The 144,179-nt window shown below is 37.3% G+C and overlaps 1 protein-coding gene across 2 annotated transcripts; it reads left to right on the top strand.

Annotated features, from left to right (window-relative positions):
* Positions 1-27,452: 27,452 nt before the first annotated feature.
* On the top strand, positions 27,453-113,241 carry NPFFR2 (neuropeptide FF receptor 2; the record flags this gene model as incomplete). 2 transcript variants are annotated; one of them, XM_082727621.1, is made up of 4 exons in its annotated part: positions 27,453-27,558; positions 98,808-99,142; positions 106,900-106,999; positions 112,392-113,241. In XM_082727621.1, the coding sequence occupies exons 2-4, from the start codon at positions 98,815-98,817 to the stop codon at positions 113,239-113,241; spliced, it is 1,278 nt and encodes a 425-aa protein (XP_082583747.1). In that variant the 5' UTR covers positions 27,453-27,558; positions 98,808-98,814. The 2 variants fall into 2 exon arrangements, with proteins under 2 accessions (XP_082583747.1, XP_082583746.1); XM_082727620.1 differs by lacking the exon at positions 27,453-27,558 and adding an exon at positions 65,995-66,016.
* Positions 113,242-144,179: the final 30,938 nt, after the last annotated feature.

The following is a 144,179-nucleotide window of genomic DNA, read 5'->3' as shown; positions in this document are numbered from 1 at the left end:
TTTAAAGGATCCCGGCCAGTTCTGTTGTAAAATGTGCTGAATTCCGAATTGGTTTGATAACCCTCATGACAGTATTAAGTCCTGACATTTTAAGCTAGACTATACTACATTAGTGGCATGTATATCTTACAAATCACATCAAGAGGTGTAAAATGTCACATTGTTGTGCACTAGTCATGCTAAGATTGATTGTGCTTAAGTGGAAGAAAGTATAATTTATAAATTTTCAATTATCTTGTATTATTTAATCATAGCAAATAGCATTTTTCAAAGAGTGCTAATATAGAATATATTGTTGAGTTTCTCTACTTCATTAAGAAGCATATAAATTTAAAACTCATTCAAATTTTGAATCTGAATATTAGCTGTTATAGCTTTTCTGCATCAAATCAATTATTTCTTTTTTGTGCATAAGTTATTTTCCTGAGGAGCATAGAAAGATGACTTTCAGTGAAAACTATACATAAAATAGATTAGTTGCAAAATTTTATTTTTTATTTTTTAAATTAAAAAAAATTATTTGATAGAACAATCAGGAAGAGCAGAGGAGGGAGAAGGAGAAGACTCCCCGCTGAGCAGGAAACCCTACAATGTGGGGCCCATCCCCAGGTGATGGGATCATGACCTGAGCTGAGGGTAGACACTTAACTGACTGAGCTATCCAGGCACCCCCCAAAACCTTATTTTTAATGATAAAATGACAAATTAATCTCATAAGCATGAATAAGAGAGTGTGCTTATCACTTATAGTTAGTGCCATAAAACTTATTTTTTAAAATTTAATGTATCATAATTTTAAATGAGCATGAATCATTTAAGCAGGAGAAGAAACAGGAGGAAATGGTTATGTTAAAATATTTTAATGAATAATCACCGCTAGATTCGAAAGCAGCCTAAGATTCTGCATGTTTTGATAAATTATCATGGAAACTTTCTGTCAGTAATAGATTAACAATGAAATACTGTTATCTACTTCTGTTGCAAACCTACCCTTCCTTACTCTTACTGCATGTGCCTGAAGTACAAGTATTTATTAGTAACTAAAGCACTCTATTGAAATGTAATTCTATGATCAGAAAAGATAGACTGGCAGGGATATGTTGGCATTAGGATTAGCTGAAGGGTAGAGAGAGCTGATTTTATTATTATGAACTCTCTGAGTCATGGTTTGGTGATAATATTTTTATCAGTTTTTCCTTCTGGAGATGGTACTGTAAAAAGAATTCATTGCCTGTCTGCTTCTTTCTATTTATTGATTCTGTAACTACGGACTCAATAGCTACCAGGTGCTGCGTTGTGGTTGAACAGGCATGAAGAAGACATTCCCTGTGAAGCTTACGTTTTCATGAAGAGAGACAAACGATATACTGATTTATGTAAAAAAATGGCAGATAGGGACAATTACATTAAAGGCTAAGGATAAAGAATGATTAAAAATAAAAGGGCCTTTTGTACAGAGTGATCAGGGAAAACACCTCTGTTGACATTTTGGCAGAGACTGTTGGAGTGAGAGGGAACCATGAGTTGATTTGGGGGAAGAGAATTTAAGGCACATGGAAGAACAAGCATAAAGGCCTTGAAAAAGGAGAGATTGGTGCATTCATAGAAAACTGAGGAGGCCAAGGGTGCTAGAGCAGAATGAATAAGGACAAAATGAAGGGATATGTGATAAAGGAAGGTTAATAAAAGAACTGCGATTTTTATCAGGGTGTAAAGGAAAAAGCCCTTAGCAGTAGCACCCCCCCCCCCACCCCAAGAAGGTAGAGTTGGCAATGTCTGTAAAAGTTGTGGGCGGTCACAACTGAGGGTTTGGTAATGACATTAGTGAGTAGAGGTAAGAAATGATGTCAAACATCCTACAATGCTCAGGATAGCTGTCAAGAACAAAGAATCTTCCTTTCCAGAATGGCAATCGTGCTGAAGTAGAGAAACACTGAGGATCACAGGACAAAGGGATCTTTCGGGTTACTCTGTAGAAATGGAGGTAGAACTACAGGAATAAAAGTAGGGTGGCCAGATAGGAGATTATTGCACAATAGTGACTTGGACTATAGGCAGTAATAGGAAAAAGTAACAAAGGAGCAATGCCATCAGATAGTGATTTAAATATATGATCAACGGGGCTGGCTGGGTGGCTCAGTCGGTTGAGCAATGACTCTTGGTTTTGGCTCAGGTTGTGATCTCATGGTCCTGAGATCAAGCCCTGGATTGGGCTCCACACTCAGCAGGGATTTTGTGGGGGGCTCTCCTTCCCGCTTGCTTCTCCCCTGCTTCTGTGCGTGCACACATATGTATACACACACACACCCTCTATTTCTCTCTCTCTCCTTCCCCCTTTCTTCCCCCCCCTCTTTGAAATAAATAAATCTTTAAAAAAATAAAATATATGATCAAACAACTACAAATCAAAGGAATGGAAATTTTAATAATGAGATGTTATTTTTCATTGACAATGTTGGGGCTGATTCCACGTTAAAAACCTGTTAAACCCTTAGGGCTTGCCTGGGCCTACTTAGCCATAGTGACTTCATGTTGCCTAGGTAGTCATTTTGTTGTTTAATAAATGCCTCAGCAGTTACTAGTATCAGTTCCGGGTAACCTTTACTAAAACACACAGGTAGGGGACATCCAATCAGCCAAAGCCACATATGTAGATGTCTGCAATTGTGCCCTATAAAACTAGCCTGTAAGACCAAGCGGTGGTCGCTCTCTTCGGAGGTGACCCTGGCCGGTCAGTCTAACTTCTAATGCTTGGCATAGAATAAAACTATACATAACTTTCACTTTGTCTCGGTCTCATTCCTTTGAAAATGGACCCAACAACAATACTGAAGGTAAGTGTTAAATTGTCCCAGGCTGTTCTGTGCACCCTAGCTATCCAGAAAAAGTCAATCTCCACCCACTCGTACAAAGCCCCATGGAAAAATGTCCTGATCAGTCCAAGGAAATGGACCCTAGTCCAACATGCCAGGGCAAAGACTGGTATTTACACAGCCACAGAGGCAAATCCTGTCAGAATCTTGATCTGGTAGCTACATGTCATGCAAAGCTTTGACCCCAAACGTATGGATACATTAGAAAGAGGCAGGGTGGTACTGGTGTTAAGCTGCTGGCATATATTGCTACTACAACCTAGTCCCTGATCCCACCAGAGGAGGGGTTAATACTTCTATTTTACTATTTAAAATGTACTTTATAATATAATTAATCCCTTATTCTTTCTTTTGAATTTTTGCTTACAAAATTATAGTAGATAGTCAATAGAGATTAAAGGCTTCAAGATATAAAGCAAACATTATATTGATTAGGCTGGACTAAGGATTAATCTGAAGATTTTTGACAATGATATAATTCCTTATCATTCCCTAAATCTGATGGGGTAGCAACCTTAACTTCATTTTACTAATCAGTTAATAAAGGCTATATATTGATGCCAGGGTTTTATTTTATTTTACTATTATTACTTTTTTTTTAAGATTTTATTTCTTTGGGGCACCTGAGTGGCTCAGTGGGTTAAGCCTCTGCCTTCGGCTCAGGGCATGATCTCAGGGTCCTGGGAATGAGCCCCACATTGGGTTCTCTGCTCAGCAGGGAGCCTGCTTTTTCCTATCTCTGTCTCTTCCTACCAACTTGTGATTTCTCTCTCTGTGTCAAATAAAGAAAGAAAATCTTTAAAAAAAAAAGATTTTATTAAAATCTTAAAAAAAAAAAGATTTTATTTCTTTATTTGGCAGAGAGAGAGACACAGCAAGAGGGGAAACAGAAGCAGGGGGAATGGGAGAGGGAGAAGCAGACCTTCTGCCTAGCAGGAAGCCCAATACGGAGCTCGATCCTGGGATCATGTCCTAAGCCGAAGGCAGTCACCCAACCACCTGAACCACCCAGGTGCCCTGATGCAAGGGTTTTAAATAAAGAGAAAGAAATTGACAGCACACTGCAATCAGGATAAATTCTTGAATCCATGGATGCACCCTTGCCCGGTGAAGATGATTTAGAACACAGAAGACTAGTAATCAAGCAACACACGACAGTGAAGATCAGGAAACTTTGAACAGGGCTGATATTCCTTAGCCTCACCTGATAAAGTCCATACTAACTAGTTAGAAGGGCTAGGAAGTTACCACGTGGCAATTTTGGTTTGTATGCTATTTTACTCTATTGCCTCCCTCTGTGTTCATGGTTATGTAACCTATTGTAGAAGTCAAGGAATGTTTTAACCAGGGATCTCTACATTATAGAGCCTTCAGCTCGGATGAAAGCACTATGTTTTCTTTTGGACTTCGCAAGCCCAAGCCAGCAAAGTGGGAGAGGTGAAAGTGAGGCAAAGAAAAATGATAAGTGTTAGGAAGTTATACTTGAACTTGCTGGCTGCCACCCCACCATGAGCCACTAAGCGACACAGCGTATTTTTGGGAGGTACTTATGCTTAACTTGGGAGATTTTTCTCAGTGCCTGGAAAAACCATGGAAGAGAGGGGAGGGAATTAATTTGTCTAGCTCCCTCCATTCTCCCACTTCCCATTGGTCAACTACCTTCAACGTCTGGGTTTCATTTCATTATTTGGTTCCCTTTGTGGTTATCTGGAATACCATATTTCAACCCCTGTCATATGGTATTTCACTGAAACTCAGAAGTGGTGACAAGAGTCAGAAACTCTAGGCATGTGGCTGGTCGGCCTAATTGTTTCAAAGGGAAAAGCTCCCTAGTACCCCTCCCCCAGCGCTCCTAGGGTAGGTGATTGGTTGGTCACAGGCCGCAGAGGTCCCAGGAATGAGATGGTTGGGTATGGAAGAAACAGAGGAAGAGACAAGCGGCTCAGGGTTTAGGGAATCTGAGGAGGTACATGAGTCTTCAGCAAAGTCCTAATAAAAATAAATAAATAAGTAAAACACTGCAGTTTGGCTAACTTGGGGAGAGTTCATTGCTAAAGTTGTTTATTTGAAAAGCTTATTCCACAGAGGGGTGGGTGAGTTGTACAGGAGCTGTAGGCAATAGTATAACAGCACATAGTTGTGTAGAACAGTAGCAGGGAACCTGCCACTACCCCAAGGCCCAAAGGGGAACAGGGGAGGGAGCTACTACTAGGAGCTGGAAGAAGAGAACCTTAGAGCAAGAACACCTTGAGAAGAGAAAGGCCCTGATCAAAGGACACAGGCAGCCCTTGGCAACCCCACAGAGAGGGAACCAAATAAACCGACCTCATAACCTTTTTTCTTTTCATTGTCCTGCTGGAGCTCCCCATGGGCTGAATACAAGAAAGAGCCAGGAGCCTTTCGATGCCTTTCGATGCTAATCAAAAGAGCTTTTCCTCTCCAGGGCCCAGACCAGGGCAGAAGAGTGGAGGGGATCGGAGGGGACAAAGAACAGCTCTGGCACACCATTTAATAAATGGAATTTGTTATTTTGTAACAGGAAACTATTTAATTTTCCAAGTAACAGAATCTCTTCACGTTTTTCTATAGTGTACGCTGCCTCCTGCTTTTAAACAAGTCTTACCTACTAATCCAGTGGTTTTTAAATTTTAGTAAACATCAGAATCACCTGGAGGGTTTCTTACAGCACAGACTGTAGGCCATTGACCAGAAGCCCAGTTCCCGACTGAGTAGCTCTGAGACTGGCTCAAGACTTTACAAGTCTAACAAGACCCAGGGGATCCCCACCGCTGCTGGTCTGGGACCACACTTTGAGAACCACTGCATTTGACGATCACAAAAGCAAGACTCAAATGCAAGCATTGTCTGAAGCAAGTGCTCAGGCGTCCCTTCGTCTTTCACCATTTCTTGCCCGGCAATCTGTTGCTCGCCAAACCTGCTGCTCTTTCTCTCTCACCCCTGCCCATCCACAAAGTTTTGATCCTTAGTTATTTTTGTTTGAGATAGTTATAAATTCATGACTTTAATGAATGCACTGACTTTAATCATCTTTGCCTTCTGCCCTTTCTAAACTAGCCTCTTTAACCATTCCCCTGCCTCTGGATTCTCACTCTCCTGCACTGTTTCTGGTTTAGCTCCACTGGCAAGGCTTTCCATCTCCTATTCTTTTTTTTTTTTTTTTTTTAAAGATTTTATTGGAGAGAGAGAGAGCACATGCACAAGCAGGGGGAGAGGCCAAGGAAGAGGAAGAAACAGACCCATGCCAAGCAGGGAGCCCTAGTCTGGGCTTGATCCCAGGACTGCAGAATCATGACCTGAGCACAAGACAGACAGTTCACCAACGGAGCCACCCAGGCACCCTGTCCATCTCCTATTCTTGCTGTTATAGCTCTCCTTGCCTCTGATCTCTGGAAGGATTCCAGCTCCCAGACTTTCAAAACCCCATTTTTGTTCATTCTAGAGTTTCCAGACATTCCACAGTGTCGCCCCCACCGCTGGGACAGGTAGCTGTGAAACAATCAACCCCTGGGACTCTGACCCCAATCAACAAATACGATCACAATTCTAGTACCCAGAATGAGAAGACAAAAATGTAATATATTCTACAACATAATAGAGAGGGAAATGATATTTTTCTCTAAGTCTCGGGGTCTTCCACAGTATTGAAACAGTTTTGTTTGCTTACTTTTTGGGGTAGATTAAGCTGGAAGCAGTATGCAGGATGGATGGGAAAGTGAAGAGCCAAAAGAGCTCTTTAGAGATTTAGAAAGAGAAATGTATTCTGGCAAGCACATTTAACATATGTTTAGTTTGTGTGATGACATACTCTTTGGAATCAGGAGGACAAACGTAGAAAAAGCCATTACTTGGTATACTAAGATTAAGTTTTCCAGTAGAAGAGATTTTAGGCTATATAACAGTCTTGTTGATGGCTAATATTTGGACTCCCCTCTCCGTAAGTAGTTTTAAGGCTCCCATTCTGCTTTCCTTCCCAGAGCTCTGACTGAGATCATACACAACCTCTGTAACTGTGCATATCCTTCCCCCCCTGCTCTTATCTATATGCGGTTGGTCCTTGCATCCTGGACATGATAGTGGAGTTCATTTATTTTTTCTTAGTTTGGGTGAAACCACAGCCATTCTGATTAAATCATGTTGTTAAGCTTCCCGTGGCATATTACAAAGTAATGATGACATTCCTAGTGATGCTGGAATGAGTTCTGAGAGTAAAATTAGCATCTTGTCCTCATTGCCAAAATTATAGCCTCCTGAGAAAGAAAACATACCTGGAATTTTGTGTTTAAGTTCTTGGACACCTAACACAAAAATCTCTGAATTAAATATATAATAGTGCCATTTGACTCCCTGTTGGTTAAAAGGCTGTATTCCTCGTTTTGTGTACTTAAATCTCTAATTTGGCATTGGTGTTGATTTATTTTTAACTGTGGTTCCCTAGGATTAACTTTATCTTTCATTTTGGGGGATATAAGGAATTCCTTCTGTTGAATAAAACTCCAAGATTTTCCAACAAGAATTCTGGGAAGATAATGACATCAAACACAGCATGAAAGAAGTTCTTTCTCCAAGTACCTTGTCCTAATTTGTACATGGCGGTCACAACCTAACCCACTCAGTTTCTCAACTGAAAGCCTGAGCTAGAAATTCATGGAGGGTATAATATTTCTTCAATCTTAAACTTAATACTTTGGCAAAACTAGAACATCTCCTAACTTTAGCTTACACATATCAAATAAATTGTTTATATCCTACTTTTCCTGAGGTGCTCTACCCTTCAAAACCACTCACACACTTTCTCCCTTTCAAAATGCTGCCTAATCCCAGACATTAAAATTTGTTTGGCCATACTGAAAATTCATAATGTTCAACTGGTTCCCTGATCATTGAGTTCCCGTGCTTTCCCCTATTTCAAAGAAATAGCAGAAGAGCAAAGTTTTTTTCAAAACATTTGTTTCAAGATGTTTATATTAAGCTAGCAAATTTTTTGATATTTGCTTCCCACAATGAGGTGACTGAGCTCTTTTGAGGAAACATAATTCAAGCAAGTTTCATGGTTGATTAAAGAACATAAAGTAAATGAAGTAAAGCTGCTTACGAAGAGAAATGTTTTTCCTGAATAAAGGATGTTGGAAATCACATTAGAAAATGAGAGTAAGAAGTGAGTAAAAGTTCTCTATCCAAAATTACTCTATTTGCCAGATTTCATTCCCCCATTGGCTTCTAGGTGGGTTGGCTAATGGGAGGCACTGGCCAAGGACTATAAAGTAACAAGGGAGAAGTAGCCAACTGACTGTACCAACTGACTGTTTTCCCACCAGATTTTCCTTCCTTCTGTGGTCCCAGCTCCCTCTGGACAGGCCCTCTATTTCTTCCAGCTTCTTCTGGGGGCTCTCATACTGTCTCCCACTCCTTTTTTTTTTTTTTAAAGATTTTATTTATTTATTTGACAGAAATCACAAGTAGGCAGAGAGGCAGGCAGAGAGAGAGAAGGAAGCAGGCTCCCTGCTGAGCAGAGAGCCCGATGTGGGGCTCGATCCCAGGACTCTGGGATCATGAGCTGAGCCGAAGGCAGAGGCTTTAACCCACTGAGCCACCCAGGCGCCCCCTGTCTCCCACTCCTTGACCCTCTGGCCCTCAGAGTGATGGCAGCTTCCACCTCTTTTCTCTCTGGTTTCTTAGCTCTTCCATCTCTTGTGTGCAATTCTTGACATTAAATTCTTTTTGATTGCAATATCTCAAGTCATTTCAGTTATCATGATGTATATAGTGAGTGATTTCTCTCTACCAGCTTTTTAAATAAATTTTGTATTTTAGAACAACTATGGATTTAGAGAAAATTTATGAATATAGAGAGTCCTTGTATATACCCTGCACCTAATTTCTCCCATTATTAACATCTTACATTAGTATGGTACATTTGTAATGATTAATGAATCACTGTTAATGTACAATTATTTATTAAAGTCTATATTAATATTTCCTTTTTTTTTTACCAGATATCCTTTTTCTAGTCTAGGATCTTATCTAGGATACCACATTACATTCAATTGTTTTCTAGAATCCTCTTGGCTATGATATCTTCTTAAACTTTGCTTGTTTTAAACAATCCTTACAGTTTTGAGAAGTACTGGTCAGGTAGAATTTTGTAGAATGCACTGTATTTGGATTGATCCAATGTTTTTCTCATGGTAAAACTGTGTTCTGAGGAGGAAGATTAGAAAAGTAAAATGCCATTTTTATTTTCTCATATCAAGGATACTACTATCAACATGATTGATCACTATCAAAGTTGTCCCTACTCATTTGGCTATGGCAATGTTTGCCAATTTTCTCCGTTGTACAGTTGTTCTCTCCCCTCCTGTTTTCACACTGTACGCTTTGGAAGAAGATTCCTAGGTGCAGCTGAGGAGTATGGGTGCTGCATCAGTTTCAAAGCCTTTATCTTGTAATTCTCCAGGGTTAGTAATGTCACTTAATTGTACAGGAGGTTGGCTGGCCTCAATCTGCTCTAGAGAGTTATCTATGTCCATCTTCACTGTGAGCTATTTCTCTCATTTAATATGTTAACAGCAGTATGTCTGTGGGTTATACTGCAATACCTTTATACTAAAAGGAGGTGCTGCCTTCTCTACTTCAAGTTAAAAAATCTTAAATCAACCAAAGCTCTCTTATTCAATTATTAAAAATTAAAATATTTGGATTACACAGCTTAAAGTAGGATACCAGAGCTAGACAAAGTTTAAAGTCTCAAAGATTCCTCCTGGAAGGACACTAGAAGGACAATTAGGTTTTTGTATGATAGAGTTGTCTTATTATCTTCACAAGCATAGATAATAGAAAACATCCCAATGGCACATGTGTAAGAGACTCAGATGACTGTAAGTCACTGATCAGGCAAATAGCAATAAGGACTGAGTGGGCTAATACTTAGCTTCTTTGCTTTTAATAGCAAGCATGGCACAATTCTGCCACAGTGAACGGTTCATAAGTTTTGGAAATAAGTAGCTTGAATCAGAGGAATTAGTCATAATATTTTGAATGCAATATTCCTTTTGAGGGTATTTAAAAATTGTTCCTCTTAAAGGATTTTAACAACCTTACTTGCCAGACGCATTAGGTAGTGGTATAGTATTGATGTAAAAAATCCCTCCTGTTAAATTTTGCACATTACAACACTGGACACTGGGTGAAAGTTCTTGTTCAGCAAAAACCTACTGACCATGTACAATGTGCTAAGCATATCTAAGTTCTGCGGAATCCAGGGCAGTGCTACTGAAGGTGCTCGTCCTCAGTGAGACAAGTAAGGGGCTATGCCAGAATGGAAACGAAGACACAGTTATCCTCATCAAGTGTCTTGTTATAATTTTTCTGAATCTCTTATGATCCTTTGAAATTTCGTGATGTCAGTTGTTGATTGTCCTCCTTCCTCCCGAGGTTTAGTTCTTCCTTTTTTTTACAATCTAGTCTAGCTAAAAGTTTGTCAGTTTTATTTATCTTGTCAAAGAACCAGTTCCTGGTTTCATTGATCTGTTCTGTTTCTTAGTTTCTATTTCATTTATTTTTATTCTAATCTTTAATTCCTTTTTTCTACCACTTTGGGGTTTTGTTCTCCTTTTTCTACCTCCTTGATGTGTAAGGGTAGGTACAGATTTCGCTTGCTTCTTGAGGTAGGCCTGTATTGCTATAATTTTCCCCTCTTAGAATAGCTTTTTCTGCATCCCAAATATTTTAGACCATTGTGTTTTCATTTTCATTTTTCTCTGTGTTTTTGTATTTCCTTTTTGATTTTTTGGTTGACTCATTCATCGTTTAGTGGCATACTGTTTACCGTCATGTATTTGCATTCTTTCCAGATTTTTTCTTATGATTGATTTCTAGTTTCATACCGTTGTGGTCAGAAAAGATGCAAGATATACTTTCAGAGTTGTTTTGTAGCCAAAATTGGACCACCTAGAAGAAAAGGGTAAATTTCTGGAAATATATAACCTTCAAAACCTGAATTAGGAAGAAATAGAAAATTTGATCAGACTGACTACAAATGCAAATTGGTATAGCCGCTGTAGAAAACATGGAGGTTCCTCAAAAAATTAAAAATTGAATTACCATATGATCCAGTAATTCCACTAATGGGTATTCAACCAAAGAAAACAAAAACACTAGTTTGGAAAGATATATGCATCCTATGTTTACTGCAGCAGTATTTACAATAGCCAAGGTATGGAAACAACCCAACTGTCTATCCATAGATCAATGAATGAAGAAGATGTGTATTAAAAAACATGGTGTGTGTGTGTGTGTGTGTGTGTGTGTGTGTATATATATATATATATATGCATACATATATATATATACACATTTTTTATATACATACATATATATGTATGTATATATACATTTTGGGCATACTTTTAAAAAATGGATTGCAATTATTTTTTTTAATTGTGGTAAAATACACATAACATAAAATTTATCTTAACCATTTTAGGTGTACAGTTCAATATTATTAAGTACATTTACATTATTGTGTATCCAATCTCAAAAACCCTTTTCATCTATCAAAACTGAAACTCTAGGGGCGCCTGGGTGGCTCAGTGGGTTAAGCCGCTGCCTTCGGCTCAGGTCATGATCTCAGGGTCCTGGGATCGAGTCCCGCATCGGGCTCTCTGCTCAGCAGGGAGCCTACTTCCTCCTCTCTCTCTCTCTGGCTGCCTCTCTGCCTACTTGTGATCTCTATCTGTCAAATAAATAAATAAAATCTTTAAAAAAAAAAACTGAAACTCTATACCCATTAAGAATATCTTCCCATTCCTTCCCCCCAACCCTGGCGACCACTCTTCTACTTTCTGTCTCTAACTTTGACTACTCTAGGGACCTCATGAGTGGAATCATATAGTGCTTGTCTTTTTGCAAAAGGCTTAATTCACTCAGCATGTCTTCAAGTTTCATCCAGGTTGTGCCCTGTTCAGAGCTTCCTTCTTTTTTCAGTCTGAAATCAGGAAGGGTAGATCTCAGAGATGAGAATAAGACAGAATCATTCAGGAAGCATGCAAAGGATTAGATTCGGAAGTCAGGACCATCACATCTCCCTACTCATAGAGTCCAGAATAATGGAAGGATTTCGTTGAGAATGCAGAGTATTTTTTATAAGACATAAAAGTCACATTAATACCTCTGTTTCCCTCATTAAGTTCAGTCCCCTAAAATTCCTGTTAATTTCTCCTTTCCCACTGCCTCTGCTACATGCAAGACTCTTATTTCTCCCATACAATCATTCATAACACCTTATTTTTTTTAGCTTTTTTTTTTATTCACTTATTTGACAGAGAGAGAGAGAGAGAGATCACAAGTAAGCAGAGAGGCAGGCAGAGAGAGAAGAGGAAGCAGGCTCCCTGCTGAACAAAGAGCCTGATGAAGGCTCGATCCCAGGACCCCAAGATCACGACCAGAGCCAAAGGCAGAGGCTTTAACCCACCGAGCCACCCAGGTGCCCCCCATCTTATATTTTTTGCTCATGTTTTGTACACTATTTTGTAAACATTTCTAACACATATGTTTTATATTAGGTTTCCAATAATTCAGAAATATCACAAGTACTTTCAGGATGTTTGAAAGTTGTTTCTTCCAAGACTCATTGATGACTTCAATAATTTTAGACTGTGAACTTTCATTTAGCCAGTCTTAATCTAAGGGACTGCAAGGCCTAGTTCTATAGAGATGTAGGTTTTCACTTCCATGAACTCAAGAGTTCTATTAATCTATCAGTTAACTCATTATCGTATGTACCAACCAGAGAGTCAAAGAACCAACCAGAGAGCAAAAGTTCAAACTCCAAACCCATCCAAAGGTAGAATTATGGTTTTAATTTATTAAGAGAACCACTTTTCTCTACAGAACGCAGACTGAGATAAGTACATTTCCCTGTCTCCCACCACTTTTTCTTGGACTATTTCCTCACCCTTTATACTAAAAAGTAATTTTTCAAGGATCCTGGTTTTGGTGGTGACTCAGTTCCAACTTACATGCATGATTGCACATCTTTGTCTTTTGTTTTCTTTGCAATCATTAAAATACAAGGACTGGTATTGGCAAAGGCTCTCAAAGGAGCGCTATAGCTTTAGCTATGTTTTTCCAACATCTTCATTTTTGATCCTAGGAATTTCCCTATTATCTTGTACTTCCAAATAGGTATTTAAAAACACTGTTATTATATTGTTCTCATCATGAATAATTTTTTAAGTGGAAATGTGTTTTAGAATATCCAACTCACAAGCTCACCAAAATGGAAATTCACAGGACTTCTCTTCTGATTTCCCTTTTATTTTTTAAATATCATGAAGAAAAGATATATGTTGCTGCTTTAAATCATATTATTTTCTAATTTTACAGGGTATTGACTTACTAATTTTCTAATGCTTACTTAATAATGAACAGATACTTAAACAAAGTATGTTAAGACTTTATTTATTTTTTTTAAAGATTTTATTTATTTATTTGACAGACAGAGATCACAAGTAGGCAGAGAGGCAGGCAGAAAGAGAGAGAGGAGGAAGCAGGCTCTTCGCGGAGCGGACAGCCCGATGCGGGGCTCGATCTCAGGACCCTGGGATCATGACCTGAGCCGAAGGCAGAGGCTTTAACCCACTGAGCCACCCAGGCGCCCCATATGTTAAGACTTAAAAGCATTAGTCAGTGTTTGAAGTCCCTAGTGTATCCTTTAAGAAACTGGGTCATATAGGTTCTTGCTAATCTTTTCTCTAGCTCTCAAATTTTACTTTTCTCTGTCATTATTATGTATAAATGTATATATTTTTAGAAACAGCCTTCAGGGTCGAGGTTTTGTTCTTTATGCCAATTCTATTTTTTCCTTAAGTGATAACTTCACTTTGTGTCCATTTGACACCTTGACTGTTGAATAGTAATTAAATGTACATTAAAAAATCCCCATTTTTTCCCCATTAAAAAACTTAAGCCATTAAGTTATTTCATGAATATTCTTTCTTGGGGGAGGGAGGAAAACACATATATCTGAGCAAAGTCTCTTTTGAAATAGTTCTCCAAAAGGGGAGCCCTCTTACACTCCTGGTGAGAATGCAAGCTGGTGCAGCCACTCTGGACAACAGTATGGAGTTTCCTCAGAAAGCTAAAAATAGAGCTACCCTATGGCCCAGAAATTGCACTACTAGGTATTTATCCAAAGGATACAAACATAGTGATTCAAAGGAACACCTGCACCCCAGTGTTTATAGTAGCAATGTCCACAATAGCCAAATTATGGTAAGAACAGAGATGTCCTTTGACAGATGAATGGGTAAAGAAGATGTGGTATATATATATATACGTACAATGGAATACTACTCAGTCATCAAAAAAAAAAAAATCTTAACCATTGGGGTGCCTGGGTGGCTCAGTAGGTTAAAGCCTCTGCCTTCAGCTCAGGTCATGATCCCAGGGTCCTGGGATCGAGCCCCACATCGGGCTCTCTGTTTAGCAGGGAGCCTGCTTCCCTTCCTCCCTCTCTGCCTGCCTCTCTACCTACTTGTGATCTCTGTCAAATAAATTTTTAAAAAAAAATCTTAAAAAAAAAAAAGAAATCTTAACCATTTGCAAGGATGTGGATAGAACTACAGGGTATTATGCTAAGTGAAGTAAGTCAGAGAAAGCCACTTATTGTATCATTTCACTCATATGTGGAATTTAAGAAACAAAACAGATGATCATAGGGGAAGAGAGGTTAAAGTAAAATAAGATGAAATCAGAGAGGAAGACCAACCATAAGAAACTCTTAATTGTAGGAAACAAACTGAGGGTTGCTGGAAGGGAAGTGGGTGGGAGATGGTGTAACTGGAGCTGAGCATTAAGGGAGGCACTTGATATAACGAGCACTGAGTGTTGTATGTAAATGATGAATCAGAACCCTACCTCTGAAACTAATAATACACTATATGTTCATTAATTCAATTTAAGTCAAATTTTAAAAAAAGAGTTTTCCAAATGTTAAAATAATAACAAATTAATTAAGATAAATGGTCTAGTGATAACAATTTCATAATGATGTAAATCTATGTGTATATAGATTGATAGGTTTAAGTGAACACTACTGTAATACTCCATTGAAATTCCATGTTAAAATGTTTACTGTCTGGTCTGGTAGACTCTTGCTGTCCCCAAAAAAGTATTTGTACATTTTTTCATAAAAAACAGACCTGAAAGGTTATACAACTGCCTGGGTTTTTCTTTCTTTTTGTAATGGTAATATAATCATCTAATATCAGAAACATCCTTCTGAAAAGTTTAATACTTTGGGACGTGTTCAATGGATCTCTTTGTAGACAAAAATATTTCAACTAAATTTTAAACTAAATTTTGTTTCTCCTCCAAATTGAAAATATTTACGTTTATCTGATTCTTTAGAACTTTTGAGGACTAATTTGTTATTCAGAATAAAACACTGAGAATATAAATAAATAGACCAACTATTTTCCTGTTCTATGTAGTCAAAATGGACCTATCAGATATTTTTCAGAAATTTTAGTGTCTATATTTCATCAAAAATGTCAAAATAATGAATACATCCAATAAGTGGTCAATTTTTCTAGTTTAGATACAGAGTACAATATTTTTATTTAAAGTGCATTAATAATTGGACATAGAGCTAGTATTTTAATAGGACATCTTGATCTGTTACTGGGTCAAGCCGAATGACATTATTAAATGAATTTGTGGTCAAGAGGTACCTTCCACAGATTTAATGTAAATTATGAATAAATCACTAATCTAAAGAACATGTTAAAGCCTTAATCTAATTATAATTGCATTGAAATTTCTCAACTTTATCTTCTTATAGCCCACATCCTTTGTTATACACATATAAAAAGAGAAATAATAGCTAATTGTTTTTTTACATCCTTTAAAGTGTCCAGATTTCTTCATTTGCATAAATTGGGAACTCTTCATGGGTATGAAAAGTGACACTAAACAGAATTCCTCATATCTTCTTTAATTATAAAAAATAAACTATAATATGACACGTGTAATTCATATCTTTTAAAAATGGTATAAACCTTATTCAAGTCTGCTAAGAAATTTTATCTTTGGTGACTAGTAAGAAAATACTTTAAGAAGGCAAGAGTTCAGAAATAAAACATTTATTCTGAAAAAAGCAAAGATGTTACCTCTCTCGTACTGATTTTTTTAAATTATGTAATTGACTCTCTATCTTTTAAAAGAGGGAAATGGGGATATACTTATCATCCAGCCCTCTGAGAGACTGCTGTGAAGGAAGATTAATAGGATACTGCTTATACTATAATGGCAACCATTAAGTAGCATAAATTCTACTTCCCTCAGAGCTGGGTGCTGAAGAGCATTTTTCGTTATTAAGTGTATAACTTTTTTTTTCCTCTTAGATCCTAAGATAGGGGAAACAATCATCTTGGAAGAGAGAGAGAAAGTCAATTAATAGGAATTGGGAAATTGGGAAATTAATAGCTAATCATTGAGGTCTCTAATGTGTCAGACATTGTTATACATTATATCAGCTAACTTATTTAGTAGTCTCAAATACCTTACCTTATGAATAGATAATATTATTATCCCCATTTTAGAGATAAGAAAAGCTAATAACAGGTTAAGTAACATGTTCAAAATTCACAAAGCTGATAGCTATGGAACTAAGATTCAATTCCAGGTAGTCTTGTCCCAAAGTCATGCCTTCAACTATGATGCTCAGTTGCTTTTACAACAAATATTACTAGTAACTATGAATTAATGACTTCTTATCTGTCTTTCTAGTCCTGACTTCCTAAAGCAATTACTCCAACCAACATGCTTTCCTGTTACATACCAATAACAATTTTAATCAAAAGTGATTAAATCAGGACCCCCTTACTTGAGGCTAATATATAATAAAGGAGGTAGACAGGCAAATATAACCATAAAATGTGATGAATTTTAATAGATGTATGCATGAAGTACTGAGAGGGCACCCTTTTTAGGGGAAGACTGAGATAATCGAGCATCCTATGCAAAAAGCCGGTATTGAAAGAGCAGGGCTTCATTTAGCAAAGCCCAAGCTCAGAAGGGATAGAATTTGAAAAGCAACGGCATACTGATGAGAAATGAGAATGCAAAGGAGGAAGAGCACACACCAGAAGGCATACAGTGTTCAGTCGTCTATTTGGTATTTTTCACTTTGAAAATCCCATGTTTAAAACAGAGTTCATTTTCTTCTGGTAAAATGTGGTCCTTTTGTAGTGTTCCCATTTTGGTTAATCATGCTCTAAACGACCCACCTGACCAAGGGAAAACTATTTGAGCTATCTTCATTGCTTCTTATCTTCTCATTTTATACCGACAAGCTTCCAAGCTCTATTGATTCTACACCCTAAATATCTAGTCTCCATTCCTCTCTCAATCTAGGCCGCTACCTCTTTAGTCATTACTTCTTTTGTTTTCGATATCTTCTGAGGCAATTCCTTATGCTTGCTCTCTCTCCAATGCACTGGCTGTAGATAGGAAGCAATCATTTTTAAATACCAATCAGTCATTACTCTGCTTAAATCTTCGACAGCTCCCTATTACTCTTGGTAAAAAAAAAATCTCCAAATTCTTAGCACACTCAGCTCTTTACCTTCTGCTGCAATTTGTATTTCTAGTGGTTTCTTTACTACGTAATGCAGGCACACTGGAGTCCAGCTTTCCTGAACTATTTACAGTTATTCTAACGCAGATATAGAAGAGCTTAGTGGTTAAGTTTGTGGCCTACCTGCTCAGTCTGACTCGATTTCAAATCCTGTCAATTCACTTGTTAGTTGTGTGGTTTTAAGAAAGTTATTTAACTTCTCAGAGGCTACCTATTCTCAGCTACAAAAGGAAAAAAACACAGAATTTTTGTAAGAAGCAAACAAGCTCATGTACTTTACAAATTCCTAGCATTAAATTAGCGTTTACTAACTTTTGTGTCTTTTTTCTTTCCTTTTTCTCCTTGCTACCTGCAAATATGCTCTTCTGTCTCCTTAGAATCCCATCTTTCTACCCCAGGGTTTGTCTGAGAATCTTTTCCTCATGCTTCAATATCATTTGATGTGCTAAAGTGCTCCAATCACAAACGGATGCCGCTCCTAGGGGATCTTGCCTGGAGTCCTGAAGGAGGATCCAGAGAATCCTATTAAGTCTCCCCATAATGCCTCTATTACAGTAGTTATCACATGAATATAATGGTTCATTTGCCTGCTTCTGAGCCCTATAAAAGGGACAGTCTTTGCACTTACCATGCTCTGGAAATATGGTAAGGGCACAATAAATTCTTGTTGACTGAGTATTAACAACATGCTCAGGTAGATGTTTTGTTGGCATCTTATCAGTTTCTGCTATTTTCTTGAGATAATTTTAAGACTACCAAAAATCAGATCTTTGCACATTTATTCATTTGCTAAATATTCATTAAGATTCTGGGCTAGGACACTTTGCTAGGTTCAGAGATAAGAGCAACAACAACATCCAAAAAATATTTGGTTCATACTGTTGATATTTGAAGTCAAGATTTGATGTGTTAATAACCCCTGAGCCTGAAATAATGCTGTAACTATTGTTTAACAAACTATCCAGTTAAGAACTGATTTATCAATCTTTGTAAAATCTATCAATCTTGCAGACCCTTCCACAACCACTGTTCTTTATTCACATGTACATATACTTGATATACAGGTAGTATTACTAAAAGACCAAGTTTACCAAAATAACATGGTAAATAGTCTTTGCATGACTTTGTATATCAGTTGGGCCAAATTTAGCAGGTAATTTTGACACTGGAAATACTTACGAGTCTACACATGCATCCGCAGATCACAATAGGACATCTCAGGTATAGTGGTATAGATGCAGGTTTAAAGTGTACAGGTGAGATGTTTAGCCATAGGTCCTAGATTTGATTTTGAACAAAACACTTAGTTTCTTTTTCTCTTACCCTCCTCAGCTGGAAAAAAGAGAAAACTGAACTATTTGATCTCTTAGACCTCTCTACAGTTCTCCAGTCTATGGGTTCTAGACCCATGACTTCATGCACTTGCCCCCAACCCCTTGTCACTGAAATCCACCAATGAAATTCTCTCAGTGCTCTTTTTGACTTCTCTAGGCACTGGGTGTTACTGTGTCCTTTTCCTTTTTTTTTTTTTTTAAGATTTTTTTTTAATTTATTTATTTGACAGACAGAGACCACAAGCAGGCAGAGAGGCAGGCAGAGAGAGAGAGAGGGAGAAGCAGGCTCCCCACTGAGCAGAGAGCCCAATGCGGGGCTCAATCCCAGGACCCTGGGAATCATGACCTGAGCCAAAGGCAGAGGCTTAACCCACTGAGCCACCCAGGTGCCCCTACTGTGTCCTTTTTGAAACTTTCCTGCTTCGATTTTATTTTATTCCATGATGCTGGACACATTCTTTCCACACGTTTCTAATTTATCCTCATCTATTTCCCAGGACTATCCTGCTTTTTTCTATCATCCAGAGATCTCTTAAAGGTCTTTATTCAAGCTGTTTCTCTTTTCAGTTTTTCCCTTGCTGAGTCAACTTACTCTTACTGCTTTAACTGTCACCTCCATGTGGATGACTCCCAAAATCTATATTGGAAAACTCGTCTCGCTGGTGTACTCCCGTTCCATATTTCAGCTGCTTATTTGGCATCCCCATCTGGCTCTCCTGGATTCACCTTAAATGAAGTGTCTAAAACTGAATCAGCATTATCTCCAGGGTGGACGTCTTTCTCTGGACTTTGTTTACATTAATTGTATTAGCATCCTCCGGTTCCTGAAATTCCAAATCGAGTTACAGAGCAAGTTCCCGCAGCACGTGCCTACATCCAGAATCCTCCCCCATCCCCTCTTTTCCATTTCCCTGACTCTTTAGTGCAGTTCTCTCACCAAGACTACAGAAAAATCCCTGCCCACGTACTCTCCCTGCCGACTGCTGCTCTCAACTTAGTTCTCTCCCTAGGATTTGGTGTACTCAAAGTTTAGGTTAAGGCTCCTTCTCCTCAGCTAGCCATGGCCATGGGGACCACACATGCCCAGCTAGCCACCCTCCCATCCCAGGTCCCTAGCCATAGTCCTCAAACCATGGGAGTAAAGACAACACAAATCATCCTAAATAATACATAACCTAATGCATAGAACATACAGTACAGATGCTGAAAGTAATTATTAAGGTATTTTAAGATATGGTCCTTTTATAGAAAATTTTTTTCCTATTCATTCTAAGGATTCAAGAAATATATCTGAAACCAATTGTAATCAAATCAAATGCATGCAAATCACAGTATATTGATCACGGACAGCACCATTGATTATATTCTCTTTTCCACTTCCCTATACCCTCAGGTTTCTACTTTGGGGCATTTCTCAAAAGAATTCCAAGTTTCTAGTTTGGGGCATTTCTCTAGCAGCTTAAAATGTTAGGAGGAATGGGTGGTGCAGTTAGTTGCGTGAGTGTCCAACTCTTGATTTCGGCTGGGGTCATGATCTCAGTGTTGTAGGATTGAACCCCACATGGGGCTCTGTGCTCGGTGCAGACTCTGTCTTAGATTCTCTCTCCCTTTGCCTCTTCTGCTCATGCTCTCTCTCTGTCTCTCAAATAAATAAATAAATCTTTAAAAAAAAAATGTTAAGAGAAAGAAAAACATTAGGTCTGTAACCAGAAGATGCTTCTGTTTTCAACACCACGGTCAGTTCTGTGAACTCGGGTGAACTTTCTGAGTGTGTCTGTTGTTGCTTTCTTTCATATCCGTATAATATGGAAATAATGCTTGTCCTGATTACATCTCAGAGTTATCTGGAGGCTCTAAAAAGATCTTCAGAGACTCCCAAACCTCTGGGAATTTGGCTAATTATCTAAATCAACTGGGAGATTTTTCTGAGGTCCTGTCCCCAGAAATCTCATCTTTAAAGGCTATCCTGTTAATCTGCCATTTGAAAACCTTATTATACAGAATTTTAACAGTGAGTAATATAACTTCTGGAGTCTAACATTTGTCTTTCTACGTCTTTCGCCATCATCATTTCTGAGTTCAATAGCATTGAGATCATCTTTGGACTGCTTTTAGTTCTGAACTTTATATGTGTAATTCTGAGTTAAAGCTCAAAATTTTTTGATAATGACAAGTTTTGGTCTTTACCAGAAAGGAAATTCTTCATTCTGGCAGAGGGCTGATAAATGGATTTAGTCATTTCAGATGATTAGAGCACTTTACAGTCTAAGTTGACAACATAAACCGACTCTTACATACAATGGATTAAGCAAAATTCTCTAAAGTTATGGGTACTTCAGAAAACCCAGAAACATAGATATTTCAGAGTTAATAAAATGTCTTGAATGAAAAAAGGCTTCTCACTCTAATACTTCTTTATGGTTTTGAATATCATCTCTCCAAGAACTATAAGGTTTTTATTTCCTAAGCATTCACCATAACATGATACATTTTTCCAGTAACAGTACATAATATTATCTGTCAAATAATTGTTACTGGAACTTTGGTAAACCGTAATTTTTTAAGGCAGTAGCTTAAATGTAAAAATGAGCTGTTAGAATAGAAATCAAGCATATAACTAGAAATTACTTTTTAATTCTTTTTTTTTTTTTTAAATTTATTTTTTATTTTCAGCATAACAGTATTCATTATTTATACAGTTCAACTGTTCAGTTAGAACACAAAAGAGAGGTTAAGCAGGAAATAAGCCCAATAATATCATTCTTTCATTTTTTAACATTATTCCATAGTATTTAGCAAAGCACTCCTCACACTATGGTGACATATAAAAATGGTCAAATATATATTGTTTAGAAATCTCAGTTGACTCTTGGACAATGCAGGGTTAAGGGTATGGGTTCCCATGCAGTCAAAAATCCACATATAACTTTTGACTCTACAAAAGCTTAACTATTAATAGCCTACTGCTGACTGGTAGCCTTACAGAAAACACAAACAGTTGATTAACACATACTTTGCATATTATATATATTACATACTGTTTTCTTAAGGTAAGCTAGAGAAAAGAAGATGAAAATGAAAAGAAAATGTTATTAAATAAATCATAAGGAAAAGAAAATATATTTGCAGTAATATAGTGCACTTATGGGGGGGAAATTGCATGTCATAAGTGGATCCACAGAGTTCACACCCAGGTTATTCAAGGACCAACTGTATTGATTGATTCTGACTTTACATTTTCTATTGTAAAACGAAACTAGAGTTGCTTAAACCCCAATTTGTTCCATGTGCATAACCTCCCCATTGCTTTGACATATTTCAAGTTTTAGCACACCCATGCATTCATGATCAGGCATTTATTTATTTGAGAGAGAGTATGAGAGGGGAGAGGATGAGAGGGAGAAGCAGACTCCCCACTGAGCAGGGGGTCCAATGCGGGATTTGATCCCGGGACTCCAGGATCATGATCTGAGCTGAAGGCAGTTGGCTAACCAACTGAGCCACCCGGGCACATTAAGTGAATGAATTTCAATTTCCTTTTGTAGAGTTAGCATAATAGACAACCACAAAGTCTTGGGGCTCGGGCAAAATTGGGGTCAAACACTGTCCCTATCACTTACTAGCTGTGTGACTTTGGTTACTAACTTCTGTAGGACTGTGCTGTTCACAGTGTGTCTCTGGATCAGCAGGACCTGCATCGTCTGGGAGTTTGTGAGAAACGCAGACTCTCATTCCCACGTAGAACTACGGAGTTAGATTCTACACTGCCTGGGTGGCTCAGTTGATTAAGCGGCTGCCTTCGGCTCAGGTCGTGATCCCAGCGTCCTGGGATCGAGTCCCACATCGGGCTCCTTGCTCAGCAGGGAGCCTGCTTCTCCCTCTGCCTCTGCCTGCCATTCTGTCTGCCTATGCTCGCTCTCTCCCCCTCTCTCTCTCTGATAAATAAATAAAATCTTTAAAAAAAAATTGAGAATCATTGTTCTAAGCTGCAATTCTTTCGTCTGTAAAAATAGCATAAAACAGAATCCTTTTTGTCAGGATTATGAGGGGTTTGGCTTATTTCATAACATAAGCCTGTAAATTAATATTTAATTTTAAAAGCACTTTTTGAGTTTTCCCATTTAAAAAGACATCATTCCATTTTAAAGGAAATGAAATTTAAGTTTAGTAATTTCTTTGTGATCATAAACTAGTAAATAAAGCCTCCAGGATTTAAATCTTCATAACAGGGTCTCACAATGACATACTAAGATATACATCATAAATGTAATTTCTTTATTTTCTTAAACTGCTATGTTATTCTTAATAATGGGAGGGGAGCAAAGGGACAAAACCATAACGCATGTGAATTCATAACCTCACAATCACTTGTTTGGATGAGGTCTTACGGCAATACAGCCTTCTCTCCCCCATCTCCTACTAAGATGGTACCTGCCCATTACAGGTAAAGAGAAAGGACCCCAGGCATTGATGGGTCAGATGCGGTTCCCTGAGCTAAAACCAGCTTCATCAGGCCTTTTAGAGAAGAGACTGTTCTCACTAGACTGTTCTCACTGCTGACTGAGACTGACTCTTTTTCTGTTGGTTAATTTGTGCGCAGAGACTTCTTATCTAGACTAGATCAAAACTCTTTAGGCACTTTCAATATCCTCAATAGAGAATGTGGTTTTTCGTTTTAGTTTGGTTTGGTTTGGTTTGGTTTGGTTTGGTTCTGCTGCATTCTGCGCACAATTTATGGGGAATGAGGAACAAGATTTTGGACTCATCTATTTGGCTCCCTCATTCTATTCCTCCCATGTCATGTTGGCTGTGTTGTTGAGCTTCAAACATGGAACACCTTTTAGGGTTCATGACAAGCAACCGAAAAGCCCCACCCCCAGCACTTCTGTGAGCAGCTGCACAGTGTTACAATATAGGGTAGCCCTGGTCCTAAAGAGTCTAATACCCTCTCTCCTCTCTCCTGCAGCCTATGCTTCTCCCATATACCCAAGCAAGGAACTGTTTCCTCATAACCCTGAGTTCTCTAACACTTTAACTTTGCTCATACTGTCTGCTCTGCCTGACCTACTTCATCCACCCTGACCCCCACCTCCACATTCCCAGATGGAACTTATTCCTTGATACTTAGCTCAAATGTCAAGTCAAGTCCTTGATCCTTCCATCTATAATAACCTTTCCTCTTTGAGTCCAAACTTCTTTTCCTAATCACATATTAATCCGTTTTATGTATTTAAGTCCCACTCATTTCCCCCTGCCTCTCCAAAGTATTAATACATGATTTTACCCAATGGTAAAGAGTCAACAAATATTATTTAAGTGAATGAAATAGACTTCTTTCTAGAAAGAAAAGGTAATAGGCTAATTTGGAAAGCAAGGTAGATGGTTTGTTTTGTCAGAATAAATAAGATAACTCGTTAGATTTTAACTAGGCCTTTATAACTGAAAAACACTTTTTGAATCCCTTTATACTATACATGAAAAAGCTGAAATGCATGAAGCACTAAAAAAACAAAAGTGAACCAGATTCTAGGACTCCTGATTTTCCATTCTGGTGTTTTATTTAATTTAGTAACATTTTTCTTTTTTTTAATTTTACAAATTTTATTATAAAATAATTAATAAAAATTCTGGGAAAAAATATGCTCACTGTACAATCATACCACCATGACAGTATACTGTTTTGTTATTCAGGTGCTTATTCAGACATTACTTAGAAGAATTCATATTTTTGTGTAGATGAGATTCTAATTTACCTAAATGTCCTATTTATTTTTTCTCTCTGTTGGTACATTGTAATAATTAAAATTTTTCATGTTCCTATAAACTTCATTGAGTTTGTAAATCAGATTGCCTCTGGTTTTCCACCTTTTAGTTAATACAAATGAGTAATTTTCTGATTGATGCATTAATTCTTTTGACATATTTGATGTATATATTTCCAAGAATTTGCTTGTGTCTTGGGCTCCACCACATTTAAGTTAGCAGTGAAAAGAATGGGTGGAAATGCTATTAACTGAGCTGGGAAACAACGTTTTAGGAAGAAGACCATGACTTTACTTTTAGACATGCTGAATTAGGGGTTAACTTTGAAACAGCAATTGGGAAACGTCACATAGGAGTCTGGAACTGTGAGGAGTTACAAAGCTATAAATATTCAGGATTTCCTGAATATATGTGGTAATAGAGGGCACTGGTGTGTATAAGAATGCCTAGAGTTTGATCCAGAATAAGGAGAGGAATGAGCCTAGCACTGAGTCTTAAGGTAGCGTATATATTAAATGACTGCTGCGTAAGAAACAAAGAACCCATAAAAGATACAAAAGTCATTAGTAGATAGTGTATTTATCAGCATGTATTAGTAGTGTATTTATCAGCATGGAGGATATTGACGATCTTTGCAAGGTTATTGTAAAGATGGGACATTTAGAATGAGAGAGAAGCTTGGTTGGGTGAGGTTGATGAGTGAGAAAGAAGCAAGAACATGCAAACAGTAGAACTGGACTGTAGTTTACAGTATGGATGTGCCTGGGAAGTACCGACATGGGTACGTGTACTTAAAGCCTTGTGGGGACTTATTTTAATGGGAGAGATCAAGCATAGTTAAAAGCTAGTAGGAATAATTCATTTGACAAGGAGAGGAGACCTAGACAAGAGAGAGTATGTGAGAATCCTGAAAATGTGGGAGAAGGTGGGGAGTGAAGCTTACAGTTGCAGAGAAAAACATTGTCTAGCAGGAAGACTAGCTTTTCTACCAAAACTGGGTAAGGTAAAGCAGAATAAATGAAAGCGTGGTTAAGGCAGTGTGTTTGGGCTTTAGGGGAAAGTAGTAAGAGAAAAGCATATTTCAGGTCCCTCTCTGTATATAATTTTCTCCTGCTTATGGACATGGTCTAATATTTCCCATGAGGTTTGGAAAGTGGAATCAGGACAGTAGTACACACTGTTATTTTATAAAAGACAGCAAGTGACTCCTAATTTAATGACTCTTGCATGGCAAATATTGTATTTCTTTTAATTTGTAACAAAATTCTCACAAACTAGACATTACCTCACTGTCTCATCAGAAAGCAGTGCTATTATTCCTATTTATTTTGATGATCTGTTTTTCCAGTAGAAGCAGGGAGACAGCAGGGAGACACCCCATTATATGGGGTGATGGGCCACATTTTTTCTTTCAAGTAAGCTTCATGTCCAGTGTGGAGCCCATTGCAGGGCTTAAACTCACAACCCTGAGATCAAGACCTTAACTGAGATCAAGAGTTGGTCCCTAACTGACTGAGCCACCCCTTTGTCCTCCACATTCTTTTTTGCCCTTTGATAGGAGAAGCTCAGGTTAAAAACACAGAATGCTTTTCACTTCATACCTTCATTTTCCTGAATTTATTTTTCTAAGACTTGCCTCCAGTTAGTAACTGTTCAAAGTCTTCCCCCCACCCCATGACTTTCTGTGCCCAGGGATAGACAGATTTCACCGAAGTGGGAAGGCGTCTCTCCTTGAACCTGGTAAGGCTTTGGGAGAGATTCTTCTTTCTACATCCTCAACATGGTCATAATCCAGGTTTGAACAGGCATAGATCTGAATCTACAACCTTAATCCAGGACCCAGGAATCCTCTTTGAAAAGGTCTCTTCAAGCAGCTTTTTCCTGTATCCCACGTTTATCAGTGCTTCCAGCAGAGAGATTTTAATAGTGAGAGAACTGAATTTGTCTTCCAAAGTTGGCTTTGTCATTTGAAAACCACCCCTGTGGTTTTGGACTAGCCACTGAACCTTGGTGCCTCTCTCTGTATGGACTGGGAATAATTATAACAACCAACTGTTTAACAAGCCTACTGCTGTGAGGGTCAGACCTGACAGCATACGCAAAAGCTTTACCCACCTTGACCCTACCTACGTTGCTATCTTAAAGTACCTTTAAGGTACCTTTAAATATTCCACCTCAGTAATTGTATACACCTCTAAGTTAATGCGTTAAGTTTTAGGCATGATCTATTAGCAATTTCCAATGAAGCAGATTTTCTTGTCACCATCACTGAACACTTACGCCAGTTCTTTCCTTTCGCCTTCTAATTATGATGGGAATTCACATTTCCAGAATTTCAGAGAGGTTTTCCTGTAACCTGAAAGGCCTTCACAAGGACTCACAGATGTGATGAGAACTTTAAAACAACAGATTTTATTGAATGCTTAATATGTCCCAGGACCCATTCCAGGCATTTTGTGCATACACATTCATTTACTTCTCAGACTCCCAGTTACCATCATCGTCTCTATTTTATGAAAGAGGGAGCGGAGGCACCGAGAGGCTAAATCAATTGCCCAAGGTGCAGAGAGGCAAACAAGCAGTCATAGAGATGCTTTCTTTTCTTTGCAGCACGCCGTTCTGAATTTCCAGAGAAGGTATCCGGATGGCCCTTAGTGGGCTGAGAGGAGCTTCTCTGGCATCCCAGCAGCCAGCGGGTGCCCCCTGGAGAGTGACGTTTCCTCCGAAGGGGGCGACGAGGCAGGGAGGAAGCGCAGAGCCCAGGCGCCCAGCAGGCGGGCAGGGACCTGCTGCGCTGAGCCGCTGGCCGGGCCGGGGCAGGTGGCTGGAGGAGCCCGGCCGCCGCAGCGGGGAGAGGGACGGACCTGTTGCCCAACCCGGCGGGGGCTTCGTGGCGACGCGGCAGGGACGGAGTCGCCGCGGGGCGCAGGTAAGGGGGGGCCGGGCTGGTCTGTGGTCGGCAGGGCCTCCGCTGCCTGGCAGGATTCCGTTAGCCCCTGGGGACTGTTACTTTGTATTCTGCACCTTTTTGCACCTTTACTCTTTTGACTTTTCCTCAATCCCGCTCTAGTTCCTCGGGCACCCTCGGTGGGACCACAATCCAGGAAAGTGTCACTCTGGTCACCAGCCCCACTTTAGGGGGTCTTCCTTCCCCGAGCTCGCCCGCCCATGAATGCCTGTTCCCAGGCCGGCAGCGCGCGCACCAAGGGGCTCGCTCTTTCTTTCTTTCTTTCTTTCTTTAAGATTTTATTTATTTATTTGAGAGAGAGAGACAGTGAGAGAGAGCATGAGCGAGGAGAAGGTCAGAGGGAGAAGCAGACCCCCCGTGGAGCTGGGAGCCTGATGCGGGACTCGATCCTCCGACTCCGGGATCATGACCTGAGCCTAAGGCAGGCTTTAACCAACTGAGCCACCCAGGCATCCGAGGGGCGCTTTCTTAACCATAAAGTTCAAAACCCCTCTTGGGGCTGTGCTGGTATAACTTGGCTAGGTCTTAAGAGAATGTGTGTGGGGCTGGCCAGACTTCTCTGGACTGTTCTCTTCATCTGTGGGGACTCCGAGGCGATGGTCTTTGCGTCCGTGGCTGCACCGTGCGCGCTTGCACTTGTCACGGAGGCTAAAAACGCAGCTTCTTGCGTCGGCACCGGACACCGCCGAGCCCTCAGCGAAGGCGCTGGGAGAGATTTTTAGCTCCTCTTCGGGCTGAGATGGGGTCTCCGGACGATACGGGTGTAAACTCTCTTCTGCCAAACCACCAGGCATTTTTCCAGCAACAGTGCAAGTTAGGGTCTGGTGGGGGGAGAAGAGGAAAATTATCTGCTCTGTGCTGTCGTGTTTGCTGAAAACAGAACCAGAAGGAACGAAGATGAATGTGTTTAACCCCCACTTCCCCTCAGCTAGGCTGTAGATATTTAAAAGATTTATTTATTTTGAAGACTCTTAATATACTATGATGTAAACTATAAGATGCTGGGATTTTCTTTTTCTGATCAAAGTAGTCACTGTTGTTCTAACCATGCGTCTAAATTCCTCCTTACATTATAAACCAGATTTTTGATAACAACTAATAAGGTAGAAGATGAGCCAACTGTGATTTGTAAACTCTGAATATCCTTGTTTTCAGCTAGAATCCCAACTAAACCAAAAAGGCTTATGTAACATTATTTTAATAATGACATTTTAAGTTATGGTTGAATTTGTAAAATTGCTATGAAATGCCCAAAGATAGAATCATGATCATGAACAGAAAATTGAGTGGCAGTTGTATACAGATTTCAATATAAAGTCTTTCATCTGTTCAAAGTAATCATTCAAGAAAACAACTTCACTATCCACTATGCTATTTCTAAAGGTGCTAAGGTATTAAAGGTATTAATATTATTGAAGAGTAGATATTGTAATCATCTAAAATATGCTTTCATTATTGCTTGATAACAACATATTATGCATCTGTCATTATCCCATGCTTTGTATCAACATAATAAGTTTTTCTAAAATCCATTTAATGCAATAAGAGTTTTTGATCAGTCCTCCCCCCCTTTTTTTTTTGACGTTTATAAGCCTTTACAGGAGAGCTTGAATCTGTTATTTTTTCTGCATTTACTTATCAATCTATCATCTTGTCTGGCCTTTTCATTCTTGAAGATTTTGTGAATATATTACTTATATTTATGAATATATTATATTTTTAATATATTTGTGAATATATTACTTATATTTAATTAACTATATATGAATATATATTTGTGAATATATAATTATATTTAATTAATTACTTATATGTAATTATTTAAAAGTATATATTAGAAATTTGTTGTTTCAGTTTTTATTCTTTCACCTTATAGCTCCTGTGAATCATGCTGCTCACCAACATTCTCTTTCACAGATGGCAAAGGCTATGGAATATATAGACATAAGTTCACTAGTATCAGTGGAAAATTAGCTCATTTATTGTTCTTGGCTGTTATGTGTGTGCTTTTATTAATGAGAATCCCATGTAATTGTCTCTGGGGTAAGTATTCATGAACTTTTTCACTGTATTGTATTCAAATTAATTTCTAACTGCAAGTGGACTCACAAGAGGAGAACTTTGTTCCTCAAACCTTCTTACATTTAAAAATAGCATTTTGTAAGATACTATCCTCTTATTATGAAAAGGGGGAATTGATTGTAGTTGAACACTTTAAAGCTGCCATATATATTCAGAGAAAGTAAGATTAATAGAACCTCACATTTCTAAAGCATATCTATATGTACTTTTAATAATCTTAGTAAGTTTTTTTCTTAACCATGTGAATTCTATGCTTACCACTAACCCAGTGTTGACAGCTGATAGTTTTTCTTTGCCTTTAGTTTCAAGTTCTAACTCTGTGGGGCAGACTCACTCTTAAGAGAATTTTCCAGTTGCCTTGCAGCTGGACATTAAGGGTCCAGAGGGTCCCTCAGTCTACTGAACCAAAGGCAATATGCTGTAAGTAGACTGCCCCAGCAATGAGTTGGAATGGTCACCACAGCAGACAGCTGTTTAGGATGGGTCTTGTGTCCTTCATGTGCCTTGTGGGATTTTCAGATTAAGACTTCTAAAAGTGAAGTGATCTGTTGTTCTTCCCAGAAAGGCTTCTGACTGGCTCTTTGCCTGCGGCAAATCATTTAACCCTGAGTCAGATTTCTCAAAGTAAATGGATGAGATAGAATAAGTTTTCCCAAATGTCTTCACCCCCCCCCCACACCTCTTCGTTTCCCTCTTTCTATAGTAAGTGGGCAAAGGATCCAGGGTGAGGAAGCCCAGATATCCTTATTTTGCCACTTGAGAGCAGCTACCTGAAAATTCTATGACCTCCATGCCTCCTGTATAAAATGGGCTATTTGAAGAAGTGAGTAGGATAGTATCTATGGCTGCTGAATGTACCTGTTGACACATAGGAGAGGCACAGTGTTTGGTTTGGTTTGGTATGGTTTGGTTTGGTTTGGTTGTTTGTTTTAAAGGCACCCATCTCTGACAAATCTAAAGATTTTTCTGGCTCTGGCAGGGGAGGTGATAAGCAAAGGGCAGAGAAGTCCCTCCCACATGGTCAGGTGCCGTTACCAGTAGAGCTCCTGTGGTAGCAGCAGAGAGCAGGGGGTGGGAGGTGAGAAGCTCAAGCATGTTATGAATGCTTCTTTGATGTCCCGCCCCTAAACACACACAAAAAAGTCAGAGTGAATCAGGAAAGCACAAAAATTAACTTGTTGCAATGCCAGACCAGAGGGAGAAGACAGTTCTAGTTCTCTTGTCAAACTAGGTTCAATTCTCTGTTACAGGTAAGCACACCTGATATGTTACATCAAGGCATCAGAATAACAGTACAACCCAAATCACACCATGCCAATAATATGAAGAAAACAAAAGCCCACAAAAACAAAATAACGCTTATAGTGTCAAGAAGTTGGTTCTTTCTTAATTTTGTTGCCACTGAAAATTTAATGTATTTCACCAAAGTACCTTCCTTATTTTCTTCTTGGCTCTTTAAAAGGGTCTCATTTAAATGTCGGCATGGAGTCTGGGTCCTACTGTAGCAATAGCAGACTGAAACATCCTCTACAAGAACTGAATGCTCCTTTTCCAGTTCCTCACAGAAATCTCAGTTGGCCTACGTTTCCAAGCCTCCAGAGGTCTACCTAGCACTTTACAATATTAAAGTTAATATTAAATTAATAATATTAAATTAATATTTAATAATATTAAACACTCTGGTTGCATGCACACCAAATTTAAAAGATAACAGTTTTCCACAGCCAAATGAGATAGTATTAGCTAACCTTGAGTGAGCTGTAACTATAATATGAGATAACCTGCATTACCTCATTTAACTTTTTTAAAATTTATTTTCAGCATAACAGTATTCATTGTTTTTGCACCACACCCAGTGCTCCATGCAATCCGTGCCCTCTCTAATATCCACCACCTGGTACCCCGACCTCCCACCCCCCCGTCACTTCAAACCCCTCAGATTGTTTTTCAGAGTCCATAGTCTCTCATGGTTCACCTCCCCTTCCAATTTCCCCCAACTCCCTTCTCCTCTCTAACTCCTCTTGTCCTCCATGCTATTTGCTATGCTCCACAAATAAGTGAAACCATATGACAATTGACTCTCTCTGCTTGACTTATTTCACTCAGCATCATCTCTTCCAGTCCCGTCCATGTTGCTACAAAAGTTGGGTAGTCATCCTTTCTGATGGAGGCATAATACTCCATAGTGTACATGCACCACACCTTCCTTATCCATTCATCCGTTGAAGGGCTTCTTGGTTCTTTCCACAGTTTGGCGACCGTGGCCATTGCTGCTATAAACATTGGGTACAGATGGCCCTTCTTTTCACTACATCTGTATCTTTGGGGTAAATACCTAGTAGGGTCATAGGGAAGCTCTATTTTTAATTTCTTGACGAATCTCCACACTGTTCTCCAAACTGGCTATACCAACTTGCATTCCCACCAACAGTGTAAGAGGGTTCCCCTTTCTCCACATCCCCTCCAACACATGTTGTTTCCTGTCTTGCTAATTTTGGCCATTCTAAGTGGTGTAAGGTGGTATCTCAATGTGGTTTTAGTTTGAATCTCCCTGATGGCTAGTGATGATGAACATTTTTTCCTGTGTCTGATAGCCATTTGTATGTCTTGATTGGAGAAGTGTCTGTTCATATCTTCTGCCCATTTTTTAATATGATTGTCTGTTTTGTGTGTGTTGAGTTTGAGGAGTTCTTTATAGATCCTGGATATAATTTTTATGATTTTAGAAATTGAGTACAATTACAAGTCCCATTTTGTTGATAAGGAAACTGAAGCTCAGAAATCATTTGCCCCAAGTAAACATGCTAACTAGGTTGAGAAATCAGGGTAATGAACTCGGCAGCCTTCAGGTCCACATGCAGAAAATCTACACTGCAGGCCCCCAAAGCATATAATAATGGCAGTTTAGAGCCTAAGTACTGATTTCTGCCTATACCAAGCTTTTCCAAACAAAAGCTGCATACCTGGGAATAAATAAATATTATAGCTTTGGCAAACATTCTTATAGGTAGAAGAAGCCTCAGTCACTTGTAAAACTTTTTGAAGATTTCATTTTTTGAGAGAGAGAGAGGAATGCCTAAGCATGGAGAGAGGAAGAGGGAGAAGCAGACTCCCTGGTGAGCAGAGAGCCCAATGCAGGACCCTTGATCCCAGGACCCCGGGATCATGACCTGAGTCGAAGGCAGATGCTTACCTGACTGAGCCACTCAGACGCCTGTGAAACTCCTTCAAATACCCATGCCTGGGTCCCACCATGGGAGACCAGTGGTTCTGGGGTTGAATCTGAACGTACATGTATTTTTGTGATTCTGTGTGCAAATATTCCTCATGATTTCTCAGAGTGAAAAAAATTGGTTTAACCCATATTGCTGTTTGCAGCCATAGACAGAAGAAACTTCATTATCATCTAGGAAAGAATAATGAGAATACACATTTCTTCAGTCTTGCTGGAACTCGAGTTAAATCAAAGTTATCTTATTAGTGTTTATCACTTATGAAACATAAAACCCCCAAAAGGAAAATTTTAAGAGCTTGTTCATGACTTTATGATTCCTATAACCTAGGAGGGAGGGGCAGGGATCTGTCACGTACACAACTGCTTCCTCTCTCAGAGACTGTCATCTCAAACACATTTGTCTTCTTGCAAAATTTAGACATTTAGAGCGGTTTCTCCTATAGTACCTAGGATTTCATTGAACTTCCCTTCTTTCTCTTAAGGTGGGGGAATCTCATTTAACGTCTTTATATAAAGGTTTTAATTTAATTTAAGTACCTATTTAAATTTCTAAATATTCCTTTCCATTTTATTTCCTGTCCCTGAATTCTTGGCACATGGGTACTGAAGTAAATGGGTGCTTTCTCTGGGAACTTAGGTTCTGACCCTTCTTATAAGCAGGATGTATCAAATTGGTTTACAGGCATCCTCTCAACAGTGGGCAGCCTTGCATCTCCCTTGGGCCCTTCCTCATAATCTCCTGGTCATTTCTCTGGAATTCCCCATTTCTACAGGTTTGCAAGCTTTATTTTGGTCCCCAGGTAGCCATTATATCATATATTTCACAGTGCTACTGCAGGCCTGGACGTCTTTGGCTAGAATCATGCCTCTCTGAGGAGGTTCCCTTTGTCTGTACTTAGTTCATCTGGAATAGCTCCTCAGGTGATTTCTGACCTGTAGTGCACTTGATGCTCCTTAAAGCTAATGGTCCTGGGGGCTCCCAGAACACCAACCTGAGCTTGATCAAGTACCCCATCCTGAGCTTGCTTTTCTTGATATTTTGGTTATCCAGGTTTTAGCAACTTGTTCTAATTCATGTTTTCCAACAGAAGTGGGGCCTTGAAAGTTCTGCAGCAGAGCCTTCCGGTTCTCTCTGACATTGTTCTCAGGCCTGTTGTCTTCATTTGGCCCCATCGGGCCTGGAACAGATGAGACTTAATCTTACAGCTTTTGCACTTGCTGTTCTCCCCACCTGGGAATGTTCCTTTAAGAGCTGCTTGGGGAGGGATTCCTTTTGCCCAGTCAGTCTCAGGTCAGCGTGTCTCCCCACACCATTTGTCATCACAATATCATCTGATTTGTCCTAGAGCCCACGTGCTCTTGGCGACTACCTCCATTGAGTTGTTTCCTTATTTATGATCATACTCTCCAGAAGGAGAGTCTAGGCTCTACATAATGAACTCTGTGCTTTCATTTCTACCTTGGGCTTCAGTGCCTAGAACAGAGTCTGGTATCTGGTGGATACTCAGCAAATATTTGCTCACTGAAAATTTCATTTCCATTTCCTTATCAGATTCCCCTGCACCTTTTTGAAGGTCTGATTAAGCTGTTAAAATCTCAGTCTCAGTCTGGTCCCACTCTCCCCTTCTGCTATTTATTTTCTCCTTTCCACTGATCCTACCTTAATTAAAAGACCAATCTATATTTTTCCTTTTCATGTGGGAAAAAAAATTTTAATAATGTATTTTAATGTATTATTTAATATATTAATTAAATCAATATATATTATGTAATATATTTAATATAAATAATATTTTTTAATAAATAAAAGCTATTTATTTGACATTGCACTATTTTTTAAATTAAATTAATTTATTTATTTTCTGAAAAACAGTATTCATTATTTTTTCAACACACCCAGTGCTCCATGCAATCTGTGCCCTCTATAATACCCACCACCTGGTACCCCAACCTCCCACCCCCCGCCACTTCAAACCCCTCAGATTGTTTTTCAGAGTCCATAGTCTCTCATGATTCACCTCCCCTCCCCTTCCAATTTCCCTCAACTCTCTTCTCCTCCATGATATTTGTTATGCTCCACAAATAAGTGAAACCATATGACAATTGACTCTCTCTGCTTGACTTATTTCACTCAGCATAATCTCTTCCAGTCCCGTCCATGTTGCTACAAAAGTTGGGTAGTCATCCTTTCCGACGGAGGCGTAACACTCCATACTGCATATGGACCACATCTTCCTTATCCATTCATCCGTTGAAGGGCATCTTGGTTCTTTTCATAGTTTGGTGACCATGGCCATTGCTGCTATAAACATTGGGGCACAGATGGCCTTTCTTTACACTACATCTGTATCTTTGGGGTAAATACCCAGGAGTGTAATTGCAGGGTTATAGGGAAGTTCTATTTTTAATTTCTTGACGAATCTCCACACTGTTCTCCAAAGAGGCTGCACCAACTTGCATTCCCACCAACAGTGGAAGAGGGTTCCCCTTTCTCCACATCCTCTCCAACACATGTTGTTTCCTGTTTTGTTAATTTTGGCCATTCTAACTGGTGTAAGGTGATATCTCAATGTGGTTTTAATTTGAATCTCCCTGAGGGCTAGTGATGATGAACATTTTTTCATGTGTCTGATAGCCATTTGTATGTCTTGATTGGAGAAGTGTCTGTTCATATCTTCTGCCCATTTTTTTATATATTTGCCTATTTCGTGTGTGTTGAGTTTGAGGAGTTCATTATAGATCCTGGATATCAACCTTTTGTCTGTACTGTCATTTGTAAATATCTTCTCCCATTCTGTGGGTTGCCTCTTTGTTTTTTTGACTGTTTCCTTTGCTGTGCAGAAGCTTTTGATTTTGATGAAGTCCCAAAAGTTTATTTTGGCTTTTGTTTCCTTTGCCTTTGGAGACATATCTTGAAAGAAGTTGCTGTGGATGATATCGAAGAGATTACTGCCTATGTTCTCCTCTAGGATTCTGATGGATTCCTGTCTTACGTTGAGATCTTTTATCCATTTTGAGTTTATCTTAGTGTACGGTGTAAGAGAATGGTAGAGTTTCATTCTTCTACATATAGCTGTCCAGTTTCCCCAGCACCATTTATTGAAGAGACTGTCTTTTTTGATATATACTATTTGATATACATTCAGGTTCTGTAGTATCGTTGTATGTTGATTTTTAAGAAAATCTGGATTTGAGCTAGGAAAAAATACATACAACATTTACTTTAGATTTAAGTTAAATCCACCCATTCTGTTATTTTCTTTCTCTTTTTTTAAAAAATACTTTATTTATTTATTTGACAGAGATCACAAGTAGGCAGAGAGGCAGGCAGAGAGCAAGGAGGAAGTAGGCTCCCTGCTGAGCACAGGCCCCTGAGATCAGGACCTGAGCAGAAGGCAGAGGTTTTAACCCACTGAGGCACCCAGGCGCCCCCATTCTGTTAGTTTCATCAGCATGGTAATTTTTCATCTTTAAAAATATTTTATTTTAGAAATATACACATATGTAATTTTACATAAATTCCCAAATTATATCCCAATGCCATTGCTTTTGAATTTGTAATTCCTCAGTTTCCTTTAATTGGTTCTGTCCACTCTTTCTTCTCTTGAGCTTCCATATCACAGATAAACCATGTTAACAACTGACTTCTATTATTCTAGATTTTTCTACACTTTTGTAACCATTCACATACATACATTAAAAAACACATTTGTATGTGCAAACAGGCACATCAGTCTTTTTGTCATCATTTTTCAAAAATGTCCATCTTTTTTTCTTATTCATTGATACCTTGTGGAAAGCTTCTCTGTCGATTACTATAATGAAATTAAAATTTTACATGTTTGTATATCCCATGATACAGATAATAAGAAACAATCAGTTCAACAAAATTACTGCTTTATAAACCATTCACTTTGTTTCCAGGGGTATTATAAAAAAAATAAGGTTATAATAGAAATTGTTTATAAATTCTTTTACCTTCTAAGTTCAAGAAGTAAAAATATAAGTTTTAATGTATGGTGCCCTATTCCTTCTGAAATGTTAAAAATATTCACATTTTTATGAGAAAATTATGAAACTACTCATGTCCTTACAACCATAGATATTATAACTCCTCAATTTATAATTATTACATTTATTTAAGTCTCTTCACTTGTGAAGTTAGTATCTTTTCATGCTTTTCAGATATGTGGATTTGCTTTTATGTAAATTGTTTAATCAGTATCCTTGTCCATTTTTTTCTGCTAAGGTATTTGTCACCTGATGAATTTTTAAGTGTTCTTGAGTATTGTGAATGTTAACTCTTGTATAGTAAATACTTACCAATTTATCTACTGTTTTTGTTCATAGTAACTTCTACTATGCACATTCAAATATTTTTTAATAATCAACACACTTAATTCTTATTATATAAATTCTAAGACTTTAGTGTTTGATTACTAAAGCTTTGTAGTATATCTTGAAACTGGAATTGTGATACCTCCAGCTTTGTTCTTCTTTCTGAAGATTGCTTTGGTTATTTGGGGTTTTCTGTGGTTCCATACAAATTTTAGTATTATTTGTTCTAGTACTATGAAAAATGTTATTGGTATTTAGATAGGGATTGCATTGAATCTGTAGATTGCTTTGGGTAGTATGAACATTTTGACAGTATTAATTCTTTTTTAAAAAAAAAAAAGATTTTATTTATTTATTTGACAGAGAGAGATCACAAGTAGGCAGAGAGGCAGGCAGAGAGAGAGGAGGAAGCAGGCTCCCTGCCTAGCAGAGAGCCCGATGCGGGTCTCGATCCCAGGACCCTGGGATCATGACCTGAGCTGAAGGCAGAGGCTTTAACCCACTTAGCCACCCAGGCACCCAACAGTATTAATTCTTGCAGTCCATGAGTATGGGATAACTTTGCATTGTTTGTATCATCTTCAGTTACTTTCATCAGTGTTTTATAGTTTTCAGAGTACATATCTATCATCACTTTGTTAAGTTTATTCTTAAGTATTTTTAATCTTTTTGGTGCAATTGGAAATAGTGTTGTTTATTTAATTTCCTGCAACTTTGTTGTTAATATATAGAAACCCTGTGGGTTTCTAGGTATTGGTTTTGTATCCTGCCACTTATAAATGAGTTCATTTATTACTTCTAGTAGTTTTTTGGTGGAGTCTTTAGGATTTTCTATGTAGTATCATGTTATCTGTAAAGAGTGAAACTTTACCTTCTTACTAATATGCCTGTTACTATAATGATTCTTCTCCTCCCCCTCTTTTTTTTTTCTTTGAGATAGAGAGAGAGAATGAACCTGACCACAAGAGGAGGTTGGGAGGTATGCGGAGTTAGAGGGAAAGTCTTAAGCAGGTTCTATGCTGAGTGCAGAGCCTGACCCAGGTTTCAATCTCACGACCCAGAGATTATGACCTAAATCAAAATGAAGAGATGAACATCTTCACCAACTAAGACACCACGGTGCTCAGGATGCTTCGTATATCTTTTCTGACTGCTGAGACGAGGACTTCTAGTACTATGTTGAATAGCGGTGATAAGAGTAAAATAAAGAGCTGTCCTAATAAGTCTTTACAATTATACTAAATGAGTGTACAGTGAGGTTTCACTTAGAAAAACAAATATTTGTAGGTATTTGCATGGAAAATATATATATGAATTGGTTATCCAGGTGATAAAAATTTGATTCTTGTGATACAGAACACAGTTGTGTAAGGAAAGGTAAAGATGTTTGTAAAAACAAACAGCAGCTGACCAGCACATTGGCAGAGGCTCATAGAGTTCCATGTGCCACCAAGTTAAAGAGGGTATTAGAAGAAACTAAGACTCTTTCTAATGCTGTATTTCTGTGATTCAATAAAATAAAACTTCATCAAATAGTGTACTCAAAAAAAAAAAAAAGAGTAGACATCCTTGTCTTCCTAATTTTAGAGGAAAACTGTTTTCACCATTGAGTGTGATGTTAGCTGTGGGTTTTTGTATATGCACTTTATTGTGTTGGTTTAAGTCTAAACCCACATTGTTGAGATTTTTTATCATGAATACCTGTTGAATTTTGTCAAACAGTTTTTCCTGCATCTATTGAGATGACTGTGATTTTTATCGCTTGTTTTGTTTACGTGGTATATGATACTGATTTGTGTGTACTGAACTATCCTTGTACTTTTGGAATAAAGCCCACCTGATTATGGGGAATGATCTTTTTAATGTATTGTATGCCATTTGCCAATATTTTGTTGAGGATTTTTGGGTCTATGTTAATCATGTTCATCAGTGATATTAACCTGTAGTTTCTTTTTCTGTGGTGTCTTTTTCTAGTTTTGGTGTCAGGGCAATGCTGACCTCATAGAATGTTCGTGGAAGCTTTCCTTACTCTTCTGTTTTTTGGCATAGTTTGAGAAGAATGGGTATTAACTCTTTAAAGGGAGAGTTCACCTATGAAGCCATCTGGCCCTGAACTTGTATTTTTGGTAGGTTTTTGATTACTCATCCAACATCATTACTTATAACTGGTCTGTTCAGATTTTCTCTTTCCTCCTGGTTGTGTTTTGGAAGACTCCATGTTTCTAGGAGGCAATCTATTTCTTTCAGATTGTCCAGTTTGTTGGCATATAATTTTTCATAGTACTCTCATAATTCTTTGTATTTCTGTGGTGTTAGTTATTACTTCTCTCTTAATTCTCATTTTATTTGGGTCCATTTTCTTTATATATTGATCAATTTTGTTTATCTTCTCAGAGCACCAACTCTTGGTTTCATTGATTGTTTTTATTGTTTCTTAGTCTCTATATCATTTATTTCTGCTCTAGTCCTTATTATTTCCTTTCTTCTATTCACCTGGAACTTTGTTCTTTTTTCAGTTCCTTTGGGTGTAAGATTAGACTATTTGAGTTTTTTCTTGTTTCTTGAGGTAGACCTGTGTTGCTATCTACTTCACTCTTAGAACTGCTTTTGCTATGTCAAAGAGATTTTGGACTGTTGTGTTTTCATTTTCACTTGTCTCCGTGTATTTTTTTTCTTCATTGATTGCTTTATTGACCTATTTTTTTTGTTGAGTATCATGTTGTTTAGCCTTCACTTCTTTGCATTTTTTCCAGCTTTTTTCCCCTTTATTTCTAGTTTCATACGGTTGTGGTCAGAAAAGATGCATGGTATGCTTTTAATCTTCTTAAATTTATTGAGGCTCGTTTTATGACCCAATATGTAATCTATTCTAGAGAATGTTCTATTTGTACCTGAAAGAATGAGTCTTCTGTTTTTTTGTTTTGTTTTGTTTTGTTTTAAGATTTCATTCATTTATTTAACAGAGAGAGAGAGAGAGAGAGAGAGAGAGAGAGACCACAGGTAGGCAGAGAAGCAGGCAGAGGGGGCGGGGGAAGCAGGCTCCCTGCTGAGCAGAGAGCCTGATTCCAGGCTTGATCCCAGAACCCTGAGCTCATGACCTGAGCCAAAGGCAGAGGCTTAACCCACCCATCGAGCCACCCAAGTGCCCCAAGAATGTGTATTCTGTTTTTATTTGGATGGAGTTGTCTGTAAATATCTGTTGTGCCCATCTGGTGCAATGTGTCATTCAAAGACATTGTTTCCTTATTGATTTTCTGTCACTATGATCTATCCATTGTTTTAAATGGAGTATTAGAGTCTCATACTATTAGTATATCACTATCAATTTCTCTGTTTATGTCCATTAATATTTGCTTTATGAGTTTAGGTGCTCCAGTGTTGGGTGCATAGATAATTATAATTGTTATAGCCTCTTGCTGGATTAATCCCTTTATCACTATGTGATGCTCTTCTCTGTCTCTTGTTGTAGTTTTTGTTTTAAAGTCTATTTTTCTGATATAGGTATTGCTACCCTTTTTTTTTAAACTTCCATTTGCATGTGAATGTTTTTCCATCCCTTTATTTTTAGTCTGTATGTATCTTCAGGACTAAGGTGAGTCTCTTATAGGCAGTATATGGGCAGTAGATGGGTCTTGCTTTTTTAGCCATTCTGCCTCTCTGTGTCTTTTGAAAACACTTAGACATTTGCATTTAAGATAATTATTGATAGGTATATACTTGTTGCCATTTTAAAATTTTGTTTTCTGGTTGTTTTTGTAGTAGTTCTTTGCTCCTTTCTTCTTCTCTTAATCACTTTCTTTGTGATTGAGGAAAATCTATAGTGTTTGACTTTCTTTCTCTTTATTTTTATATATCTGTATATATTTTTATATGTCTATATAAACAGATATATACATGGAAATATATATATATATATATATGGAAATATATATATACATGGAAATATATATCTACATAGACAGATATATCTGTATTCTGTTTGGCTTTCTTTCTCTTTATTTTTAATATCTGTCATTGGTTTTGGGTTTGTGATTAGCATGAGGTTTATTTATAACATCCTAAATAAATAGTCCATATTAATGGTCATTTAAGTTTAAACACATTCTAAAACAAACAAAAAAAAACCAGAAAAATAAAAAACCTTTTTTTTCTTTTCCCTTTATGTTTCCTTTTTACTCCTTTCTCCACCTTTAGGTATATTTGTCCAAGTTTACATCTTTGCACTCATGTTTTTCTTATATATAATTATGGTCATTTCTTTTCCACTTAAAAAATCCCTTTAACATTTCTTATAAGACTGTTTAATGGTGATAAACGCCTTTATCTTTTGCTTCTCTGGGAAGTTCTCTCTTTCAAATATGAATGATAACTTTGCTGGGTAGAGTATTCCTGATACAGGTTTTTCCTATAAGTGCTTTGAATATATCATGCTGCTCTCTTTTAGCTTGCAAAGTTTATGCTCAAAACTCAGCTGATAGCCTTATAGGGATTCATTAGAAGTAACATTTTGTGTCTCTCTTGCTGCTTTTAATATTTTTTATCTTTAATGTGTGACATTTTAATCATTATATACTGTGGTGTGGGCCTCCTTGGGTCCATCTGGTTTAGAACTCTGCAATTCTTGGGTTGGATGTCTATTTTCTTCTCTAGGATAGGGAAGTTTTCAGTTATTATTTCTTTAAGTAAATTTCCTATACTTTTGTCTCTTCTTCTTCTGGGACCCCTATAATGTGAATGTTTGTCATTTGATGTCTGAGCAATCTCTTACTATATCCTCATTCAAAAAGAAATTTTTTCTTTTTGCTGTTCAGCTTGTGTGCTTTCCATTACCCTGTTCTCCAGATTTCTGATATGTTCTTCTGCATCCTCTAATCTACTACTGATTCCCACTAAAATGGTTTTTATTTCTGTTATTGTACTTTTCAACTTTGTTTTTTGTGGCACAGAGTAAAGAGCTCAGATATGGACCCTCAACTCTATGATCAAGTAATCTTCAACAAAACAGGAAAAAATATATAGTAGAAAAAAGACAGTCTCTTCAATAATGGTGCTGGGAAAATTGGACAGCTATGTATAGAAGAATGAAAGTTGACTATCCTCTTATACCATACACAAAGATAAACTCAAAATGGATAAAAGACCCCAATGTGAGGCAGGAATTTATCAAAATCATAGAGGAAAACATAGGCAGTAACCTATTCAACATCAGCCACAGCAACTTCTTTCAAGACATGTCCCCAAAGGCAAAGGAAACAAAAGCGAAAATAAACTTTTGGGACTACATCAAGATCAAAGGCTTCTGCACAGTAAACAGTCAATAAAACAAAGAGGCAACCCACAGAATGGGAGAAGATATTTGCAAATGGCACTACAGACAAAGGGCTGATATCCAAGATCAAAAAGAATTCCTCAAACTCAACATACACAAAAAAGATAATCACATCAAAAAATGGGCAGAAGACATAAACAGACACTTCCCCAAGGAAGACATCCAAATGGCTAACAGACACATGAAAAAATATTCATCATCATTAGCCATCAGGGAGATTCAAATCAAAACCACATTGAAATACTACCTTACACCAGTTAGAATGGCCAAAATCAACAAGACAGTAAACAACAAGTGTTGGAGAGGATGTAGAAAAAGGGGAACCCTCTTATATTGTTGGTAGGAATGCAAGTTGGTGCAGCCACTTTGGAAAACAGGGTGGAGATTCCTTAAGAAATTAAAAATAGAGCTACCCTAAGACCCTGTTATTGCACTACTGAATATTTACCTCAAAGATACAGATGTAGTGAAAAGAAGGTCCATCTGTACCCCAATGTTTATAGCAGCAATGGCCACAGTTACCAAATGGTGAAAACAAACAAGATGCCCTTCAATGGACAAATGGATAAAGAAGATATGGTCCATATATACAATGGAGTATTATGCCTCCATCAGAAAGGATGAATACCCAACTTTTGTATCAACATGGATGGGACTGGAGGAGATTATGCTGAGTGAAGTAAGTCAAGCAGAGACAGTCAAGTATCATATGGTTTCACTTACTTGTGGAGCATAAGGAATAACATGGAGGACATTGGGAGATGGAGAGAAGTGAGTTGGGGGAAATCAGAGGGAGAGACAAACCATGAGAGACTGTGGACTCTGAGAAACAAACAGGGTTTTGGAGGAGAGGTGGTTGGGGGTTTGGGTGATCCTAGTGGTGGGTATTAAGGAAGACACACTTGCAGTGTGTGTGTGCATCAACAGTGAATTTTGGAACACATGCACAATAATTAAATTTTAAAAATAAATAAGGAAAATGAGTAAAAGAATAACATGTAAACTTGTGAAAAAAAGCTCAAACTCTCCAGTAATTAGAGCAGTCAAATTAAAACAAGATAGTGATGTCACAAGAAGGCTGAATAAAATGTCCCTTGCTCATATACTCCTCTCAACAACTGCAGTTTGGCATCCTTGCACCAACGATAGCACCTTATTGGCAACTGTAGGATCCAGATAAGAGATTGTGAAACCTCATGCAGTCTAAGAAGGAGAGCTGTTCAGAAAAAAAGAAAAAAACAAAACAAACAAACAAACAAACAAAAAAAAAAAAACAGGCACTCACCCATGCAGGTGACTGTCAAGTATGGTCCCAGCTACAGACCCAGAAATAGTTCTGTACCCCTAAGGATTTGGCTACGGCTGTTTGAGTTTGATTCTGTTAATGACACCTGAAAGTCACTTGGGAGTCTCACTTATGCACCTACTAATAGAAAGACTTCAGTCCCATTTCTGGACCTTGAAGGAGCCTGTGAACTGGCTCTAGGCCCCCTCAGCCATGGTTGAGGATCCCCTGGAGAACACTGATTTAACAATCAGCCACAAATAAGAAGGCCTTTGTGGAGGTGCAGAAATCCAGGTGGAGAACTTCCTACACACCACTGAGAAAAAATATCAGAGATCTGACACATTGGAGAGAATAAGAAGAACAGGTTCACTTTACCCACACCACCTTCCCATGAAGGGGGTACAGCTCCGTCCCAAGGGAGTCCTTCTTGGCCCAGGATTGCTCCTGCAGGGGAATGTGAGAGCATGAGGAGTGAGCACCAGCTTTCCCGGCTGTGATGGATGCTGCCAGATAGGCCCATGTATCTCCTGCCCCCTTCAGAGTCCTGGGTCATGAGCTGCAAGCTGGGACCACAACAGCCAAGGCTTAAAATAGATGCGGATCCTATTATCTGTGTCACAGGCTGCATTGGGAGAACCACTTGTGAACCACTGGGGCCTCCTCACCTGCATATTTCCCCAATTGGCCCACTGGCATCCCCCCAAAAACTTTGCATGCCTCACCTATATACCTACCCACCCACCTTGTGGTAGCTCCCATTGGGAGCTTCATAGAGCAGAGAGAAAGCTTTTGCAGCTGGTTACTGGGCATAGTCAATAAGCTAACCTAACATGTGGGCCTGGGAGAGATCACAAACTTGAACATTTAGCACTGCTCTCAGGAAAATAAAGGAGAGGTTGTCCGCACTCAGCCTGGCTTGATTTCACGAGGAAACCCATAAGTTTAAGAATCCTGCTACCAAAGGAAAGCAGCAGCATGAAGCAAGTGTAGCCATAAGATATGCCTAAGCCGAAGAATACTTAGCAGGGCTAATGGAAGGTTTCTGTCCTGATATCTGTCAACAAACACTGGAGGAAATGACTGTTCCTATAAATGTGAAGACAGCCACACAAGATTTTAAGAAACACGAGAAATTAAAGAAACATGACACCACCAATGGAACATAGTAATTTTCCAGTAACTGACCCCAAAGACAGAGATCTGTGATTTACCCAATTAAGAAATCAAAATAGTGCTTTTAAGGAAGTTCAATGAGCTACAAGAAAACGGTTAATTCAAAGAAACCAGGCAAATAATACATGAATAAAACTAGAATTTTAACAAGAAGATAGAGATCAGAAAAAAAGAATCAAACACATTCTGGAGCTGAGGAATACAGTACATGAAATGAAAAATACAATAGAGTGTCAACATCAGAAAGGACTAAGCAGAAGAAACCATGATGTAAAGGACACAAGGAGATGTATGTAAGTCTCACTGTTACATAATATTAATTCCAGTATTGTCTGTAGTAAAATAATCAAAGTCATTAGAAAATGGGTAAATATTCATATGATGAATATTAGACAATAATATATAATATTCATAATAATGATATAATATATGAATAATATTCAGATGATGAATATTAGATGTAGGTCAAAGGGAAGCTGTCCTGTGTTGGTTACATAGAGAAACTCTTAGTGGATTTGAGACCTGCTCTGTCATAATGTTAGTTATTCCTTCTTTCTCTGTAGCAGCTCTGTAAAATGTGGATAATAATACCTACCTCGAGAATTAAGTATAGAACGAGTTAATCCATGTAAAGCATTTAGGACAATGGCTATTACACAGAGAGAACTCATTAAATATTATTAAGAGTAAAAAGAGTAAACTAGATCTATCTATATGTACGTGGAGGAAACTTGAAAACACTATCTTGAGTTCAAAGGAAAAAAGTTCCAGAGTTAAGTATGTACTATGATAACTGAAATCAATAATAAATAAAATCCCCACAAATCAATATATTTTAATGTTTGCAAATTTTTTAGGAAGAATGTAAAAAATGGAATGTAATTATATATAAGTGCATAAAATGATTACGTGAAACAAAAGGACAAAGTATTGGGAGGAATTTTAAACTTACATTTTGTTTCATTCATAAAAATAAGTCTTGCTCTTAATCTCACAAAACAAACTGAGGGTTGCTGGGGGGAGGGGATTTGGGAGAAGGGGGTGGGATTGTGGACATTGGGGAGGGTGTGTGCTTTGGTGAGTGCTGTGAAGTGTGTAAACCTGGTGATTCACACACCTGTACCCCTGGGGATAAAAATATATGTTTATAAAAAATAAAAAATTAATTAAAAAAAAGAAAGTAAAAAAAAATTAAAAAAAATAAAAATTAAAAAAAAATAAGTCTTGCAACAAGTATGACAAAAGCTAATACTTGTCAATACATAAGTCTTGCTCATAATGTAAAATTATATTTAAAATTTTTCAAAAAATTTTAAAAAATAAAATTTTAAAGCTAAAAGCTAAAAATGAAGTCAACGTGGAAAAATTTTTATAAAAATATAAAAAGGAGGTGCCTGGGTGGCTCAGCTGCTTAAGCATCTGCCTTCAGGTCAAGTCATTCCAGGCAGGTCCTGGAATTGAGCCCTGCACTGGGCTCCGTGCTCTGCAGAGACCCTGCTTCTCCCTCTCCCTCTGTTGCTCCCTCTGCTTATACATGCACGCTCTCTCTCTCTGTCAAATAAATAAAAAATCTTTAAAAAAAATGTAAAAGGAACTAAAATATCATTTAATAAAGCTCTCATGAAATTAAGAAAAGCACTAAAACTTCATATATTCTTTCTTTTATTTTTCCTATTTTTACATTTTAATTCCAGTGTAGTTTACATATAGTGTTAAATTAGTTTCAGGTGTACAATGTAGTGATTCAACTGTTCCATATGCTCCATGCTCAAGGTAAGCGTAGTTTTAATCCCCTTCATCTATTTCACTCACCACCCGCTCCACTTCCCCTGTGGTAATCATCTGATTGTTCTCTATAGTTAAGAGTTGTTTTTTGGTTAGTCTCTTTCTTTCTTCCCTTTATTCATTCGTTTCTTAAATTCCACATAGGAGTGAAATCATGTGGTAGATGTCTTTCTCTGGCTGGCTTACTTCACTTAGCATTATGTGCTTTAGATCCGTCCATGTTGCTGCAAAAGGCAAGATTTCATACTTTTTGTGGCTGAATAGTATTCCAGTGTGTGTACGTGTACCACTTTTTTATCCATTCATCTATTTGTGGACATGTGGGTAGCTTCCATAGTTTAGCTCTTATAAATTATGCTGCAAAAAGACATAGAGGTGCATATATCTCTTTGAATTAGTGTTTTGAGGTAAATACTCAGTAATGCTCTTACTGGATCACAGGGCAGTTCTACTCCTCAATCTTTTGAGGAGCCTTCATACTGTTTTCCACAGTGGCTGCACCAGTTTATTTACATTCCCAACAGTGCAGGAGGATTCCTTTTTCTCCACATCTTCATCAACATTTGCTGTTTCTTGAGTGTTCTATTTTAGCCATTCTGACTGGTATGAGGTGATATCTCATTGTGGTTTTAATTTGAATTTTCTTGATAAGTGATGTTAAGCATCTTTTCATGTGTCTATTGGCCTTTTTTATGTGTTCTTTGGAAACATGTTTATTCAAGTTTATTATTTATTTATTTATTTGATTTTAGATTATTTGAGGTTTTTCTGATGTTGAGATGTATATGTTCTTTATGTATTTTGGACACTAGCTCTTTATTGGATATGTCATTTGCAAATATCTTTTCCCATTCAGTAGGTTGTCTTTTAATTTGGTGGGTTGTTTCCTTTGCTATGCAGAAGGTTTTATGTCAATTCAGTTCCAATAGTTTATTTTTGCTTTTATTTTCCTTGCCTGAGGACATACTAGAAAGATGTTGCTAAGACCAGTGTTAGAGCAATTACTGCCTGTGCTGTCTTCTAGGATTTTTATGGTTTCAGGTTTCACATTTACATCCTAATCCATTTTGAGTTTTGTTTTATGTGTGGTATAAGAATGTGGTCCAGGTTTGTTCTTTTGCATTTAGCTCTCCAGTGCTCCCAACACTGTTTGCTGGAGAGATTGTCTTTTTCCCATTGTAGATGCTTGCATTCTTTGTTAATGATTAATTAACCATATAATTGTGGATTTATTTCTATTCTGTTCTGTTGATATATGTATTTATTTTTGTGTACAAGACAGTACCATACTGTCTTAATTACTAAAGCTTTGTGATATCCCAGTTTTGTTTTTCTTCAAGATTGCTTTGACTATTCAGGGTCTTTGGTGGTTCCGTACAAATATTAAGATTGTTTGTTCTAGCTCTGTGAAAAATGCTGTTGGTATTTTGATAGGGATTTCATTAAATCTGTAGATCGTTTTGAGTAGCATGGACATTTTAACACTACTTGTTTTTCTAATCTGTAAACATGGAATATCTTTCCTTTTCTTTGTGTCCTCTCTAATTTCTTTCGTCAGTGCTTTATAGTTTTCAGAGTACGGTTCTTTTACTTCTTTAAGTTTATTCCTAAGTGTTTTATTATTTTTGATGAAATTAAAAATGGGATTTTTTAAATTTCTTTTTTGTTTAAATTCAATTAGCCAACATATAGTACATTAGTTCCAGATGGAGAGTTCAGTAATTCATCATTTTCATATAACACCCAGGGCTCATTATATCACATGCCTTCCTTAATGCCTACCATCCAGTTGCTCCACCCCCCACCCATCTCTCTTCCAGCAACCCTCAGTCTGTTTCCTATAGTTACGAGTCTCTCGTGGGTGTCTCCCTCTCTGATTTCTTCCCATTCAGTTTTTCCTCCCTTCCCCTATGATCCTCTGAACTATTTACTTTATTCCACATGTGAGTGAAACGATATAATAATTGTCTTTCTTTGATTAACTTATTTCACTCAACATAATACCCTCCATTTCCATCCACATTGATGTAAATAGTAAGTATTCATATTTTTTTTGATGGCTGAATAATACACACACACACACACACACACACAGACATACATGCACATGCCACTTCTTTTTTTTTTAAGATTTTATTTATTTATTTGACAGATCTCTGTCTGTCAAATAAAGAGACAGAGGCAGAGAGAGGAGGAAGCAGGCTCCCTGCTGAGCAGAGAGCCCGATGCGGGGCTCGATCCCGGGACCCTGAGATCATGACCTGAGCTGAAGGCAGAGACTTTAACCCACTGAGCCACCCAGGTGCCCCACACATGCCACTTCTTTATCCATTCATCTGCAAGTGGACATCTGGGCTCTTTCCATAGTTTGTCTATTGTGGGCATTTCTCTTTCTGTGGATTCATTATTAATGCATAGACATGCAGCGGATTACTATATATTGATTTTGCAATATATGGTATAGTATATAATGATTTTACTGAATTCATTTATCAGTTGTAGTAATTTTCTGGTGAAATTTTTAGGGTTTTCTCTATAGAGTATCATGTCACTACAAATAGTGAAAGTTTTACTTCTTCTTTACCAATTTGGATGCCTTTTATTTATTTTTGTTTTCTGATTGCTATGGCTTGGACTTCTAGTAGTATGTTGAATAAAAGTGATGAAGTAGAATCCTTGTCTTGTTGCTGACCTTAAGGGAAAAGCTCTGTTTTTCCCCATTGAGTATGATGTTAGCTGTTGGTTTTTCATATAAGCCCTTTATTTTGTTGAGGTACCTTCCTGTTAAATCCATCTTTTTGAGGTTTTTCATCATGAATGGATGATGAATCTTGTCAAATGCTTTTTCTGTATCTGTTGAAATGGTCCTATGGCTTTTATCTTTCCTCTTGATGTTTATGATATTGATTGATTTGTAAATATTGAACCATCCTCACACCCTGGGAATAAATCCCATTTGATCATGGTTAAATGATATATGATTAATGTATTGAATTTGGTTTACTAATATTTTGTTGTAGGTTTTTGCATAAGTTTTTTAAGATTTTATTTTTAAGTAATCTCTACATCTAATGTGCCACTCAAACTTATAAACCTGAGGTCAAGAGTCCCATACTCTGCTAAAGGAGCCAGTCTGGCACCTCTGCATCATTTTCTTCAGAGCTATTGGCCTATGGTTGGTTGGTTGGTTGGTTAGTTGGTTTCTTTCTTTCTTTCTTTATTTCCATAGTATCTTTATCCGTTTTTGGCAGCAGGGTAATTCTGGCTCCCTAGAATGCATTTGGAAGCATTCCTTCCTTTGCTTTTTTTTTTTGGGGGGGGGGGGGATAAACTATTCCAAAGAGGAATAGGTATTAAATATTCTTTATTTTTTTTTAAGATTTTATTTATTTATTTATTTGAGAGAGAGAGAGAGAACATGAATAGGGGAGAGAGGCAGAGGGAAAGGGAGAAGGGGCCCCATCCCCAAACCTGAGATCATGACCTGAGCTGAAGGCAGATGCTTAACTGACTGAGCCACCCAGGTGCCCCTTAACTCTTTTTTTTTTTTTTAAGATTTTTTTTTAAAGATTTTATTTATTTATTTATTTGACAGAGAGAAATCACAAGTAGATGGAGAGGCAGGCAGAGAGAGAGAGAGGGAAGCGGGCTCCCTGCTGAGCAGAGAGCCCGATGCGGGACTCGATCCCGGGACCCTGAGATCATGACCTGAGCCAAAGGCAGCGGCTTAATCCACTGAGCCACCCAGGCACCCCTTTTTTAAAGATTTTATTTATTTTATTTGACAGATAGAAATCACAAGTAGGCAGAGAGGCAGGCAGACAGAGAGAGAGGAGAAAGCAGGCTCCCTGCCAAGCAGAGAGCCCAATGCGGGGCTCAATCCCAGGACCCTGGGATCATAACCTGAGCTGAAGGCAGAAGCTTTAACCCACTGAGCCACCCAGGTCTTCCCCCTTAACTCTTCTTTAAATCTGGCCCTCAACTTTATTGTTGTTGTTGTTGTTGTTGGAAGTTTTTATGATTACTGATTCAATGTCATTACTGGCCATTGCTCTGTCCAAATTTTCTATTTCTTTCTGCCTCAGTTTTGACAGATTTTATGTTTCTAGGAATTTATCCATTTCTTCTATGTTGTCCAATTCCTTGGCATATAAATTTTCATAATAATCTCTTACAGTAGTTTGTGGTATTGGTTGATATTTCTCCTCTCTCATTTGTGGCTTTATTTATTTGGGTCCTTTCTCTTTTCTTTTTGATAAGTACAGCCTGAGGTTTATCCATTTTATTAATTTTTCCAAATAAACAACTCCTGGTTTCATTGATCTTTTCTATTATATATTTGTTTCTGTATAATTTATTTCTGCTCTAATATTTATTATTTCCTTCATTCTGCTGGCTTTAGGCTTCATTTGTTGTCCTTTTTCTAGCTCCATTAGGTGTAAGGTTAGGTTGCTTTTTGTTTTTGTTCTTGCTTCCTGAGATAGGCTTGTATTGCGACAAACTTCTTTCTCGTTTCGTAGCATGGTGATCAGAAAAGATGCCTGATACTGGAAGGGGGTTGGTAACTGGGTGATGGACATTAAGGAGGGATGTGATACAATGATACTGGGTATTGTATAAGCCTGGTGAATCACTGAACCCTACCTCTGAAACTAATAATACACTATATGTTAATTAATTGAATTTAAATTTTAAAAACAGATTTGAGCGAGAAGAGATTAATATAGATAATTAGATGCTTGCAAAATTGTTGGGAGAACTGGTGGAATGAAAGTCAGGGAAAGCTACTGCTGAATCTCAGGCTTACTCCAAAATTTTAAAGAATCAGGAAGTTTCAGGACACATGAGAAACTACCACCAGCTATCAAAGCTCCCTGTTATAGAGGGTGCGTGGCTTGCAAGAATGCTGTGAGTCCACCAAAGCACATGCTACTTCCCTCTGCTGTCAGAGGAGCAATAGTATCACTTCTCTCTTCTACCCTCCAAACTTCATTTGAGTAGCTCTTGTCGGTGTCTAACATGGAGCTCTGCTGGCAAGGTTAGGTACAAAGAAATGCAGTGAAGGATATGGGAATGCTGATGAGCTGGCAATAGCCATGTGGGATAGTCTATTCTTTTGGCTACTCAGCATTCTTACACATCTTTCTATGCATGTTGGACTTCCAAACTGCAAGATGAACAGCATCTGTCTTTTATCTAAATTGGTGAAAATCTCTCTCATGGAATTGAAGACGTGCTTACCCTCTTTCCAAATATAGGAAACCTATCACTTTATCCATTTCTTTGTGGTGCTCATTCCTCTTTCATAATCCTCCTTGCATATCCAGTAATCTGAAAACTAATTATAATTTTAACCACTACCAACATGCATTGTATGTTATACTAGTAGAAGAGAAAGAAGGTATAAAATAAAAGAGAAAGAATATTATGCACTACACAGATATTACCTAAGAAAGCAAGAATATTCATAATTAATATAATAGAATATATTAGATTAGATATTATCTATCATATACTATTATCTATCATATATTAATCTAATAGATTAGAATCAATATTTGTGACTTCCATCACTACTTATTCATTGTAAATTTGATCGCAGTAGGGATGTTTATTGATTTTGTTCTTTACCAAGCTGACTGATCAAAATTTTCATTCTTGATGTCCCACCTGTACTGGATTGTTGTAGATTCCATTTAGTTTTACCATTCAATGTGGAAGTATTAAGTAAGTCTTCTAGAATCTAGACATAACTTCATTGTATGTAACAACAACCCTTCATCCCCATAATAATCTGATAAATTTTTTCAAATGGTACAGTAATCTTCTTCTTTGCCTCCTGGTTAAATGATATTATGATAGTTAAATGATTTCTCAACTACCCATTCATTGGAGCTATTTTTATGTTCTCTGGTGATGGCACTCATCAATAGGAACAAAAAAGTTAAACTAGAAATGCTTAAAGATGTAGGGCTGGGATGGAAAATTTTTTTGTTGGATTACTATGAGTACTAGGGAAAGGAACTACTGCTGTACTCTGGTATAAGGCCTGTGTATTCTGTTATGGGCAATACACAGCATAAATGGTTGTGTTTCAGAGGAAATAGAGCAATTTGTAGGATTGGCTTCAGTCTGAAAAGGGTTTCCCAAGGAGCTAGTTGACTGTTCTATGAAGTCGTCCATTGTTCCTGAGTGACAGATTCCATTGGACCATTGGACCATATGGATTCCATTGGACCATTGGACCACAGACCATTGGACCTACTGGATACCATGAGATTGCTTTCCTTATTTTTCTGTAAAGTATGTCTGGAGCAGAAGCACAATGGGCAGTGTGCTATGGAAGTGACTCATGAATTTAATAACTGTTAGATAATACTATGACAAAAGTATTGCAGGAGAAAAGATAAATTGATATCCATAGTAAGAGTCTATTTTTTTTTTTTTTAGTAAGAGTCTATTTTAATAAGGAACAAAACTTATTGCAATGGTGTTAACCATTGCATCAAAAAGGGAAACTCACTGAACCCATATATAAGGGTTATTGAATAATATTGAATAATATTCAATGATATTCTGTTGATAAACCACTTAACTAAGCACAGGGTAGCTTGGGAAAGAGACTGGTAACTACCTAGAATATGTCATATCATACACCTCAGTATAGAGAGTCTCCATTTCGTGGGGATTCATATGAACATGACTTTACAAACTTGTGTTCATTTATTTTTTAAAAAATATCTTATCTATTTATTTGAGAGAGTGATCATGAGAGAGAGAGCACACAGGCAGGAGCAGAGAGAGAGGGAGAAGCAGACTCCACTGAGCAGGGAGGCGGACACGAGGCTTGATCCCAGGACCCTGGGATCACGACCTGAAGTGAAGGCAGATGCTTCACCAACTGAGCCACCCGGGCACTCCACTTGTGTTTATTTAAATTGCCTGATCTATGTATTTCATTCACAGAGCCCATACCACCAGTAATCCAGTATTGGTCCATTAGTCATTAAAATTTATCACTATACACTCATATCTTTGAAATTTCTCATGGCAGATAAGCTACACAACAAGATTACTAATTGATTTTCTATCCACCAGGAAGATTTCCTTTTCCTGATGTTCCTCAGTCACTCCTAGGCAGTCTTTTTCTGGATTGTGTCCACATCCTATGGAGCCATTCGGCTTTTCATAAGGAATTCTGCAAGATGCCTTCAGAGTAGATAGAGAGCAAAAATAGATGTGAAAGTTGTGGGAGCTTACTTGTATAACTCATTTGCAATTTCAGGACCTATTCAAGTCTGGTCATGTATATGCCAATTCAACAAGTTTGGTAGATCAGAAAATATTCAGAGCACAAATCAGGCCACATGGTCATTTATTTTTGCATTGTCAGGAGTTCTGTCTCAACCTAAGCACGGTGACAAAATAGAAACTATTTTTGAAAATGTCATTTGCCAGTTTCAAAGGAGAATATGTACATGCCACAAAACCCTTACACCTGGCTCTGTTTTTCTCACCCTAGTTTTGCCTGACAAATTTACATTCGTCGTCCCTTCCTGTCACAGATCTTTCAAATACAACCGGATCTCTGTTAACTTAAGGCCACTTGGCACAGCAACTTATACCACTGCCTTAATCTGCTGCAGAAACCTTCCATTGCTCTGGGCTCTTCTAGAATTTAACTACAAGGTTTATTTAGCAAATACATTAGTAATCCATAGTAAATATTGTTTATAGAGGTCAGATGGGCTCATCAAGTGCTGTGCTATTTAGTTGTTGAAGGATTCAGGATGAAGAAACTTCCTTTTGGATCATTATTCCCCTAAAAGCTTCATTAAGGTGGCAGGTTCTTGAGTTTTTGTGGAGATTATCTCCTACCCTCTGACACCTATATGTCTTATCAAGGCATCTACTCTATTAATTAATTTCTGTTCACCAGCTCGGATTAATATTATTTCATCATTTTAATAGACCGGTAACTAGAATGTGAACAAAGTCCCTGCAAGCTAGGTTATGAAACAGAACTGAAGAATTTACACAGTTCAACATAGACTTGAGATAAAGGAATGAAGATGTATTATTGTCTCTGCACAGTGAAAGCAAATTAGTTTTATTGTAGTCTTTGGCCATGGCATAGATGAGATTTTTCAGACAAAGAACTGCATAGCAGGTTCCAGGGGGTTTGCTGATTCATTCCCGTACCTGTAATATGTGTACTTCTGGAATAGTAAACTCAATGAGAATCAATACTGGACTTAAATTACAATAAGACTCTGTAATTCTCTAAGATCTGTCTTCTTTTTTTTCTCCAGTTTAAAAAAATCTATTTTAGATTTGTTGTATAATTGATATATAGAGAACCATACATATTCAATGCACACAATTAGATCAGCTCGGATACACACTGTTCATCTATGCTACCATCAACACAATCAAGGTAGTAGACCTATCCAACACACCCCAGTTTCCTTGTATTTCTTTGTTTTGGTTTTGTTTTATGGTAAGAACACTTAACATAATATCTATTCCTTTAACAAATTTTGAAATGTGTGTTAAAGATATGTACTATGTTGTATAGTAGATCTCTGGAATTTATGCATCTAGCATAGCAAACTTTTTATCCATTGAATACTAACTTCCCATTTCCTTCATTCCCTAGCTCCTGGCATCCACTATTATATTCTTTGCTTCTATGGGTTTGACTATTTTTGATACCTCTTGTCCTATTTATCCTTCTGTGACTGGGTTATTTCACTTAATATAATGTCCTATAGTTCCAAGCATGTTGTCAAAAATGGCAAGAGTTTATCTTATTTTCAGGCTGAGTAATATTACCTCATATGTATATACCATATTTTCTTTATCCTTTCATCTGTTGTTGGACAGTTGGGTTGTTTCTATATTTTAACTATTATGAATGATACTGCAGTAAACATGGGAGTGCAGCCATCTCTTTAAGATCTGAATTTCAATTCATTTGGATATATATCCAGATAGCTGAATCATATAGAAGTTCTATTTTTAACTTTGTGAGGAAGCCCCATTTTTTTATCTTCCAGTTTTTATCTAAATTCCAGTTAGTTAACATACAGTGTAATATTTGTTTCATGTGTAGGATTTAGTGATTCATCACTTAAAAGCAATACCCAGTGCTCATCACAAGTGTCCTCCTTAATAGCCATTACCCATTTAACCTATCCTCCTGCCCACCTCCCTTCCAGCAATCCTCAATTTGTTCTCTATAGTTAAGAGTCAGCTTTATGGTTTTCCTCTCTCTTTTTCCTCTATGTTCATCTGTTATGTTTCTTCAATTCCACATATGAGTGAAATCATACAATATTTGTCTTTCTCTGACTTATTCTGCTTAGCATCATAGTCTCTATCTCCATCCATCTCACATCTCATCACAAATGGCAAGATTTCATTCTTTTTGATGGCTGAGTGATATTCCTGTGTGTGTGTGTGTGCACGCACGCGCCACTTCTTTATCCGTTCATCAGTCAATGGGCATTTGGGATCTTTTTGTAATTTGACTACTTTTGATAATGCTGCTAAAAACATTGGGGTTCATGTAACCTATCAAATTATTATTTTTATATTCTTTGGGTAAATACTTAGTAATACAATTGCTGGATAATAGGTTAGTTCTAGTTTTAACTTTTTGAGGAATGTCCATACTCTTTTCCTGAGTAGTTGCGCCAGCTTGCATTCTGACCAATAATGTAAGGGGGTTCCCCTTCTCCACATCCTTGCCAACACTTGTTGCTTCATGTCTTGTTAATTTAATCATTCTGAGAAGTGTAAGCTAACATCTCATTGTAGCTTTGATTTCTATTTCTCTGATGATGAGTGATGTTGACTATCTTTTCATGTGTCTGTTAGCCATCTGGATATCTTCTTTGTGAAAATGTTTACACATGTCTTCTGCCCATTTTTCAACTGAATTATTTGTGTTTTGGGTATTAAATTTTATAAGTTCTTTATATGTTTTGGATAGTAACACCTTATCATATATGTCATTTGCAAATATCTTCTCCCATTCTGATGGATGACTTTTAATTTTGTTGATTGCTTCTTTTGCTTTGCAGAAGATTCTTATCCTGATAAGGTCCCAATAATTTATTTTTGCTTTTGTTTCCCTTGCCTCAGGAGATCTATCTGGTAAGAAGTTGCTATGGTCGATGTCAAAAAGGTTACTTACTGCTTGTGTTCTCCTCTAGAATTTTGATGGTTTCCTTTCTCATATTAGGTCTTTCATCCATTTTGAATTTTTGTTTATGGTGTAAGCAAATGGTCCAGTTTCATTCCTTAACAAGTTGCTGTCCAGTTTTCCTAACATCTAACACCATTTGTTGAAGAGACGGTCTTTTTTTCCATTGGATAGTCTTCCCTGCTTTGTAAAAGGTTTGTTGACCATAGAGTTGAAGGTCCAATTCTGTTCCATTGATCTATGTGTCCATATTTGTGTCAGTACCATACTGTTTGATCACTAGAGCTTTTCAATATACCTTGAAGTCCAAAAATTGTGATGCCTCTGGCTTTCCTTTTTTTACAAGATTGCTTTTGTTACTCAGTCCACTTTATTTGATAAAAAGACTCAACAAAATAAGAATAGAGGCAACATAACTCAGCATCATAAATACAATATACAAAAAATCCACAGCTAATATCATCTGCAGTGGAGGACAATGAGAACCTTTCTTCTATAGTCAGGAACAAGAAAGGGATATCCACTCTCAGGACCATTATTTAACACTGTATTGGAAGTTCTAGCCTCAGCAATTAGACAACAAAAGGAAAGAAAAGGCTTTTAAATCAGCAAAGAATTCAAAACTTTCACTATATGCAGATGACATGATACTCTATATAGAAAACCTGGAAGACTCTACCAAAAGTTTCCTAGAACTGATACATGAATTCAGTAAAGTTGCAGGAAACGAAATCAATGTACAGAAATCCTTTGCATTTCTTTCTATACACCACTAATGAAGCAGTGTAAAGAGAAATCAAGGAATAATTCTTCTTTACAACTGCACTCAAAACCATAAGATCCTAGAAGTCAAGTTAATCAAAGAGGTAAAAGACCTGTACCCTGAAAACTATAAAACACTTATGAAAGAAACAGAAGATGAGACAAAGAAATGGAAAAACATTCCATGTTCATGGGTTAAAAAATCAAATATTGTTAAAATGTCTATCCTAGGACACCTGAGTAGCTCAGTGGGTTAAGCCTCTGCCTTTGGCTCAGGTCATGATCTCAAGGCCCTGGGATTGAGGGCCCCTCATCTGTTTCTCTGCTCAGCAGGGAGCCTGCTTCCCCATCTCTCTCTCTGCCTACTTGTGATCTCTCTCTCTGTGTCAAATAAATAAATAAAATATTTTTTAAAAAATGTCTATCCTACTCAAAGCAGTCTACACATTTAATGCAATCACATCAAAATATCACCAGAGTTTTTTACAGAGCTAGAACAAACAATCCCAAAATTTCTATGGTTCCTTATGTTTTCCATAGCTGCTGCACCCTTTATATTCCCAACAGTGTACAAGAGTTGCAATTTCTCCACAACCTCACTAACACCTATTATTATTTAAAAAATTTAACAGCCCTCTGTCTTCTTTACATCACAAATAGGTAAACTTCAATGTTAGAATGAAAAACTCTGTGTCTTTGAGATCTGGGATAGTGGCACCAATCTTTACCTTGCTTCCAGGGATTTGGTAATTGGTTTTGGTTTGTTATCTTTGCTGAGAAGAGGAAGTTACAGGGTCGTAAGCTTGGCTCTTCCTACCCTAATATCAGCAACTCTATGGATCAGGGAACCAAGATTCCAACTACTGAGCACAACTATTCCAAATTTATATGTAGTAATTGAGGGGAGAAAAGAGCCATTGTGTGTTTGCAGACCCATTATAAAAGAGACCCAGGCTGATATCCCACTATCACCTGACCTCTCCAAATCTCCACTATGACCTGTATTTACATTACCATTTTGGGAACCCACATTTTTTAAAGAGATTTTTTAAAATTTTTATTTATTTGATAGAGATCATGAGTAGGCAGAGAGGCAGGCAGAGAAAAGGGGAAGCAGGTTCCCCGCTGAGCAGAGAGCCCGATATGGGGCTCTATCCCAGGACCATGAGATCATGACCCGAGCCAAAGGCAGAGGCTTTAACCCACTGAGTCATCTAGGTGCACCAGGGAACCCACATTTTAATAATACAAGAAATCCCAGAAGATCTGGTTATTTTTTTGCCAAGAGAATCATCACCTTGATAATTAGAGAATCATTATCTTTACAATTAACTGCAGTTTCCCTTATTAAGATGTTTATGAAAATATTTGAGGTAGTGATACATAATACTTATTCAAGTGAATCCAACTTTCCATTTATTTGAGATACTTTGAGTCTATAATCTGGTTCTGGTCTGGAAAATGGGTGAAAGACTATGGTTTTCCATTGTAATGACTTGAGGCAGATATCCTATCTTCATTCCTAAAATATGACTTTAAAAAGTTGAACTACTTTAGCTCAAGTCAATAACCTTTTGCAGTGATCTCTGTGAGTCAACAATTCTTACTACGAAATTGAACATGCTTCCAATATTAGGAGATGAGCATTCACTTTTTGTTATGTGCTGTTCTTTGGTTTCTGTGACTCCAAGATCCTGGCGGTAATACCTGGAGCTGAGAATTTAAAGCTCTGAGCTTGTCATTATTTTGGGAAAAGTCAGAAACCAGATCACCTGAGTCCTTTTAATCATAATTCCACCATAAAGCCTTAATACAGCAGCTGCTTGGACATTTTAAATCTTGTCTTCAGTAGACACTTCATTTCATTCAAACACCTGTGATAATTTAACTTGTTTGCTACTATAGGCTATAGCTTACAAGTATTCCATTTTCCAATGGTAGTGAGGTCATCATTTAATCAAACTGTGTTAAATAACTGATGTTTGATTGCCATTTTTGAACTTTTATTTTCTCAAACCACTTAGATAGTTAACATAATGGCCAGTTATGGTTCCATCAAAAGAATAGTCTCCCATAGGAAAAAAGCTTTTAATTCAGGAAATTTTATGTTCACAAAAGCATCAGATTTTGTACTGGAGAGTCAGTAATCAGGGAAAGCTGCTACTGGCTCTGTTCTCTATCAGACTTCTGAAAATCAGGAACGTGTAGAACCAAAGATCTTATCTGACTGCAAAGCTGAAATCCACAATTTAGAGAGCCCCCAGAGGTTAGTGAAAGACTTGTATCTGCTGCAACCCATACAGCAACCTGTTATTGGTTGAGGAACAAATTTAGGTTTCTGTCTCTCCTCCACCTTCCAAACCTCATGTAACTGCCTTTCACTACTGGACCCAACCTAGGGCCAAAGAAATTTCTTGGTTTCTAGCTCTTTTTTTTTTTTTTTAAGATTTTTATTTATTTATTTATTTGACAGACAGAGAGAGAGAGGAGGAAGCAGGCTCCCCGATGAGCAGAGAGCCCGATGCAGAACTCGATCCCAGGACCCTGAGATCATGACCTGAGCCAAAGGCAGAGGCATTAACCCGCTGAGCCACCCAGGCGCCCCTGGTTTCTAGCTCTTGTGATAAAGGAAGAATATAGACAAGGGTAAGAATGGTGCTAATCTATTACCAGGCAAACTGACACAGTGGTTAAGGGTATAGCTATACTACCTGAGTGCAGATTCTGGTTCCATCATCTAGTTCTGTGACCTTTGGTAAGCCACCTAATATCTCTGTGCCTCCACTGTGCCAGGTGAAATGTAGATAACCATCCTACTTCAAAGAAATTTGGGGAATTAATGCACATAAAATATGTGTAACAATGCCTGGCATATAGTAAGGATTAATGCATTAAGGAATTGTTATTAAAACTTGTAAATGAAATTTTGTGCAAGTCTTTGGTAAGGCTATGGTCTTGCCAAAATCCAAACAAAATTACTAGGCATCAGATAGCCTGTTTAGAACTGTTTGGTACTTAAGTTTTTTGTTGTTGTTGTTTTTAGGTGCTCCTTCCTAGAGTTATCCCATGAATCATAATAATTTAATTTCTCCAAGTGTACTTTATGTTTAAGGCTACATATTGTAGTAGCTAGTAGGTTTAATTAGCATTGTTTTTAGGAAGAGAAGCACCACTATGTGAAGATTTGAGGTAACATTAATTAAATCAGTTTTTTGTTTTTTGTTTTTTTTTTACTTTTTCATGAAGACCAAGGAAAACTTTTTAAAAATATCACAATTTCTCTTCTGAGTAGGATTACAAATGTGTTCTTAGAAAAAAGTCTGTCTTAGGGATCTTTATATACTTAAAATACCCCCAAAGTTTTCTCCCTACCCATAAAATAATAAAACACAAACTAATGACCTTATAATTTTAATTTCTCTAAAATGTTTCTCCAGAAACATTTATTGGAATATAATTAAATATTTTACCCACTGAGTTTATAATTCCTTAATGTTTTAAAATTCCTTAAAAAGTAGACGTATTTTAATAGATTGATTGCAAAAAATGAGTGTAGTTCTTTATTCCTCTCTGTATCGGTGCCCTTTGTATATGAACTTGGAGATTCTCTCAGAAAGAGGTAGAGACTTTCTCTAAGCATTGTGCTTGTGACTTCTTGTTTGTCAATATGAAGTGATGGCACTCCAAGACTTGAGGTCTTGTAATCTCTTACTCCTCTGCTTTTATCACCAGAACATGCCTAAGCCCCAGCTAGCCTGCTAGAGGATCAGACTTATAGATATACATGGAGGCAGAGCTGAACCACCCCATTTTTCCAATCAAAGGTCAGACATGTAAGATAAGCCCAGTAAAGAGTAGCAAAGATGTAGCTGACCAAAGATGACTAGGGGAGCTCCACCAAATGAAGTTCAGATTAGCAGATTTTCCAATAACCTTTAGAGGGACAAAAGGGTTTACAGCCCTCTAAGGTTATATAGTTGTTTGCTACACAACATTTTTGTTGCAATAGATATATACAATGATATAAAGATTAAAAAACAGAGCAGTGAGTATAATTACATTGAAAAATTATTTTTTATTTAGCTAAGTCAGGAAGGCAGTGTTCTCATGTCTTTTTTTATTCTTAAGTTGTACATTGTTTTGGAAAAATGTTAATATTCTTTTTGTTTGTTTCAAGTTTTATTTATTTATTTATTTAAATAAAACTAGAACTAATGTTCTAGTCAGTTAACATTAGTGTAACATTAATTTCAGGTATGCAATATATTGATTCATCATTTACATCTAACTCCCATGTCTGTTGATTCTTTTCTAAATATGAAATGCAAAGCTTTCAGAAACATAAGGGGAAAGTTAGATCACTTTCTTTGATTATCAAAAGCATGTTTGTATTTATTATTCTTCCAAAAGTCTATAAGCAACATATGCAAGTAAGATGAATTTGTTCATTCTTCACATTTTACATTCTGCATTTATTACTTGCTTATGTTAAAATTAACAAGGGAATTTGAAGAAATGGTTTCCCTTTAATATTGCTGTGCAGCAAGGAAATCAGTCTCTAAAGAAATCTGTCTCAATGCAACTAATGAGGAAAAGAAAACAACTTTCCTAAGTTTGTTGGAGTTGTGGAGATGCTCTGACACATAAGAGAAAAATGTTGCAAGTGGAAAGCAGTGCAATTTCAAGCACGAAATATACAGGCTTTCAAAACAAAATATCAGCTGACACAAATAGAAATAAAAACACCCTAAAAATTTGGTCAAGAAAGGCAAAAGTGGTTATTTCTCAGCAACCCCACTTTTAACTCAATACCAAGTGAAGCTTTGCAGCTGGGGTGAATAGGACATGAAAAACACTTTAGGAGAGGAGGGGGCCCAACTTAATTCAAGAAAACCAAGGCTTTCAATCTATTAGGTGCTGAGGATACAGACTGGGCCAAAGGTAGTGATTGTTAATCTGTATGAAAAGCAGAGTAAAAGCATACATAAGGTGTATGTAAGCAATAAAATTTGCTTACATAATCAGAGAATGGGTCATAGACAAGGAAATATGTGATTAGGTCTCAATTTATGATTATAATTTACCAGATCAAATAAGTGTTGGCAGTATAAAAGGGAAATATATATATAAAACCATAGACATGTGAATAAGTGAGCCCTAAAGAGAAAATCCCATCTACCTGGAGCATAGGTGCTCTGGGGTAGAAGAGGATGGAGATAAGATATGACAGTAAAGATGACATGTTAATTACCTATTGTTGCAGACAAATTATCCCAAAACTTAGTTGCTTAAAACATTTGTGTCAGAGTTTCTGTGGGTCAGGAATTGATTGTGATTTAACTATCTTCTGGCTCATGGTCTCTTGTAAGATTTTTGTTATATTCTGTCCCTTAGAAGCAAATCACTAGGTCCTGTGCCCATTCAAGGAAGAGGGCAGAGACAGCAGGAGGAAGAAGTCACTGGGGTTGTTTTAGAAATAACCTCCACAACGGGATAAAAGTAATTCTTTCCATCAGAAATAATGGTATTCTAGAAAAGAGGTGGGTGAGGGAAAGACGGAAAAATGAAATTACTTAAGTAGGCCAGTGGCAAACTGTGGAGAATATTTTCATGTCCCAGCAAAATGACAGGAGAGCTTGTATAAGGAGACACACTGTTCCTGTGTTGAGACTAAGGAATGCCAATGTTTGTCACCAGAAAGATTCTGGAACAAAAGGTCTTCAAGTGCCTCAGCAAAGGCCTGACAGCTTACAGATGAACACAGCGCTGGCCTGCAGTGGTGGGGACACCTGTTCCTACCCCATAGGTGTGCTGCTGCCAGAGAGATGTTTGCAGCCTCACCTGCCTGCCAAGTCTGAACAGAGACATGAGAGGCAAATGACAGAGGGCAGTATCAATGCATCCAGGCGCCCTGTGGTCAAAGAAATGTGAAACAAAGCACCTGGCACAGGGGACTCAGTGAAAAACAGAACCGAACATGACAGACAGTTTGCCCAAAAATAGTACTGAGAACATTACAAAATTTAAAGCATAAAAAGACTTTGTCAAACAAACAAAAAAAATCACTATAATGGGTTCAAATTATTCTGTAGGCAAGTGGAAAGAGAGAATATTAAGAATTGAGAACTAAATCAGTGACCTAGTATATCAAGTTAAAGAAATGGTTCTCTGAAAAAAAAAATATGAGACACAAAATACAATGAGATGGAAATAACAGATGCTTAAATTGTAAATAATATAAATTCTAGAAGAAGAGAAAGTAATGGAGAAATAACAAGCAATTAATAAATAAAGTGTGTGAATAATGCTGCAATGCACATAGGGATGTATATTCTTTTCGAATTAGTGTTTTCATATTCTTTGGGTAAATACCCAGTAGCAGAATTACTGGATCATATGATAATTTTATTTTTAATTTTTGAGGAACCTCCACACTGTTTTCCCCTGTGGCTGCAGCAGTTTGCATTCCCACCAACAGTGCACAACGGTTCTTTTTTCCACATTCTTGCCTACACTTGGTTTTTGTGTTTCTGGTTTTAGCCATTCTGACAGATATGAGGCAATATCTCATTGTTGTTGTTGTTGTTGTTGTTTAAGATTTTATTTATTTATTTGGCACAGAGAGAGAGAGTGAGAGTGAGAGAGAGAGTACAAGCAGGATGAGATGCAGAGCCAGAAGCAGACTCCCCTTCTGAGCAGGGAGCCCAATGTTGGCTCCATTCTGGACTCCAGGATCATGACCTGAGCTGAAGGCAAACACCCAACTGACTGAATCACCCGGATGCCCCTCACTGAGGGTTTGATTTGGTTTTCCTTGATGAAGAGTGATGTTGAGCATCTTTTCATGTGTCTGTTGGCCATCTGAATGTCTTCTTGGGAGAAATGTCTGTTTATGTCTTCTGCCCAATTTTAAATTTCAGTTCTTAATATATTTTGGATACTAACCACTTTTTGGATATGTCATTTGTAAATATCTTCTCCCATTAAGTAGACTATCTTTGTGTTTTGAATGTTTCCTTTGTGCAAAAGCCTTTTATATTGATGTAGTCATAATTATTTTTAATTTTGTTTCCCTGGCCTCAGGAGACATCTAGAAAGATGTTGCTACACCCAGTGTCAGAGAAATTAGTGCTTGTGTTCTCTTCTAGGATTTTTTATCATTCCAGGCTTCAGATTTAGGCCTTAAATCCACTTTAAGTTTATTTTTTTGTATGGTCTGAGAAATAGTCCAGTTTCATTCTTTTCCATGTAGCTGTCCAGTTTCCCCACTATTTTGTGAAGAGACAATCTTTTCCCTTTGCATATTCTTCTTTCCTTTGTCATAGATTAATTGACCATACAATAATTGGTTTATTTCTGGGGTCTCTATTTGGTTCCATTGATCTTTGTGCCTATTTTTGTGCCAGTACCATACTGTTTTGATTACTATAGCTATGAGGTATATCTAGAAATTGGGGATTGTGATAGCTCCAGTTTTTTTCCTCTTTTTCAAGAATGGTTTGGCTATTTGGGGTCTTTTGTGATTCCACACAACTTTTAGGATTGTCCTAGTTCTGTGAAAAATTCTGTTGGTATTTTGATAGGGATTGCATTAGATCACTGTAGATCACTTTGAGTTGTATAGACATTTTAACAATGTTTGTTCTTCCCACCCATGAACATTGGAATAGGTTTCCATTCGTGCCATCTTCAATTTCCTTCAGTGTTTTATAGTTTTCAGAGTAAAGTTATCTCACCTCCTTGGTTAAGTTTATTCCTATGTATTTTATTCTTTTTGGTGTAATTGTGAATGGGATTGTTGTATTGCTTTTTCTTTCTATTATGTCATATTAGTGTATAAACATGCAAAAAATTTTAAAAATGTAAAAATTTTTGTTTTTTGATTTGCTTTTTATCCTTTCTTTTGTTGATGTGGTGTATCATGCTGATTAGCAAATATTGAACTATGCTTGCATCCCAGGAATGAATTACACTTGATTGTAGTGAATGATTTTTTTAATGTTTTGTTGGATTAGGTTTGCTATTATTTTGTGAGGGCTTCTGCATTTATGTTCATTAGGGATGTTGATTGGTAGTACTCTCTTTTTATAGTGTCATTATCTGGTTTTGGTACCAAGGTAATGTTGGCCTTGAAGACTATTTTTGGAAGCTTTCCTTCCTCTTTAATTTTTTGGAGTGATTTGAGAAGAATCGGAATTAACTCTTCTTTAAACTTTAGTAAGTTTCACCCGTGAAACCATCTGATCCTGGGCTTTTGTCTGTTGGTGAGTTTTTTTTATTATGGGTTCGTTTTCATCATAGTTAATCAATGTTTTCAAATTTTCTATGTCTTCCTGGTTCTGTTTTGGGATCTTATATGTTTCTAGGAATTTATTCATTTCTTCTAGTTTATCCAATCAGTTGACATATAATTTTTCATAATATTCTCTTGTAATCCTTTGCATATCTGTGATCTCAGTTGTTGTTTCTTCTCTTTCCTTTCTGATTTTGTTTGAGTCTTCTCTTCTCTTTTTGTTTTTTGATAAGTCTGGCTAAAGATTTATAAATTTGTTGATCTTTTCAAAGAACCAGCTCCTGGCTTCATTGATCTGTTTCATTGTGGTTTTTCTTGGTTTCTGTTTTCTTTAATTTTGCTCTCATTTTTATTATTTCCTTCCTTTTACTGGTTTTGCATTTTGTTCATTCTTTTTCCCAGTTCCTTTAGGTCTAAAATTAGCTTATTTGACATTTGCTTGCTTCTCAAGGTAAGACTGTATTGCTGTAAACTTCTGTCTTAGAATACATTTTGCTGTATCTCCCAAATTTTGGACCACTGTTTTTTTCATTTTCATTTATCAACAGGGATTTCTTTAAATTTCCTCTTTGATTTCTTAGTTGACCCATTTCTTATTTAGTAGCATGCTGTTTACCTCCATGTATTTGTTTACCTCCATGTATTTGTATTTTACCTCCAAACTTTTTCTCTTGGTTGATTTCTAGTTTCATAGCACTGTGGTCAGAAAAACCTTAATCTTTTTGTTTTTGCCAAGACTTGTTTTGTGACTTAAAATATACTCTGTTCTGGAAAATGTCCCATGTGAACTTAAAAAGAATGTGTACTCTGCTGCTTTATGATGAAATGTTGTGAATATACCTGTTAGATTCAGCTGGTCCAATGTGTCATTCAAAGCCACTGTTTAGTTGTTGATTTTCTGTTTGGCAATCTATCCTTTGATGTAAGAGGGGTGTGAAAGTATTCTACTATTAAAGCATTACTATCAATTTCTCCCTTTATGTTCTTAACAGTTATGTGCTCTCATGTGGGATGCATAAATATTTACAATTAGATCTTCATATTGGATTATTCCCTCTGTGATTATGTACTGTTCTTTGTTTCTTATTAACAGTCTTTCTTTTAAAGTCCATTTTTTTTTCTGACATAAGTATTGTTACCCCAGCTTTCTTTTCATTTCCATTCGCATGATAAATGTTTTCCATCCTTTCACTTTCAATCTACATATCTTTAGGTCTGAAATGTGTCTCTTATAGGTAGCATGTAGCTTGGTTTTGCTTTTTTATCCATTCCATCACACCTTGTCTTTTTTTTTTTTTTTTTTTTATTGTGGTGATGCAACATGGAGGCTTAAGTGGGTAGGAGAAGAATAAATGAAACACCTTGTCTTTTGATTAGAGCATTTAGTCTATTTACATTCAAAAACAATTACTGATAGGTATGTACTTACTGATATTTTGTTACTTGTTTTATGATTATTTTTGTAGTTCTTTTTTTTAATTCCTTTTTTTAGAAAAGAAGATTTTATTTATTTATTTGACAGAGAGAGAGATCACAAGTAGGCAGAAAGGCAGGGAGAGAGAGAGGGTGAAGCAGTCTCCCCACTGAGCAGAGAGCCTGATGAGGGGCTCCATCCCAGGACGCTGAGATCATGACCTGAGCTGAAGGCAGAGGCTTAACCCACTGAGTTACCCAGACACCCCTGTTCTTTTTCTTCTCTCACAGTCTGCTGGCTTTCCCTAATGATATACTTGTAGTCCTTTTTCTTTATTTTTTGCATATATATTTCTGATTTTTGATTTGTGCTTACCCTTATGGTTTTTTTGTTTTGTTTTGTTTTGTTTTGTTTTTTGGGGTTTTTAAAAATTTTTTATAAACATATAATATATTTTTATCCTCAAGGGTACAGGTCTGTGAATCACCAGGTTTACACACTTCACAGCACTCACCCAAGCACATACCCTTCTCCAAAGTCCATAACCCCACCCCCTTCTCCCAACCCCCTCCCCCCAGCAACCCTCAGTTTGTTTTGTGAGATTAAGAGTCACTTATGGTTTGTCTCCCTCCCAATCCCATCTTGTTTCATTGATTCTTCTCCTACCCCCTTAACCCCCCCATGTTACATCTCTACTTCCTCATATCAGGGAGATCATATGATAGTTGCCTTTCTCCCGTTGACTTATTTCACTAAGCGTGATACCTTCTAGTTCCATCCATGTCATCGCAAATGGCAAGATTTCATTTCTTTTGATGGCTGCATAGTATTCCATTGTGTATATATACCACATCTTCTTGATCCATTCATCTGTTGATAGACGTCTAGGTTCTATTGTAGACATTGCTGCTATAAACATTCGGGTGCATGTGCCCCTTCGGATCACTACGTTTGTATCTTTAGAGTAAATACCCAGTAGTGCAATTGCTAGGTCATAGGGTAGTTCTATTTTCAACATTTTGAGGAACCTCCGTGCTGTTTTCCAGACTGGTTGCACCAGCTTGCATTCCCACCAACAGTGTAGGAGGGTTCCCCTTTCTCTGAATCCTCACCAGCATCTGTCATTTCCTGACTTGTTAATTTTAGCCAGTTAACAAAACCAAAAGACAACTGAGAGAATGGGAGAAGATATTTGCAAACGACATATCAGATAAAGGGCTAGTGTCCAAAATCTAGAAAGAACTTAGCAAACTCAACACCCAAAGAACAAATAATCCAATCAAGAAATGGGCAGAAGACATGAACAGACATTTCTGCAAAGAAGACATCCAGATGGCCAACAGACACATGAAAAAGTGCTCCATATCACTCGGCATCAGAGAAATACAGATTAAAACCACAATGAGATATCATCTCACACCAGTTAGAATGGCTAAAATTACCTTTATGTTTATATAAAACATCTTGTTCACAGACCTGTACTCCTGGGGCTAATAATACATTATATGTTAAGAAAAAAATAAAAAATTTTAAAAAATCTTATGCATATAGAAGTCTATATTAAGTTGTCACTTAAGTTTGAACCCATTCCAAAAGCATTACATTTTTACTCCACTTCTTTTATTTTAGGTTTGTGATGTCATACTTCATATCCTTTTGTATTGTGAATCTCTTAACTGATTTTTATAGATCTATTTAATATATCTTTTCTGTGCTTCTTAATTTTCTTACTCCTGCTTATGCTCTTTCCTTTCTACTTACAGAATTCCATTTAACATTTCTTGTAAGGTTGGTTTGGTAGTTATGAATTCTTTTAACTTATGTTAAATGTGCAGGAAACTTATCTCTTCTATGCTCAGTGATAGCCTTGATGGATAGAATACTCTTGATTATAGGTTTGTCTGTTTTCTTTCACCACTTTTAATATATCATGCCCTCTCTTTGGGCCTACAAACTTTCTGCTAAAAAATCAGCTGATAGTCTTATGGGGTTTCCCTTTTATTTAACTGTTTTCTATTGCTACTTTTAGAATTCTATGTTTATTACTATTTTTTGCTATCATAATTATTGTGTATCTTTGTGTGTGCCTCCTTGAGTTGATTTTATAACATGTAGATTTGTTTGACCATCACTACAATCTGTAGCAACAGCAATCTCCCACCTTCCTAACCACTGGCAACCACCAATCTGTTCTCCACCTCTAGAATTTTGTCATTTCAATAATGTTAAATAAATAGAATCAAGTGATATGGAAAATTTTGAGATTGATCATATTTACCCAGCATAATTCTATTGAATTTGGATGTTTTTGGGTCTATTTCTGCAGTCTCTACACTGTTCCACTGACCTATGTGTCTATCCCTTCACCAAAACCACATTTCCTTTATGACTGTAGCTCTCTATATAGCCTTAGCATCAGGTAGAGCGAGTCCTTTGCCCTTTATCCTTCTTCTTAAAATTACTTTAGTTACTTTAGATCCAATGTTTTTCCATATAAAGTTTAGAACAAACTTCTCTATGTATGTGCACACACACACACACGTCCTCGTTTGGATTTTGATGAAAATTGTAATGAATTTATTGATCAATTTGGGGAATCTTCTGTTCTCTTTTAAAAGCCCCAGATATTTTGAAGCTCATGTCATAACACAAAACTCCCTCTAACTATCCTTATTATTATCAGCTGATCTCACTTATTCAGTGACCTCTTTAGCTCTACTCTCTTTTTCTCAATTATTTTTCTAGGTGTTATCAACATAGTGCAGAGGGCTTATTACAGCTTTAGGGTTTCTTAACTGCCTTTTCCAGAATGGCATTTTTTTACATGCTGTCACATGATTTTTATGTTCTACTGCATCATCTAGAAATCTGTGTATCAGGAAACACTCTTTAACACCCAGTTAATTATCTCTAACACATCATCTCACCAGTCCTTCACCTATATTAATAACTTCTTTTCAATAGTGATGAAACAATAGGATATCAACATGTAAAAAAAAAAAAAAAAAGTAAAAGGATTCTTAACCCATACCTCATACCTGATACAAAATTTAATTAAAAATGGATCAGACCTTAATGTAAAACTTCAGACAATGGTGATGGGCATTAAGAAGGGGACTTGAACACTCAGTGTTCAAGTGTTATACGTACTCAGTGTTATATGCAAATGATGAATCACTAAAGTCTACCTCTGAAACTAATAATATACTATGTGCTAATTATTTCATTTTAAATAAATGTTTTTGAAAGTAATACATCTAGAAGAAAATATGGGGAAATACTTATGATTTTTGGCTAGGAAAAGATAAAATTCATTAACTGGACATCATAAGAATTAAGAACTTACACTCTTCAAAGGTCAGTGCTGAGAGAATGAAAAACAAATGACAGATGGGGAGAAAATATTTGTAAACCACACATCTGATAAATGACACATAGAGATAAATAAAAATCTCTTAAAGCTCAATATTAAGAAAGCAACCCAGTGAAAATTTGGCAAAAGATTTAAGTAAAAACTGAAGAAGACCCCAAACTACTAGAACTCATACAGCAATTCAATAATGTGGCAGGATACAAAGTCAATGTACAGAAATCAGTGGCTTTCTTATACACTAACAATGAAATTACAGAAAGGGAAATTAGGGAATCAGTTCCATTTACTATAGCACGAAGAGCCATAAGATACCTGGGAATAAACCTAACCAAAGAGGTAAAGGAACTGTACTCGAGAAACTACAGAACACTCATGAAAGAAATTGAAAAAGACACAAAAAGATGGAAGACCATTCCATGCTCTTGGATCAGAAGAATAAACATTGTTAAAATGTCTATACCACCTAGAGCAATCTTTACTTTTAATGCCATTCCAATAAAAATTCCACCGATATTTTTCAAAGAGCTGGAGCAAATAAACCCCAAATTTGTATAGAATCAGAAGAGACCCCAAATCGCTAAGGAAATATTGAAAAACAAAAATAAAACTGGGGGCATCATGTTACCTGATTTCAAGCTTTACTACAAACCTGTGATCACCAAGACAGCATGGTACTGGCATAAAAACAGACACATAGACCAGTGGAACAGAGTAAAGAGCCCAGATATGGGCCCTCAACTCTATGGTCAAATAATCTTCAACAAAACAGGACAAAATATATATTGGGAAAAAGACAGTCTCTTCAATAAATGGTGCTGGGAAAACTGGGCAGCTATATATAGAAGAATGAAACTCGACCATTCTCTTACACTGTACACAAAGATAAACTCAAAGTGGATAAAAGACCTCAACGTGAGACAGGAATCCATCAGAATCCTAGAGGAGAATATAGGCAGTAACCTCTTAAATATCAGCCACAGCAACTTCTTTCAAGATATGTCTCCAAAGGCAAAAGAAACAAAAGCGAAAATAAACTTTTGGGACTTCATCAAGATCAAAAACTTCTGCACAGCAAAGGAAACAGTCAACAAAACAAAGAGGCAACCCACTGAATGGGAGAAGATACTTGCAAATGACAATACAGACAAAAAGTTATATCCAGGATCTATAAAGAACTCCTGAAACTCAACACACACAAAACAGACAATCATATCAAAAAATGGGCAGAAGATATGAACAGACACTTCTCCAATCAAGACATACAAATGGCTACCAGACACATGAAAAAATGTTCATCATCACTAGCCATCAGGGAGATTCAAACTAAAACCACATTGAGATATCACCTTACACCAGTTAGAATGGCCAAAATTAGCAAGACAGGAAACAACATGTGTGTTGGAGGGGATGTGGAGAAAGGGGAACCCTCTTCCACTGTTGGTGGGAATGCAAGTTGGTGCTGCCACTTTGGAAAACAGTGTGGAGATTCCTCAAGAAATTAAAAATAGAGCTTCCCTATGACACTGCAATTGCACTACTGAATAGTTACCCCAAAGATACAGATGTAGTGAAAAGAAGGGCCATCTGTACCCCAATGTTTATAGCAGCAATGGCCATGGTCACCAAACTGTGGAAAGAGCTAAGATGCCCTTCAATGGAGGAATGGATAAGGAAGATGTGGTCCCTATGCACTATGGAGTATTATGCCTTCATCAGAAAGGATGAATACCCAACTTTTGTACCAACATGGACGGGACTGGAAGAGATTATGCTGAGTGAAATAAATCAGGCAGAGAGAGTCAATCATCATATGGTTTCACTTATTTATGGAGCATAACAAATAGCATGGAGGACATGGGAAGATGGAGAGGAGAAGGGAGTTGGGGGAAATTGAAAGGGGAGGTGAACCATGAGAGACTATGGACTCTTAGTCCATAGGGGGTTCTGAAGGGGCGGGGGTGGGAGGTTGGGGGAACCAGGTGGTGGGTATTGGAGAGGGCCTGGGTGTGGTGCAAAAACAATGAATACTGTTACGCTGAAAATAAATAAATAAATAAATAAATAAATAAATAAATAAATAAATAAAAACTGAAGAAGATATATACATAACAAATAAGCTCATGGAAAGAAGCTCACCACCATTATCATTAGGGAAATACAAATTAAAAGCACACCAGTGTATCTCGACATACCTATTAATATGGCTAATTTTGAAAAAATGATAATATCAAGTGTTAATAAAGAAACAAAGCAGCTAACATCATATATTGTATATAAGAATACATAATAGCATAACTACTCTAAAAACCGGTTTGGCTATTTCTTATAGCTACCTATACATTTATCCTATGACCTAATAGTCCTACAAGTAGACATTTATCTATGTGAAATGAAAAACCATTCAGATAAAAACCATAGAGAAATATTATAGTGACTTTAATAGTAATTGCCTCAAACTAGTAAAAAACTTTAAAATGTCTCTCAGATGGAGAACAGGTAATTGTGGGATGGGCAAAATGGGTGAAGGAGAGTGGGAGATACAGACTTTCAGTTTAGAGTGAGTAAGTCATAAGAATAAAAGGCCAGCATTTGGAATACAGTCAATGATCTTATAGTAACAATGCTTGGCGACAAATCGGAGCTACACTTCTGAGCACAGCATAACATACAAAGAAGTTGAATCACTATGTCGTACACCTGAAACTAATATACTGTTGTGTGTCAACTACACTTGTATCAAAAACAATGTTTTAAATGTGGTACATTCACACTGGAATATTTAAATGTGGTACATTCACACTGGAATATTTAAATGTGGTACATTCACACTGGAATATTTAAATGTGGTACATTCACACTGGAATATTTAAATGTGGTACATTCACACTGGAATATTACTCAGCAATAAAATGGAATGGATTTTCAATAGATGCAACAATATGGATAAATTTCAAGTGTATTATGTTAATTGAATGAAATCAGAATCAAATGGCTACATCATATGATCCCATTTATATGACATTCTGGCAAATGGAAAACTACAGGGACAGAAAATAGATCAGTGGTTGCCAGTTGCAGGAGCTGAGGAGCAGAGATTGACTAACAAGTGGTTCGTGGAGGAATTTGGGGAGCTAAAGGAATTGTTCCATATCTTGATTGGGATGGTGGCTCCAGGATTATGTACCTTTGTCCAAACTCACAGAACTATAGACTAAAAAGATAAATTTTACTGTATATAAATTATTTTCAATAAACAAAAACTAAAACCCACTTCTGATCCAATGACTTTACCATTCTGGCATTACTCATGCACCCATTAGGTTCTATTGTCTACACTTGATTCTATGTCATTCATAAGTAAATTCCTTGTAAATAAATACTCTGAACTCATTTACTGTCTCCTATTTTTTAACTTTTAATTTCAGAATCATTTTAGATTCACATGCAATTTTAAGATATCTCCACAATGAGATCTCATATACCCTTCACACAGCTTCTTGTCAGTAGTCGCATCTCACAAAACTATATAGTACAATATTATAACGAGGACATTGATACTGATAGAGTAGATGCAGAACATATCCATCTATAAAGATTCCCTTATTGCACTTTTATAGCTAAATCTACGTCCCTCTCACCTGTACTGCCTCAGCTCCTGGCAACCACCCATCTGTTCTCTCATTCTACAGTCTTGTCATTTCAAGAATGTTATAAAGATGGAATCATACCGTTTGTGATTTGGAGATTTTTTTTTTCACTGAGCATAATACCCTGGAGATTATCCAGGTTGTTGTATCTATTGATAATTGTATCTACTGATAATTTATTTTTATTGCTAAGGAATACTCTGTGATTTATATGTATCACAGTTTGTTTCACAATTAACTCTTTTTACTTCCAGGTAGACATAAAAGTCTAGATTTCCCACTCAGAGTGGGTTTAAGGGTGAATGGTGACGGTTATTGCTGGGTAGCGGGTAGGAGAAGTAATTCTCCAATAGCTCTCTATTGATACCTTCCTGACTCTGAGAGTTATGTTTGTTTCATAACTGCTTCCCAGTAGCCATCACTGACATTGGATGGGAACGGCTTGTTACCACCTGCAGTGATGAACGTTCTAGCTCTCTACTTAGTTTCCTCTGATGCTACCATAGTAAGGAGTAGGTTCTGCTAGAAGTTTAGTCTAATCTCTTGGCCTTTGCTGGAGCCACAGTTTTTTGTGTGTTTTTGCCTGGCCTGGAGGAGGGTGATTACTATTTAAAAGTTTGTTGTCATTTTTCATTCTTTGGCTAAGGGGAGCAGACTTTTGAGCACCCGTTGGCATTTCTAGTTTTCTTGATTCTACAATTTCAAGTCTGAAATGCATGAAGCACAAAGAAAACCCAGAGAGCTATCGATTATGTCATTCTTTGAATTCATATATTACTAGCTGGTTTGTTTTCTTCTTTCTCCTATTCAGAATCTTCTTGTATTTGCTTTATGTAACATCCAGGGTTTTTTTCAGTTGCTTTTAGTGGGAAAAATAGGGGAAAGATGGATACACCTCTTTTCCCAGATGCAGAAGCGTTTTCCTACTTTATTCTTTTGGGAAAAGCTCTGAATACAGTTAAAACTAAATGTCTTTCTAATCTGTGTCTATATGGAGTAACCTGATTTTTCTGGAGAAAAAAAAAGATACAATTACTCACTGATAATTTAATTTCGTTAATGAAGGCTTGGTCTTTGCCTTTCATTCTAGATTTCTTCTAAGTTCTATTTTTCTCTTCATTAGATGACAATTTCCTAACTTCTCTTTTTGAATCTCAGTAAACTTTTCTCCCTATACTTTGCTCTCAACTGGTAGCTTTACTCATTAATCTTGTATTTTATCCATTCTAAGGATAAGTATAAATAATGAAGAATATCCATAAATGAGGACATGTCTTAGAATTAGTGGTGCCTAACAATCACTTTCAGCAAGGTAACAGTCATTATATAGTTGTAATTGGTTATATTGGACAGTTTTAGCTATTCAAACTGTTATCATTTCTCTGTCTAAATCTGAAAGCATACTATTAATAAGCTCAAAATAATATTATAAGTGGTAAAAAGTGTGGAGTGTTTAATTGTCAACACTTTTTTCTTTCTTGGCAGTATATAAAATAAAGTGGCATCTTACAATTTACCACATCTTACGTTTGATGAAACATAATGTATTATGAAATTATAAATAAGCTGAGATGCCACCTTATTTCTGCAAATTCATATTTCTACATAGATAGATGGATAGACAGACAGATAGATGGATACTTCAAACACATATGGTGGCTGGGTCAGGAAGAAGAGCTTTACTTATATTCACAGAAAGCAGCCAGATTAACATTGTAACATAGGTCCTCTATGCCCAACAACTCTGTAGATTGGCACAATGTGAGCCAGATGGAGAGATTACCTACACAGTTGGCGGATTTTATTTGGTAGGTGAAGGAATTAGAAAAAAAGGACACTTTTTGGCATTTATAAACAGAAAAAAAAAAAAATCCCAAAAATCCCGGCCCCATTTCCTGGGAGAGTCCGCTGAAGATGTAATGGAAAGAATCTGTACTCTAATTATTCTGTATATAAATAAATCTCTTTAGGGGCCAAATAAGTTCGGTGTGTTCAGGATTCACAACCTAGAGATGTTACCAAGGGCCTGGGATTCATCTCTTCTGAAGCATAAACACCTAGGAGGATAACACTAAAGTCTTCTGGCAATCTCTGGGATATTGTCACTTTGGTAGTTAACGTAAATGCTTATCCCATGATGTAACCATTTGGCTCTTGGGGAAATGCTAGAAGATTTATTAGCTTTTTGTGAGAGCAATTAACTTCATCGGGGAAACAAATGACTATGGATCTAATCTAAATGTTTCTAAGGAAGTGAAAGCAAATATTCTGTATTTATATTATATACCTCTCTTTGTTTCATGGACCTAAGGCATTGTTATGGAAACACTGAAAAATACAGGGAAGATTTATTCTCCTGCAGTTACATAATGCTGAAATGAGACTCTTTCTGTCTCAGTTTCATCTGCAGTTCCAAGATAAAACATACCAATTTGTTCTAGTGCCAACTTTATTTGTTATACTCGGAACTGTGTTTCCTAGTATTTCCTTAACCTGTATATTCCTACCTTAGATTTGTATAAGAAGAGGAAATCTCATGAAATTAGGGAGGTTAGAGGGAAACAGTAACCATTACTCTTGGAAGGACCTAAAAGTGAGAGGATGACAAACAGATGAAGTGCTCAGCTTTTATTCATTCTGCTCTGCTCCACATCAAACTCTCCTTCCCAACTGCTGATCTTGGGGACACACAGAGGCAGTAGTCACACTGGGACCCCAGCTTCACACAGATCCCTTTATAATTCTCTTTATACTGCCTTGGTAAAGCAATTGAACTTGTCTGTCTTCCCAGATGTCCTCTGCACCAGTGTTTCAGGAATGACAGTTTAGTGACATTTCTGTGATCCCACAACACTCCCCTCTGTAAGTTCACTTTCCCAGCAACACCCACTCTTATGTAAAGCAGGGGTGGGCAAATTATCTACAGCCCCATTGCCTGCTTTCCTTTTACAAAATAAAGTTCTGTTGAAACAGAATTATGCCTTTTTGTTTATGTATCATCTATAGCTGTTCTGTGTTGCAGAGGAGACCTAAATATATACTGTCTGGCTCTGTACAGAAAAAGTTTGCTGACCTGTGATGTAAAGTATAATTCCTACAATAAAGACAATATCCTAGGTGGTTCTTCATCTGGACGGAATCCTTTCTGATATGCCACCTAACCAGGACAAATAAAGGAGGTGGGTAATCACTGACCTAGTAATTCTTTGTTGACCTCCCACTACCCACCTCTGAAAAAATTTAGAGGCCCAGAAGGCAGGGAACAGGTGGAGAAGGAATTTTGCTAGAAAAAAATGGTGAAGGGCTGTAGCATTTTCTCTTGTCCATGTTTCCTTAATCTACACATAAAGGCACATACACACGTCATAAGCAGGGATATTCCTAATAACATCTCACTTCTTAGGGAGTGAGATGGAGGTGACAGTGAATTTAAGAAGACTACATGAGTTTGGGACTGAAGACCTGTAACTGATTCAGACTTAATGGGTGGGGAGTCTGGTTGATGCTGTCTATGGTACCAAATTGATACCTGTTAGGAAAGTAAATTTTCTCCCATTATAACTTCAGTAAGGATGCATGTTTCCCATGGAACACATAGAAGAACTGTAGAGACATTAGCATGGGATTAGCTTAGAAATATCTTCTTCCAAGATGGCTTCCTTCAAGGAACAGGAGGAGCTCAACAAAAAGATGAGAAATGTTCCATGTGATGAAAGAGACAGAGGAGCATATCTTCTCTTGGGATTACTCCTTGTCATTGCCATCAGGCTTTTGTCCTGCCTACTCTAGCCAAAAAAGTCTTGTATAGCTTATCCATGACATCTATTTTGTCAAATCCATTGACCATTCTTTTGTTCTCATCTTACTCAATAGCTTAGCAGCTTTTAAATATTTGACATAATTGACTATTCTGTCCTTCTTAAAATACTTTCCTCTCCTAGCTTTAGTAACATACAATTTTCTGGTTTTTGTTACCTCACTAAGTGCCCCTTGTCAATAGCCTTCACTGGTTTGACCTACTTTGCCTAAACTCTAAATATCAGGGGACCTTGAGAGTGGCTCTGGACCTCTCTTCCTCCTATGTACCTACTCCTGTCTATATGTGACATCATCAGATTCCATAACCTAAAATGTCATAAATATGCTAATAATTTCCAAATCGATCTCATCAGCCCTTATCTCTTCCCTGAGCCCCAATTCATATAGCCAATACTTTCCACCTTCATTTAGGCTTCTAAAAGGTATCATATATATATAATATATCTAACAGCATACACACTTCCTAATTTAAATAAATATTACCACATCCCACTCGGCTCTCAAGCCAACCCAGAGTTGTTTGCTTGTTCTGTTCTTTTCTACCCAACTCATATCCAGTTCATTGGCAAACAAAATTAGTACCACCATGACCAAAGATCACCAATTCATCCCTCTGTCTATATTTGCAATGTTGTCACCTAATCAGCAACTTCCACGTGAACTGGAATCGCTTCTTAACTGACTTTCCTCCTTCCATTCCTGCTCCCTACTCTCCCCAACCCATTTCACATATAACAACCAGGAAAATATTAAATTGTAGATCAGACCATTTACTTCCTAGCTTAAAACCATTTCTATTAGAATAAAATTCATTCTTTTTATTATGACTTCTAAGAATTTACCTGATTTTTGTCTTTTTCCTCTTAATTCCTCAAAGAAACAAGAAAGAGCATGTTGCAGCTGGGAAACTGCAAGTACTTTAATATGGTTGAGGATAAAGTATGTGGAAATTTGGAAAGTGATGACACTGGAAATATATGAGGGATCAAAGTGAGAAAGACTTGGGAACTTAAAAGTTCAGATATTCTGAAGAATTTGAGCAATACAATAACTAGATCCAAAATTACATGAGCGTTTTTAAGACCAACAGATTGTAACTAAACCAACTTTTCTTATCTTAAATAGTGATGTTTTAAACAATGGTTCAGATTCATATTTGTAATAGATGCTTTGAGTGACCCACGCATTCCATCAGCCTTCCTCTGATTTCAGCAGCAGCTGCAGTGGACAGTTCCTGCACAATACCAGCTTTCTATTTCAGAAGTCTCTCCAGTCTAGATCCTCTGCTTTAGTGCTTCACAGCAGGCAGTAGTTCTTTCTGTCTGGAATGTGAGGCACTTAACTGTCCTGACAGGCAACACTCAAGTAACGAGTCTGCAATCTGACTGTTATGCTTTCAACACATTTTCTCAGTGGCAACCAGCTTGAGAACTCATCTTTAGTGGTTTTCCTATTTTTACTTTCTCATTCATCCTACTCATTCATTCTTAATTCCTGGAATTTCCTCCCAAATAAACTACCTAAGTCCCTGTCTTGGTCTCTGCTTTAAGTGGAACCCCAGAATGACATTCTTTTTTTTTTTTTTTTTTCAAGAGCTATTGAGAACATTGTGCAATGTGTTAAAAAGTCACTAAAAAGACTTGTCATATAATAGTGGAAAGGGTTCTAAGAGTATAATTAGAAATCTATGAGACATAAAAAGAAAAACCAACAATGTTAACACTCATTTCCACAGTCTGTAGCCATGTCAGTTTTTTCCCCTAATTATTACAACTGACATGAGGTGGCTTTCAGCTAATCATAGAATTATTTGTTCCAAGACTTATTTCTTATATCATTGTTATGTCAAACTTCTGTGAAACTAAATAATCTTCAGCTATGAAAGAGGAGAAAAGAAAATGTATTAGGATAAAGGGTTTACAGTTGGATTTGCTTTTTTTTTTGTATGTTGCATTTCAAGATTCAAGAATGGTGGTAGTATTGGTGGTGGTAGTTTTCCCAAAATTTTTTGTTCTGTTTTGTTCTTACTCTCCTTCCCTTCCCCTATATGCTTTAATCTATTTTTTTTTCTTCTGTTCAGGTAGATATATGCCATGTTGAGATTAGCATAGCATAAGACATGTCTTTTGATTTTAGAGTTGCTGTTTCTGTCTAATTGCCTTGGCAAATGGTGTTCTACTATTACATTTTTTCCCACTTTTTATTGATATAAATTACTGATTAAGGAGAGCAACTGAATTATGACAGGTTCAATGAATTAGATCCATAAGACAATTTAGACATAAAGAAGTGTTCATCATTAGCTAATGAAAAACAAAAGCTTCTGAACCCTCCTACACTGACTATCCTTTCACTCTACTCTGTAACACATGATTTCCTAGTAAAGAAAATAAAATTTTGAGATGAAATTAGTGGGTAAAAATCAAGTGACCTTTTGGTAATTTCTAAGACTCCCAGTTTAGATGTACCTGAATATTGCCACAGCAAGCCAAACTCTAAGACGAAAGAATGGAGTAGAAAGGTCTCTTTCCCCATCCTATAAGCTGCGGGAGAGCAGGGGCTGGTCTGGCTTATGGGATATGCTTGGTACATACATACTAGAATGCTTGGTAATGACTGCTGGTTCTCAAAGTGTCCTCACAAGGACATTGTGAGCATTCTTTATATAAAGCATGCAAGATTATTGAGTACCAAGCATATATATAAGTGCAAAATATTTTTTTGTATCCCCTATTTCTTCTTGTTTGGTGATCAAAGTATCAATCACTGCTCTCTGTTGAAGGTTAAAAGTAGCTTTAGTCCATGAACTAGTTTAGATAGAACACAAAGATTGAGACATCTTTTGTTGTGAAATAAGAGAAAGTTTTTAGCGTTTGAAGCCCTCAAAGTCTTCTAAGTAAGTAGTACTTTGATGGTCCAGAACATGGATGTCATGAACAACTATGTTTCTCTGTGCCTGTAGGCAGGCTACATAATTTGAAGCTATTCTTGCTACCTGTAATGTTCTATTTACATATTTTAGCATGTAAATGCTTTTAGCATATAATTAATAAACTGATAATTAAAAATTAGTTCTTAATTTTAAGTAAAGGTATTCTGGAAATTCAGATACTGAGAAGTAATCTATATGTTTTTAGGATTTTCTTACTGATTATAAGGAGATAGCCCTTTGCTATTTACTTGAATGTTTGAAGCTATATCTCAAAAAAATTTGAAAATGATTTATTACATTAATTTTGTTTAGTATTCAGAATACTTTAAAATCAGATTACTGCTCTTGTATGCCACGGTTCAAAAACGGATTCTCTTAAAGTTATTTTGGAAGACTATTAACAGCTTATTGCTAATTCAGGATAAATGGCAAAATGATTGTTGGTAGGGACTGAGTTGAATATAAACAGTATAAGATGACATGGTGCTTAAGAAAGAGGTACGCATCCTTTGGGAACACAAAAATATGACTTTTAAATAATTAAACTGTTGATAAACTTTGACACGAATATTTAAAGACCAAAAATTAATATTTTACAGGTCTCTAATTTCTTTATAAACATTGTTAGAAAAATTGGGAGAAAAACTTTTTTAAATTTTATTTAGCATTAGAAGAGTGTTAGACTCCATCAGAAATGCCAACTGGAGTTTGGGCGGTTATTTCATGGTAACATTACTTCAGTGACGTGCATGAGTATTTTGACATATGGTTTGTGTCCTAAAGGTACTTGGCAGCTTGTAGGATTTCAATTTTTAACACTCACCTCTGATCACTGAAATCTTTGCTTGCCTCTGTCCCTAATGCACTGGGAAGAAAATCAAAACAAAATAACATACAAAAGAAAAAAATTTCCCTGACCTCTGGTGTTTTCCCTGGAAAGACAGATAATACTATTTTTTAATGCTTTCTACTCACAGAAATTGTGGCAAGGGAAAACTAGGCTAAAACATAATCTAGAAAAAGTTACATTAAAACTTGAAATTTTGCTGGTTATTTGCATTGCTAAATGTTAGTAAATGATCAAGCATTAGTAAATGATTCTCTTGTTTATATAAACTTTCTTCAGTTATAAGTGAAGTCCCCTCTAAAGGATCTAGAAGATATGGAGAACTAAGCTAATGAGATAACAAGAATTTGAGAACTTTCCTTAGGCTGAGGATGAAAAGGGATTTGTTTGCTTTTTGGAAGCAGGTGGCTAGGATTGATGGAAGAGAAAAGGGATCAAACACGGAATAAGAGCAGTTTCCACCAGGTGTTGCTATCCGAAAGGAATTTCCTCCAAGGGCAACATTGCTTCGTGGTAGACATGGCTGAGACTTAATATTTTTAAATAAAATGTATTCAGTGTAAGGGGCGCCTGGGTGGTTGAGCTTCTGACTCTTGATTTCAGCTCCCATCATGATCTCAGGGTTGTAAGATAAAGCCCTACATCAGACTCCATGCTTGGCTCAGAGGCTGCTTGAGATTCTCTCTCTCCCTCTGCCTTGCCCCTGCTCACAGGTGTGGCACACTCTCTCTCTCTCTAAAATAAGTAAATAAAATATTTTAAAATGTATTCAATTAAAAATTACTTTTAAATTTTATAAGAAAAAAAATGGAAGTAAAACTAAAGGAATTAGTATACTTTACTGAGATTTTCTAATCTGTTTGGTGGGAAGAATCACTCTTCCAGATCTTATGTAAAACCCAAAAACCTCTTATCTATCCTTTTGGGAGGAGAAGGAGAGAGTGCCTCTTTAGTATTCCATCTTGAGAGCTCTAGTTACCTTAGTCTCCATGATGACTGTCCTTCCTACCTGATGTCCACTATATTTCAAACCATTATTTCAATATATTTTGTCCAGTAGTTGCTTGTTTTAGGTAGGAGAGTAAATCCTCCCCATTATTCTATCTTGGCAAGAAGCAGGGTCTCCAACTTGATATTTATGCATGTAAAAGATTGTTTTTCAAATTGTGTTGTTGCAGTGGATGGTTTGGCATTTTTTTAACTGCTTCACTAATTCTCTACCTTTTAAAAGACTAATTGAAGCATTAAATATTAAATGCTGAAGGGCCTCCTGTAGAGCACTCCTTAAACAGTGTCCATTCCCTTGGTGTCCACAATATCACCTTTCTTGTAGGTTTTCATATGTATGGCCAAAGGAACAACTCCATGTTTTCTAAAAGGCCTAGAAAACATACAGCAGGTGCCTCTCCTTTTTCCCTTTGCATTTGTCATTCTAGCAAATTACTGGAAGATGGTGGTTTGGCCAAAAGGCCTTCCATTTTGTTCTTACCACTATACTATAAAGTGTTTTCTTCATATAATCATTAAATTACAAAATAAAAAGCTCATTTCAAGCAAGAAAGCATATCATAACAATCATATACATGGATCTCAGCTCTGTTGAGCTCTTAGTCCATCTACTTTCTGATAATTTCTGATAATTATGTGTAAATATTGTATCAATGTCTATCAAACCCATATGATGCATCTGTTAAAATTGATTTCAATGAGATACAGAGGGTGAAGTTTATCTTTCCCTTATTTTACCTTTAAGGAAATACCAATAGAACCATTCGTTTAAAAAAAAATTCAACACTTTATTACTTTAATAGGGGTTATTGGAATAAACCTTCATGCTACTATTCCTAGAGAATAGACATGTGTACTGTGAATATATGACACCAGTACAGAAACACACAATGGCACACATAAAGTTAGCAATCTCAGAATGAAAATACTAATTTTAAAAGATATTTGCATCCCTGTATTTGCTGCAACATTATTTATAATTGTCAAGATATGGACGTAACCTAAGTGTCCATTAATAAGGAAATGGATAAGGAAGCATATATGCAATGGGATATGAAGTAGCCATGAAGAAGGATAAGATTGTGCCACTTAGGATGATATGGATGGACTGGAAGCTATTATGCTAAGTGAAATGAGTGCAATTGAGAAAGATAAATATCATATGATTTCAGTCATATGGAATCTAAAAAATAAATGGGAAAATAAAAACCAGTATCAGACCCATAAATGCAGAGAACAAACGAATGCTTGTCAGAGGTAAGGGATCTAGGGAAGTTGGCAAAATGGTTGAATTGGAATAGGAGATACAGGCTTCCAGTTGTCAGTAAATAAGGCATTAGAATAAAAGGCACAGCATAAGGGAATAGTCAACGATATTGTTAATAGTGTTGTATGGTGACAGATGGTACCCCTTGTGGTGAGCCCAGTATAACATATAGAGAAATTGAACCACTATATTGTACACCTGAAACTAATGCAACATGTGTGTCAACTATACTCAAATATTTTTAAATTATTCATTTTAATATTTTAATTTTTAAAGGACATGAAAATGAAAACTGAACAACAAAATTAAGACTTGCAAAATACAGAGTATTTGAATTTTTTTAAGTTAGCAATTTTAGCGCAGACCCACTGTCAGAATTTGTGCCTTCAAAATTATTGAAATATTTTGATCCCTAAAAAGAAGTTTAGGTCATTTGTACTTAAATTCTAACTTCATATTTTATGTAGAAATTTGATATAAAACTTAATATATGATAATTCTGCTCAGATAATGTATCTTCAAAATTCCACATTCTGTGCTTCAAAAAGTAAATTTTGGGGGTGCCTGGGTGACTCAGTTGGTTTAGCGAGGGACTCTTGATTTTGGCTTAGGTCATGATCTTGTGGTTGTGGGATCAAGCCCTGCGTCGGGCTCTGTGCTCAGTACAGAGTCATCTTCAGATTCTCTCTCTCTCAAGTAAATAAAGTCTTAAAAAAAAAAGTAAATTTTCATTCTAAATAAAACTGTAAGAAGTATAAGGAAAACATCACAGAATAAAAGCATGTAGGATTTGGTCTCCATAATATACAAACGAAGAACTGCTTACTACTGGCTAAGATGAGTCTGTAACTCAAGAACTGAGTTGATAACTTAAGAATTGTGAAGAGGGGTGCCTTGGGGGGGCTCAGTCGGTTGAGTATCTGATTCTTGATTTCCGTTCAGATCATGATCTCAGGGTTGTGAGATGGAGCTCCTCACTGGAGGTGGAGCCTGCCTGAGATTCTCCTTTCTGTCTGCCCCCCAAACCCCACCCACTGGCATATTCTCTCTCTCTTGCTCTCAAAAAAAAAAAAAAAATTGTGAAGAAAACTGTACTCTGGATTCAGAAAACTCTGGATTCAGACACTTGGATTCAAATTTTGGTTCTTTTGTTAAATTTCTGTGTGATGGTGTGTACATTATTTAATCTTTCTCATCTTTCTCACTCAGTCTTCTCATTTATAAAATAGAGATGATAATACATGAGTTTCAGAATTGCTGAATGTTTAAATAAAATAGTGACTGTAAAGCAGCTAATACATGGCTCAATAGAATTTGTTAGTACAATAAATTCCTGTGTCTGATAGGAATAATAATAATATCATTTTTTTCCAATTTGTAGATCATCTTCAAACTAAGATAGTTTAGGAAGGTTTGCTTGGTTTTACTTTCCTTTGCATACCATTATTAGTGGATTGAATTTTGGCAAGGAGGTTTCCTATTAATATAATTTCTTGAAATTATTTAACACATAAAATATGTTATCCAAACACAGAAGAAATTATATTATAATTGAACATAACAAAGAACAGAGATTTGAAAGTGATGTAGACTTCAGAAATTTCCTGTTAGAAAACTGCCATCAGGAAGATGGTTTATTTTAGGGCTGCTATCATTTAAAATCATCTAGGTAGAACTCAGAACTCTGAGAAGTATCTTTCCATGCATTTTCTATTTTCAGAGCTTTATATTGAGAGAAATAGTTCTATTTTCTTGTCAGTGATAGTATCCAGTTGTTAAAATATAATTACTTGAAAACAGTCTTCAAGAGCTATTTTTCACTTCATAGGAAAAAGAAATATCTATGTTATGTCCCCTTACTTATACATTAAATAATAAAATTCCATTAAGAAAAATAAAAAATGCCTGATCACAAATATAAGTCTTTGTTCTGCACATTATTTTAACAGATTTATTGAGATAATTCACATACCATGCAGTTCACTGATTTCTGCTTATTACTTCTTGAACAAGATATACTTAAGCCCATGCAACCTCAACTTCCAAACATAAAAGCTAAATAAATATATATTGAATACTAAATCCATTTAAAAAAATTCTAGAGTAGAACAGAGATGCACAGGAGGAGACAGATATTTATAACTTTTTTTTCCTTCAAGGCATTTACATTTAGAGGACATAGGTACACAAGTATTTAAAATACTAAAACATAATGTTATATCTAACAAGAGTGATCATAAGATAGTCAATGATTAATAATCAACACATAACATAAAACTGAGTTAGGAATTTGAGGGACGAATACACATTTCACACTAGGTTAGTCATCATTTCCTACATGAGATAAGACTTATTTTGGGAATTTAAAGAAGATAAAGGGGAAGGGAAATGTTCCTGGGTAAAGAGGAAAGAAGGCATAAAATCATGAACAGAAACAAAGCAGGGGGAAATACTAAGACACCCTCAAGGAACAATGGGAGAAAAAAAAAATCAGTTGGAGTGAATTGTTCTCTTGAGGAGAACTACAACATATTCTCCAACTAGGATAATCCTGAGTAAGGTTGTTAGCACTTCCACAAAGCCACAGGTAGGGGCTCATTCTCCTCAACCATTTGAGTCATTTTGTGGATAAACCTGAGTATGGAGACTTGAAGGAGACATGGCTGATGGGATCCATTGGGTTCAGCACGTGGATTGTGAATGCCAGATAAGTGAATGGCCTTCACTCAGTAGAAGTGAGAGGCCTTTGAAAAAAGCTAAACACAAGTTGGAAAAACAAAACAAAACAAAAATAATAAAGTATTTTATGAAGTCACTAAGGCAACTTAATATACAGAATGGATGAATAAAGAGAGATTATAGGCTGAGGCCAGCTTAGAAGATACAAACACCTGTGATTTATTGAGAGTGGCTCTGTTGTGAGAGCCAGTCCTGTGATTGGATTCCTAAAAGAATTTTAGGGCCTTTTCTTACTAATTTAAAATCTAAGAACTGTTTGTAGTCAAAGAGAAATACTAGAAGGGCAGTTGCCTAGCCTTTAGGGAAACACAGTGACACTAAAAGTGATAGTGCTAAATATAATTGTGCTAATATAGTTGTTTCTAAATTAGACTAAGAGAATATTTTAGCCACTGATAATCTCTATTGAGTTCATCAAGAAAAAAGTGCCTTCCAAAAGTCATTCAAGAAATACATCTCAGTTTATATGAGAAATTAAATTCAATCATGAACTACCCTATGTCACAAATGTTCATTTGATGATCTATTTTTTTTTAATTTTTATTAACTTATAGTGTATTATTAGCTTCAGGGACACAGGTCTGTAAATCATCAGTCTAACACAATTCATGGCACTCACCATAGCACATACCCTCTCCAATATCCATAACCTAGCCACCGTATCCCTCCCCTTCCCACCCAGCAACCCTCAGTTTGTTTCCTGAGGTTAAGTGTCTCTTATGGTTTGTCTGCCTCCCAATCCCATCTTGATTCATGTTTTCCCTCCCTGCCCCCCATAACTTCCCACACTGCCTCTCAAATTCTTCATGTCAGAGAGATCATATGATAATTGTCTTTCTCTGATTGACTTATTTCACTAAGCATAATACCTTCTAGTTCCATCCACATCATTGCAAATGGCAAGATTTCATTTCTTTTGATGGCTGTATAGTTTTCCATTATGCACACACACACACACACACACACACACACACAAACACACAAACACACACACCACATCTTCTTCATCCATTCATCTGTCTATGGACAGATGAACTATGGGTCTTTCCATAGTTTGGCCATTATGAACATTGTTGCTATAAACATTTGGATGCATGTGCCCCTTCAGATCCCTGCATTTGTATCTTTAGGTTAAATACCCAGTAGTGCAATTGCTGGGTCTTAGGGTAACTCTATTTTCAACTTTTTCAGGAACTTCCATGCTATTTTCCAGAGTGGCTGCACCAGCTTGCATTCCCACCAACAGTGTAGGAGGGTTCCCCTTTCTCCACATCCTTGCCAGCATCTGTCATTTCCTGACTCGTTAATTTTAACCAATCTGACTGGTGTGAGGTGGTATCTCATTGTGGGTTTGATTTGTATTTCCCTGATGCCGAGTGATGTGGAGCACTTTTTAATGTGTCTTTTGGCCATTTGGATGTCTTCTTTGCAGAAATGTCTGTTCATGTCCTCTGCCCATTTCTTGACTGGATTATTTGTTCTTTGGGTGTTGAGTTTGATAAGTTCTTTATAGATTTTGGATTCTAGCCCTTTATCTGATATGTCATTTGCAAATATCTTCTCCCATTCTATCAGTTGTCTTTTGGTTTCATTCATGTTTTCTTTGCTGTGCAAAAGCTTTTGATCTTGATGAAATCCCAATAGTTCACTTTGCCCTTGCTTCCCTTGCCTTTGATGATGTTTGTAGGAAGAAGTTGCTGTGGCTGAGGTCAAAGAAGTTGCTGTCTGTGTTCTCCTCAAGGATTTTGATGGATTCCTGTCTCACACTGAGGTCTTTCATCCATTTTGAGTCTATTTTTGTGTGTGGTGTAAGGAAATGGTCTAGTTTCATGCATGTAGCTGTCCAACTTTCCCAGCACCATTTGTTGAAGAGACTATCTTTTTTCCATTGGACATTCTTTCCTGCTTTGTTGAAGATTAGTTGATCATAGAGTTGAGGGTCCATTTCTGTTGATCTCTGTGTCTGTTTTTGTGCCAGTATTATACTGTCTTGATGATTACAGCTTTGTAAGAGAGCTTGAAGTCTGGAATTGTGATGCCACCAACTTTGGGGTTTTTTATTTCTTTTTCTTTTTTTATTAAAGATTTTATTTATTTATTTGACAGAAAGGGAGAATATAAGTAGGGAGCGAGACAGGCAGTGGGAGAGGGGGAAGCGGACTCTCCGGTGGGCAGGAAGCCTGACATGGGACTCAATCCTAGGACCCTGGGATCATGACCTGAACTGAAGGCAGCCATTTAACCAACTGAGCCACTCAGGTGCCCCAGTTTTCTTTTTCAACATTCCTCTGGCTATTTGAAATGATAATCTATCTTTTTTAAGAAAAATATCAATGTCTTGATCACTTACCCAAAATTAAGGATTATCCCAAGAGGTAGTAATATTTTTGAGGATTAGCATTCTTGATAGAATATTTTTAAGGAGCAGTTTAGTTGTGGTTCCTTAACATAATGAAGAGGTCTTGGAATGGTAAAAACCATGAGCAAGGAAATGGCAAATTCATGTTTCTGGATCTCTGCTGTAGCCACATAAGCTTTCAGCCAAATTTAATTCTCTCCATTTCTGCAGATAGTAAAAGATTCATAGAAAGTAAAGAAGCTACCATGAGAATAAAAGGTCTTAGGGTGCCTCACCAGGCCTAAGTTCCCCTTGACAATAAGTCTGTTATTTGGGGCTTTTATTCATATTCTTTGGAGCATGGAATCTTGATTCAAAGAAGATGAATAAAAGTAGGACCTCAATTTCTTGAAGCTGCTGGGACAACATATATTCTGGCTAATTTGTTCTTTACAAATGCTTACTATGTGATGTATGGTGAAATCCTGGTTGAAAATATGAAATTTTTTATACATTTCTGAAGAGCGGTAAACTACCTAGTTTGAATGCTCCTGTGTTTATTTTCCACTCAAGTCAACCAAGATTCAAACTTCATAACCCCAAGGTGTATATAGCTTGGAGTAAAATAAAGTGGACTAGGGATCCCTAGGACCAGTTATGTTTGCATTAGGAATGACTCAGAAAAGTTTCTCCTCTTTATTCTTCACTTGTACTTCTTCTCATACTGCATTTCTGGAAGATATGGGTATTGTTAACTCCTGGAAATCAATTCTTCCTTCAAAATGGGTCCAAACATAAAACCAGAAATGTGCTATTAATGTCAAAAGGATATTCAAGTTAAAGAAGGTTTTATATGCAAAGTATATATATTGATAGGGCATTGTTAAGTGCTGCAGGAAACTAGGGAATTTGTTATCTTTCTGTAGTCCAAATATTTAAGGATCAAGTATAGAAAAATATATAAGAAAGAATTATAAACAACTGTAGTACAATGGCAGTTTTGGTCAGATTTTAAAAGTGTATGAAGTCCTGACAATTAAGTGGTATGATTTATATTTAATATTTTAAGGGATATATAACTGATATATCTGAAAAACTTCTGCTTAATTTTCAACATAACATATATACTTTCACAAGTAAATTTAGGTGTTCAGAAAGAAAACAAATCCTAAATTTCTGTAGGATTCACAGGAGCACATGTATTTGAGTAATGCTAACTTATAACATGAAGGAAATTTAGTTAAGATTCAGATTTAAGATATGTCCATTTGAAAGGTCTTTTAAAATGAATAATATAGAAGTGATACATAATTGAAATTATAAAATACAAAACATATGTTAAATACTGTAAAATGTGAATACTTATATGCTTCCAGAAAAAAAAAATTGAGAAAATACAAAGAAATAATATAATAAATTTTACTACATAAACATATAGATATTTTTTACCTAAAACACTATAAAATTTAAGTGGCAAATTGCTCGATGGAAATGGCATATGAAATATATGTAACAAAGGGCAAAATGTCTAACAAAGCTTTTATGAACCATTAACAACAACCAAAAAATGAAGATTTCAATATGAAAAAAGACAAACAGTTCACCTAAAAAAAATACAAATTCCAAAAATCTGGAAGTAAAATTCAACTTTATTATAGTTTTTTAATGTACATTTAAATAAGTTAACCATTTTTTAAAAAATAGTAAAGTGGCAAAATTTAAAAGGGGGTAGTGTATAATATGGGCAAGACAGAGGAATATTTTTTTAAAAGATTTATTTATTTTAGAGAGAGTGAACAGGAGGGAGGGGCAGAGAGAGAGAATGAAACAGACTCCCCACTCAGCATAGGACCCAATGTAGGGCTCAGTCTCAGAATCCTGAGATAATAACCTGAGCGAAAATCAAGAGTCAGGCACTTAATCAATTAAGCCACTCAGGCACCCCATTAGAAGGAACATTTTTAGCACCACTGGGATAAATGTGAATTAAGATCAGCATTTTAACAAACAATAAGTAGTATCTGTCAAGAGCAGAAAAATGGTCATGAATTTTTACCTAGTCCCATCCTAAGAATATTCTAGAAAATTCTAACAAGTGATAAAATATCAAAATATTACTTTAATATGAAAAGACTTGGAAATTTTTTAATTGTCCAATACCAGGTGAAAGGTCAAATAAATTGTACATCTTGTAAAAGATCAATTTCCAATGAAAATTTATTCTTGGGAAGAGTTTTTGATATGAACAAAAACTTCCAGTATATCCTTAAGTGACAAAAATAATATAAACTTTTTTTAGTACAATTCCGATTTCAAACATGAGTGCTACTTGCTAGGATAGTCCCAGATCCTCACGTCTTTACGGTTTATCCTTCTGATAATTATATAACAGAGTATTAAAATTAAAGTATTTGCGGGGCACCTGGCTGGCTCAGTCATAGAGCACACAACTTTTGGTCTCATGGTTGTGAGTTTGAGCCCCACGTTGGGTGTAGAGATTGCTTAAAAATAAAATCAAGAAAGCAAAGAAGGAAGGAAAGAAGGAAAAAATTATTTTCAGCTAAACCCCCAAGAATTTATGTGGGACCACCATATAGACTTGTAAAAGAAGGCACCAAGGAACATTTATCCTCAAGTAGAAGAGACTAAAAGGCCAAGAATTACAGATTAGAAGACGATTGAGAGAGGTTTGCTGAGGTGGGAATCATCCACTTACAAGATGGAGAAGTAGGGGTGCTTGCCCCCAACTCATGCTTAGAAAAGGGACTGACAGAGACATGCAGAGTTTAACATATGAACCTAATATTTCAGAGGACAGAGTGAACTTGTCTCTGCTTCACACGCAAGACATTCAAAGTGCCCAGAGCTTGCTGAGTGGCTTGTTTCTCTGAGAGCAGTTGGTGGCCATTGGCCAGCCTACATTCTTAGAGTCTTCTGGGCAAAAGAGATGTACGTGTTAACTGTGGGCCAGGATGACTGGCCCACCTGCGTGAGGGGTAATAGGATGCTTTATGGCAGGATTAACAACTGAATTTCTTGCGGCTGAGGGAAGAGCAACCATCCAGAGATTAATTTCCTCACACGAAGAGAACTGTGCCTAGAAAAGTGAGGGTTAGCTTTAAAATTTTTTCTAGTCTGAGAACACCTCAAACAATGCTGGAAAGAAAAGTAGGATTTTTCTTGCCCCTGTCCACCACCCTAACATTGTCCACCCACAACTCTGGCAAGGATGGGAACCGAGAATGACAAGATGGGGTGGAGATTCTGCAGAGCGGGTTAGCAAAGAGAAAAGTCAAGGAGCCATCCTTGGTGGAAATTCAAAATTTTGTTTGTTATACTAGACTGGACATATTACTGTACTGTTTTTATGATCAGAAAAATGAGTAGAAAGTAAAATTTCTTTCAGATTTCACCTAGAGTCAGGGAAGAAATAGGCCTCAAATAAAAAAACTAAAGGATCCTCGCCAGCATCTGTCATTTCCTGACTTGTTGATTTTAGCCATTCTGACTGGTGTGAGGTGATATCTCATTGTGGTTTTGATTTGTATTTCCCTGATGCCGAGTTATATGGAGCACTTTTTCATGTGTCTGTTGGCCATCTGGATGTCTTCTTCACAGAAATGTCTGTTCATGTCCTCTGCCCATTTCTTGATTGGATTATTTGTTCTTTGGGTGTTGAGTTTGCTAAGTTCTTTATAGATTGTGGACACTAGTCCTTTATCTGATATGTCATTTGCAAATATCTTCTCCCATTCTGTCAGTTGTCTTTTGATTTTGTTCACTGTTTCCTTTGCTGTGCAAAAGCTTTTGATCTTGATGAAATCCCAATAGTTCATTTTTGCCCTTGCTTCCCTTGTCTTTGGCGAGGATGCGGAAAAAGGGGAACCCTCCTACACTGTTGGTGGGAATGCAAGCTGGTGCAGCCACTCTGGAAAATAGCATGAAGGTTCCTCAAAATGTTTAAAATAGAACTGCCCTATGACCCAGCAATTGCACTATTGGGTATTTACCCTAAAGATACAAACATAGTGATCCAAAGGGGCACGTGCACCCGAATGTTTATAGCAGCAATGTCCACAATAGCCAAAGTATGGAAAGAACCTAGATGTCCATCAACAGATGAATGGATAGAGAAGATGTGGTGTATATATATACACAATGGAATACTATGCAGCCATCAAAAGAAATGAAATCTTGCCATTTGCAACAACATGGATGGAACTAGAGCGTATCATGCTTAGCGAAATACGTCAAGCAGAGAAAGACAACTATCATATGATCTCCCTGATATGAGGAAGTGGTGATGCAACATGGGGGCTTAAGTGGGTACGAGAAGAATAAATGAAACAAGATGGGACTGGGAGGGAGACAAACCATAAGTGACTCTTAATCTCACAAAACAAACTGAGGGTTGCTGAGGGGAGGGGGGTTGGGAGAAGGGGGGTGGGATTATGGACATTGGGGAGGGTATGTTCTTTGGTGAGTGCTGTGAAGTGTGTAAACCTGGTGATTCACAGACCTGTACCCCTGGGGATAAAAATACATGTTTATAAAAAAATAAAAAATAAAAAATAAATAAAAATTTAAAAAAACTAAAAAAAAAACTAAAGGATCAACAGAATAGGAATATGGTGCTTTTACATTGCCATAGCTGTGTTGCTTCCTTTCATATTCTTAGGAGACCCTCTTTCTAGGTTTCCTGACTCTTCCAGGTATTAGCTGTGAAACCCATATCAGATTTCTTAAAGTCCCCTGTCTTACTTCTTTCTATACTAAATTTAGGTCTTTATATACTAAATTGTAATAATTTCTGTATTGCTATATATAAATTCTTTATATACTAAATTCTTTAATACTAAATTTATATACTAAATTCTTTATATACTAAATTTAGTAGCTACTTTGTACTGGAAGATTAAAGGGGTCAACACATATAAAGCAATTCATAAAATGCTCAGCACAGACTAGATATCAAAATACTCAAAGTTAATACTCAAAGATAAAAGTCTGAGCAAATATCATGACCCTACTTTGAGCTACAGTTATTATGTCCACGAGAACATTAGTCTGAATCATCAGTCCTCCTTTCTTTCCCCGGAGGCATTCTCCCGACGTCTGCGGGCTTGGATTGTGTACTCACTGCTTTAACATCTTCCATCATTTGTTTCTGACCCATTTCTTTGCCATACATTTCTCATTGTTATTATATGTCTTACTCCATTTTCTTTAATATTTGCAATAAGGAATATGTCTCTACTGCCATGATGAACACCAAGACTTGATTGGAAGGCCCAGTGAAGAGTAGGAATAAAACATGTTCATAATGACTGTGTCTCTATCTTGATATTATTTTATAATATTTTATCTTGATATTATTTTCCATTCATCTTTGGTTGTGCAGTTATTTGAAACTTTTTGTGTGATTTGATGGAGACATTTAATTGGATGTGCGGTTTCTAAAGGCCAATTTTCTTCCTCCCCTGGATAACCCATTTTAACGTGTTTTCTATCAGTCAGGTTCAGCTCAGCTTTCTAATGTATTACCTTATCCTAGGGAGCATCATTTGCAGAAGTCTGGTTTTTATTCAATTTTACCAATGAAATTACAGACCATCTAATACATGATTTAGCTGTGGCAGAGATTTATGCAACATTCAGCACACCATGCATTAGTAAAACTTACAGTGTCATTCAGGGCCGTGTGTTCCTTCTTTTTTTCAGATTATAGATTAATGGGAACCCAGTTTTTTGTTTGTTTTTCATTTTTTTTCCAGTGAAAAGAAGTCCACTGATTTTTCTCCCAATCTTGGCTATTAATCAGGACCAGATCCGAGAGAGTGGCACTGGCAAAGTTCCTCCTCCCCTCTCCGATGCTTCGAGACTTGTTTCTGGTTTTTGTTTGTTTTGCTCCAGGAGGGTGCTGGAGTCTCTCCTCAGGAAACCTGGACTTCTATAAGACTCATTCATCCTCCCAATTCAGCCCTGTTAGGCTTTATCCCAAGGTAGTGGACGGGACTGGGGCCAGCCCATGGTCTCCTGCTGGTTCCACAGCCATATGAGGTCGGTTTGACTGTGTCTGACTCTTACTCAGTGCACAGGTGGGTGAGACACCTTCTCTACAGTTTTGGCCTTTGGTGCTGGATCCCACAGCTCCCACAGACGCACTTTTGTTCACAAGCCAGTGCTGAACTTAGTTGTTAAAAGGGCGTGCAAAGAGGAGGGATGTCTTTTGCTTCCATGATGCTGATGTCCATGGTGATACTTTTTTTTCTTTAAAGATTTTATTTATTTGACAGAGAGATCACAAGTAGGCAGAGAGGCAGGCAGAGAGAGAGAGAGGGAAGCAGGCTCCCTGCTGAGCAGAGAGACTGATGCGGGACTCGATCCCAGGACCCTGAGATCAAGACCTGAGTCGAAGGCAGAGGCTTAACCACTGAGCCACTCAGGTGCCCCCATGGTGATACATTTGAAAGTGCTTTGAAAATTTAAATATTAGGCATTATTATGATCTCATAATGATTGCCAGTGATTCACCCCCAGACTGAACTTGTGCATTTATAACGCGTCTGTCCTTCCCATTTTCCTTCTCTCTCCTTTTCAATTATTTTAGCGATTTAAGTTGTTATCAATTAGTAACTGTAATACCTTCTGGTGATAATTATCAGAGTGTAGTTTAGATCATCCAAATAGATGGAAGTAAATACTGCCAACTTCCTGTGCTTGAATCCTACATGGGGGGAAGAAAAGGAAAAAATGAAGAACTCAGTTAAATTAATAATAAACACCCTAGTAATAGAGGCAACAGGGCAAAGCCCAAGGAGAGATAGATGACCACAATGGGGAGTGGTGGCCACAGTTCCTTTGTGTGTGTCCTTTGGCAGTCTGGGTAGCTCATGACTGGTGACAGTTTATTAGAGTCTTGGCCATTTTTATGAGTATTTGATACAGGAATGAAGAATATAGACTCTTCTTTCAGAGGATGAATTCTTTAGATGATATGTATGAAACAGTGCATTTAAACTTCATAAGTTAGAGTATTTATGGACTCTTTCTTAGTTGAATTTGGGAGACATATTTATTTTAGGTAAATTGATACTGTTGTTACCCAGTGTATGACTTACTATGATTGTGAATTTAAGCTATGTTATGGAGGGTACATATTGCATGGAGCAGTAGGTATGGTGCATAAACAATGAATTTTGGAACACTGAAAAAATAAATTTAAAAAAACAATTTAAGCTATGTCATCTGGTTTTATTCTGTATGATCGAATTCAGATAATGATATGATAACACATTTTTTCCAGATTATAAAAAAAAAAATCTGGAAACAGGAAAGGTATTTAATTGAAGAAAGATTTTATTTAAAGCTTTTTAATCAAATGTATAGAACTTTTAAGTGCCCAGTGGAAAAGATGCCAGATGCAAGAATACCAAAGAGCAATTTTCCTTGGTATATTAAATTGAGATAAGGGGGTCTTCCCAGGATCAGTCAGAAGCTGGCTTTTCTCTGCCTCATTACCATGGTACTGTGAGTGATACTATCCTATCTCCCATTATAGGTTAATCTAATAGCTAAAACTCCAACCTCATATACAAAATTCTTACAATTATGTGTCAGGAGGAAAGAACACTTAAATATTACATGTCCTTCTGCTACTCCTCTGTACTGCATGTTGCTATCTTGCCACATAGAGTTTTGAAGCCAATAATAGGAATAGTGAAATCTTGCTTACTCAAATTCCATTCTTTTTCTCTCTCCAAGCCCTCACCCTACCCCACAGTCACTTTCTTTTCATTTTTCATTTTTATTCGGGCTTAGGGACATTAAATATTGAAAAGCAGAGATGAGCTTTAAAAATTAAAGAAAAGGGAAGAAATAAAATGGCAAAATATTGGAGAGAAATGTTTTTATTGGCTTGTTTTGTATTTATATACTTGTCTTATAGTAACTTACTTACTCTTTACTGTTCCTAAAATAGAAAAAACTATCCAAAGTAAAGTATCTGAAATGAATACTATGAACCTTAATCTTTATGCAGTATTTATAAGAATAAACATACTCCCCTAAAATAATAAAGTATGCACTTGAAACACTGGAAAACATAGTGATAATGAGGTATGCAGAAATGAATTAACAAGCAGGCCTGAACCTGCTATCTTTAGAAAGGACTGCTCACAAGGTCTGCCCTTGGTTAGAGTCTGGGAACTTAAGTCAAATACAATTCCTTATATTGCTATAAAGTGACCATAAATGGTGAGAGTGTTCATTATACCTAATCTGTACAAATAACATCATTTTTTCTGTACACCTGCTTTCCATCAGGGAGTGTGAAATTTTGATACCACTAGGAGGAATGTACCATGTGACTGTTCTCTAATTAAAAACCTAGGGCACTGAGTTTCTAATGAGCTTCCCTGGTAGACAACACTTCACACATGTTGTCGAACTCATTGCTGGAGGAATTAACTCACCATGTGATTCCACTGAGAGAGAGTCTTAGAAGCTGGTTTCCTGCAAATTTTATCTTACGTGCCTTGCTATTTGTTGATCTTGCTTGGTATCCTTTTGCTATAATAAATATTAGCTGGGGATACACCAAATGCTAAATCCTCTGAAGCCTTCTAGTAAATCACCAGATCTGGGCATGTTCTTGAGGACCTCAGACATATATGGTTGACTGACATGTCTACATGAAGATATGTGGATTCCAAATAAAAATATTTATTGAATACATACTATGTGAATGGAATTATGTTAAGTGAAGCCAAGGCAAGTATGGGCTTATTTTAAAAAAATCCATGCGTATATAAAAGACATATTCAACTGAGTCAAAGCAGAATAAGAAATCTACAAAAAGCTTATTTCAAAGGCAGTTTTAAAGATGGAGACACCTCATCTTGTTTAAATTGTCAGGAAAACTAAAAATATATTGTTAGCCTTAAGGGAACAAGTAGGTTTTGACAGGTTATGATATCTAGAGACAGGAGAAAGGGAATTTCAAAAGGTTTCACTTACTGAGTTTCCCTTGAAACTTTGCAAATGGATAGGAGGTATAATAAAGTGAAATACAGAGCATATTGAGGACATAGAAAATATACTAATTGTTATTTATGAAACAAAGTGGAAATTTCAAGTTCTCTTGGTTAAAATCCTAATAATTTGACTGTATTATGTACAGCTCTGTTCCATGCAGAATTAATGGATTATTACAGAAGGTCCATCAAAATCCCCTTGCACTTTAAAAGTGTTCCTTTTAAACTCACGTACAAAACTTACGTTCTACTGGCTTCTAATTATACTTTTTCTTTTCTACCTCTCCTTTGTTCAGGTCCATCATGAGTGAGAGATGGGACTCAAACTCTTCAGAAAACTGGCATGACATTTGGAGTGTCAATGACACAAAGTATCACCTGTACTCAGATATCAATATCACCTATGTGAACTACTATCTTCACCAGCCTCCAGTGGCAGCAATCTTCATTATTTCCTACTTTCTCATCTTCGTCCTGTGCATGGTGGGAAATACAGTGGTTGGTTTTACTGTGATGAGGAAAAAACATATGCACACCGTCACTAATCTCTTTATCCTGAACCTGGCAATAAGTGATTTACTGGTTGGCATATTTTGCATGCCTATCACGCTGCTGGACAATATTATAGCAGGTATGTTGACTTGTGCATGGTCCAAGGATGAAAGGAGGGAATTTCTGTCTCCTAAGCCTGCACCCGTGGCAGGGCCATTCGTTCATTCGTAAATTCTTACGGAGTTCCCAGAAAGGCTCCAAGTGCATACCCTCCTAGGGTCTACATTTTAAAGGAGGAGTAAGACAATAAACAAATAGATACAGTGTTAAGTAGTCAGAGATTAATAAGAATTAGGGATAAAAATAAAGCAGGTGACAGAGATGAAGAGTAGAAACTTTTTTTTTAGAGTACTCACTGAAGGTTGTCAGAGAATGAGATCTAACATCTTTTACTAAAGACTTGGAATTTTTCTGGTGTGGTTCAGGGCGCGTATAATGTGGAAATATTATTGGTAATAGTGTGCAGTGTAAAGTTCAGAAACTGATAAATCTGGTTTCAATTGACCCGATGTCTTCAATCTCACAGCAAGAATTGAGGCCCTCTTGTGGTTAGCGAGGGAGATTTCCAATAGTTTTTGAGGGAAGATGAGCAGCAATCCCAATGATCTCTCAAAAAGTGGTAGTTCATCCGTGATAAGGGACGAATGCAACACAAGTAACTCCACATTGTAGCGGTTCGGGTACTACCGTAGAGTCCCTCGGGCCTGATGACTACTTCTCTAGCGCTACATCATGTACTCTGAAAGTGCGGTGTATCTCCAGCTCCCAGAACCATTTTGGTGCATAGTACCTGCTTACTAAGTATTTGTTGTATTAATTAATGAACGGAACTCACGATGTTCATAGTCCAGATCTGTAGAAGAAAGAAAACGATGGGAGGTAGGTGAGGGGGTGGGGTAACTGGGTGATGGGCCTTCAGGAAGGCACCCGAAGTAAGAACTGGCTGTTGTGTGCACTGATGAGTCGCCGGCGTCTACCTCTGAAGCTATAACACAGTATATGTTAATTAAATTGAACTTATATTTAAAAAAAAAATTTAAATGATACCATAGTTGCATAACTAAAATATTTAGAGCAACATGAGCTCTGTCATAGTTCTTAGCTTTTCATAGCATTTTCAGTTTCCTGAAGAGTAAGAGGTTTCTCTTCGGATCTCTGTTTTCTTCCCTTCTCTGGAGCAGGAGCTGGGGAGAGTTGAAGAGTGCCTCTTGTAGCATCTGTGCTCATCGATTCTGCATTTTGTGAGGTCTGGCATTAAAAATAAATTATCAAGAATGTACATTTTTAAAAATCTTTTATTAACATATAATGTATTATTAGCCTCAGGGGTACAGGTCTTTGAATCACCAGGTTTACAGGTTTACTCACTTCCCAGCGCTCACCATAGCACATACAAGAATGTATATTTTTAAAACAAGGTACATTTTAAGATATTGTGTGAGGCAAAAAGAGTGAAAGAATTGATTTAAATTACTGTCATCGCTCTCAAGAAACTTATTTTGCCAGTAAGACATGCTCTCAGAATCGCCCTCCTATAAGTATTTATAATGAAATTATTGTCTCAGCTTCTCCATACACATTATTACCCTTCCTTACCCCTAGTTACTCTATACTGGATAGTAGTTACTCTCCTATTTCTAAGCAACTTGTTTCCATAATGTATTCCATAATGAAACCATAATGTTCCCATAATGTATTATTACCTTCACGTTGCAGGAGAGGTACATTAGTTGTCTGAACCCTCTCTTACCACAAGAGGTAGTTTCCCTCACCAGACTCCACTGAAATGACATAGAACAAAAGAACGTAAATGCATAGAAACTGTCAGATGCTGCTGAATACGAAGTTGGGAAAGCCGGATTGGCTGGAAGTGTGTACAAATGTAATCAGATGCATTTATATAGACATACAAATACGCATTCACACTCTGTCTCCTCTCATTTTCCCAGTGTAATTAGAATTTTTTAAGTCAGTATGCAGAGAGTACATATACAATTATATGTACTCTCTGCATACTGACTTAAAAAATTAAGTCAGTATGCAGTGTGAATGCCCCCTGCTAAGGCATGCCAAGTGCTAGGATATCAATGTCTATCTTATAAAATGTTTTCTTGGATTTAATCATATTTTGATTTGCTTAGCTTGGGGTATGTACCTATAAGTCACATATCCTCAAATTCTCTTCCAGGAGTGTTAATATCTTGTAAACACCTTCAAATGTATCAGGCAACCTGTGAATTGCATCTTTTTTTTTGGAGAGCCGCCCCCTGGTGCTCTCCACCCTTGTGTTCTATTCAGACATCTTACCCTTCAGGCATGGAGCTCAGCGGCTACTGCTCTGGGATGTCCCTTCACTGAGATCCTAATGATTCTCTTCACGTCCTCTTTTCTGGAGCCATGGCTTCTTTCTTGGTTAATTCTCTGCCGCTTTCCTAAGAAAGTTTGCATTAAGAGTTAAAAAAGTGAGATCTGGTTTGTCTGCAATTATACTTATTCTGCCCTCATAGTGGATTATAATTAGCTGCATAAAGTATTCAAGGATATTGTTATTGCTGAGAAACCTGACATTACTGCTAAAAAAATCTAATGACATTACACACTTGCTTCTTTTATCCTGATTTGCATTTTGTTTTTTCTCCTGAAAATTCCTAGGACTTCTCTTTATCTTTAATGTTCTGAATTTCAGGCAATTTTGCCTTGAAAAAAATCTTTTTTATTTTTCATTTATTGTGTTGGACACAAACCAGGCCCTTTCAATCAAAAATAGAATGCCTCTTAATCCTGGGGAATTTTCTCGTATAATTCCCTTCCATTTTACCTTTTTCCTGTTAGGTATTAGAGGTTCTGGGTTGATGTTTAAAAAATCTTTTTCATTCTCTCTTCCTAATTGTTCCATTTTCAAAGATTTTCTCAATTTTCTCTTGTAGACATTATATTGAGTTCTATGTTGTCATGTTTAAATTCTTTGAGCTATTTTCATTTTCTGCATGTTTCTTATACTATCAGGCACATTTCATCGATGAAATGTGTTGTCTCTGAGGTTTATTTTTTATGTTTTATTTTAATCCCACTTAGTTGTTTTATATGACTTTCAGGTGTACAAGATAAGGATTCAAAAATTATACACACCACCTGGTGCTCCTCCTGACAAGTACACGCCTTAATCCTCATCACCTGCTTAATCCCCAACACCTGCTGAACCCATCCCCCCACCCACCTCCTCTTTGATGACCATCAGTTTATTCTCTATAGTTAGACCCTGTTTCTCAGTTTGTCTTTTCCCTTAGCTGGTTTATTTTGTTTCTTAAATTCTGCATAGGAGTGAAATCATATGGTATTTATCTTTCTCTGATAGGCTTATTTTGCTTAGCATTATACTCTGTAGGTCCACCCATGTAGTTGCAAACTGCAAGATTTCATTCTTTTTTGTGGCTGAATAATATTCCATTGCATGTATATATGTGGGGTGGGTTGCACGCCTATATATGTGCATATATATATATAAAGCTATATATATATATACACACCACTTTACATATATACACACATACCACATTGCGTATGTGTATTTATATATATATATATATATATACACATACACACATTTTGCAGATCCATATATACCACATTGCATATATATATCACATTGCATATATATACCACATATATGTATATACCACATTGCATATATGTGTATACCTCATTGCATACACACACACACACACACACACACACACATCTTCTTTATCCATTCATCAATCAATGGGAAACGTGGCTGTTTCCCTGATGCTAAGTGCTGCTGAACATCTTTTCATATGTCTATTGGCCACCTGTACATTGTCATTGGAGAAATGTCTGCTTGTGTCATCTGCCCATTTTTTAATGGGGTTATTTGATTTTGGGGTGCTGAGTTGTTTAAGTTCTTAAATACTTTGTTAAGTTCTTTATATATCTTCTTCAATCACATAGGTTGCCTTTTAGATTCGTTGACTTCCTTTGCTGTGCCAAAGCTCTTTTATTTTGATAAAGTCACAATATTTTCTGTTTGTTTGTTTCCTTTGCCTCTGGACACATATCAAGAAAAAGGTTACGATGTCAGAGAAGTTACTTTCTGTGTTCTCCTCGAGGATTTTTATGGTGTCAAGTCTTTAATCCATTAAGCTTATTTTTGTGGTATAAGAAGGTGGCCCAGTTTTTCCAACACTATTTGTTGAAGAGACAATCTTTTTCCATTCATTATTCTTTCTTGATTTGTGGAAGATTAACTGTCAATATACTTGTGGGTTTATTTCTGGGTTTTCTATTTTGTTCCATTGATCTATGTGTCTGGTTTTTTTGCCAATACAATACTGTTTTGATTACTACAGCTTTGTAATATAACTTAAAGTCTGGGATTCTGATGCCTCCAGCTTTGCTTTTCTTTTTCAAGATTGTTTTCATTATTTGGGATCTTTTGTGGTTGCATATAAATTTTAGGATTGTTTGTTCCAGTTCTATGAAAAATGCTGTTTGTATTTCAATAGGCATTGGGAATATAAACATTTTACCAATATTCGTTTTTCTAATCCATAAGCATAGAATTTTTTCCATTTCTTTATGTCATCTTTCATCAGTGTTTTATGGTTTTCAGAGTACAGGTCTTTTACCTCTGATTAGGTTTCTTCCTAAGTATCTTATTTGTGGTGTAATTTTAAATGGGATTGTTAATTTCTCTCTCTGCTGCTTCATGACTAGCATATAGAAATGCAACAGATTTCTGTACACTAATTTTGTGTCCTTTACTGAATTCGTGTATCAGTTCTAGCAGTTTTTTGGCAGTCTTTTCAAATTTTCAGTACGGATTATCAGGTCATCTGCAAATAGTGAAAGTTTTACTTCTTCCTTATTGATTTTGATGCCTTTTATTTCTTTTTCTTGCCTGATTTCTGTGACTAGGACTTATGGTACTATGTTGAATAAAAGTGATGAGAGTGGACATCCTTCCCTTATTCCTGATCTTAGGAGAAAACTCTTAGTTTTTCCTCATTAAGGATTATGTTAGCTGTGGGCTTTTCATATTTAGCCTTTATTATGTTGAGGTATGTTCCCTCTAAACCTACTTTGCTGAAGGCTTTTATTGTGAATGGATGTTGAATCTTGTCAAATGCTTTTTCTGCCCCTATTGAAATGATTGTATAGTTGTTATCCTTTCTCTTATTGATATATCATGTTGATTGATTTGTGAATATTGAACCACTCTTGCAAACCATGAATAAACCCCACCTGGTTGTGGTGAATGATTTTTTTAATGTATTATTGGATTCAGTTTTCTAGTATTTTGTTGACGATTTCTGCATATCTGTTCTTCAGAGATAATGACTTATAGTTCTCTTTTTTATGGTGTCTTTATTGGGTTTTGGTATTAGGGTAATGCTGGCCCCATATAGTAAGTTTGGAAATGTTCCTTCCTTTTCTATTTTTTTGAAATAGTTTGAAGAGAATACGTATTAACTCTACTTTAAAGGCTTGGTAGAATTCACCTTGTAGCCATCTGGTCCAGGAGCTTTAGTTGGGAGTTTTGTCATTACTGATAAAATTTCTTTGTTGGTAATTGGTCTGTTCAACTTTTCTATTGCTTCCTGTTTCAGTTTTGGTAGGTTATATGTTTCTAAGAATTTATCCATCTCTTCTAGGTTGTATATTCTCATAACTATTTTATATTTCTGTGGTTGTTGTTTTTCTCATTTATAATTTTATTTGTGTCCTGTCTCCTTTTTTCTTGATATGTCTGGCTATTTTCCTCTATTTGATTTATATTGGTTTTCTCTTAAGTTTCTTTTTTCCTTTTTGTTATAGTCACTTTTATATTTGAGGTTTCCCTTATGTCAGTTGCTACTTAGCTGCTTGTATTTCAAAGTGAGACACAATGTGGCTGACTTGGACCTCTCTGTGCCTTAAGTTCCACTCTCAACTTCATTAGTTTGGGCCATTCACTGGGAAATCCATGACTTTGTCAAAATCTGCACAACAGTCTTCTTGGAAGGATTACATTCCCCAGAAAGAAATTCTCTGATCTATTGCCATAGGAATCCTAACACCGGCTGCTACATTCCAGAGCCCAGGGGGTCTCTGGACAACAGTACTGGATGGAGAATATTTTTACTTAATCCTTGGGCATCATTGTGGTACCCAGCCCACCTGCACCTAGAGAGTCAGAGTCTAGAGACGCTTTGCTTCCACCTCCTGATACTAACTTCCATCCTTCTGCCGGCCAGGGGAGAAGCAAGGGGCATCTGGTTACATTTATGCATAACTCAGCCAATTGTGTTATTTTCCCAGCTTCACATTCTTTCTATTCGAGTTTTCTTTTCCCTAGTGCTTTAATTTTAATGGAATTTAGTGAGGGAGGTGAGATAAATCATGTGCTTATTCTTTATTTTTGACCAAAGGCTATTCACACTCTTTTTTTTAACATTATAACAGCCAAATAAATCTAGGACTGGAGAAATATGCTCTCTCTTGGTTTCTACTCATAGAGTCACTCAAGCATCTATTTTAAGATGGTCTGGATAGATGACAAGTAGGTTTTTTTAGATATACTTGGATTCGATTTTGTGAATATTTAAAATTAGGTAAAACATTTTAAAAATAAGTTGTACAATCTTTTTAAAAAATGAATGTTGTATATTTCTCAGATTTTTAAAATTTATCTTTTGGGAAACTAGAACAGTTACTAGTAGAAGAATATTACTTTCCTATAATAGTAGATGGGTGGTTATATCAACCTGTTATATTTCTTTTATAAACATTCTAGTAAATGAGGTTTGATTAGAAAGTAATTCAAATAGACTGATTTTGTTCATGCAAAGTGCTCTTTATTCTCAAAGTATGTCTTAGTTAGCTCAGGCTGCTATAAAAAAATACCACAGACTAGGTGGCTTAGACAATAAGACATTATCTTCTCACTCTTTCAGAGGCTAGAAGTTTGAGATCAGGGTGATAGCATGGTCTGGTTTTTGGTGAGGGTCGTAGTTTTGGTTTGTAGACAGCCACATTCTTGCTGTGTGCTCACATGGACTTTCCTCAGTACATGTTCCTGGAAAGGAAAACTCTCTTTCCTCTTCTAATGGCATCAATCCCATCATGTGAGCACCACTCCTGTGGCATTATCTCAATGTAGTTACTTTCCAGAGGCCCCTCCTCTAAATACATTAGGGCTTAAGGCTTCAATATATGAATTTAAATGAGGGGGGACACAAATACTTACTCTATAACAATGTAAATTGTCTCATTACATAATATATGAATAAATACTAATCTTATTTATTCTACATGTACCTCTTGTTCCTCATAATTTATGGGGTCTATTTCCAAATTATAAAACCAATATACTTCCTGTCTTAATTCATTTAAAGGGCTTTATTGCATAAGGGTTAATGGTTTAGGCTCTAGAACCATACAGCTGGGGTTGAAATCCTAAATATGTTGCTAAGTAGCTGTGGGAAGGCATGTGATATTTGTGTATTTATTACCTAGTCTATATCATGAGGAGGAGAATACACCTTCAAAAGCCTGTTTTGGGAATTAGCTAAGTTAATAGATACTAAGCACTTACTACAATGCCTAGAATGTTTTAACTACTGCATTATGTTTTGACATTATTAGTAGTATACTAAAAATAGAGCTCTGGAGATATTAATGAAAATAATGGAAAGCAATGATTTTTCCCTGGATATCATTTAGGAAATAGTTGCATCAGTCTTGATTTCATGCTTTTCTGTTCATATTTTTGGTGAGAGTAAAAAGAATATATATATATATATGATCTATTCAAAGACTGTTTCTTATCCCTTTCAGGATGGCCCTTTGGAAGCACAATGTGCAAGATCAGTGGATTTATCCAAGGAATATCAGTTGCGGCTTCAGTCTTTACTTTAGTTGCCATAGCTGTGGATAGGTAAGTCAGCACCAAAATCGGAATCTGGTGAAAAACGTATAATCTACCATATTTGCCAAATATGCCCCAAATTGTATCTGTAATATCCACTCTTTTAAGAGCACAGCGTATATCTGCTAAAGGTTCAGTAATAAAATAAAACTACTAAGGTTTCCGTTTTTAAAATTAAATAATTAGGGATAACACGTGTCTTATTTGGGGCTGTTATAATAAGATACCATCAACTGCATGTCTGAAACAACAGAAATTTATTTCTCACAGTTCTGGAGGCTAGGGCCAAGGTCAGGATGCCAGTAGCTTCTGTGTCTGGTGAGAGAACTTTTCCTGCTTTGCAGAGGGGCATCTTCTCCAAGGAACCGGCAGCTCTATTCTCCTCTTTTTAAAAGGTCACTAATCCTATCATGAGGACACCACCCTCTTGATCTCATTTGAACCTAATTAGTTCCAACTACCATCCAATCAGGTTTAAAACCCTGACTCTTATTCAAGGTATGAATTTGGAGGGGACACAAAGTCTACAACATCATAGTTATACTATTTTTCACTACAATCAAATTTTCTAGTGATAGAAATGTGAAATCTAAAATTTTATCCAGATTTTAAGATAAAATTTAACCACCATTTACACACAGTGTTGAGGTGTGCCTGTACTGCGCTGGTCTGTATATCATCTAAAACACATTAGACAGGGATGCCTGGGTGGCTCAGATGGTTAGGCATCTGCCTTTGGCTCAGGTCATGATCTCCAGGTCCAGGGAATGAGCCCCACGTTGGGCTCCCAGCTCAGCAGGGAGCCTGCTCCTCCCACTGCCCCTCAAATGAATAAATAAAATCTTAAAAAAATAAAACAAGTTAGACAAAGTGCTGCCTAAAGAAGTTCACATTCTGTTAGAGGCAGAGAGATATGTTAACAAATACTTACCAATAACACTCTCTACTATAACAAACTGTACAAAGCAGAGAGTGATCAAGTCACCTCTCAGGACCAGGACTGTCAAGTTCACAGAAGAGGTCATAACTGATTACTCAAGATTTAGAAACTAACTTTGGGAAGAAATAGAGGAAAGAGCATCTCTTAAGACAGGGTTATATATAGATATCTATATGGACTTGAAATGGAAGATACTTATCAAGAGAAACACAGAGAGGCAGGCCAGCTAGACCATGGGAAGGTGGAATGGCACATTAGGTGTGACCATTTCTTCCACAGAAAGAGGCAAGTGGGTTTTCTATGGGCGTGTCTTCCATTTGTTCTGAAGACAACCGGGAACTACTGAAGTCTTTTATATGGGGGAGTAATTACTGGACTTTCATTTTAGGAAAACAGAAAGGGTTTGGTGTTGTATAAGACTGGAGAAAGGAAGAACAGTTAAACTTTTGTAACAACTTAGGTTGGAGAGGATGTAAGGCAGTGGCAATGGCAATTAAGAGATATTTGGGAGAAAAACTGAATAACGCCCCAAAAAACAAAATGCTCTAGAATTGTTGACATCAAAAACCAACTTGGTAGATTGTGTTTTCAATATTAATCTATTTCTAAGAACCCATATTATAGATCTAGATTTTTGGTGTCCATTGAAAGAGAACAGAATTTGCAATATATGCTAACAAGTGCATGCCAAAGGTATCTTTTTATATTAAAATTTGGGAGCTAATTATTTCCAAATTTACTACATTCTATTGCTATTTTGCTAAATCATTTTTTGGTGTACTAATTTATACTAATTTATACTAATACTTATTTTATACTAGTAAATAATGCTACTACTAAATTATTTTGTTGTGAATATAATACTAAACCTTAATTTTACAATTATTTATGTTACACCTACAGTGAATAAAAGAAATATCCTTTGTATTTTCTATTGTATCTTGAGCTTATCAGATTTAGTATTATATATCCCTAAGTTTCTCTTTCACTGTTTCTACAATGCCTCCTAAGCAGAGATATCATTTTAAAAAGGTTAAAACAATAAGCATATTGTGCTATGTTTATTCAAGGGATGATAGTGTATGAGGTAAAATCAATTAACTAGGTCCATGTATTTCAAAATGCATAAATTTCAGAAGCATACAATCTCAAAGCTATGCAATGATGCATGTAATATGGTGCCATAATATAGAAATTAAAATGTTATAAATGCAGGCTAATACTGTCAAAGCATAAAAACATTGACAGGAATGATATATAATAACTTTAGATTTCTGAGGAAAGTGTAATAGTAGATTAGGATTGAATAGATCTATGAAAAAAATCATCTCTGTCATGTTTTAATTCTTTTTTTTTTTTAAGATTTTATTTATTTATTTGACAGACAGAGATCACAAGTAGGCAGAGAGGCAGACAGAGAGAGAGGAAGAGAAGCAGGCTCCCTGCTGAGCAGAGAGTCTGATGCAGGGCTCCATCCCAGGACCCTGAGATCATGACCTGAGCTGAAGGCAGAGGCTTCACCCACTGAGCCACCCAAGCGCCCCTGTTTTAGGTCTTTTAAAAAGTGGTGAAACTATGGTCACCTGCCGTGACACACCCTTTGCTCTCTGCCTTCCCAACCAGTATCATTTCTCTAGAGTTTCAGTTTTCTGTGGCAGTGTAACAAGTCAGCTCCCAAAACAAACCACTTAGTGGCTCATGATGCTCAAATCTATGACGAATCTATGACGAGGGCAGCTTCACTGATTGGAAACACATACCTTGTTTCTGCTCCACTTGGCATCGGAGAGGGAGTTCTAAGACCAAGAATGAAGCCTTTTCCTAACGTTGGTGCCCAGACTGGGAAGACTTGAACATCTAGGAACGAGAACTAGGGCTTCTCAGGCCCTGCATGGGCTCTGCAGCATGGCAGCTTCAAGGTAGCTGAGCTTCTCGTGTCTGTCCAAGGCATGGGTGTCCTAAGAGAGTGTGCCCGTGAAAGTCACACGGTGTCCCTGGTGCATCCTGCTCCTTAGAAGTGAGTCACAAAGGCCATTCAATGGATGTTGAAGGGCAAGTTCAAGAATTTAGACCTGTTTTAAAACCACCACACCTTCATCTCTATCTGAACTACTGGCACCCAAACGCATTTCTCAGGGTCAGCTCTTGGAGGAAGCCAAACTACAAAAAAAAAAAAAAATCTCCCAAACCTATTTCTCCAGATTAACTTCATCTATACATTCGACAATCACCACCTCAAAATAAACAGACCCAGAATTGAACTTTCTTCCCTACCAGTCCTACACACACACACACACACACACACACACACACACACACAGATGCACACACACACCCTTAACAAAAAGCTCCTTTTCTCATTTTTCCAAGCCAAGGGATGGCAGGCTCACACATCCAATCTAAATGAAAATCTTGGGATTTATTCTTGAACTTTCCTTCTCTCTCCAACTTCTTTCTAGTCACTCTTCAAATCCCATCAGTTCTGAGTGCTCACTGGTCCTGAACAAGGCACCATCCCCCATTGCTTGAGAGAGAAAACTGAGATATTTTTTCTTTTCCTAAGTGGTATGGTGATTAATTTTATATGTGAACTTCACCGTGCCACGGGGTGCCCAGATATTTGGTCAAACGTTATCCTGGGTGTGTTTGGTGAGATATGAATCCATAGGCTGAGTAAAAGATTGCCTGCGCTCATCTGGGAAATTGAAGGCCCAAATATGAACAAAAAGGCCGACCTTCCTGCAAGTGAGAAAGTATTGCTCCTGCCCGAGTTTTTGAGCTGAGACATCAGGTTTTTTTTTTTTTTTCTGTCCTCAAACTACAACCTTAGATCTTCTGGGGTATGAGTCGGATAGCTTCTGGACTGGAACTTGTATCGGTGGCTGTTCCTGTTCCCAGGCCTTCAGATTTGAACTGGAAGCCCTGTTGGCTCTCCCGGGTCCCCATTTTGCCAACTGCAGATCTTGGGACTCTCAACTTCCAAAACTGCATGAGCCAATCCCGTAAAATAAGTATCTTTCCATATATTGATACATACTGTTGGCTCTGGATCCCTAGAGAACCCTGACTAATGCAGTGGCCAAGTCTAAATTCTAGCATGATTTTAGCATAATTAAACAATATTTTCCTTAACTGTTTCCTGGCAGAGAGCATTTTCTATCATGTTCATCTTTGTCTCTCTGAACACACACACACACACACACACACACACACACACACACACAATTTGTTGAATGAATGAAAAAAGATTGAAGCCCCAACAGTTGGTTTACAAAAAGAACAAGATACCTAGAATTGTGCCTATGAAGTTACCCATAATATAATGATGAGTAGATGGGGAGACTCTTTAATTAGAAGATTAATTCTAATTAATTCTAATTAATCTTCTTCTTCTAAGATAAAGAGAACTTGGAAGTTAAGACAGCAGACCTTACATATGCTGCAATAAAGGACAACAGAGCAATCAATGTTCAAGTTAATTAGTATATGAAGCTATGGGAGATAAATTAATATGGAGCTGCTGCTGAGCCATTAAAAGCTTTAAGTTTTCTTACCTGCAGATCTGGAAAGTAATAATTTTCATATTTCCACTTTACAGAGTCATTACAAAACCAAAGATTAAATAGGTGATAGTACTTTGAAAAATATAATATTATATAGTTGTATGTGATATGACTATAATTATCATAGTGAGTATGAATAATAACACCAAGACTCACAATGCCAAAATTGCAGTTAAATGCAATCAGGGTTATGCTCTGCACTGAGATTGAATTTCCATGCTCACCAGAGGACATACAACATCTGGAAGGCATGTAATAAAACTAGTAATGGAAACTCTCAGACTATTTGTTATAGCTGTGACTCAAGCCACCAAAACACTTAGTGGCTTGAAACAAAAATGCTTAAACAAATCTATGGTTTGGTTGGGTGCCTCTGTGTCATCACTCAAGCTTCTATTTATGTCATGCCTGCTAATGTTCAATTGGCCAAGCACAGAGATGACATGGGAAGGGGCCACAGAAGGTCATGAGGGAGAGTTTAACAATGGACTCTGGAGCCAAACTACCTGTGTTAAAATTATGTATAGCTGTGGACGAGACTTTTTTTAAATTTTTTCTAGACCTATTTTGCTATTTTTTAAGTGGGGAAGTTTAAAGAGACAATGCAAACCAGGGAGAAAGAGTCTGGAACAGAATACTAAGTATTCATGTTCAATATCTGCTAGTTAACAGTGGTCACTTTTATTATTAATAGTGACTAATATAGTGTCTGATACTCAACTTATTCATATTTTGAGATGAAATTTATATCTGTCACAAAAACACCAATGCATGCCCCTCTGTTTCTAATGGTAACTTCATTTTTTGAGGGGAACATGAATGGGAGAATTAAATTTAATTCACAACTTGGTCAGAAGTTATAAGGCAATGTTCTGCTGATACTTGTTTTTAATTGCAGGTTCCAGTGTGTTGTCTACCCTTTTAAACCAAAGCTCACGATCAAGGCAGCATTTGTCATTATTGTGGTCATCTGGGTCCTGGCCATTGCCATTATGTCCCCATCTGCAATAATGTTACATGTAGAAGAAGAAAAATATTACCAAGTGAGACTTAACTCCCAGAATAAAACCAGTCCAGTCTACTGGTGCCGGGAAGACTGGCCAAATCAGGAAATGAGGAAGATCTACACCACTGTGCTATTTGCCAATATCTACCTGGTTCCCCTGTCCCTCATTGTCATCATGTATGGAAGGATTGGAATTTCACTCTTCAAGATGACAGTACCCCACACAGGCAAGCAGAAGCAGGAACAGTGGCACATGGTGTCCAAGAAGAAGCAGAAGGTCATTAAGATGCTCCTGATCGTAGCCCTGCTTTTTATTCTCTCCTGGTTGCCTCTTTGGACACTGATGATGCTCTCAGACTACGCTGACCTGTCTCCAAATGAGCTGCGGGTCATCAACATCTACATCTACCCTTTTGCACACTGGCTGGCCTTTTGCAACAGCAGTGTCAATCCCATCATTTATGGTTTCTTCAATGAGAATTTTCACCGTGCTTTCCAAGATGCTTTTCACCTCCAGCTCTGCCAAAAAAGAGCAAAGCCCAAGGAAACCTACACTCTAAGAGCTAAAGACAATGTGATCATAAATACATCTCATCGGTTAGCCCAGGAACTTACGATTCAAAAGTCACATGAGGAAAATTTGCCTTGTAGGAAAAGTACTGAAAAACCCAAACAACAATTGATAATGGAAGAATTAGGGAAAGCTACTCACAGAAATGAGATTTTAAAAGAGCTGGTATGATGATTTTAACTATACTCTGTGTTATATATAGAAATACTCTTGCTTTCTATAGCTTTGTATTTCAGTTCCTTCTGAGAATGTTCTAAAGAAAACATGTACTGAAACCTTCTCTGGACAGAAGTGGAAAAAGCAGTCTTATGTTCATATTCAATCTTACATTATACAAACTCTATAGTGACTCACATACGAATTTGCCTAGATGAATCCATTTTCTAGGAACAATTTTCAAAGCTTGACCTTTTCCATTTTAGCCATTTGTATATGAGTCAAGCATGTGCATTATGGGTGTACCACTAAAGACAACACAAATCCATTTTCCCCAAATGGTGATAAATGGGCAGTTGTTTGCATAAGAGTACATTTCCTCAATTCCATCTTTGCTTTTGGAGTTGAAATTTTAGACTAGAGAATTACTTGTGTTTTTAAAATATACTTAGGTTTCTTAGAAATAACGGCAATGGCAAATAGATGCTATTTCTTTTAAAGAGTACAGTTAAAGTTGGTGAGAGAATAACATTGTTGGCTTTCTAATATTTTCATAAATAGGGGCACCTGTGTGGCTCAGTTGGTTATCCAACCCCCTTTTGTTGTCAATAATTTTTTATTATTTCCAATTAGCCATCATAGAGTATGTCATTACTTTTTTATTTCAGCTCAGGTCATGAACTCAGGGTCCTGTGTTGGGCTCCCAGCTCAGCAGCAAGTCTGCTTCTCCCTCTCTGTCTGCCGCTCCCTCTGCTCATGCCCTCAATCTCTTTCTTTCACAAACGAATCTTTTTAAAAATTTTTTTCATAAATAAAATTCATGCCCTAGCTACAACCATGTTTCTTACAGAGGTGACTCAGGACCCCAATTTGACCCCCTCTCTGGTAGAATCTCTAACACAAAGACGCAAATCCTTTAATAATGCAGTGGTTGGCAAAAGATTGACCGCTCTCCTTTGTAGTGCTTAGTCAACGATGTCCAACAATCATTATAAGACTCCCATAAAGTCTATACAGAACAGGACCAATTATTCCAGATTTCCTGCTGGGCACAGCATTTAAATCCGGCACTCTTACTGAATTTGTAAATTAGTACCACTGTTAAAAAGCAACTTACAAACCCTTGGATTCTGCTGTGTTTCAACTATGTAGTAATAACAGCTGTAAATGCTAGCTTTTATTCTAGGGTGAGATTAGTCCCTAGAAAATTTGAAAATATAATAGATAGTTTGGCAAACAAAAATAAATCTCTTGGTTTAGACCTAATGTGTTTTTCCAGTCTCTCATGTGGTTCAAGCTAAAGGCCTTTCAACATTATGGGCCTTTGAGAAAATAAGTGTTGAGTTTTCAACTGAATTGAGCTACATGAGATCTGAATATACAAGTGTTATTCCTACAACCAGGAAGGGCAACCTTTGAAGTTTATGTACAGAATCTGACCTTATATTCCTCTGCCCTCATTTACTACAATACTGTGTCCAGTAGATGCTGAAGTTTATTTTGTTAGGCTATTTATTGTTTTCTGATGGGCATCCTCACATTCTATCAGAACCACAAACTCAAACTAAACCCCACATCCTTACCTGTCATCGATCTGCCTTTTATCAACTTCAACCCCCTTTCACATGTGTGTTTCCACCAATAGTCTGCTTATAACAAAGCAGGTATGATCTAAAGTGATGTATTTTCTTTATCGTGCTCATTTTCTTTTTTTTTTTTCTTTTAAAGATTTTTATTTATTTGACAGATCACAAGTAGGCAGAGAGGCAAGCAGAGAGAAAGAGGAGGAGGAGGAGGCAGGCTCCCTGCTGAGCATAGAGTCTGATGTGAGGCTCGATCCCAGGACCCTGGGATCATGACCTGAGCCGAAGGCAGAGGCTTTAACCACTGAGCCACCCACGCGCCCCTATCATGCTCATTTTCTTGAGTCCTCATAAGCAGAGTTGTTAATATCCATATTTTTACTAACAGCCTGTTCAAGACAACCTAAGTCACAAGCCCCAGAGCATTGTTTCAAAACCTTTAAACCTAGTGAGATTTGCCTGACTGGATTTCAAAATTCCTTGGGAATGGTGAACACTTTTTTCTTCCCATTTTCTCCCTTTTTGAACAGATATGGCTCTGATACTTCATGCTTGTACCACCATTGTGTTTTAGGAACAAATAACCTGTTTCTTTAGTTCCATAGATGTTGCATAGATGGACAGAAATTCTGCCACTAAATCTGTGGTAATTTGTTATGGCAGAAGTACATAGTAAATACACATCATTTTCTTTTTTATAGTTAATTCTTTGGTACACTCGAAGTGTATTTTTCATAAGAGAAATATATAAATGTTTTATCGTTATTTAAGCGGTTTTTCCATTCAATCATCTCTCTGCCTGGTTTCTTCTCTAGCTCAGTAAGGGATTTTAGGTAGAATGCCCTCCCTTCTAGGTAGCAGCTGCTACACCAGCTCTGCCTCATCTGTTGACTGTGCTACTCCCTTGCGTAGGGACGGTGCTGTGATACATTGTCTCCCTCTGGGTAGGAAGTTTGGCAGGGGGGGTGGCCTTTGAATTATACCATGCACAGATTAAACACAAGCTCAGTTCAGCAAATTCATAAAGAAAAATCTATCTTTGATGAATTTATACAGAAATCTATATTCCAAAGAACAATAAAAGCTATATGAATTTCAGTGTAGATATGTTTTGTGTTTGTTTCTAATCACAACATGGAACAAGGATCAGCATGGTCAGTGGTTAAGGCCAGCATGGCACAAAGGCAGTCTGTGTGGTATTTAGGATGACAGGTATTAGAGAAGGACTGACAGGTTCAAATCAAGGATTCTCTGCTTGTTACCAGTTGCATGAGTATGTGCAAATGACTTAATCCCTCCCTGTGTTGGTGTCTTCATCTGTAAAATGGGGTGATGCTAGTACCTGTTCATAAGGTTGTCCTTAAATGATATCTCACATAATGCATTTGAAACAGTGCTTAGTCTCCAAATAATCATGTGTGCAATTTATGTATCAAATATTTAGGTGGAAAAAGTCAAATTTCATACTGGATTAAAAAAATAAATAAAAGTAAAGGGAGTTTCTTCACCTGATACATAATCCCTGAGTACTTGTGTATAAGCTATTACCTATGTCACATAGTAATTGCCTTACAGAGGCTGACATATATGTAACATATAAACACTAATTAAAGCAACAATGGAAAAAAGTAAATTTAACTGAAAGTCTCAAGCCTGGAGGAATGAAGGTGGGTTAAAAATGGACAAGAAATAAGCATCGCTTCTTTGTACATAGCATATGTGGTTTCTCATGTATTTGTCTTCCTCTTTAAACTAAGGCCAAAAAAGCAGCTTTTTAATCTTTGTAACTCTAGAGCTCAGCATGTTGTCCTGAACACATAGGTGAATAATAACTGATTTTAAGTAAATTGAATATCAGAACAAGTATTCTTATGAATTTGTTACTCTGCCATCTTCATTAGGATAGAACATTATGATCTGTAACTGTGAATTGTAATAAAATAAAACATTTCCCTGATAATAACTATTGTTTCTCAATTAAATATTTCTCATAAACAAATATATTACTGAAGGACTCAGAACAGTACTTTTGATTTTACTGTGAGATCCAACATATTATGATGACTAAAATTTCGGATAAAGAAGTTTGCCAAGAATTATATTACTAGTTTTTTAAATTAGTTATTTAATATAATTTCTGAAGATGCATTTAAAAAATTTTGGAGTCTAACTCCTGGGTTAGATGGTGGAATAGGAGGATGCTAAGCTAACCTCATCCCATGGACAAATCTAGATAACAGCCACATCAGCTTAAATAACCTAGAAAACAACCTAATAGAGTGAACAACACTTTACAAGACTGTCAGAACAGGATGCCTGGGTGGTTCAGTGGGTTAAGCCTCTGCCTTCAGCTCAGTTATGATCTCAGGGTCCTGGGATCAAGTCCCACATCAGGCTCTCTGCTCAGCAGGGAGCTTACTTCCCTCTTTCTCTCTGCCTGCCTTCCTGACTCCTTGTGATCTCTCTCCCTCTCTCTGTCAAATAAATAAGTGAAATATTAAAAAAAAAAAAAAAAAGACTGTTAGAACAGATCTCTATACCTAAATGTAGATAAATCGGCTGCATTGAAAAAGGTAGGAAGGGCTCATGTGTAGTCAGGAATCAAACTGGCAAGACTGTCCATGGGAGGAAGGAACATCACAGGCATGAGAAAGGGAAAGAAGCAGACCTCACATCAGCCACCCCAGGCCACCCCAGGCACCGAGGACTCACACAGAGAGAGACAAATCCCCACAACATTTAGCTTTGAAACCGAAGGGGCTTAACTTTTGAGTTCTTATAGTCAGTGGGACTTAACAACTAGAAGTTTAAAAAATAGTGGACTCAAATCAAGCTGAACAGGAGGAAGAAAAAATAAAAGTTAAAAAATGAAAATAGACTAAGGGGACTCAGTGACACCATCAACTGTAATAACATTTGCATTTTAAGGATCCCAGAAAGGTGATAGGAAACTGAAACAGAAATTATATTAAATAACTAATTTAAAAAGAGACAGCATGACAAACAGCTCCACTGATAACATAGAAGCAGAAGTTTGAAAATCACCTAGGGCATATGAGAAAGAGATTTATTTACTAATCTCAGAGTATGTGCTAGAGAGGCAGGGATCTTTAGGAGACTTTAAGAACAAAATTGCTGACAGGTGCTATTTCTCTCACTCACTTCAGCACACCCAGCTCCTGAGCTTTTCCCAGACCTGCCTCCTCCCACTGGGCCTCAGCAGTTCTCCAAAAACAACTACAGATCCCTCCCACAGCAGACCAGCACACATCTTACTAACACCACACCGCTTGCCCCCACACTGTCCTGTAGACCTGACTCCCACGATCCATCATCAGCAAGTCCATCACAGCATGGCATTGTGCAAGCAACTCCTAGAGGGTCTGGCACCAGCTCAAAGTGACTCCAACCCAGAGAGAAGGGAATAAAACCATACACAACACTTTGGGTCCCAGGCATCTGTTGTGACTACACCCCCCTCCCCGCCAACCAACAAAAGCTTCTCAGAGCACAAAAGGGAGAGTGCCCTGCAGATCAGTGTGACCACAGTTCTGACAAAACCTGGTCTGACCCAACTCAAGCCCAGGGTGACCACCAACACCACAGGGCCCAAACTCTGCCCACAAGAGGCAAAGAGAACTATTTTAGATAATTGGACTGAAGACTAATGCAGCTTGGTCATAACAGCAGGGCATACACACAGCACACAGAGGAGACACCCCTGAAGTACCAGTTTCCAGTGATCAGGGGCACTGCATGGCCACACACTATAAGGCCTCTTTTTCATATGGCCATGACTTTCAAGAGCAGGAGACATGGCTGGCTTTACAAACACACAGAAACAGATACAGAGAGTTAGACAAAATGAGGAGACAGAGGAATAGGCCCCAAATGAAAGAAAAGGACAGAGTTACAGCAAGAGAGCTAAATGAAATGAACACAATGTGTCTTACAGAAAATTTAAAGTAACAGTCATAAATGTACAAAACAGACTTGAGAAAAGAGTAGAGGACTTCAGTGAGACCCTCAACAAAGAGAAAAACATAAAAAAGAACCAATTAGTGATGAAGAATTCAATAAGTGAAATTAAAAATACATGAGAGAGAATAAATAGTAAGCTACAGGAAGCAAAATGGATCAGCAACCTGGAGAATCGGGTAATAGAAATCAAACTGAACAGGAGGAAGAAAAAATAAAAGTTAAAAAATGAAAATAGACTAAGGGGACTCAGTGACACCATCAACTGTAATAACATTTGCATTTTAGGGATCCCAGAAGGAGGAGGGATAGAGAAGGGTGGCAGGGATTGGATAGAAAATTTATTTGAAGAAATAATAGCTGAAAACTTTCCAAATTTGAGGATGGAAACAGAAAACCAGATTCAGGAGGCAGAGATAGTATCCAATAAAATCAACCCAGGGAAGTGCACACCAAGACATACTACAATTAAAATAGCAAAAAAGTAGTGATAAACAAAATTCCAAAAGCAGCAAAAGAAAACAGTTACATACAAGGGAAACCACATAAGTCTATCAGCTGATTTTTTAGCAGAAACTTTGTAGACCAGAAGAGCGTGACATGATATATTCAAAGTGGTGAAAGGAAAAAAACAAAAAACCATACGAACAAGGGTGCTCTATCTCTCACAGTTTTCATTAAGCATACAAGAAGAGATGTAGAGCTTTCCACAAAAACACAAGTTAAAAGAATGCATCAGCACTAAAACAGCCTTACAAGAAATGTTAAATGGGATTCTTTGAGTGGAAAGGAAAGACCATAAGCAGGAGTAAGAAAAGAAGGACACATAGTGGTAAAATAAGTATACCTATAAAAAGGGATTCACAAAATAAAACGATGCAAAGTATGATACCATATATCCAAAATATGGGGAGAAAGTAAAAATATAGTACTTTAAGAATGGGTTCAAACTTAAATGATTTAAATGACTGCTATGTGCATTAGATGTTATATATAAACATAGTAAGCACTCACACACACACACACACACACACACACAAATCCAGAAATAGATAATGCAAAAAATAAAGAGAAAGGAATACAAGTGTATCACTAAAGAAAGCCATCAAACCATGAGACAGCAAGAAAACAAAGGAAAGAGAACTACAAAACACAATCATAAAACACATAACAAAGTGGCAATAAGTACATATCTATGAATAATTACTTTGAATGTAAGTAGACTAAGCACCCCAATCAAAAGACATACAGTGACAGAATGAATTTAAAAAAAGCAAGTGTCATCCATATGCTACCTAAAAGAGACTCATTTCAGTCCTAAAGACACATGCAGATTGAAAGTGAAGGAATAAAAACCATTTATCATGCAAATGGAAGTGAAAAGAAAGTTGGGATAGCAATACATACATTAAAAAAAAAATAGTCTTTAAAACAAAAACTATTACAAGAGACCAATAAGGACACTACATAAAGGAATAATCAGACAAGGAGATGTAACAATTGTAAATATTCATGCATACAACATGGGAGCACTGAAATACATAAAGCAACTACTAACAAACATAAAGGAAGAAACTGATAATAATACAATAATAGTAGGGGACTTTCACACCTCACTTACATCAGTGGGTAGATTACCCAAAAAGGAAATCAATAATTAAACAGTGGCTTTGAATGATACATTGGACCAGATAGACCTAATGGGTATATTCAGAACATTCAATCATAAAACAGAAAAATACACATTCTTTTTAAGTTCACATGGGACATTTTCCAAAACGATTATATGTGAGGCCACAAAACAAATCTTGGCCAAAAAAGAAAAAAAAAAAAAATTAAAGTTTTTTTGACCATAGTGCTATGAAACTAGAAATCAACCAAAATAAAGTCTGAAAAGAACACAAATACATGGAGGTAAATAACATGCTACTAAACAAGAAAAGGGCCAACTAAGAAATCAAAGAGGAAATTAAAAAATACTGGGTGGCAAATGAAAATGATAAAACAATGGTCTAAAATGTGGGGGATATAGCAAAAGGTATTTAAGAAGGAAGTTTACAGCAATACAAGAAGCAAGAAGCAAGCAAAATGTCAAATAAACAACCTAACCTTAGACCTAAAGGAGCTAGAAAAAAACAAAACCCAAAACCAGTAAAAAGAAGGAAATAATAAAGATGAGAGCAAAATTAAGCAAAATAGAGATAAACAAACCAAAAACCTACAGTGAAACAGATCAATGAAGCCAGGGGCTGATTCTTTGAAAAGATTGGCAAAATCAAGACATTTAGCCAGGCTTATCAGAAACAAAGACATAAGAGAGAGAGAGAAAGAGAGACAGAGAGATAGGACTCAAATAACCAAATCAGAAATGAAAGAGGCAAAATAACCATTGGGTGATAAGGGTTATAAGAGATTATGAAAATCTATATACCAACAAAGTGGATAACCTAGAAGAAATGGATAACTATAGAAGCATATAACTTTCTAAAACTGAATCAGGAAGAAACAGAAAATTTGAACAAACCAATTACCAAAGATAAAAGAGAATCAGTAATCAAAAAATCCCAACAAACAAAAACTCAGGACTGGATGGCTTCACAGGTGAATTCTATCAAACTTTTAAAGAAAAGTTAATACCTTTGTTCTCAAACAATTCCAAAAAAATAAAAGAGAAAGGAAAGCTTCCAAATTCATTCTACGGGGCCAGCATCACCCTGACCTCAAAACCAGATAAATATATTGCAAAAAAAAAAAAAAATGGAACTATAGACCATTATCTCTCATGAACATAGAAGCAAAAATCCTCAACAAAATACAAGCAAATAAAATCCAATGATACATTTTAAAAAAAGCATTCACCACAATCAAGTGGGATTTATTCCTGGGATGTGAGGCTAGTTCATTATTCACAAATCAATCAGCATGATACATCACATCAACAAGGAAAGGATAAAAATCATATGATTATTTTGATAGAGGCATAAAAAGCATCTGACAAGTACAACATCCATTCATGACCAAAAAACCCTTAACAAGATAGGTTTAGAGGAAAACCTGCCTCAACATAATAAAGGATATATGAAATATATGAAAAAACTACAGTCAACATCATACTCAATGGTGAAAACCTGAGAACCTTTCCTCTAAGACCACGTTCAGGACAAGGATGTCAACTCTCACCACTTTTATTCAATATAGTACTAGCAGCTCTAGACACCAAAAAGAAATTAAAAGCATCCAAATTGGTAAGAAAGAAGTCAAACTTTCCTTATTTGGAGGTGACATATTATATTTAGGAAACCCTAAAGACTCCATTAAAAAGCTCCATAAAAAAACTACTAGAACTGACAAATGAATTCAATAAGATCACAGGTTACAAAATCAATAGAGAGAAATCTGTTTCATTTCTGTTGACTAATAATGAAGTAGCAGAAAGAGAAATTAAGAGAACGCCACTACTTACAATTGCACAAAAAATAGTAAACTCCTAGGAATACACTTTACCAAGGAGGTGAAAGACTTACACTCTAAAAACTAGAAAACAGTGATGAAAGAAATTGAGGATGAAATAAAAAATAGAAAGGTATTTCATGTTCACAGATTGGAAGAACAGTGTTAAAGTATCCATACAACCCAAACCAATCTACACATGTAATGCAATCCCTATCAAAATACCAATGGCGTATTTCATAAAACTAGAACAAACAATCCTAAAATTAGTATGGAAGCACAAAAGACCCTAAATAGCTAAAACAATCTTGAAAAAGAAAAAAAAAAAAAACTGGAGCTATTACGGTCTCAGATTTCTAGTTTTATTACAAAGCTGTAGTATTCAAAACTTTATCATACTGGCACAAAAATAGACACACAGATCAACAGAACAGAACAGAGAGCCCAGAAATAAACTCACAATTATTTGGTCAATTAATCTTTGACAAAAGAGGTAAGAATATGCAATGAGAAAAAGACCATCTCTGTAACAAATGGTGTTGGGAAAACTGGACAGCTACATGCCAAAGAATAAAAAATGAACCATTGTCTACACCATACTCAAAAATAAACTCAAAATAGATGAAAAACATAAATGTGAGACCTGAAACCATGAAATCCTAGAAAAGATCTTGGGCAATAATTTCTCTTACATGAGCTATCATCAGCTATAGCAACATTTTTCTAGATATGTCTCCTGAGGTAAGGGAAGTAAAAGCAAAAATAAACTATTGGGGCTACATCAAAATAAAAAGATTCTGCACAGCAAAGGAAGTAACCAGGAAAACTAAAAGATAACTTACTAAATAGGAGAAGATATTCACGAATGACATATCCAACAAGGGATTCCTATCCAAAGTGTATAAAGAATTTATACAGCTCAATACCAAAAAAACAAATAATCCAATTTAAAAAGGGCAGAAGACATGAACATTTCTCCAAAGAAGGCATACAGAGACCAACAAATACATAAAAAGATGCTCAATATCACTCATCATCAGGAAATGTAAATCAAAACTACAATGAGATTCACCTCACATCTGTCATAATGGCTAAAATCAACAAGATAAGAAACCAAGTGTTGGCAAGGATGTGGAGAAAACAGATTAGTCTGAGATTAATATACATTGTTTATCATTGTGTTCTCTCCCCTATGGGAGATGCAAATTGGTACAGCCACCATGGAAGACAGTATGAAGGTTCTTCAAAAACTTAAAATAGAACTACCATATGATCCAGTAATTCTATTTCTGGGTATTTACCCAAAGAAAATTTTAAATATTAATTCAAAGAGACAGATGCTTCCCTATGTTTATTGCAGCATTATTTACAATAGCTAAGTTATGGAAGCAACCCAAGTGTCCATCCACAGATGGATGGATAGAGAAGTGGTATATATACACAATGGAATATTCCTCAGTCATAAAAAAGAATGAAATCTTGCCTTTTGCAGCAATGTAGATGGATCTAGAAAGTATAATGCTAAGCAAAATAAATCAGCCAGAAAAAGACAAATACCGTATGATTTCTTTCATGTGTTGAATTTAAGAAAAAAAAAATAAAGGTAAAAAGAGTCAAACAAAAACATAGACTCTACTATAGAGAATGAACTGATGGTTACCAGAGGAGAGGTGAGTGGGGGGATGGGTGAAATAGGTAAAGGACATTAAAAGTACACTTATCTTGATGAGCACTGAGTAATGTGTAGAATCGTTGAATCACTATTTTATACATATGAAAGCAGTATAACACCGTATGTTAATTATATTGGAATAAAAACATTAGAATCTATGTTGGGAAATTGTCTTTAAATGCCACAATAGAATAGTTTCTCATTTAAAATTACAGTCATCAGGCATTATTCCATATTAAATATTTTCAGACAAGCCTAAGTGGCTTTTATTATCCAAGTTTTTGTAAAAGGAAATGAGGCCTCACAGAATTAAAGGGAATTGACCAAGATCACCTAACAATTGAGCAATGGAACCAAATTCCTACCCACATAGGCATTTAATGAGTGTTTAGCTTCTACTAGGCACTGTTCTCTGCCTTCTATAGTCATCATCCATTTAATCCTTATGCAGTGAAGTAAATGATAGGATTATCCAACTTCCAGACAGACACAGAAGCTTAGAAATATTAAATACTAACATAAGGGAGTAATTAAGAATATTTATTCAGAATTCAGATTGTCTGGGTTTCATCTACCATGTATATATTAGTTATCAAAACTCAATACTTCAGGGGTGCCTGGGTGGCTCAGTGGGTTTAAGTCTCTGCCTTCCTGGGATCAAGACCCCCACATCAGGCTCTCTGCTCAGTGGGGAGCCTGCTTCCCCCTCTCTCTCTCTGCCTGCCTCTTTGCCTACTTGTGATCTCTGTCTGTCAAATAAATAGATTAAAATCTTAAAAAAAAAAACCCTCTATACTTCAGTTTCCTCATCTGTACAATGGCTACAATAATAGGATTATTAAAAAATTGCATGTAGTACCATATGTCAATAGATTAGAATCATACTTACTATTCTTGCATTTACCTAAAGGAAATACACTTATCAGTCTATTACCAATTGTTAAGAGGCTCAATATTATTTAGATAAAACTAAGATTAAAGATGTCTTTTAAATGGGCCACATGGACAATAACCACAACAAACAAACAAAAATAATAAAAAATTCAATCTCTTATTGAGCCTTATGTGTCAGAAAGGTTAAATAATTTTCTATTTGGCCTTGAACTATCAGTTAAGTTATTGTTTGCCACCATTTTCACAGGTATAAAAATTAGAACTTAGAGACATCAAGTAACTTACCTGAAATTGTACAGCCAAACTCAAACTCAGAGTTAGTTCTAAATGGGACATAGGTCCATGAATTCCAAAATCTATGCTCTTTTATCAGCTCATACTTCCTGAAGCTTCCTTAAATGCTCCAACATCATATATATTTCTTATAAATACCCACTAACAGCAGAGTAACCAGAAATATGTTTTATCACCAAATTGCAGCAGAGAGAACACAATAATAAACAACGCATAATTTATCTCAGACTAACCTGACATCTTTTGTTAGACCATTTTTTTTCCATGTAACCATTTTACCTCTGACAAAGACTACTAAAAGAATAAAAAAATGAAAACAATAGAAAGTGAAAACACTAATTCAAAAAGATATATACACTCCTATGTTTATTGCCTCATTCTTTACAATATCCAAGATATGGAAACAGCGTAAGTGTCCATTGATAGATGAAAGGATAAAGCAGCAGTGTGTGGAGTCGAGATGGCAAAGAAGTAGCAGGCTGAGACTACATTAGGTAGCAGGAGATCAGCTAGATAACTTATTAATCCATTGCGAACACCTACGAATCCAACAGGAGATGGAAGAGAATAGCAACAATTCTGGAAACAGAAAATCGACCACTTTCTGAAAGGTAGGACCAGAGAAGTGAATCCAAAGCCACGGGAAGATAGACCCCAGGGGGAGGGGCCAACTCCCAGCAAGCGGCGGAGCAACGGAGCACAAAATCAGGACTTTTAAAAGTCTGTTCCACTGAGGGACATCGCTCCAGAGGCTAAACTGAGGTGAAACCCATGCGGGGTCAGCATGGCCCCAGGTCCCGCAGGGTCACAGAAGGATCGGGGGTATCTGAGTGTCGCAGAGCTTGCGGGTATTGGAACGGGAAAGCCGGCTACAGAGACAGAGCCGAGGAGTGAGCTCTCAGCTCAGGGTTACCTTGAACCAGTCGCAGACTGGGTGAGCTTGGAGCGCAACCGGAGGCCAGGGACATGGGAGTGATTGAGCTCTTAGCCCTGAGGGCTCACTGAGGAGTGGGGCCCCGGACTCTCGGCTCCTCCGGGCAGAGTTTGGGAGGCCGCCATCTTCATTCCCGTCCTCCAGAACTCGAAGGAAAGTGTTCAGGGAACAAAAGCTCCCAAAAGCAAACCTGAAAGGATTATTTAGTCCAGCCCCTGGTAAGGGCGGTGCAATTCCACCTGGGGCAAAGACACTTGAGAATCACTACACCAGGCCTCGCCCCCAGAAGATCAACAAGAAATCCAGCCAGAAGTTCACTTACCAAGGAGAACAGCAGAATCCCAAAGGAAGAGAAAGCAAAGCATGGAATTCATGGCTTTCTCCCCATGATTCCTTAGTCTTATAGTTAATTTAATTTTTTTAACTTTATTTTTTTTCTTCTTCTAAATTTTTTTTAACTTTTACCCTTTCCTCTTTTAACATTTTTAAAATACTTTATTTTAACAATACCTTTCATTAAAAAAAAATCCTTTTTGAATCTTCATTATTATAGTCATATTTTATCCTTCATTGTATCTAACTTTATTTTTTGCATACACATAGGGTTTTTTCTTCTAAAAAATTTGGGGTACAACTTCCTCTAATAGATCAAAATATGCCCTAAATCTAACTCTGGGCTTGTTCTAGATTCCACCCAAGCAAAATCTCTCCACTTTCTTTTTCTTTATTCACTCAACCAACTTAATCAACTCCTTTTTTACAAATTAAAAAAAATTTTTTTTCATCTTTATAGGCATATTCCAACCTTTCATTGTGTTTACCCTTATATATTTTTCATTCTTTAAAATTTTGGGAGGTACTTTCCTGTAAGAGACCAAAATACTCCCAAAATTAAGTGGGTTACCCTGTTCTAGTCACCAGTCTAATGTATATATTTTTTCTTTTTTATATTTTTTTGATTTGTTTTTTTGTTTTGTTTTGTTTTTTTTCTGAACTTCTTTTTATCCCCTTTCTGCCCCACCCATGATTTGGGGTCTCTTTTGATTTGCTAAAGCGCATTTTCCTGGAGTCTTTGCCACCCTTTTAGGATTTTATTTGCTCCTTCTTATATTCTTATCTGGCCAAAATGACAAGGCAGAAAAACTCACCACAAAAAAAAGAACAAGAGGCAATACCAAAGGCTAGGGACCTAATCAATACGGACATTGGTAATATGTCAGATCTAGAGTTCAGAATGATGATTCTCAAGGTTCTAGCCATCCTCGAAAAAGGCATGGAAGATATTAGAGAAACCCTCTCTGGAGAAATAAAAGCCCTTTCTGGAGAAATAAAAGAACTAAAATCTAACAAAGTTGAAATTTTAAAAAGCTATTAATGAGGTGCAATCAAAAATGGAGGTTCTTACAGCTAGGATAAATGAGGAAGAAGAAAGAATTAGTGACATAGAAGACCAAATGACAGAGAATAAAGAAGCTGAGCAGAAGAGAGACAAATACTGGACCACGACGGGAGAATTCAAGAGATAAGTGACACCATAAGATGAAACAACATTAGAAATTGGGATTCCAGATGATGAAGAAAGCAAGAGGGGAGCAGAAGGTATATTGGAGAGAATTATTGGAGAGAATTTTCCTAATATGGCAAAGGAAACAAGCATCAAAATCCAGGAGGTGCAGAGAACCCCCCTCAAAATCAGTAAGATAGGTCCACACCCCGTCACCTAATAGTAAAATTTACAAGTCTTAGCAACAAAGAGAAAATCCTGTAATCAGCCCAGGAAAAGAAGTCTGTAACATACAATGGTAAAAATATTAGATTGGCAGCAGACTTATCCACAGAGACCTGCCAGGTAACAAAGAACTAGCATGATATCAGAGCACTAAATGAGAAAAACATGCAGCCAAGAATACCATATCCAGCTAGGCTGTCATTGAAATAGAAGGAGAGATAAACAGCTTCCAGGACAAACAAAAACTGAAAGAATTTGCAAACACCAAACCAGCCCTATAGGAAATATTGAGAAGGGTCTCCTAAGCAAAGAGAGATCCTAAAAGTAGTAGATCAAAAAGGAACAGAGACAATACACAGTAACAGTCATATTACAAGCAATACAATGGGACTAAATTCATATCTCTCAATAGTTACCCTGAATGTAAATGGGCTAAATGCCCCAATCAAAAGACACAGGGTATCAGAATGGATAAGAAAACAAAACCCATCAATACGCTGCCTACAAGAAACCCATCTTAGACCCAAAGAAACCTCCAGATTTAAAGTGAGGGAATGGAAAGCAATTTACCATGCTAATGGGCATCAGAAGAAAGCTGGGGTGGCAATCCTTATATCAGATCAATTAGATTTTAAGCCAGAGACTATAATAAGACATGAGAAAGGACACTACATCATACTCACAGGGTCTGTCCAATAAGAAGACCTAACAATTTTAAATATCTATGCCCCTAACATGGGAGCAGCCAACTATATAAACCAATTAATAACAGAATCAAAGAAACACATCGACAATAATACAATCATAATAGGGGACTTTAACACTCCCCTCACTGAAATGAACAGATCATCCAAGCAAAAGATCAACAAGGAAATAAAGGCCTTAAATGACACCCTGGACCATATGGACATCACAGATATATTCAGAACATTCCATCCCAAAACAACAGAACACACATTCTTCTCTAGTGCACATGGAACATTCTCCAGAATACAGCACATCCTGGGTCATAAATCAGGTCTCAACAGGTATCAAAAGATTGGGATCATTCCCTGAATATTATCAGACCACAATGCTCTGAAGCTAGAACTCAATCACAAGAGGAAATTTGGAAAGAACCCAAATATATGGAGACTAAACAGCTTCCTTCTAAAAAATGAATGGGTCAACCAGGAAATTAAAGGAGAATTGAAAAAATTCATGGAAACAAATGATAATGAAAACACAATGGTTCAAAATCTGTTGGACACAGCAAAGGCAGTTCTGAGAGGAAAATATATAGTAGTACAAGCCTTTCTCAAGAAACAAGAAAGGTCTCAAATACACAACTTAACCTGACACGTAAAGGAGCTGGAGAAAGAACAACAAAGAAAGCCTACACCCAGCAGGAGAAGAGAAATCATAAAGATCAGAGCAGAAATCAATGAAATAGAAACTAAAAGAACAGTAGAACAGATCAACAAAACTAGGTTCTTTGAATTAATAAGATTGATAAACCCCTGGCCAGACTTATCAAAAAGAAAAGAGAAAGGGCCCAAATAAATAAAATCATGAATGAAAGAGGAGAGATCACAACCAACACCAAAAAAATACAAACAATTATAAGAACATACTATGAGCAACTCTATGCCAACAAATTTGACAATCTGGAAGAAATTGATACATTCCTAGAGACATATAAACTACCACAACTGAACCAGGAAGAAATAGATAACCTGAACAGACCCATACCAGTAAGGAGATTGAAACAGTCATCAAAAATCTCCAAACAAACTAAAGCCCAGGGCCAGACGGCTTCCCAGGGGAATTCTACCAAACATTTAAAGAAGAACTAGTTCCTATTCTCCTGAAACTGTTCCAAAAAATAGAAATGGAAGGAAAACTTCCAAACTCATTTTATGAGGGCAGCATCACCTTGATCCCAAAACCAGACAAGGATCTCATCAAAAAAGAGAACTACAGACCAATATCCTTGATGAACACAGATGCAAAAATTCTCACCAAAATACTAGCCAATAGGATTCAACAGTACGTTAAAAGGATTATTCACCACAATCAAGTGGGATTTATTCCACGGTTCCAAGGTTGGTTCAAGATCTGCAAAGGAAACAGTGAACAAAACCAAAAGACAACTGACAGAATGGGAGAAGATATTTGCAAACGACATATCAGAAAATGGGCTAGTATCCAAAATCTGTAAAGAGCTTAGAAAACTCAGCACCCAAAGAACAATGAATCCAATCAAGAAATGGGCAGAGCTCAGCTCGGGTCGTGATCTCAGGATCCTGAGATCGAGCCCCAAGTTGGGCTCTCTGCTCAGTGGGGAGCCTGCTTCCCCTCTCTCTCTGACTGCTTCTCTGCCTACTTCTGATCTCTCTCTCTGTCAAATAAGTAAATAAAAATTTTTTTAAAAATGGGCAGAGGACATGAACAGACATTTCTGCAAAGAAGAGATCCAGATGGCCAGCAGATACATGAAAATGTGCTCCACATCACTCGGCGTCAGGGAAATACAAATCAAATCCACAATGAGATACCACCTTACACTAGTCAGAATGGCTAAAATTAACAAGTCAGGAAATGACAGATGCTGGTGAGGATGTGGAGAAAGGGGAATCCTACACTGTTGGTGGGAATGCAAGCTGGTGCAGCCACTCTGGAACACAGCATGGAGGTTCCTCAAAATGTTGAAAATAGAGCTACCCTACAACCTAGCAATTGCACTACTGGGTATTTACCCTAAAGATACAAACATAGTGATCCAAAGGGCACGCACACCCGAATGTTTATAGCACCAATGTCTACAATAGCCAAACTATGGGAAGAACCTAGATGTTCATCAATAGATGAATGGATAAAGAAGATGTGGTATATATATATATATATATATATACAATGGAATACTATGCAGCCATCAAAGGAAATGAAATCTTGCCATTTGCAACGATGTGGATGGAACTAGAGGGTATTATGCTTAGTGAAATAAGTCAACTGGAGAAAGACAACTATCATATGATCTCCCTGATATGAGGAAATGGAGATGCAACTTGTGGGGTTAAGGGGGGTAGGAGAAGAATCAATGAAACAAGATGGGATCGAGAGGGAGACAAACCATAAGTGACTCTTAATCTCACAAAACAAACTGAGGGTTGCTGGGGGGAGGGGGGCTGGGAAAGGGAGGTGGGGTTATGGACACTGGGGAAGGTATGTGCTATGGTGAGTGCTGTAAAGTGTATAAACCTGGTGATTCGCAGACCTGTCCCCCTGGGGATAAAAATACATTCTATGTTTATAAAAAGATTAAAAAATTTAATAAAATCTTAAAAAAAAAAGCAGTGTGTGTGTCCACGTGCATGTGCATGTGTATACATACCCATGTATGGACTATTATTGAACCATAAAAATCTTGCCATTTACAACATGGATGGATCTAGAGTATATAACACTAAGTCAGACAGAGAAAGACAAATACCATGTGATTTCTCTCATATATGGAATTTAAGAAACAAAACAAAAAGAGATAAACAAAAGAACAGACTCTTCACTATAGAGAAAAACCAGTGGTTACCAGAAGGGAGACGGAGGGGGATGAGTGAAATAGGTGAAGGGGAGTAAGAGTAGTACACTTCTGATTAGCACTAAGTTATGCACAGAATTTTTCAATCACTGTACTATACTCATATAGCTAATATAACACTGTATACTATGCTGGAATTTAAGAAATTAATTAAAAAAATTAATTTTATATCAAAAGTAAGCTGATGCAAAACTGAAATTTGTGTCTTCTGTTAAAATGAAAATGTTTGAGGACTCTTAGTCTTTTTTAAGATTTTATTTATTTGAGAGAAAGAGAAAGCAGCAGGAGAGGAAGAGGAAGAAGCAGGCTCCCTGCTGAGCAAGGAGCCCAACGCGGAACTCAATCCCAGGACCCTGAGATCATGACCTGAGTCAAAGGCAGATGCTGAATGGACTGAGCCACTCACGCACCCCCTAGAATTATTGGGATTTTTTAATTAGAAATTATAGACAAACATTTTTCTTTACCTTTTATGTACTCTACCTGGAAAAACAAAGATTCTCTTTTGTCTATCAGGCCTTTGATTATTTAGTGGAAAAAGAAACTGAGTCTATTCAATGTTAGAAGAACTAAGACTTTCTAACAGCTAGTTAACTTTCTGAATTTGCCTGTGATGTCTTTAAATGCCACTGTGGTTAAACGGATAATTACGTATTGTTTCCTAATGACCAGTGATTCTATTTAATCAAATATCCAGATCTTTTGGTATTTGTTGATATATTCCTCAAAATCAAATTCTAAAATACAGTCTTATAACCTCAAAGAGGGTCCCTGGAATAAGTCAAAGGATTTATTCTCCTCATAAAAAAGAAATACCAAATAGATTTATTTGATATGTTAAATTACATGAGAAGCATTGTCCAATAATTGGTGCTCAACCTTCTTATATTATATTTGTAGAAATGAATATTATTAAAATAAACGTTCTAGAAATTATAGGGAAATCCTAAAAATCAGATCTTTCCTGGCATGTTATCCCTTATAATTTTAGTTATTGTCCTGAAGTATTATATATCACAGAAGTAACCAAACTCCTTCCTTGCCAATTGCATATTTAAACACTGCAAAAAAATAGATAAATAAATAAATAAAAATTAAAACCTCTTTTCAGTATTCTTGTTTCCTGGTTAATCTTCTAAAATAAAAATAATGTTATTAGTCATATTGGTGTAAAGGGCACAGACAGGATTTGTAGGCCCTGGGATTTTAACTCTGCAACTTGCCACCTGTATAATTATAGGAAATTAGCTAAGTTGTTCTACGACTTATTTTCCTTATTGATGAAGAAGAAAAAACACATTTATCACATTATTTATAGCAATTAACACAGGATTTCATGCATACAGAAAACTGTAGCTATTACGAGTAAAAACAATTAATTTCCAGATATCTGAGTTTGTATGTGCCTAAGTAGCAACTTATATTTTAAGCCCAAGGTCCAGAGACTTTAGTGCAAGGATAATCTATTAATATTTAAAAGCCTTAAGTGGGCTTACTGGAACGTAATAAATGTTTTCCACTCTTGAGGACTTAAAAATCGATCATGTTCTGATTACAGCATATCTCATCTTATAATGTTCAAAACAAATTTATCTTTCTTTTTATGAAATTTCAGTTTTTCAGGGGTGCCTGGGTGGCCCAGATGGTTAAGTGTCTGCCTCTGGCTCAAGTCATGATCTCCAGGTCCTGGGATCGAGACCCGTCTCGGGCTCCTCCTTCTCCCTTCCCCTCTGCCTATCCCCCCCTTGTGCTCTTTCTGCCTCTCTCTCTCTCTTTCAAATGAATAAATAAAATTAAAGAAAAAAAAGAAATTTCAGTTATTCTAAAGGAAATGATGCTTTGGATGTTCAGATTTTTTTTTTTTTTGGACTGATTGTATTGCACTCTGTTATCACTCATGAGTAATAGGAATGTACGTGCCGTTAAATAAATATTCCAAAACACTCTATATGAAGACTATTTTGAGGGATGCTGGTCAATTACAAGACATTTCCAAGTTTCATTACTCTAGTAAATGTAATACTGTGTAAGTATTTTACTATAAATTTTAAGTTACGGAAGTGAAACTCACATCAAACTATCAGAAATAAAGCCACATGGATTACTCTAATTCTGTGATTCAAAAACTCTAAAACCAAATACCCAGGGGAGAAAAAAAACCTGCAGTTTCTAAGAAAATATTCTCTACTTTTAAAGGATATGCAATTTTTTTCCCTCAAAGAGTCACGGAATATAGAAACCTGAAGGAAGCTTAGATACCAAGTGTGTCCTTATAACTCCGAAAAATTTCATTCAATCTGAAAAACATCCAACCTGGCATAAAATAGTTCACTAGCCTGAATCTCGGAGCTAAAACACCTGTATCCTTTGGGAGAAAAAGGTTTTATTTTGAAGAAGAGTAAAGCGAGAAGAAAAGATAATTCTATAAATGAGGGAAGACCAAAAGAGGGAGAGAATAATGTAGAAACATTGCCCTAAAGAGAAATTTAGAAAGCTAATGACTTCCTTGGCTATTATTGAGGCTTTACATATGAAGCATCTATTCCTGCCGCGGCAGAGTAACGTGCAGAACAGACAGTCCTCAGTTAGGCACTGCGAGGCCCCTTCCTCAGCACTGGATCTGTAATTTCTGCACATTTAGGCTGCTAGTCGCCCCTGTTTAGGGCTAGAGCCTTACTCAGCCGTTGACTAGCCTGTCTTGTCCTTTCTCAGGTACTGCTCCATCTCTAGCTGGGCTGGAAGAAGTCTCTGGTACCAGGAAGGACAGTGGGAGAAGAATTCAGGGCCATTGTCTAATTCTGGGTTGGAAATCCCATTCATTTCTTTATCCCTGGTGTTGGGAGTCCTTGAAAACAAGGAATAAATGGAGGTTGGTCCTTCGCAAAGACCTATCCTATCTGTCTGATTCCTTCCTTCTCCTGCCACCAGTCAGAGGCCTGATGAGCATTGTCAGTTAAGTAAATACACACTCTGACCACCTAAAATGCGTGAGGAAATATACCAGATTCTAGAGATTTAAAAATGCAGAAGCGGGGCGCCTGGGTGGCTCAGTGGGTTAAAGCCTCTGCCTTCGACTCTCGTCATGATCCCAGGGTCCTGGGATGGAGCCCCACATCGGGCTCTCTGCTCCGTATGGAGCCTGTTTCCCCACCCCACCCCACCCCACCCCCGCCTGCCTCTCTGCCTACTTGTGATCTCTGTCAAATGAATAAATAAAATATTTAAAAAATAAAATAAAAAATAAATAAAATAAAAATAAAATAAATTAAAAACGCAGAAGACACAGAGCTGTCTCCGGGCAGCTCGGAGTTTAGTGGATCCTGGAAGATACATGCGCTGTATGCTGGGCAATCGAGGAAATGCATCCACCGTGAACTCAGCAAAGAATAACCACCCAGAGGAAGCAGAGACCAGAATGTTCAATTCAGCCTGAAGGCGACAAAGGCATTTGCGCTGAAGGAGTGACACTAAATCCAGATGCTGAAGGCGAAAGTGGCAGAGGCATAAAAGGGCACAGACAGCACTGAGTTGGACATAGGACATCTGGGAAGGAGCCTGGTGGGGTCGGGCAAGAAGGAAACTGTGGCAGGAACGTGACAGAAGATGGGGCAATTCGTGTGAGAGAGGAGGCTGGAACCACGTTCAAATGGTCTTCCATACCCAGGTCGATAGAACAGATTTTCCTAGCAGCATCTCCTCTCCTTCCTCTTGTTTTTGTTTTTTTAATATTTTATTTATTTATTTGACAGACAGAGATCACCAGTACACAGAGGCAGGCAGAGAGAGAGAGGAGGAAGCAGGTTCCCTGCAGAGCAGAGAGCCCGATGCGGGGCTCCATCCCAGGACCCTGAGATCATGACCTGAGCTGAAGGCAGAGGCTTTAACCCACTGAGCCACCCAGGTGCCCCTTTCCTCTGGGTTTCTTCTTCTCCTTTGCATACGTTGCGTTTTTGGTTCTCCTCGACCTTCATGCCCTATCTTCCTCCTGACACCTTCTCAGAGGAAAGCATGGCTACATTTCATCACAGTATTCTGTTGGCTTTCGGCCTTCTCGCAGAATGGATTTGATTACGTAAAAATACACTTGCCACCTTTGCGCAGCCATCGGCAACAGGTAGCATGTGATATATTTAGCCAGGCAGCAGCTGGTCACCGTGCTCTGAACCCACTGAGGACAGTGAAACAAAAACAACACATATTTCGTCAAAGAGCTGAGCTCAAATAAAAGAAACCATACTGGTTTTCCTGATGCTCTCCCGAGTCTGCCGATGCTATCGACGGGCTCCTCCTTTCCTGTGCTCCCAGAGCGTGTCTACAGGTCCCGCAGCCTTTCTGGTCCTTCTCAGCAGGTAACCTATTTTTCTGGGCACCAAAATTTCAATCCAATCAAGTACAACTTTAAAACCCTCGTAAGTGAAACTGCCCTGCGTGTAACTCCTGTGCACTCAAGGCAGAGAAACACACACTGAGCCGCGGATGCCTCCTCGTTTCTCCTTCCCTCTCCTGCCAGTGGCTGTCTGCGACTCCCCCAGGATCCTCGAGCCTGGAGGAATGACACGTCGTTGGTGGAGAAGAGGTAGGGAAACAGGAAAATGTCCTAGTTGATGGGCGACAATTCCTTACTGCCATCTGGTTTTATGCGCCTTGTGTGCGACAGTCCTAGAGTTAGCAAGTGGCTAATTCATTCTCACACAGAATAGACATGAGCATTTCCTGGCTGCAGGGGGGCTTCGTCCCCCTGGGGGCTTCTATACTCAGTTTCCTCCTTTGGTCCTCCCGCATACTGGGGTCCCCTGGTAGGACTGCTCCGGGGCGGGAGGAGTCCCCTTCAGCATGAAGCTACTCAGGAGAGATAATTGAAACAGATAGCTTTCCTACAAAACTTGCCATGACAAACCTATCTTTGTGGACCGAAAAGGACATTTCGCGAAGAAAAAATATCCGTGCTCCTGCCTTTAGGACTTTACACTTGCTGTTCTCTTTACCTCTAGTCTCTTCCGTAGAACAGCATGCCTTGCTCCCTTACTTTTAAGAAACATTCCCACTTGCAGCAGCTTTTCCGTGGAAGACATCAGAGCTGAATTCTGTGTTTCATTATGTCTATCCTAACCAGCTAATGTTACTCAAGCACTGGGAGCTTGGAGGGATCCTGGTACGCCAGAATCTGACCCTAATTGAGGACCCTTTCTAACCAACCGCCACCTGGGACACATTCCGTCCTCTCCGATGTAGTTTACAATCCCCTATTAGCATACACATGACCGCGCTCCTGCGGCAGAGCCAGAAGAGGAGCACTTAACACATTCTTATTGAACATATAACTGAAACGATGTAAATCAAGGTTTTCTCCTACCCACCAATGTCAGGTGTTTTCATGACAGGTTTTTATTCAAAGAGTAAATTGGGAAGGAAAATAATTGTGTGGCTTTTAAATTAGTTTGTGAAAAGTGTTGACAAATTTTTTGAGAGATTTTTGTGATGATGTAGATATTCCCTCTTTGATATGTTATCATATAAGAAACAAAATAGAGCTTTCCAAAGAATCATGCAAGTAACCCAATTTACTGACTACCACTACAATTTGATGAAATGAAAAGGTACAAATTTGTACTTAAACACTAAAAGGGATCTTGGTTTTAAAATATTGTACTTGGAGAACATGTAACAGAACAAGCTGAGCTAATTTGCATTGGCAATTACGATGAATCTAGCTCATTCAAAATTATACAGAGTGCTGGGTGTATATTTGCACACATGTGTTTTTCTCTAAAATTCCCAAATATCTACTGGCGTCTTAGCTTGAGGAAGACATTTCCAACAAAGACACCAAAACTTCCCAGATTTAAAAAAAATCCATCGGTTTTAGGCTTTAATGTGAATTTACCACTTTTGTTTTCTGACTTCCTTCCAAACATCTACAACCCCTTTTTGAAAACACATTTCTGGTCAGCCCATTCCCCTTGTTAATGATTCATGATAATTCCCCAGCATCTAAATAATAAAGCCCAAGGTGGGAACACATTGAAATGTACAAGGTAACTCTCAATTCATCAGTGACCTACTTGGCTCACCTCACCTCTTGCTATTTCTTGCCATGTACCAGATGAGCGCAGTCCCCAAACCTATGAATATCAGGAGAATCCCGAGCTTTTTCACATGCCTACATTTTTGCTCATGATGTGGTCTTTGTTAATAAACAAATAAGCAAAAAAATGATTTTTAAGAAGTTTTTAAAAAAATATTGGAACGCATGAAAGCTGGTAATTCTGGTGATCATCTCGCAATTTTACAGATGAAATTAAGAGGGACAGAAAAGACCTTCCATGTACAATTACCACAGAAATTGTTCATTTTACTGCCTTTGACTATTCTTGTCCAATTATCTAGGAGCAAACTTTCCACGTGTGCCCTGCCTGGCATGTCTCTCACCGATTCAAGGACTGAGTCTCCTGTGATCATCTGCTTCTCTCTTATTGTCGTAAATTCCCCACCTCATCCTTTGCTGGATTGGCTTCAGAATCAAACATACTATATAATCTGCCATCCATAAAATACTACACACAAAACTCCTGATTTCTCATCTCTTTCTAGGTCTCTCTGCTTCTCTTTACAGCAAAATCCTCCAGAGGCTTGTTAAAGTGAGTGTCTCCACTCTCTCTGGTCATTCTCTGTGGGGAGGACATCAATCTTTGACTTCTACCACTCCTTCAAAAGTGCTCCAGTCAAGGCCACCACTCAATACCACGTTGCTGCCCAGTGGTCCACGATCAGGCCTTATTTTATTCAGTATCATTATTGCCACTGATCATTCCTTCCTCCTGGAAACACTTTCTCTACCTAGCTTTTAATTATTACTCCCAAGGAGTTTATTTCCTCCCTTACTTACAACACACTCCCCTTGTCCTTTCTGGTACTCTTCATGCGTTAGAGACCAGGAATTCAATTTTCTTTCTTTCTTTCTTTCTTTCTTTTCTTTTTTTTTATTTTTTTCCTTCTGGAACTTCAATTTTGTAAGCCAGACAATAGAAAATTTACATGGTAATTAACAGCATTGTACGGTAGACCTATGGAGATGAAGTGATTAGAAGACACAGATTATTTCCATTTATATGGAAGTTAACAGACAAAAACCCAATCCAGGCAAAAGGAAGAACATTTTACTTGTTTTGCAATGGATTTAACTGACATGGAGAGAGAAATACTTGAAAGCTTAACAGAGAAAAATCCGTGTAACAATTAGAGGTTGAAAGGCAGTGAGAAGAGAAAACAGAATCATTTGATAAACTAATCCAGTAGGGTTTGAAATATTTTTTTGCTTTACATCTTTACATACATAAAACAACAATAGGGGCCAATGATTTGTAGGGGAAAATCCCACAGTCAAGTAGAATCATTGTAACAAATTAAACACGCCTTGGCTTACTGGGGTTTGTGGAAGAAAATGGTTGAAATGTTTTTTGCAGATGACGCTGCTGCAAATCAGGTTGAAAGAGAAAGAAACATACTTTCACAGAAGCCCATGTTGCCTTTTATTTAAAGAAGAAATAAGGGCGCATGGGTTACTAGTGCTGCCATTTACAGCCTCTAGTGAGACCTGCCGGGGGTAGATCCCTTCGCTGTGTTCTCTGGATTATCTTCAATGAACACCTGCCAGAGCTCCAGGACAAGACATTAAAAGGTCTTAGCTCTTCTTTTCTAGGTTTTCTGGGGTGAATTAATTAGAAGGTGTCCTGCACCCGTTCTCAGTTTTGGGCGGAGAGTGGAAAAGGTCAGCCTGACATGAAGGCTGTGTTACTGACAAAGGAGAAAGTGAAGAAGACAGAAGAGGCTTGGGGAAGTAGTGGGGTCACCTTCCAGTGCAGAGCGCAAGTCAGGTATGAGTTTGAGATACAGTCTAATGGGAAGATCGGGCAGGTGTCTACAATTGCTATCCATCTGCAGTCTGCCCTCTGTGTGTTCTGTGCTCTTTTGTAGTTTATCCATCACTGTGATTCTGTCCACTTCCCATCTTCCATATATTTGCAAAATGTACTTGATATGCTGATTACAATCTCCTGTGCCCCACAATTTTATACATTTATTGCTTTTTTTGTATTAAAATTTAAATGCATTTAAATGCATTTAAATGCATTTGCAAAGCACATTAAATCTGACATCTATCGATAGCTCTGTCTCCAAGGTAGAGAAGGGAGAAACAGACCTGCCTTTTTACTGCTCCCCGTTGCTTCCACAGACGGCAGGCTTCACAGACGCCCCCTCTTCTGTGAATCTGCACCTGTTGCATCCTGTTAGATTTTCGGTTCAGCCCTTGGCTCAGTGTCCCTTTGCCTCCCTTCCCACCTGGATGCCAGTCCCCATCCAGCAGCACAGAAGATGACTTCTTTTAATTATTAGTGAGTAGACTCTGGGCACACGTGCTTTGGATTTGTGCCAACGCTTCTCACGGCTGCCTAAGAATATCCTCCTCCTCGGAATTCCAGATCATTCTGAAGTCCTTGCTGAGAAATCCCTAAATAATAATTAGATATATAATCATTTGCTCCTTCCATGTTGTGGGTGACGAGAGCACGTACTCTGAGCAGCAAATACCCTGGAATCCGTCATCTGCTGTCCTCCACAGTTTCTGGTTTCCTCCTGGTCCTGTGAGCTTCTCTGACTTCCCTAGTGAGAACAGTAAGTTTGTTGATGGAATGCTTTTGTTTTAAATGCTTTTGGCTCTACCCCATGCTGAACAGACAAGGAGGGACACAACAGGTGCAGGGTTGAATTATGCATTCAGACTGATTTCAGAACAGAATCTGGGAAAATCACAGAAAGGCACCCTTCTCTGTGTATATCCTCGTTGCAATGTTCGCTTCAGAGTGTCTTTGTATCTACTGCTGGGAAAGAGGCGAAATAAGAATTAGGGTTTCCGTGGCACAAAATTTTGAATGGGGGGGTGAGGTTAAATAAGTGTCAATAAGCACAAGAGAGTATAAGAACCCTGACTGCACATAGAGAACACCGTATGGGTATGAAGGACCTTGAAAGGATGAGCTCAAAGTGGCCAAGTCAAAGCCTGCTCAGACTGGCAGGCCTGAGCCAAGGGCCGCCAGCAGAATTCAGTACAGGGGATAAGCAAGCCAACTGGGGACAAAGGGAGAGGGAGTTTCATTTGGGTTCTCCGATCAAGGTTACTGCTTTATAACCTGTGTGCCAAGAAAGATTATAGATGAAGGGAGGAGTGAGAAATTTGGGCCCCCTCTTGATCATTCAGACTTACCCCAATGCTCAAAACAAAGTGGAGTGATGCATGTGAACTGCTAGCTGCTGCACTACTGTTCCCGCCAACTCCAGAACTTCTTGAGAATCTTATAAACCCCAAAGAACATTAATGTCAAATAGATTCATGGTCTTGTGATTTATATGGGCACATAAATACAAGTCTTTACGTCTACAGCGTTTCCCCTTTCATTTCAAGGGAGGGAACACCTGAATTTGATCTCTGAATAATTTTGTGATTAATTTGCTATTATTTAATATGCTTGGGAAGTCGATGTAACATGTAGCATGAAATAAGGATGCATAATCTATTTTTCAAACACTGAACAGATTTTAAATATTTAAAGTTTTTAGAGAAACAGTTCTGAGTATCTTCCTTGTGTCTCATAATGACATTTAAATTTTAATACAAAAAAAGCAATAAATGTATAAAATTGTGGGGCACAGGAGATTGTAATCAGCATATCAAGTACGTTTTGCAAATATATGGAAGATGGGAAGTGGACAGAATCACAGTGATGGATAAACTACAAAAGAGCACAGAACACACAGAGGGCAGACTGCAGAGAACCGAGAAACCTTTCTCCTGAACAAGCAAGGTTTTCCCGTCCTGACAGCCCTACTCGTCACCTTTCATGTCCTGTCCTCCTACCGCCAAATACAGAAGCATTTGCCTAGAGGCTGAATTATAATTGTAGTATTTATATGCTGCTGACAAAAACAGAAACAGACTAGTGTAGTTGTTAGTTTTGAGTGTGTTGAGGTATAGGTCCTCTAAGATCAGTGCCCTAAAAATTCAACATAAAATCAGATTTTTAAAAAAGACTTTATTTATTTATTTGACAGACAGGGATCACAAGTAGGCAGAGAGAGAGGGGGAGGCAGGCTCCCCGCCGAGCAGAGAGCAGACTATGGGGCTGGATCCCAGGACCCTGAGATCATGACCTGAGCTGAAGGCAGAGGCACCCAGGTGCCCCCATAAAATCAGACTTTTAAAAGAAACATAAAATTGATGGGATTGAGGTTTCCTAGCACATGCAATGACAGCACGTCAAGGACCACAGAAGACGGACGTTCCTGTTTCCACTCCATTCTGGATTCACTCCTACCAGAAAGTCACTCACATATCTTCGGAAACTATATTTCCGAATGAATGATTCTGTGCATCAGCCGAAAACCCTTGTTTTCTCTTTTCTCCAAACATAAACATAAGGAGGACCACACAGGTTAAATCTTCCCTTGCTAATACCCTGTTCAGTTCTTTGGCTTATGGTACTTACTTAAGTATGGCTTTGCCGTGTATGCCCAATGGCGATACTGCATGATGTTCTCAAACACCGCAGGGGATAATTTTAGAAAGACCACAAGGCCATCTTTCTGCTCCTAGTGTGCAGATCAGGGTCTTATCTTCTCTTCCCTGAGAGAATCAGGATAATTACAAGTAATGGGAAAATTACTGTATACCGTAATTTCTGATTAGTATACAAGTCTACAGCGCTTAGAATAGCCGGGACAAAGAGAAAGGCATGGCAGTGTCTGCTTCACTTTGTGCTCATCTGCTGAGCTGTCAGGTATCTGCAGACAATGTCGTCTTTTCATTCCCCGGTTTACTGCACTATTGGCTATATGCTTGGAGTCTTAGGAGTAGTTCTGTGAATTGCTTCCTTTTTGTCTTTGATGACTCATCTATAAACAAACACCAATGTGACAGGCATCTTAAGGACACTAAAAGCAAAATATGCATGAGATCGTTTTAGTCCATTTGATACTGTAAACTTGGCATATGCTATAACTTAGTATTGTCAGTGATTTTCTTTTATTATCAGAAACTGTGAATTCGTTATTGAAGATTTAATAAACTTAAGTATGTAACATTTAATAAACTTAGGTGCCTCAAGTTTTCATCTTTGAAATGACAAAAGGAGTGTTTTTCTATTATTTTTCAGCTGAAAAACTTTTCAACTGAAATACCACACTGAAGGACAAAATAACAGAAGTAGAATGTCCCCACTGGGATGGAGATGAAGCTTCCTGCCTTCCTGCACCGTCTCACACCTCCCTCGAGTCCCTCTCCGGACTCTGTGCTCTGGGAAACACATCTGAAACCACCAGCCAGGTCATCTCTAAGTTTATTTTCAACTCCTGATATCTAGATGGTATAAAAACAGGAAACCTGGGCACCTGGGTGGCTCAGTGGGTTAAAGCCTCTGCATTCTGCTCAGGTCACAATCCCAGGGTACTGGGATCGAGCCTCGCATCGGGCTCTCTGCTCAGCAGGAGTCCTGCTTCTCTTCCTCTCTCTCTGTCTGCTTCTCTGCCTACTTCTGATATCTGTCTGTCAAATAAATAAATAAAATCTTAAAAAAAAAAAAAAAAACAGGAAACCCCCAATGCCACAACTCAAAGGGATTATGCTATTTAACAGTAAGGAGATACATCATGTCCATAAAATTTGCACTTGATGAATATTCATACACAAAGGTGACGTATTAGGAAAACCAGGTTTCAGTGTGAGATTAAAACCATTAAGAAGGAACCAAGAACTAAAAAAGCCTTTCTACTCAAAGTGTGGTCCACGGAGCTGTGTCACCTATTAGATAGGTAGGCTCCCAGGCACTGCCACACGTACTGATCAGGATCTGAGCTTTAACAAGATGTGTCAGTGATTCATTTTATCTTAAGAATTTGAGGTTAAGCATACCAAGTAGTGGCTCTCAATACTGACTGCCCATTGGAATCACCTGGAGAATTTTGAAGAAACAATGATTCTTGCTCACCACCTCCAGATACTCTTAGTTGGTCTGTAGTGGGACAGTGATAGTTTTACATAATTTCCAAGTGAAAACACCATTGAGTGAAAAGCACCATTTGAAATAAACAATAGGATCCCCAACTTGAGAAAAGTAAGACAATCTCCCAGGCAAAACCAAACAGGAGGCATGTTTCCATCTGGTCCCCAGAGGAGAGAGCTATGTATTGTCATTAGTGACAGAGACACTATTAAAAAAGCACCCGTGTCACCTAATAGTGATCTGACCAGCATCAGTGGGGATGCGTGCTGGCTTTCTGAAGCATGTATATGAAGATGTCAAGACTCATCTGACAAAATAATGGTTGAGTCTTGTGGAGACAGAGATATAAAAACATTAACTATGAAAAATGAAGAGATAGATGGCTAATTAAGATAGTTTCAAGGGATTTTGAGTTTCAGATCATAAACTATGAAAGCAATTTGAGGTGTGTGTGGCTAACCATCTCATGAAGGATGAAAGAAACTTTCTATTTTCAGTTAAATAAGAGTTAATTTGGGGGCGCCTGGGTGGCTCAGTGGTTAAGCCGCTGCCTTCGGCTCGGGTCATGATCTCAGGGTCCTGGGATCGAGTCCCGCATCGGGCTCTCTGCTCAGCGGGGAGCCTGCTTCCTCCTCTCTCTCTCTCTCTGCCTGCCTCTCTGCCTACTTGTGATTTCTCTCTGTCAAATAAATAAATAAAATCTTAAAAAAAAAAAAAATAAGAGTTAATTTGTCCATGACTGATTCCTTCCAGCTTCTTTGTTCAGAGAAGATGCTGGCCTCCAACGGA

The sequence above is a fragment of the Mustela nivalis genome (genome assembly GCF_964662115.1).
Source record: "Mustela nivalis genome assembly, chromosome: 4".
In the NCBI taxonomy this organism is placed as follows: Eukaryota; Metazoa; Chordata; class Mammalia; order Carnivora; family Mustelidae; genus Mustela; species Mustela nivalis.
Note: the sequence above shows the minus strand (reverse complement) of the source record. Positions and strands in the feature narration are given on the sequence as shown.